Source organism: Salminus brasiliensis, chromosome 15 (genome assembly GCF_030463535.1).
Source record: "Salminus brasiliensis chromosome 15, fSalBra1.hap2, whole genome shotgun sequence".
In the NCBI taxonomy this organism is placed as follows: Eukaryota; Metazoa; Chordata; class Actinopteri; order Characiformes; family Bryconidae; genus Salminus; species Salminus brasiliensis.
The window spans coordinates 19,956,626-20,100,804 of NC_132892.1; the positions used below are offsets into that span (position 1 = coordinate 19,956,626).

General features: G+C 40.5%; 3 protein-coding genes across 4 annotated transcripts; all 3 read left to right on the plus strand.

Moving 5' to 3' along the window:
- Window positions 1-1,303: 1,303 nt before the first annotated feature.
- On the plus strand, window positions 1,304-91,994 carry LOC140535424 (FERM and PDZ domain-containing protein 4-like). 2 transcript variants are annotated; one of them, XM_072656792.1, is made up of 17 exons: window positions 1,304-1,475; window positions 38,395-38,511; window positions 64,697-64,857; window positions 69,351-69,453; window positions 71,292-71,337; window positions 75,046-75,150; window positions 76,097-76,204; window positions 76,400-76,531; window positions 80,383-80,502; window positions 82,255-82,391; window positions 84,045-84,171; window positions 84,671-84,760; window positions 85,944-86,126; window positions 86,268-86,406; window positions 86,832-87,839; window positions 87,991-89,073; window positions 89,717-89,802. In XM_072656792.1, exons 1-17 carry the CDS (start codon window positions 1,435-1,437, stop codon window positions 89,719-89,721), a joined length of 3,705 nt encoding a protein of 1,234 aa, XP_072512893.1. In that variant the 5' UTR covers window positions 1,304-1,434; the 3' UTR covers window positions 89,722-89,802. The 2 variants fall into 2 exon arrangements, with proteins under 2 accessions (XP_072512893.1, XP_072512892.1); XM_072656791.1 differs by having other exon boundaries at window positions 87,991-91,994.
- A 3,529-nt stretch (window positions 91,995-95,523) lies between these two features.
- LOC140535415 (ribose-phosphate pyrophosphokinase 2) lies at window positions 95,524-112,297 on the plus strand. The gene is made up of 7 exons (XM_072656779.1): window positions 95,524-95,831; window positions 102,456-102,639; window positions 104,954-105,052; window positions 106,157-106,281; window positions 106,507-106,680; window positions 107,140-107,299; window positions 109,640-112,297. The coding sequence occupies exons 1-7, from the start codon at window positions 95,710-95,712 to the stop codon at window positions 109,730-109,732; spliced, it is 957 nt and encodes a 318-aa protein (XP_072512880.1). The 5' UTR covers window positions 95,524-95,709; the 3' UTR covers window positions 109,733-112,297.
- Window positions 112,298-117,414: 5,117 nt separating this feature from the next.
- chst10 (carbohydrate sulfotransferase 10) lies at window positions 117,415-124,842 on the plus strand. Its single transcript, XM_072657763.1, has 6 exons — window positions 117,415-117,591; window positions 119,692-119,819; window positions 120,435-120,544; window positions 120,779-121,013; window positions 122,563-122,668; window positions 123,365-124,842. Exons 2-6 carry the CDS (start codon window positions 119,717-119,719, stop codon window positions 123,912-123,914), a joined length of 1,104 nt encoding a protein of 367 aa, XP_072513864.1. The 5' UTR covers window positions 117,415-117,591; window positions 119,692-119,716; the 3' UTR covers window positions 123,915-124,842.
- The last annotated feature ends 19,337 nt before the right edge of the window (window positions 124,843-144,179 follow it).

The window sequence follows — 144,179 nt, forward strand, 5'->3', positions numbered from 1 at the left end:
GTGTGATTCCACCTTGATCTAAAGAGGATGGAGAGAGAACATGGTAGTAGTTTTACAAGGGATAACCCAAGCAACATCCCCTCACAGTGACAAAGTTGAATAGTCATAAGAAGGAAACCTTATCAAAAATCTCCACGTTTGAGGTATGCTACAAAACATCTAGACAAGCCAGATGAGTTTTGGGAAAACGAGCAACTGCATTTCATGAGAACACCACCTTACCAACTGTGCTGCATGGGCCAGACCTATCAGCTTTGAGGTTGTGTTGCTGCCAGTTTCACTGGCGATACTGCAGGGGAATGTCTTGGATGCAAATGTTAAACAATCTCTTTAAAGGCAGGAGCTGAAAGATGATGGCCTCTACAATTGGATAACGAGCCAAAATTAGGATCTTAAAATCCAGCATGGGCTACCTGACGAGACACAAACTGAAGAGTTTAGAGAGGCCCTCACAGTTCCTGGACTGAAGCTGTGGACTGACTCTGTGTAGTGTCCAAACCTTTACACAGGCCACATTTTCTTGCATGTGAAAAATGCTGGAGACCAGCAGTGACCACAATTCCCATCTCAGTGCATCCCCTATAACTTGACGGGCTTACTTGCTTTGACTTGAATATTACCTGCTTCTTAAAGCAATCTCAGGTAGATCTGAAACCAGTTGGCTTAACAAGGCGTGCATCACTTGAAAATGCAAATGCAGACTGTGTGTGTGTTGGTGTGTGTGTGTGTATCCTGTGGCCAACAGGGTCTTGCTCCCCTGCCAGCAGCAGCCGGGTATTTAACTGCAGAGTCAGCTCTCTGTCCTTCTCTCTCTCGCTCTCGCTCTCTCTCTCTTTCTCTTCCCCTCACTGTGCTCTTCCCCAACCCACCCTTGCAGCCCACCTCCCACCTGCCCCACAGGGACTCAGGGGTGAAGGGCTCACTGGGGAGAAGGAGTCAGCATCCATCTGGGCTCAAGTAACGGCAGCATCTCTCGGCATTAATTTGCCTCCCCTCCACCCTCCTCCTCTTTTCTCCTCTTTTTTCCTTCCACTCCCCTCCTGGACCCCTCCCCTCCCCCCACCTCCCAACCGACTCTCTCGCTCTCGATCACACTCTCTCTCTCTCTCCTTCGGTCGCTCCACTCCAGCTCTTCTACCCCACACAGCTCGCTAGCGATGGATGGAGGATGGATGCTAGGTACTAGCGTGCCGGCTGCGGGAGCGTCCAGCTTTGGACAACATCTGCTGGGACCGTCCCTGATTTCCGGTTGATTTCTGGACCTCTTGCTTCCGACTTAATTATCCCTTGTCCACGGGTGACCGGTCAAGTGCAACAATGGAGAGTTGAGTCCAAATTTTGGGATCTGGAATCGAGCTAGCAATAAGGAGTCGGGACCTCACCTGGATCAGTAGAGGGGTTTATCGGTGAAGAGTTTCTTGTCTGGACGGCTGTATGGATGTGTTCGGCTTCTCAAAGATGGCTAAACTGTCAGGGTGAGTGTAACCCAACCCCCCTGCATAAATTTCTTTTCTACCCACGGGTCAGGAGATGGACGGGAGATTTAAGCTTACTAAGCACATGTCCGCTGCGGGGTCAGATGTGCGGGATGTTTGAGATTTCTCGAGGGATTAGGGAGCACGACCAGCGATTCATGACTAAGGCTGAGCTTGCGGGAGCAAGCCAAAAAAAGTTCAGAGGTGGCACGGGCAGACCACGCGTGTTTTGGTAGAGGGGGCCGGGGGGGTGGATGCATGTGAGTTTGACAGACAGGGATGATGGGAAAAGGAACCATATTAAAGATAGTGGAGAAGAGAAAAGTGCAAAGGCTGCATGGTGTTTAAAGGCGTTGATTATTATTATTTTTATAATTAATATTTTAATTCATTCATTCTGAATAAATCAGGAAAATATACAGGAAAATAAAAAGAATCAGGAAAATATACAAATTTTTATATTATATATTTTCAATAAAGTCACAAAATTGGGATTGACAATTTTGGGCCTTATTAACCAACCATTTTTAACCCCTTATGCCCCATGACTTTTATTATACCCCTTTTATAACAGTGGGGTAAAAAGCCAGGAATTTAAGTTAAGAAGAAATTTCTTCTTAAAGCCCAGTAACATAAATTTCACAAAGACCCTGACAGTCACCAGTGTTTCCTTATCTGGGATTTGTTCAATTTCCGAGGACAGTGGAATCCATCATTATGCAGTTTGAAAACACATCAGTAATCTAACCAACTTTTTGTCAGGACTTTTCTCAAGAAAAAGAACATTTTTAGATATTGTTGAATTGAGTGTAGAATTTTTTAAAGTCCGATGATTTGCTATTAAGAAAATAAAAAAATATATATTTGGAAACATTTAATAACATTCTAGACTTTATCTGGCAGATAATTCAAACAGAAATTGTTAAAAATTTAGGTAAATTAATCTATGAATTAATTAATCACTTAATCAATTAGTCAACTGAGCTTTAATTACCCTCTCAGGGTAATTTCAAGGCTGACTTACGAAAGTACAAAAATATATAAAAACAATACAATAGAAACATTTATGTAAATTCTGCACTTTTTTAACCTTGAATTCAACTGAATTTGGTCATAAATTTCAGTCAGTCAATCCATCAATCGGCCAGTCAGTCAAATCATCCAATTTAACGTGAATTATCCTCCCAGGGTTGTTTCACAGCACAAACCCATCAAAAAACAACAGCATGAAAGTAGAGACCCTGCCTTGTTACCCAGTTTTGCTGACTCTCATTTCATTTTACTGAACTGTTTAAGTTCTGTCTGCTAGTCAAGCAGTCCAGCATCAGAGAGTCCGGCTTTCCTGCGTATGGGACCCTGAAGCTAAGAGCAGTAAAGCAAACGCTAACGAATAAAAAACCATTTCACCCGAATGACAGCCCCACAGCTCCACACAACCCTTAAAGTTGCACGATTTTCTTGATTTGAGGCCAGATAATCCTCCTAAGGGATTTGGCTCTGTGATCACCGCTGCACCCATGGCTTGCCTCGCTCGCCGGATGAGAGAGCGGCATGTCTCCGCATGTCTATCAACAAGAGGGGGAAGGGGAGGAGGTGGGGGAGAGGGGGATGGTAGGGGAAAGAGAAAAGGAGAGAAAAAAACACAATAACACATGAAATAAGGCTTGATATTAAAAGGAAAAAAAGATTTGAGGGATTTTAAAATGCTCACGCGTGGAGCTCAGTGGAGTGTGCAGTGGGGGGATGTGGACGTTGGTTGCGGTGCACTGTAGATGCTGGTCTGTATGAATCTACAGGAAGCAATGACTTTGAATATGGAGCTTTAATAATAATACAGGGATATTTATTAATAATTGTCACATGTGGATTTCTGAATTGCTTCCATGGTTCTCCTGATTTGTCCGACGGCTATGGGGAACAGTGCAGTCGGGTCGGTTGAGTCAGCAGTTTTAAGTCTGATCAAGCGGATCCAGTGCAGGGTTATCTTCCAGCATTGCAATGTTTTCAATGAAGGCTGTTTAAGGTCACCCTTAAAAATTCTTGACACCCCAAATCATTTTTGGAAAGCTTTGTTAGGTCTTTGCCAGGTAAAGTGGAAACCTGTTGTACATTTAAAGGGTTCTATATAGCACCAAAAGGGGGTTACACTGTAGTTTACACTCTTAGTGAAAAGGACTTTTGCTGGAATCAGTTTATTTTTTTAGATTCGTTAAAGAACTAACTGCAAGTGAAAGGTTTAAAAAGGTGTCTCTTCAAGTGTTCTTTAGTACAATCAATAGTTCTGTATAGAACCATGAGACCCAAAATAATCAAAATAAACAAATAAAGAAACACTTGAACGCTGAAATAGTTGTTTGCATGATAAATGGTTCTCTTCTATAATGTTCTGTTTAGCACCAGAATGGTTCTACTATTGTTGGAAGTCATAGAGAACCCTTTCGAGTACTACATAGAGCCCTTTCTGCAAAGAGTGAAGGCAAACAACCAGTTTAGTACTGTTTGTATGGTTCCTTGAGTTGTCATGTTTCAATAGGAAACCCCTGTTTTTACTAAAGAACCTTTGAAGAACCCAGTTTGTATGTGTATAGAACAATTTTGGCTTCTGAAATCAGATTCTTCCTATATATATTATTCTATTTTATTTATATATATATATATATATATATATATATATATATATATATATAAACTTTCATTTAAACCATTTGTGATGTTGTCATGGCACTGTCTTAAGGGGGGAAACACTATATGTCTACTTCACTTTCTACACCTGGCTTTAGACTTGCAACTGTTGTACAGTTAAGCGTCTGCATTTAGGCTTTGGCAACATTCTGTTATTGTGATCTGTATGTTTGTCTTACAGTAACATAAGAGAGTCTTTCATAGACACACATGCCTAAATCTGAGTATTGGAGGGCAGAGCTGGTCACACTAGAGCCTCGTTATCAACCTGTGTTCTTAAGCTGGGAATGTTTAGTATTTTTTCCCAGTATTTTCCAGCCATTTCTTTTATAAATGCAGAATGTGAATAGCCTTTTTTCAGTGATCAACACAAAAGCTATTAATATATTGATATAGATAAGCTCTCAAAACATATATGAGTGAATTACATCATAAAACGAAAGTGATTTCTTAAAAACTAAATTCATTAATTAATTCATCAACTAATTAATTTTAAATTAGGTTTAAAGTTTTAGGATTGATAATTAAACCTTATTCCAAGTTTAAGAATAATTGTTGGTGCTACCTGTTGGTGCTACCCATCCTTAAAAGGCTTTGGACATCTGGTTGAAAACAATTCTGACCCTGAAAGATTTTCTAGAATGCGCTCAGAATTATTTAGTCAATCTAAAATTCCCTAAAAAATTTTAAATTGCCAAGAACAAAGTGTGAATGAAGTGCTGCATAACATCTGGGGTAAACCTGGGGTAAAACCTTGATCTGTAATCGATCGTAATAACACATATTTGTGTCCTCTGCATTTAACCCATCTGTGGTAGTGAACACACACACACTAGTGAACTAGGGACAGTGAGTACACACACACCCAGAGCGGTGGGCAGCCAACTCCAGCACCCGGGGGGCAGAGAGGGTAAAGGGCCTTGCTCAAGGGCCCAACAGTGGCAGCTTGCCAAGCCCGGGAATCGAACCCACAACCCTGATAGCCTGAGCAGACCCAATGGATCTGTCCTCGATTGACACATTCAGTTTAGCTTACATTCCTACAGCATATCTTACAGTAGATTTGATCTTTTATTTTATTAAAATGTCACTTTTGTTTTAAGCATTTTAACTTCGTAAGTCTCTTCATTAGAAGAGTAAGGGTGCGCATAATACTAAAAAACTATATTTCCTCATTGGAATTCTGTCCGTTTTTCATTTTAGTGGAGAAAAGCTAATTGCCTTTTAGAGAGCTTGCCCTGTGTGCCCTCATATGCTGATTAGGAAACCTCGGAGTATTCTTTTAGGGCCTACTACTCTTTGTGAAGGATTTTTTTAACTGACTAACAGTGACTAGACGTCATTAGCCACAGTTTTCTCAGCCTTATGGAGAAACAGTTATCTGTAGGATTACACACCCAGGAAAACGAATTAAATAAAATGCAGCTATTTTAGCACAGATGTTCTACAACATTTAAGCATTCTAATATTAGTTTAATATATATGATGATATATTTATTTTTTCTGAAGTCAGTGTAATATCCGTGTGACACACTTGCATCAGGCCACGTTAAAGTTTGCAGAACCACCAGCTGTTCCTGGCTTTTTTGCTCTGGTATAACTTTGAAATGCCAGTTAGCATTGCTTTCCATTTAGTTATTGAATAGCCTGTGCAGAATTCGTAGGGTGTACTAAAAGTCCCAGATTACTTCCATAAGTAAATTTTAACACTGTACACAGTCACAAAGCAGTCATATCTATAAAATGTACAAAAGCTTATAACTAAAAGCAGCAACAGCAACAGCCATGTTGACGGCTGCATTTTGCTGTACATTTTCATTTAAGGCGTTTAGCAAACGGCCTTATCCAGAGCGACTTATAAAAAGGGCTTTACTGTTTACTCAGAAAATCCCCTTAGCTAGTTTTTATAGACTAGAATCCAAAAATACCTTAGATTAGATATTACTAAATACAAAAGTCAGTATGGAGACCACAATAATAATAATAATAATAATTTAAAAAGGGGGTCTTTCGTCTTTTAGTGTTTAAAGACAGCGAGCAACTTTAGAACAGGAAAAGCCTGGACGCTTGTCTTCCGTGGATCTTAAGGGATGGTGGGTCAAGCCAAGCCGTACTTGAAGCTCGAAGGGCTGTAGGTTCTTTTTCAAAAGGTTCCTTTTTTTGCCCGTGTTTATAGAGAATAGCAAGTCATTGTCAGAAAGACAAAGCCAGAAAACTCAATGAAGTCTATTTTAGATTATTATTTAACAACTTTAACAGTGTAGTTTAAGACCAGTATGTAAGGGAGTGGCTGTTGATGACAAGGCTGTGGGTTCGATACACCAGGGCTCGGCAAGCTGCCACTATTGGGCTCTTGAGCAAGGCCCTTCACCCTCCTTGCTCCCTGAGCGCCACAGCGATGGCTTCTCACCGCTTCGGGCATGTGTGCTCGCGATCACGGTGTGTGTGTGTGTTTGGTAGATATACCCGCCCGTTAGCTGCTAGCTACCCTGCCAGAATTGTTCAGATCTGTCAACAGGATCAACAGGATACTGCAGCATTCAAAAAGTGATGGCAATGGGTTGGGGAGTGAGGAGGTTCAGGTGATGCCATGAATCACATCTTCTCTGGATTTAACAGCATTGAGAGCTTGTGGGACTGTGTTGAGAAATCCAGAGGAAAATCCAGCGACTGTATAAAGTAGAATGTGATGGAAGCAGTTCATTGAGACCATGTTAAGGAAGCTGCTAGTGTACTTTAGCTTTCGAGATGAGAAGCCTTTACGAAGAGGAACAGAGAGCATTGTTTCTGTTGTCCGGCTGTTCTCAGTGTAATCCTGTTTGTTAAAGGCCGTCTACCTGAGCCCAGTGTTTCAGCGGTATGTCTCGACACACAAGCTGAATGACTCTTTGCTGAGCGTTCTGTATGACTGCCTTATTAAGCCAGACATTTTGTCTCAGCCATCTGGTTCAAGCTTTAGCTCCAGCCCTGGAAGCGTAAGGTCAAACACTGGATCCAGCAGAAATGATGAGCCAGAGAAATTCTCAATCTCTCAACAAATCTCTCAAACTGATCGAAGCTTGTGGAATCAAATGTCACCACCGAACGTGTTTGTTCTGGACCACATACTGTCTGCTGATGCCGGGCTAATAACCGAAAGATAACGAGTCAGGGTGAGGCTATGCAAGTTACAAGGCCACTGGCTTTGGGAGGTCCCCCCCCAAAAAAAGCCTTAGTCCCACTTTCGTTGTATGTCCTCATTCCCCTTTACTTGGTTAACAATGGCGGCTAAGAGATCTCTTCTGCTCTAGATAGTATCACTGGTCCCAAACAACTGTGGCTTAAAGGCTGCTCTAGGCTAGCAAAGAAAGGTCACAGCAGATAGCATTGTGTGCATGAATATGAGCTTAGGCCAAGGGGGTCTGTTTGGGGGGGGGGGGGGGGGGGGGGGCATATCTATGTACTGGAAATTACAGAAATGACAAAGTTTAACAATGAAAATAGCGATTTACCAGCTAGAGAGTGTCGCTGTGTGGTTTAAAAAAAACAGGAATACCAAAATAAGGATTACTGAGTGTCTGGCGTTTTTAGAAGCTATTAAGACTGCCATTAAACCTTTTTGCTGCAAATCTTCACTCATTAAAAGTAAGACTACCGAATCGTAATATCAACATTAAAAAATGAGACATTTATGGATATTGTATACAAGGACAAGTCCCTGCCAACTCATTTTCTGTTATTATTATTTATTTTATTTTTTTATTCATCATTAACTATGAATTTACTCTGGGGTTTTATTTATTTATTTATTTTCTTTAGTTTTCTTATGTTGGATTTTAGTTGACCAGGATACAATGTGGTGTAGGTGGTATCAGGGACCAAACTTTCCAATCAGAGTTGGCACTAGGGCTGGACAATAGAACAATATTTTATTGCATTGTGATAATTATTTTATCATCATAATACACCACACTTTTCTGAGCATATTATCAGTGACTTGAAGAACATTTCATTACAGAGAGTTTAATTAGTCCTGTTTGATTGGATATTGTGTGGCACATTTTGAGTGCTAATCACTGTAGTCAATATGGGACATCAGTATTTGTACAGCAGTTTTAAAGAATCTGCCTCTACTAGTGCGTTTTGCCTGCATGCCAAAATATCACAATAAATATTGTGAAATGTGGTTCACTAACCACATGATTTTTACTTATTTACTTTATATCACCCAGCCCTAGTTAGTGATATGTTTGTCAGCTTCTTTCCATTGCTTGCAGCATTGCTAGACACATGCATTAGCCACCCATTGCAGGATGTCATATTTTACAATAGCATGTCAAAAAAATGTATGTTAGCTACCTGCCTGACATCCTAGGTCTTCAAGAGTTTTCCACATTTGAGTGAAGTAGTCTATTTTCATGTGCAGGGGCTTTTTCTTCCAAATGGCTTAAGCATGTAGGGCTGAACTGAAGTCATTGTGGTACTCATTGTAAGGCTCGGGCAATGACAATATTTTATCAAACTGTGATCTTTTATTTTTCTTGATACAAGCGAGCATATTGTGGATATTGTAAAGATCACTGACCAACTGCTCATTACAGTACAGAAAATTAGATGAAGTGCGGCAGATTCTAATATGAATCCCTGTGCTCAGTATGGGAGTATTTAATAGCTTTTTTGAGAATCTGCCGCTACTGATGCATTATGTGTATGTCCTGATGTACTATTTGTATCCATATCACCCACTGCAACTCACTGTGTAACCAAAAAGCATATGCAATTACCTAAAAACTAGGAATGTGCACTACTACTCAATATGTTTATATGTATTTCAGAGTTTCTTAGTATTTGCTTTAATGACATTGTGTACTCGAGCTGCATTAACTCCACAAGTTTCTGGAAAAAATTAACCTGTGCTTTAATGGAAAAGAACCACAGAACACATCTGACCTCTCTGTACGAAGGCACTGACATGGTCAAGGTCAATGTCATACGTTTGCTTGGATTTAAACATTAAAAATAGACATAAAAATCATGAAGAATATTGAGTATTTCCTCGTGGTTTTATTATCATGACTTTTTTGCTTCCTTCTTTTTTTTGCTGTTTATTTTCAGGTTTAAATTGGAATAAAACTCAGATTTCCAATGTAGTGTCAGACTTTTGGGCCCAACTCACCTCATCTGTGCTTGATCTCTCTTGACAGGCGTACAGTACATATCAGTAGCATATAAGACGTGCCCTACTGTGAGCCTCTGCCTCTGTGATTCACATCTCTGTTTTGGTTCACTGTGAGAAAAGTGAATTGTCATGCACTTGCCACTTGCTGCCACTCATCAATGCACTGTACGTCATTCCTGTGTCAGTGCAGACTGACCTTGTTGAGTGAAGGACAGCTCTCAGAATATATATCATCTGGTTAATATACAGGTCATATATAATTCTAAATATGTATATATATGTATATATGTATCTATATTATAATATCTTCATTCAAGACGTAGTGGTTTTCCACCTCTGTGGCTGTTGTTGGCATGTTATTGGCAAACAACTGACATTGCAATAATACCTTTTTCCTGTGATATATATTGTGATATTACAGAAATACAGGAATTTTCACCAGATTTGCCCAGAAGTCGCCAGAAGCCAATGAGTACTCTATGTACATAAAATGATACTGGGCAGGGATACTCTGCCTCTGGTAGATATGTCAATATGGAAAATGAGAACAGTGGGAATTTTCTGTGTCGAGCTTTCAAAATGATGATTATGCTGAAAAGATAGGGTGCCCAGGCCTACTGTGTTCATTAATACCTCTCCAAAGAGGGAGTGTAGGATTATTTATAGTCATTATTAACACCTGGTTTGGTAAATGATGTGAAATCAGGTGATGGAATTGAACAAATCCACTGGTTTGTTTCTTTTAAACTAGCTAATAAGATCTCCACAACTTTTTACTGTATTCCCTAATGTTAGATCTTCTTACTGAGATAAATGGTTTAAAATACTGTGGCCTAAATCGTCGGCACAGTATTGTGTTTTTTAAGATGAAATGGTTTGAGTGGGTCTCAGCGAATGCAAGGCTTTTTGGTCTTACCTGAGCCTAATCAAGTGCAAGAATTAATGTGGCCATTGGCATTCGCTGGTACACGTGATATATTAGGACAATGGCAGATGGGAAACACGCTGACCTTGTAAATCCTTCAGAATGAATATATCAGCTGGTTCAGCTGTGGAGGGTGGACCCTCTATAAAGAATACAATCAGCCATAAACAGGTCTTACTTTCATCCATGGTAAAGAATCATGAGTCCATTAAGAATCAGTTTGGGCAGATAGCCATGTCCATTGTCCGGACAGTATTTATATATATATATATATATATATATATATATATATATATATATATATATATATATATATATATATAATTATGTATGGGGTCCATAGTTAGCATAGTTAACTTCAAAGTACAGCCAGTGGTCTCACACCACCCTGGGCGTGTGAGGAGCATTTCTGATGTATTGGAGCATTTAGGATGTAGTGACTGGAAGGCTTGAAACAGTGGTGGTGATTGCTCATTATTCCTGAGTTTAAAATAGAGTTTATTTAATGATCCCAACAAAAGAGTCATTCACTGGGATATCAGGGATCTGTGGCGATGTGATGCAATGTAGAAATGCCTTTCCTCACTGGGCTGACAGTACGCAAGGTTTTGAAAGATAACTCACATTTGAGCAAGTCATTTCATGTTTCACTGGTTTCGGTATAAAACCTTCCTGCCTGCTGGGAATTTGCTGTTACCGTGCAAAAGTCCGGCTGATTTGCTCCTCCTCAGCAGACGCCAAGGGAACCAAAATGTCAACTCACACTAACAGGTTTTTGACAGGTCCTGTGTCCATAGCAGTATGTTTTCTCGCCCTCTGGAGCAAAGCAGGCTTAGCCCTAACGAACCCCCTTCCCAACCTCTGAGCTCTTCAGGATTCCACCCCTTTATCAATCTCGTTCCATCATCATTCACAGTCTTGCGGACCTGAAGTCTTGCAGAACTGAAGAAGGTCTGCTAATACATCAGCCAGTGAGGAACCCAAACGACTTGGTCTTGGAAATACATCTGCCATTTGTTAAGACGGCGTAATTACGTTATTAAAAATAAATATACTAAAAAGCTCTATGTGGGACATTGCCGTAGATGACGTTTTAAAAGGCTCCAAGAAAAACTCCTTTACATTATGCATGTAGCTAAACCTTTAAAAGCATTTCCACACATTCAAAAACATGCTTTTTTGGTTCTTGTGGTTCCTCTATGGAACATTTGGGAACAATAACCTTTCTAATAATCTCATCATGAGTGGTACCTAATCCTGGTCCTGGAGATCCACCACCCTGCAGAGTTTATCCCAGAATCGAAACTAACACAGCTGATCCTTGTAACGAAAGCCTTTAGGGGCATCTGAATATTAGAGCCAGGTGTGTTAAAGCAGCATTATGCAGTATTATACTTTAAAATAAATCATGTTGATGCTCCATTGACCTGTATTAGCAAAAGTAGCCTTGGTTAGGTTGCTATTTTGGGCTCGGTAGGCCAGAAACTGCTCTAGGAAGCTTTGGCAAAGCAGGCAGGAAAACACTTCTGAGAATTATAAACCGGAGTCATGCTTATGTAAAATCCTTGAAAAATCCTACTCTACTGCATCAGTCCTCATGCTTCTTTCACATTCAGTACTGGTTGTAAAATGCATGTGCAAATCATGCATTTTGTAAAAATTTTTAACAATTTAATAGAAAATAATTATTAAAGTCTTTGACGAAGACCCCATCGCCGTCGGCCCATGTCTTGTAACGGCGGTGGCAGGGAGGAAGATGAAAAGATGAAATGTCATCATTTAAGTAGAGGTTGTTTAAAGTCAGGTGGAAGCTAATGATTGGTAGAGGTAAAGACAATGTAGCATTAGAGTCTCCTAAAAGACCTTTCGCTGAAGCTTTCATTTCCTGATAGTAGGAGGAGCCCAAGAACAAGATTCAAGATGCCCATTCTCGCATAATGCTGCTTTAAATCTCCAGGATCTCCAGGCTGGTAGATCTTCAAAATCGAAAGTAGCCACCCCTGACCTACACTGTTTCAGTGTTTTAATGCCTCACTTATTAAATACACCCAGCATACCTTAGACAGGCTGTGAAAGTTGCGCTGTGCTGAAGCCTTTGTGGTCCAGTGTTTTTTTTCTCAAGCGTAAACATGCCAAAAAGAGTTCTTTGCATGTTACCACAGAAAGCACTTGGTTCCCTAACAAATCCTTTGTAAAGTTTAAAAGGACCTCCTGTAGAGGAGTACTTAAACTGACAAACGACATTCACATCCTCTGAAGGTTGTTTAAAACATTAAGGGGTTCTTCACACCCACATAACTCTTCAAACATGGTTCCTTAGGGACCCAAAAGTAGATCTTCAATGGCATGGTGCTTTTTAAAAAAGGCTGTCACCAACTGACCCCTCCCTGTCAGACCAGAACATTTTCGATGTAAGACTGGGTGAAGATTGAATTCACCCCAGGCTTCATGCTAGAGTTACTGCTACGACACTATATATGTTACAAGAGAGCCTGCTAATCAATAGAGTCAAACGTCGCAGCTGTGACATCTGATGCTAGGGGCTCTCGCGCCATGGCTTTAACATACTTGCTTCCTTTTTGGATGATTACTGTCTACTCGGGGTCTCTGTTCTTTACAGCAGAATCCTTCCAGCAGCCATTCCACAGTGATTCCATGCTCCTAATGTACAAGACTATTGGATTTGAACTAGCTATTTTAATTGCCGCTGCTCACAAGAACAAAAATGTGGGTTGTCTTTAAGTAGCTTTGTTATAATTTATCAAGGGAAGGTTGCTGCTCACGCTCTCTGTTAGGCCTTTTATTCTTGGTTGCACTTAAAATGACATTTATTGGCCCTCAGAAGCCGATATATCTGCCTGTGCTGCCACCATGAAGTGGTGGGGACGAATTTAGCTCAAGTAGCCAATCAATGATGTTGCAGTCTTCGCAAAAAGGGTTCAGTATGGAAGTAGTGATGATGCTATATCAGACCAAATAAAATGTCAGCCCATGCTGGCATACATGGAAAGCAGGGGAGAAGCCAACCTCCTGGGCAACTGTGGAAGTCAGGTGGAAGCTGATGATTGGTCAAGCTAAAGACGATGTAGCATTAAAGTCTCCTGATAGAACTTTCACTGAAGCTTTAAGTTTCCAACTGTAGGGGGAGCCCGAGAGCAAGAAATGTCAATTCTTGCATAATGCTGCTTTAAAACTTTAGAAAATCTCCAGGCTTGTAGATTTAGTGGCCACCCCTGGTCTACAGTGTTTTAACTTACACAAAGGGTTTTATTGCCTCTCGTTAATGTGGCAGTCTTAGCAAAGCTGGTTCAGTATTGAAGTAGTGATGCTATATCAGACCAAATGTCCATAGTTTCATTAGGTTCAAAGGTCTTAAGTGCAACAAAGAACTAATTAATCATGTAAAGCACCAGGATATCATGCAGATAGTTCCTTGAGTTGACATAGAACATCTTTTTAGGAATGTAGCCTTGATTCTTAGTCTTACACCCTTCAAAAAAATGGAAAAGGATCTTCTGTCCAAATGTGTAATGTTTCCATACTGTTCCTCTAACATAAAGAAATGGACCGGATGCTCTGTCTACGCAAACTCTGATCTTTTATACTTTATTAAAGAAAAAAAAGTTGTAGGCTGGCTAAGATACAAAGATGAAACAGTGGCCAATAAAAAGCTCATCTGCAAATGGGTCTGTTTCTACATGAGTATAAATCTGATGAGAATAAGAAAAAACCCAGAATGGCCCCGAATGGTCCCACGGGATAAGGCGCTGTCACTATGACCAAAGGATTGTACTCTTTCAGGGTCTCGGCTGTGGTCGTATTACCAGTGCATGGCGCTTAGTGTGTGTTCTGCATATGATGTTCTGGTAGATTTTAAAACCAGTCAAAATGATGAGGCATCATGAAACCAGACATCCCGAATAGGCAAAACAGAGGCCCGGGCAGATTCATAGGATGTGGGATACCTGATGGTGTGTGCGTTGCAGATTGACTGCCTTGACATGCCCGTGACCCATGTGAGACCTGAATGCCTGACACACATATAGATCGCTGTACATATATATATATATATATAATAAACATAATATAATATATACATAATATATATAATAAAAATTATAATTGTTGCATCTTAACTTCTGCTTTCCGTTCTATGTTGCAGAAAAAGGGAGGTTAGCCATGACAGTATGCTGTCAAATCAGTGGCTTGGAAAGAGGGGGAGGTCACAAGACTTGTTTTTGTGTTTTTATGGAGTTTGCCCTCTCAGAAACACTGCCCCAAAGAAACCTGTTAAATTAGTTTTCTAAGAAACCGTCTATTGAAAGACAACGTCCTCCATCTGGCATCGCTATCCCCCTTTCGGCACCTTTCTTTCAGGCATGTAGGTGAATAAACTGATACTGTTGATCACTGCCCACTTACAGCTGCTGATTTCTAGTAAACAAAGCGAGCTCTGCAATCAGTCCCTCAAAGTGATCTGTGACTTTATATGTGTTTTTCTAGCTCACTCCAGCTGACAGTTCAATTGGCATTTTTATGACGGCCATTTTATCCATGTTAATCCGGTGGTTAATGCTATTAGTCGTGCCGTTCGTTATCTGGCCATTCACAACCACACAGCGTTGGGACACATTCAGCTGGAGGACATACGCTAAAGCACATAAACACAAGCTGCAGAATTTGCGTTAAAGCTTAAAGCCAGCTCAGTACATAAAGGGGCTAGAATGGGATGGTTGATAAGACTTGTTTGCTGTAGGTCCACATCACACTTTAAATGCATGAGTCAGAAATGCAATCATAAAACACCCTGCCAAAAAATAAAGCAATATTTAGTAACACTGCATAATTAATGAGTTTTTAAATGAGGGATGTGAAAAGAAATGAATTCTGTTATATTGATATTTTTACAGTTGAAGCTAAAACTAAACATTCAGAAAAATGTTAAAAAAAGGTTAAAAACTGTGTGGGTACATATAGGAAGAGAATGCTGAGACATAAACAGCTGACATCCAGGGAAATTGCAGAATCTAACCAGAGCCAGAGAATTATTTCTTATTTGGTTATGAATCCTTATGCAGAAACTGTTATTACTGGAATTATTTGGTTACCGTTTAGCAAATCTCATGGAGTCCCACAGGGTTCAATTTTGGGGTCTATGAAACTGTTACTGTAAGACAGCAGTGTTGTTATGGGAGTGACGAGACATGGGCTTACATACAGGGTTTAAGGGGTTAAATCACATATGAGTACAAACCAGGCTTGGCAGTCAGATACATATTTTATTGTTTTAGGGTATTTTTATTATGATAATGTTTCATATTTTAAAATATTGTCCTATGTTTGCATCTTTAACTCTTTTAGTACATTTAGAATTTATTCATGTAAATACCCAGAAAGGGTCAAATATGTACCCACAAAGCTTTTAGAAACACAAAGAAGGCAATGAACAGTATTTTACTAAGAACGGAAACAGAGTCAAAAATCTAATTATCCTAAGATTTTTTTTCTGTTCTAGGCACAGTGCCAGAGGGGTGCTATGGGGTGCCATGGCTGCTCATAAAAATATTCATAGGCCTTTTCACAGTTTAGACCACAGAAACAAAAATAATTAGGCTGCTAGTTTATACATCATTTCCATTTTCCACACAAATTCTGCATAAACACAAGTAGGAATATGTTCTAATAGACTATTGTGTTCCTCAGAAGGACCCACTACTGTACAGACAGATGAAGTGAGGTTGGATTTGTTAAATTGAGGAACTTACCACTTGTTTTCTTAGCTGTTAGAACCAGGTTAATCAGCTTGCCCAACAGGTAGCCTAGTTTCTCCATTCGTTAACACTGGGACGGTATGCCCAGCATGAATTTTCGAATACATGAGTATTTGCGAGTGAATGTGAAATGACTCTTTGTTAGATATGCGATGCACTGTTTGTGTACAGGTGCTGTTAAAGCAGCATTATGTAGCATTTTTACCTTAAAACAGCAGCTTCACAATCAGCGTGATGCTCCTTTGACCGTAAGGAGAAAAGTGCCTCTGTCGTTGCTACTCTGTAGCACGGCACGCTGCTACCTGCACTATGTAACTTTGGTGAATCAGGTCAGGTGATGCTCGCGAGAACTGTGTAATGTGGCATAACGTGAGTCATATTTTTACATGTCCTGACTATTTATTTTGTTATTTATTTTTTGTTATTTATCTATTTATTTATTATATTTATTTTGGGAGCCCAGGAAGAGATAATACTAATTCTCACATAAAGCTGCTTTAAGACCTAAATATTGGAAGGTTTGGTCAAAGTGTGGGAAAGAGATATACAACATCACTAGCCTGATGCTAACAGATCACTGGAAATCACATTTTCTGATTCGCTGATGGAAATTATCAGGAGTTATTTGTTTAAAATTACTCTAGGATTTCCATATTAAACACTGCTATACTATAATAATAGTAAGAATTTTCTTATTATTTGAGAATACATTTAATCAAAGGTGTCAATTTATTGACATTCTTTACTCAGGTAGTGTAGATACTAGAGTTACTTACCCTAGTGTAAATACTAGGGTTATCAACTTAAGCTTTTTATTCAAGTAAATTGTTAAAGTACTGGTTTCAAAAATACTTACATTTGCATTAAAGCTTAAAGCCAGCTCAGTACATAAAGGGGCTAGAATGGGATGGTTGGCTGTAGGTCCACATCACACTTTAAATGCATGAGTCAGAAATGCAATCATAAAACACCCTGCCAAAAAATAAAGCAATATTTAGTAACACTGCATAATTAATGAGTTTTTAAATGAGGGATGTGAAAAGAAATGAATTCTGTTATATTGATATTTTTACAGTTGAAGCTAAAACTAAACATTCAGAAAAATACAGGTTAAAAACTGTGAGGGTACATATAGGAAGAGAATGCTGAGACATAAACAGCTGACATCCAGGGAAATTGCAGAATCTAACCAGAGCCAGAGAATTATTTCTTATTTGGTTATAAATCCTTATGCAGAAACTGTTATTACTGGAATTATTTGGTTACCGTTTAGCAAATCTCATGGAGTCCCACAGGGTTGGAGTCTATGAAACTGTTACTGTTAAAGTAGAAAAGTAAAAGTAAAAGTAATTGAAGGAAAACAAAGGCCAAAAGCTTAGGCCGCACCACAGGGGCCTATAGTGCACTACCCCACCTCCCCAAAAACACATTTTTCTACAAGTCATAATGACAATAATGTTCTATTAAAATGTTCATGTTGAAAAATGTTGGGCTGCACTAGGCTGCCTGTTTCAGCTGCAGATCTTCAAAAAGTCAAACTTCAGAGGCGTGTGATCAATAACTTTTACTGGAATGTAAATGTGGGGCTTAGTCGGGACGTTTCACTCAAGTTCTCTTGAGTCTCTGTCACAGACGTCTTCATACTAGACTACATGCTCTGCTCTGTCCTTGCTGGAGTGTGACGTGACGTGTACAGGTGCGATGGATTGCTTACAGACCAATAGGGTGTCAGAATGGTATATGTTTATACTTCTCATCCAACCACATTTAAACTCACACTTTCTGGATGGCGAAATTTATCTGGATAGGGTGTTTTTTGTTGTTGATTTTTGAAGGATGACGAGCCGGAATGAAAACAAACGGAAATGAAATTTTAATTTTTTTTAAATGTAAGGAGTAAAAATGTGTCAGATGGGAAAATGTAAGGAGTAGAAAGTAAAAAGTCGGCTGAAAGATCATTCCTCCAGTAAAGTATATATAACCAACATTTCTACTTAAGTAAGGAAACAGAGTATTTGTACTTCATTACTTCACACCTTTGAATTGAAACGTCTATGAAACAGCTGTAAAATATACTATTCTTGTTCCTTGGCAACAGTAACAAGGTTTGTATATTTATAATTGTCGCTGTTTTATGAAAGCTATAGGCCTTGCAGTGATTACATCATACATAACCTTACCTGTGATAGAATAATTGAGATCCACTGTCTTTCATGAGACCAAGTGTTGACCTTCATGACCTTCAGCCAGAAGGAAAGTAATGCTCTCCAAATGTTCAGTCAGGTATATTTGCTTGGCAGAGCTGCACCCAATGACGAACTGTACAGCTGACATTACCATGCATGTTGGCAGCGGTTTCCTCTCAGAAAAGAGCAGTATAGATTTTTACACTCAAGTCAGGGGATCAGATGCTGTCTTGTCACTGGGGTATCGTCTTTCAGACTCAGGCCTGCACTGTTTCTGTATGCAGTCTACCTCTACCTCTCTCTCTCATTCTCTCTCTCTCTCTCTCTTTGGCTGATTGCTGGGACACTCTGTTCTGCTGCATTGGGTTGTGGGCTCACCGCCAGCTGTTATGAACCACCCTCACACACACGCGCACACGCTGGACAGTCTGCAGTGTCATCTTCTAAGTTCTTTTATGACCCCAGACACACACACACGCACACACACACACACACACACACACACACACACACACACACACAAGCCAAAAAAACAAGACATAGCCACACGCAAGGCCTGCAGTTTGAGATATCCTTTTCCACAGTGCTACGCCAGCCCTCACCGGCTCGACATTTCGCCGGCATGCAGACACGTGAGCTGAATGCGATTGTTTGTTTTTGTCTGCTCCTTTTGTTGGAGAAGGATTGCAGTGGATGAGAATTGAATTAGACGTTGTGCTTGTCAGAGATACATCAAATCATTCCTGATGGGCTCGGGTGGCATAATAGCACAACAGCGCATTCCTTCACTTAAAAAAAAACAAAAATGGGCCTTTGTCTTGATAGTAGGACGGAACGCAAAGCAACACACAGACGCCGGTTTTTAAATGAAATGTCAGCACAGTAATGCAGAGCTGCTCTGAACGGCGGAGGGTAATATATGAAAGCAGCTCGAATTACAAGTCAATTATGTCTTGTTTTGGTACGCTGAGTTCTATCTGGCTCACTGAGATACTCTTAACCAGCTGACGTACACAATATGGACAAAAGTATCTGGACACCTGCTCATTCATTGTTTCTGCTGAAATCCTGCTTTTGTTGGAGTAACTGTCTCTACTGTCCAGAGCTTTTGGAGCATTAGTGAGGACAGGATGTTGGATGGTCACCACCCCACCTCATCCCAAACTCCTCATCATTCCAGAGAACACAGCTCCACAATGCTGGATGGCTTTATACCAAATGTAGCCCACGCCTGGCATTAGGCATGGGCCCAATAGGTTCATGTTTATCTGCTCCAGAGAGTCCTATTCTATTGGCTGTACTTCTCTTGCTAGTGAGGTGTTCTTGGAAGGACTTCTCTTGAAAGGAGACTCGTGACCACTGTTTTTCAGTTGCAATAATAGAACATTTTATTCCAATCAAAAGTACAGTGTGGAGAGAGCCCGCCAATCCCGCCAATCAGTGTGGAGAGAGCCCGCCAATCCTTGCTGCCCCTCTGCTCTCTCTCTAGACAAAGGAACACCTCACATTTTATACCCACGTCATATGTTGTTATACTGTTTCCATATATGGGATGTCACTGTCTAACCTATGAGGGATGTAAATTCACCCCCACCATTGCTTAACATACATAGTACACATGAAGACTGTTCTGTAAACACCCGCATAGCTAATGAATATACTTCACTAGACAAGCTATACCCAATCTAGACCACGCCTGGCATTAGGCATGGGCCCAATAGGTTCATGTTTATCTGCTCCAGAGAGTCCTATTCTATTGGCTGTACTTCTCTTGCTGTGTGTGCATTTGCACATCTGTGGCATCTGTTTCCTTTTTTTTTTGTTTAGTTTGTTGCTTTTGGCCCTGTGTTTGGGATAACTGTCCTGCTGAAAGTTGAAGAGTTTCTCCAAAGCAGACTCAAGCAGGTCATCTTGTGGTATCTCTTTGTATTTTGCATCTTTAATGCAACGAAAAGCTCCGTACTTTTTTAACAAGACGCTCTCTGTCCACGCTGAGGAAAAGCATCCCCACAGCATGATGCGTCACTGGCCCTTCAACATCAAGACAGAGCCTAACCCTAAATTTGGCCCTTGTTCTGAGTCTAATCTTAACCTAATCCAGTTAAATGCAGTTACTTACTGGTGACAGCAGCTGGAGACTGGAGTGTCTGTTGGGTGTTCTAACCTAGTTTCTCTGTCCTACATGATGGACATTGGAAAATGCTTGGAGAGATCCAAATATGCTCTGATGTAAGGTGGGTTATTACATCTGTTCCTATTTTGCACAGATAAGTATGAAAAATCATTTTCCTGCCACTTTCTGATCAGCCATCTCTTGATGTATGAGGCCAGAGGGTAAGGCAATATTCATGAAATATTCATGAGTTCATAAAACGGAACGTTGCACGGTTAAATGAGAAAATCATGTCTCTCTGCGGTCGAGTGAGGATTCAACACATCCTCATTCAGCCATCTTATAAAAGTGGTTACAGTGTGTGATCTATTGTTGGAACCTACCACCTCCATGTCTTCACAGATCTGCAGTAAAAGACAGTTGCACCTGTGCTAGCAGTCTGATCTTAGCTATAGAGTTTTAACTGCCTCTTTAGCTCTCATCTTCATGAGTTCACCAGGTCAGATCAGACATCTAGCGAAGATGATCAGGATTCAGTCTCTCAAAGTCACTGTAGGGTTGTTGGGACTATTTTGTGGGTTATCAGATTAATGAGGCTAATGCAACTGACGGCTGCATGGTACTAACACTCACTCCACTGCTTTTGCCCCATTTTAAGATGGGTGCATCCCAGAGAACATTTTTAGCCCAACTAGGAAGCAGAAGGTTTTGTCCACGGTTCCATATTGGATGCCCACCAGAGTCCCATTACGGTCAGTGAATGGATCGGGAGGGGTTGAGCATGGGCCCCATCTGGGCTGTACACTGCACATGGGACTTAGATGGGACCTCTGTGAGATTAAGGTGGGGACCATCCAAGGTTGGAAGACCAACTGAGTTCCAGTCTGCACTATTCAGGGTGTAACAGAAAATTCCACAAAGGAACAAACAGACCAAAAGCCAGCTCCAGACTTGTGGATGCAGCTGTGTTTGTTAACAGTGTCAGAATTCTCTGTATTTGATGGCTAAGATGTTCTACTAAGATTATGCGTTGAGATGGTTAAGTTACCAGAAGCGCATCCGCTAAGTAACGCTAACGTGGGAAAGACATCATGAGCCTGCACAAACGAGCAGGGCTGCCAGTATGAGACGCTAATTTACATAAATTAACACAGATTGGCGTCCCACAGGTGACACTATGTTTTGGCTGCATTTAAGGGACTTATTGTAGTTTGTAGGAAGACTAATTGGCTGACAGAATTGATGAACCAGTAGAACCGTTTGAAGCTGAACGTCCTACGCCGTACGTTCTATGTTGAGCGCTTAAATCCCACAGATGGAGCCATACTGACCATACTGGAATCACACAACTGGGGCCACACTTCCGAAAGGATTAACACTACTTTATTAATTATGTTTAAAATTGAAACTGTGCTAATCTTGGCTAAGGGCCTTTTTACACTTACGCTTGGGTCCTGGCTGCGAAGACATTAGTCCGCACCCAGGACCAGTTCTGGGCTTGTTGTTTTGAGAGAGGTGCTCATTATCCCTGGTTTGCTTTCGCGCAGTAAAATTCCATTTGAACCGTGGACTGATTATGAAATTCTGAACGTCGCTTTTCTGTGTGCTTTTTAATTTTTTGGAAAATGCTAGTACCTTTCCTTTTCATTGTCCTTGGACACAAACACTCAAGCAGTGAGGAACAGTGCTTTCTGGAGTCATGGCACTGGTTGTAAACAATCGAAAAAAACAACATCCAAACCATTAGATAAAGTATAAAGGAAAAACCATGGGAAGCATTAGAGGAGTGAGGAAAAGTGAAATAATTGGGAACAGAGTAAAGTTCTGAGCTGAACTTTAAAAGAAGAAACAAAAGAGCAGACTCAAGGTGAGGATGAGTATTCCATAACGTGAAGGCCATGACACTGAAAGATCTGCCCAGAAAAGTAGCCAGTTAATAGGGCAGAACCACCAAGAGACCAGCACCTGAAGACCTCAGTGAGCAGACAGGAGAATAGCAGAGAAGCAAATCAGAAATAAAGGATAGTGCCATGCCATTCAAGGCCTTATAAGTCAAGAGTAGGACCTTAAACTGAATACAAGATGAAATAAGGAGCCAGTGCAACTGTTTAGAGGACCGGGGTGATGTGAGCGGGTTTTTTGGAAGAGACAAAATCATGAGCAGAACAATTTTGAACATAATAAAGGTTATGCATTATTGTTCCTGGAATGCCAATAAGGAGAGAATTACAAGGACCTAGACAAGATGTAATGGATTCGTAAATGAGGGTTTCAACATCTTTCATGCTTGGTGAAGAGTGGAGACTGGTGATATTATGGTTCAGTGTAGGAAAGCAGCTTTAGCCAGCACTTCATTATGAGGTTCAAATGATGAGCTGGAATCAAAGAGGACACCAAGGTACCCAACCTACTCATTAGTGCTCTCCCCCATTACATATAATGCTCTCGACACTGGGAGAGTGAGGACTGACAAGATCAGCCAGCATCAGAATGAAGTGATGAGAGAGAGAGAGAGAGAGAGAGAGAGAGAGAGAGAGACAGAGAGAGAGAGAGAGAGAGAGAGAGAGAGAGAGAGAGAGCCAGAGCCTTCTACCCACCTTTAGAGAGCAAGGCCAATTGTGCTCTCTCAGGCTCTGACTGCTGATGGCAACTTGACCTGATATTCAAACCAGCGATCCTCGGGTCATAGCTGCAGCGCCTTAGTCCGCTGGACCACTAGGAGCCCCCTAGTACTTATGACTTATATTGCTATGTTTGTAAGCACTGGGCCATAATAATCAAGAGTTCTAGAGTGAGAACACTGATCTAAGATCATCTAAGTGCCATTTTGAAGAGCATAAGATGAAAAGTGTGTACTATAAGACGTCTAATAAACTGTAAACAAGTAAATTAACATACTCAAGGAGGCACAGGCTTAACAAATGGGCCTAACAGCCCTACTAACCTCTGTTAAGGATTGTAGATGGCTACTGCAGCTATCATACGTTTGTTCATTTTGTCGTCAGATCGTTGTACTCTACACTACACAACGTGTTGTCTTGCAATAGACTCTTAGTGGTTGTGGTTTGCATACTACACGACTGATCCGCAAACATGGGGTCACGAATTACAAGATCGCTCTGCTGCGATGAATCTATCTGCTCTCCAAAGCCACTGATGCGATACGATTTTGTAAAAAACATGCTATACTAGTTGTCTGTGCGCTGAAATTGAAATTTGACGGGGGCTTGCAAGGTTCGCGGATGGTGTCTTTTAGCGGTTCACACCTAGCGACCAAGCAAGCACTGACCGAATGCCGATTTGCCTCCGACCTGAGGCTTTTGTCTGCGATCACCAAAAACAGCGACTAAAATTGTGTAGTGAAACCCCGGCATTAAGCAAACTTCAGACACCAGTTATGGCTTGGTTAACTGGCTACATTTGAGCTCCATCTGTTCCATTGAGAGAAAGCCAGAGGGACCCATTGGTTTTCCCCCATGCTTTCTCTCAATGGAAAGAGAAGCCTCCCTAGTTACATGAATCCAGATGCCTTAGCCATCACGGTAAGAGCCTGAGCATCTTGTCTTGTCAAGAGCCTGACCCATACCGAACATATAAAAAATCAGGCATGTTAGAGAGTTGGAACACTGGCTCTTAAGAGCGAAGATGTTTAATTTATGACTCCCTCTAGGTTGGGCCAAAAGGTCTGGGAATACATGTAGTGTTTTCCCTGCTCAGCCAAGAGTGAGGAAATTGAAGGGGTTTCGCTTCTCCAGAAGTCCAAACTCGGGCCATTTGGTGGGTGGAAGGGCTCAAAAACTGACAGCAGACCCCAATTGAGAGAAGCGAAGGGGCATGTGATCCAGCCAGCAAGCTAACATCATCCCGAGGCGTACAAAGCTGCTCGAGAGGCAGAGATGTCTTCAGCCATGCTGTGTGCCCCTTCCGATTCCATTTAAATCATTTATAGCAGTCGGGGGGGAAAAAACCTTCTTCCAGCAAAAAAAGAAGTGTGTTAAAGGCATCCAAAACACTAACATTATGGAATGCTTGGCTAGCTGCTGTTGCTCGACCTAAATGTCCCTTCAGCTAGCATCCAGCTGCTTGCATGCTTGATGTGTCCGTCCACGTGGCGAGCTATATGCGAACCCTCTTTGCAAATGAATAATGCAAGGCAACTTAATGTAAATGCTAAGCTAAAAAAGAACAACAACTCTGAAAGGTCGCAACGTTTGGCAGGTAAATGGAGCAAATGCCACACACAGAGACTTGCTAGTTTCTACGAGATCTGTGCCGTTCCAAATGCTTTCTTAATCACTATTGTCTACATGGGAAACCCTGAGGCCCAGGTGACGTGCATAGAGGCCTCGAAATTGTATAGAACCTTTAAATTACAGAGGTTCCCCAGAGGATCTCATTTATAAAAATGTCAACAACTGCTACTTCTGCTATCTTTCAGGAGTGTCTCTTTAAGACGTTGCAAAATTTTGCTTTGTGAAATGTATTTTAAAAATGTACTGTACAATTAGAAGTAGCAGTGGTCCGAAAAAGTGCTTTATTTTGACTGAATGTACTTAACAGGTAAAAAAATTGGCCAGTGGCCAGTCAAATGCACCACCACTATAGCCCGGGAGTCGCAAGTTTGAATCCCGAGCCATGCCACTTTGCCATCAGTGGCCAGAGTCTGAGAGAGTACAATTGGAAGATGTTTCATTTATGACTCCCTCTAGGTTGGGCCAAAAGGTCTGGGAATACATGTAGTGTTTTCCCTGCTCAGCCAAGAGTGATAGAATTGAGGGGTTTCCCTTCTCCAGAAGTCCAAACTCAGGCTTTTTAGTGGGTGGAAGGGCTCAAAAACTGACAGCAGACCCCAATGGTGAGAAGCAAAGGGGCATGTGATCCAGCCAGCAAGCTAACATCATCCCAAGGTGTACAAAGCTGCTAGAGATGCAGTGATATCTTCAGCCATGCTGTGTGCCCCTTCCGATTCCATTTTTCAATGATTACTCTCATGAGTAACTACAGAAAAGTGCTTTATTTTCACTGAACACACTAAATATGCATAAAAGTTGGGTTTTGAGTGACTTAGCGGTCTGATGCACCACCACTGTGGCCCGGGGATCACGAGTTTAAATCCCGAGCCATGCTGCTTTGCCATCAGTGGCCGTAGTCTGAGAGAGCACAATTAACCATGCTCTCCCTGGGTCTCCCTTCGTCACTCCTAAAGTTATGTTGGCCGGCATCTGTTAGCTGGTGCGGGTGAGCTGGAGACCTGGCGCTTTCCTCTGAGATTGTCGGCTGTCCGGCGATGCCGCATCAATGGCAGTTTGACAAGACCTGGCTTTACATGTATCAGGGAAGATATATGTTTAGTCCTTACCCTCCTAGTGTCAAGAGCAGTGCTAGTGATGGGAGAAAAAGGGGAAAGTCAATCAACTCGTTAGTACTCACATGTAATGCTCCTGACACTGGGTGGGTGAGGACTGACACATGCTTCCTTTGACACATGTGCAACAAGCCACTGCCTCTTTTCGAACTTTGCAGGCCAGCATCACATTGAAGTGATGTAGGGAGATAGAGAACCACCCACCCACCCAGAGAGTACAAGGCCAATTGTGTTCTCTCAGGCTCCGGCTGCTGATGGCAGGCAGCATGACTATAATAGATAAATAAATAAATTAGACTTTCAGGAATGACAACCACCTCACGCCCCTCCACCCCCTATAATTGGCTCCTCTATGATTCAAACACTGCAAAAAGGTTGTTTAAAGAACCAGAAGTCAGAAGTAATTCTTCTAATATAGGTCATTACGACCAAACATCATTTTTAGTACCTTTCTTATTAAAAGTAGAGAAAACAGTTCATGATCCAAATTAACATTTGTCATGTGCTTTTTCTTATCAATCTGCAATAGCAGATGAATGTACCAGTTTCAGGCCCAATGATTATTAAAGTTCTTTAATTGTACGTATAGCAGAAATTGTAGTGGGTTATTGTTAATATTGATTAGTCCCTGATTGGTTGGAAACAAGAGGGTTAACAATTTGACCAATAACAATTTGTTTTCCATGTGACATCTAGGTAGAGCTGTGCAAGCTCTTTCATTGGTTAGGCCTTCAGGAACAGGGCTGAAGGCCTTACACATGAATAGGACCAATTTCATGAGGGGGAAAATTCAGACTCTGGAATATCTGCAAGTTCTTGGCTTTGTTTGAAGTAGTTGCATGAATCCAATATGCCAAATATACCCATATGATGTACTACTCTGACCAAATAAGCCAATATGCATTTCATAATGCAGTGTAGGAAGGCAGCTAGCAACTGTCTGCTAGGGAGTGATTGGAGGGCTATGTAAATAAAAGTCTTAGAATGGGTTCAAGTGACTCAGTCCCTGATGTTAGTAGAATAGAGTCACTCCCCTTCCCGGTAGTGTGGTATATGCTTATATGAGGGTAATTGCAGCATACTGGATGCTGTTCTGGAAAGAGGAGTAGTATGCAGTATCAGTATTTATCTAGTGTATATATAGTATTTACAGTATATGTTGGTGTTTTTTTTTTTGAAAACCAACATATACTGTATTTCATGTTTTTAACAGGCTTCAATGCCCTTATTTAATCAATAACTACCAACAATATTCATCTGCACCAGCTAAAGGCTAGCATACTCTTCAGTTTCCTTAATAGGTGCAACAGATATTAGCAAAATTAGGCTTATTGTAGAGGTTGTTGACAAACAGCAACCTAGTTTTGACATTTTATTCCCAGAACTGATTCCTAGCTGTAACAGTCACGTTTCCCCATTGGCGTGTACGCTGCCTACTGCAGAGTGCATTCCGCTGTGTTTTTCTGAAGCAGCTACACAATGGCAGACTCCCAAAATAGTGCACTGTGTAGTGAATAGGGCACCGATACAGGCCTCTTCTGCACAGCTATAATGAACCGCGCACTCTTCCACTTCTCTCCCCTCAAAAAAAGCTTTTGGCAAATCGCGTCGCCTCCCGGCTAGCCTTGTAACTGAAGTGCACTTTAGCCTGCCGCCATTACCTTCTGCTCCACTGTATGGACTTGAGGGGATATCGCAATTAGCTTGATTGTTATTCAGAAAGTAATGGGTGTATTTTCTTTAAAATGTGTTGCGATGGAGTCGAGTCCAAGGCGTCTTTGTGTGGCACTAAATGGGCTTGGCTAGGGCCTCGGGTGATGGTCTAGTGGGGGGTGGGGGTTGAAAGGCCATGCCTGAGACTTTCCGAGTCCATCACTCACTCTATCTCTCTCTCTCTCATTCTCTTTTTATCTGATCCATTTTAAAGGCAAGGTAGCAGACAACCACTGGCGCATGACGGGTGGTCTGCCAAATGTTCCTCTTACACACTGCAGTGCCTGAAACGCGCTCATATCCAGCCAGAGCTCTCAGCTGGATGGCCCCACACTTCCTAATACTTGTGAGGCCCTGCGTTATTGCAGTAGATGGGATTCTGACTGTACAAAATTTCCCATTAAGCAGAAGCTCTTCAAAATAAAGGACCTTCAATGGTTCTTGGATTGGCCATAGGACCTTTTCATAATGTGGAGGTTCTTTAATCTAAAAAAAGGTGCTTCCCACGCACATATCTCATTTACAAATAGATTTTTTGAAAAACCATCCACTGAGAGGTTTTGTAGGTAATTGAAAAGTGGCATTGCTCCAAGCAACCCTTTACGGTAGCTTTATCTTTAACCTTTTAAAGCCAACTGTATCATATTGTATTACGTATTTTTGAGTTTTTGAGTCCTCTGCAACATCGGGGTGATAATTCAATAATTAATTGTCCTAAATAATGAATGCTATCTAAATAATAACAATAATGCATAATAACTTTCCCCTAAAACCAGATTCATGTGTTTTTATGTTTTCTGGTGGATTATCTGTGCACTTGAAACGAATGGAGTAAAATTAAGGCAACTCAGAGTATAAAGGGGTTCAACAATTTTGTGTTCTATATGTTGTAGCTCGTTTCTGAGTTTGTTTTTGTTTTATTAATGGGTCCGAAGGTCAATTAAACATATTTTCTGCAGTCATTCAATGACTTTGAAGGCTCTAAAGGTTTCTACTGGACCATTGCTTTCATTAATCAGCACATAGCACTGGCACGTTGGTGCACACTGTAGTGAATGCCTTTTTCCAATATTATATATTGATACTGCAGCACAACAGTCTTGTACAGATATTTATGGTCTTTGTATTGATAATGTACTTTGGCAGGGATGTGAATGCTTCCATTTGCATGTTTTAGTGTGATTGATTTTCAGCTGGATCTACCACACATAAACGCTTTCTATCCCACTTAATAGCTTGTCTGAATCAAAGCATGTCTGTGATAATTAATGTGCTCCCTGTGGCAGCATAGCGTTGACTTCATGAAGACAAGCTTATGCATTACAACCAGGTGTATTCAACACACACACACACACACACAAATAGGAAGTATGGAGCCAAAGCACAAACACCTGAAAACATGGAAACACAATTTAAAATGTTATGAATGAGGAGAAACGGCACAGAAATCTCGGAAATAAATCATATCTGAAAATATGAACGCTTTAGATCATCACTTCAACCTAAAATAATGTGGTAGCCAGCGGTTATCTGCTTATCTTATCTTATTGAAGTTATCAGGCTAATTGAAAATATCTGCTGAAAAAATCCACCACAAATCCACAGATCCTACACACCAAGCATAGTTGGGAAAAAAAATGAAAAATAAAGGTTATTGGTGTGGCCGGTACAAACATTGTGGGGATTGACTACTGTCATTTTCAGTTCTTTAGGAATTTGCTTTCGCCCATGTTTAATGAGTGTTAGTCTAAAAAAAGTCAAGTTAAAAAATGCTAAAGTTTGGAGAATTCATTCAGTTCCTAATTACAGTTGGTGAGCTAAAGCTAAACCAATGCTTGATTTTTACACAGGCCACACTGTATAACTCTCTGTAACTGAGCAACTGCCAAAGGTGCCCAAACTGTCCCATACAGCTTTATATCTGTCATACATCACATTGCTATGCACAAGTTCTTTACTTGCAAAAAAAGAAAATTATAAATGATGAAGGAGTTTTTTTTCATTTCTGAACACAGCAGGTTATCTGCGAGACAATCCCAATTTCTCACTCCTGAAAAGAAATATCCCACCACCACAAAATATTGGCTCAGCGTCTCATGTCTTGCATTTCTTTAATGTAAAATAACTCCATATTTCTCTTTGCTTTTGCATATACAATACAAATTTGTATAGTGCAAAGGTAGGGGCACGGCCGTTGCATCAATAATGCGGTGATCACAGCATGATAATGTGATTTTTCACAAGTGTGCAGTGGCTCAATGATGTGTAGTGTGAAATTACAAATATTGCAGATATTTTGATAAAATATGGTGTTTTAATACTTGTAATATACAATAAATTATCCTATTTCTGGTCAAAACAATGCAGGACAATTTCTAAAGGTTGTGGTTTTGAGACTTTGTCAGACATGTGCCCTAAAATGATTAATAAATCCTAAGATACCATTCAAGGAATGCTGTATTTGTTAAAGATGATACATTTCTTTAATATTTGATCCAATATTACGCTTTTATTTTCATCTTTTACTGTTTTAAATGAAATACTACCTACTGTTGACTTGTCCATGAAGGCCATATTTTTGCAGGTGTTGCTGCACAGTAGAACAGTGCACCACTCCAGAGTCTGCTAAAACTTCTGCTATTGGTTCTTCTTTTGCAGCCAAACAGGGGTTTTATTTGTTTTTCTAGTAATCCTACAAGCAGTTCTTTCTTTCCTTGATCCTCCAGACATCAATGTGACCTCCACTGTTCCTGTTACCTGCCATTTCTTAATTATATTCTGAACTGAGGAAATGGCTACCTAAAAACTTACTATCTCAGTCTTCTGCTGCTTTGGGGGCATCAGTTATTTTAATTCTGCCCATGACTGATGATAGCTGGGACAAGGTTTGAGAAGCCAGAGTATTTATAAAGCTTTTATAAATGCATTTGCATCATCTGGCCTTTCCTATGAACGATTGTGAACAAGCCTTAGTCCTAACAAGCTAATTACGGTCTGAGGCCTTGCCATCTGAAAGCTCTCTGAAAGCTCAGATTGCGTGAAAACTTTCAGATTGCACTAAAATAATACACTAATCTTGCTTTAAATGTTATAAAATATTGTTTCATCTCTATCTTCATGCTGTTTGGAGGCAAATTAACTTCAATTCACTTAACTATTTACAGCAACACACATTTTTAACACATATATATATCAGGCTCCTCTCAGGTCGCTTTAGTCTGTGAATTATTATATTATATATTATTTGTTAGTGACTTTCAATTCATGCTCATAATTTTTTGTATCCATGCTTGATTACAAAACCAAACAGACAAATAAACAAAAAAATGAGTAGATAGATACACTTTCAGTTTGCTCTAGCTTTTATATTATTTGTTGTTGTATGATTTCATTTCATTGCCTGTCAAATCATAATGCTAATATTTTATCTGTCAGAAAAAACAAAACAAAAAAAACTGCCTTTCATTTTTTTCTGATTACATATTATTATACAGGGTTTTTCAAAGCCTTACATATTACTATGATAATGTCTATCTATCTCCTTCTAGAAAAAATGAAGCATTTCAGTGGTTTATCCTGCTCGAAGTGTGGGGTCTGTGCTGCATGTTAAATACCTACAATACAATCAGGGATGCAAGACGTGCATGGCACTTTAGCTTATGTCACTTAAGCCCTTCTTTTTGTTCCTTCTAGATAAAGAGAAGGAAAAAAAGGCTAATGTGTCTGGTGGTCTATAATGGAGCCAGTGAGACAGCAAAATACGAGTGAAATGCTCTGAACTTCTTACATTTGAGGCCTCGTTTTAGCTGGGAAGGAAGGTAATTTCACTCAGCCGAGAGCTTTTCAGCTCTCTGGGGAATGGTAATAGCTTGCTCGAGATATTGATGGGCTGCTTCCAAATCTTAGAGTAAGATCAATGACTGTCTTTTGCTTCCTGACCGCCGAATATGATATGAGTAGTAGTGTGGCCATAAAGGTGGTTGAATGTTATGAGTGGTGTTTATCTACTTGGAAGGATCTCGCCTTAGGCATGTACGTGTATCAATGGCTTAACACATAAAAAATAGTTATGAGGAAGACTTTCTTAAAACGTCACTGCAAAGCTGTTATCGCCCATGACAGAATGTAATAGCGATAGACTTATAGGCGTAGCATACTGCTCAGTGACGTTTTCATGGGAAGTTTGTGGATACAGGGAATTGTCCTTTGGCTGGCATTCTAAAGTATGTTTTTAGCTTTGTGTGTGAGCGCTATATACAACTATACAACAAAAAAGTGTCTTCTAATCGAAATACATCATAGTTTCTGTCCACCCATCCATCAAACCATCCATCATCGATGCATCCATCCATCCATCCTTAGTAAAAAATATTTTTTTTTAAGTTGCACCCATTGCTGACACAGATGTGTAAAGATAGTCCTCGTAAAGAAGCATTGTCAATGGACTAGGACACTCTGGAGCAGATACACATGAACCTTTTGGCACTTTGCCAGGCTAAAGCCAGGCGTGGACTAGAGGAGTATAAAGGCCCCCAGCATTGAGCTGTGGAGCAGTGGAACTGTGTTCTCTGGAATGATGGGTGGTGCTCCATCCAATACTTTTGAAGTGAGTTGAGGATGAGGTGTGATGGTGATCATCCAACATCTCAACCTCAATAACGCTCTTGTTACTGAGTGCAATCAAATCCTCACAGCAGTGCCCCAAAATCTAGTAGAAAGCCTTCTTCCCTGGACAGTATATACAGTTACTTCAACAAAAGCAGGATCAACTCTTTTTCTTAATACATTTATTTACATATTTACATATTTTGGAAGAAGCTATGAATGAGCAGATGTCCCAATACTTTTGTCCATTTAGTAAAGACTTCTAAAAAGATGGAAGAGAGGACGGAGCGACAGATAGATAGATGATAGAGGATCTTTTCCAGTGACAGTACTCTGACTATTACACAAATGAGATTTCTGTAGGATGCTAATGATAATAGCGAGTTATACATCATAATGTCGTGCTGCATCAGTCATCGCCGGGCATCATTTTTTTGAGGTCTGATGCACTCCAAGGAAAATCAATACCCAAGTTGCCCAGCACGATCTGCTGCCCATCAAATTGCACTCGAGTTCTCTAGTTCCGCAGAACTGTGCCATCACAGATAAGCGAAATGGTGACAAGCCCACTTCCTCTCACGTCTGTTATCGCTCCGTCACCCGCCGCGAGAAATAAATAAATAAATAAGCAAGCTAACAAATCCACTACTGAACGACTGGCTTTTCTCCACTACCCAGCTGGGCGGCTGAAAACACGGGAATGGTTTTTGAGGAACTCGCTCGTTCCCAGCCGCTCTCCCTCCCCCCTTTGAGGGCATGCTGTTCAGCAACGTTGAAGTGTTTTTCCCTACAACACCCTCCCCCCTCCAGCCCCCTCTAACCACCATCTCCGCCACCCAACCAACCAACCAACCACCCTCCCTGAACGCCACTCCCTCAAATCCTCTTATTGCCGCAAATTGTGTGGATTTGTTTTCGCTCTGATGAGAGAGATTAGGAGATAAAGGCGGAGGGCCCTCCGCTCGTTGAGCCCTGCCGTAATGAACCGGCCTCAGCAGAAACCCGTAACGGGATGGTTTGGCCTGAAATGAAACAGTTTTTCCACAACCTCGAATGTAGGCAGTCAGTCAGGACATGGTGTGCAGTATGAGGCCTTTTTAGCTTTGTACTGGAAGTGATGGAAGCATCATTTTTAGCACTGTCGAAACTGCATGTCTAAATCATCCTGCCATCTCCTTTTAGAACTCGCTGGTCACTCCATCTACAGAAGCATGAAGCCTTGGTGCAGTCATGTTGCAAATGGAACACGGTCATGCAGATATCTCCTGTACAACATCCAGAGAATTCGACCCTTCCTCTCTAGAGAGGCCACCCAGGTGCTCGTTCAGTCTCTCGTCACTTCAAGACTTGACTACTGCAACTCTCTTCTGGCTGGTCTTCCTCTGCGCACCATCAGGCCTCTGCAACTCATCCAGAATACAGCGGCACGGGTCGTCTTCAACGTTCCTAAATTCAGTCATGTCACTCCACTGCTGCGTTCTCTTCACTGGCTTCCTGTAGCTGCCAGCATCAGATTCAAAACCCTGACGCTGGCCTACAAAGCCAAGAACAGACCAGCCCCTCCGTATTTGATGGCAATGGTCAAAAGCCGATCAGTACCATGAGCCCTTCAAGCTTCAAGTACGGCTCGGCTCGACTCGCCATCCTTTAAGATCCATGGAAGACAAGCGTCCAGGCTTTTTTCTGTCCTGCACAACATGCATTCTGATAGAAAATAAGTCGTCTTAAGTCGATTGAGATATATATATATATATATATATATATATATATATATATATATATATATATATATATATAATATATAGTGAGTCTCAGAACACAGAGATTTCGCGAACACCACTAACAGCACAATGGTGACACATCCAGCATGGCCACACATCTGAAGTGACATCAATCTGGTGTTTCAGTGGAGAGCAGAGGTTATTTTGCTATTGCTACTTGCTAAAGGCTGTTTTTCCCCAAAGACTGAATAACTCCAGCCAGAACGTTTGAACAGGTCCACAGCTCTGGTGTGGGGACATTTTGGCATTAAGCAGAACATAAATGAGACAACTTTGTATATAAACAGTGTTTTTATTTAATGAAAAAAATATATTACATTTTATAACATTAATATTAAATAAATACACAATATTATCAGAAAATGTAATTATACAAAATGCATTGCTCTTTAAAAGGGTGTAATGAAATTATTATTCTGTCAAATTATTGTCATATCAGGGGCATAAAATAATGTTTAACGCAGTTGTTTTCTAGGACAATTTATCATACAAAGGAATAGCTATCGTGAATGTCCTATGAATAGTGTTAATCTAGATGTGTCCAACAACCTCCCCGGTGGGGCAGTGAGATTTAATGTAGTGTGTGTGTCCATCCCAGAACGCGTCACAGACGCCTTTTCCATCTGCATCTTGTCAAATGAATCGTTAAAAGGTTTTGTATGGTTGCGTTCAGAGCATTTTCAGATTGCTGTCTTTTCACAGTGCGCTGTGCTAGAGCACACACTGCCTGAGCACTGTAGCCGTGCTTCATGCCAGGCTTCATACCTCAGTATCTAATTACCTAATTGGATCAATTTCACAACTTATCTGCAGCATGCACAGGCTAGTTCTGCTGCTTGCATTAAGCAGACACATGAATGCGTATGGTAATTCATAGAGGAAAATGATGCAGTGTTGTACTTTACTATCCTATTATCAAATTCCAGCAGGCTTACGTTCTTGCATCATGCTCATGGTAACTGTGCTGCATTAATTCAACATTCATTCTTATCAACCTGTTGTGTATTTGCATCCAGTTATCCACATCAGTGACTAGTTATAGTTTTTACTCGTTGGCCACTTTATCAGAAACACCTTTTCGGTAGCTAAGATAAGATAAGATAAGATAAGATAATCCTTTATTAGTCCCACAGTGGGGAAATTCTCAGTGTCACAGCAGAAAGGGATAGCAAGACACTCAGTTACACAAAAATGTAGATAAATAATTTACACTATATACACAATGTATTTACAGGTTATTGCAAATGACTCTTAATTGCACATGTGGAGGGGGGGGGGTTATTGCACATTGTATTTTTACATTGAGGGACCTCTGTTCCCTGAACATGTGTATGTGGTCCGCTGGGAGCAGTGCTGGTTGTGGAGTCTGACTGCAGCAGGAAGGAAGGACCTGCGATATCGCTCCTTCACACACTTGGGGTGAAGCAGCCTGTCACTAAAGGAGCTGCCCAGTGCTGCCAGAGTCTCATGCATGGGGTGGGAGCTGTTCTCCTGTCTCCCACCACCTGCACTGGGTCTAAGAAGTACCCCAGGACAGAACCGGCCCTCTTTATCCACCTTGAAGTTGTACAGAATCCATAACCCATACATTGAGGCACAATTTCGGTCAGTCATCCTCTAGATCAGTGGTTCCCAACCCTACCTTTTGTGGTTTCCTGTTTCAACACACTAGCCTCAACTGATTAGCTGGATCAGCATATTAATGTGCAGGCAAAGGGGTCCTCCAGGACCAGGGTTGGAAACCACTGCGCTAGACCTTCTTTAATGGCCAATTTCCAAATATAGATACCAGATATCTTAGTGTAGCGAACTGTATATATGTTTATGGGTTTATTTAGTAATATAAGACAAATTCTGTTGCAGATGAATGTATAAAATGGTTTTAATATATTATTATGTCTGATGCAACCAGATTTCAAAGCACAACCATGTCTAAATAATTGGAAGGATACTGGGAAGCTGTAAAAATTACGTTTTTTAAATGTTAAAAAACTGTGACATATAACACCGTGAACCCAGGAGTCACTGTGAGGGTCAAAAGCAGCAGGCAACCTTAAACTCACCTTAGACTGACTGCATATGATAGAGTGCTTTAGTCATTCAAATTTTATTGATGTGAATGGAATGGCACTTAGGAGAGCTTTTTTTAAAGGAGAGAAGACTGTAATCCTCTGCAGTAGTTCAAAAGTTCTTTCTCAAACACTGGGAGACCTAATTCTAACCTTGGAACCTGTAAAGATGTTATTATAGTGTTCATGTATATCATTATTTGTGTGAAATTACATACACAAAAACTTTTGTATAGTTAAGTAATAATAAATGCCATTTACACTAATGTATAAAAGTCTGTAATCATTGTTATGAATGATATAAAGCCAGTCTGGTTGTGGATAATTGTATACAATGCTTCTCATATATTATTATATTATATTATACTGTTGTTGTGAAACTTTACAAGTTTCATATAGTTGGTGGAACACAGGGAAGCTTTTTAATGAAATGAATAAATGCAGTGGACATCAAACCTCGAATAATGAGCTTCAATAATAATTACAGTTTATTATTTATTGGCCTCTTTTATTCTTATATTACTTCTTTTTTAATAGAATTCTTGAAATATTGAATAAAACCTATAGAATAAAATCTAGTTAACCATCCCATAGTTAATGCTTTCAACACAACAACTTTAAGAACTGACTGTTCACTTGCTGCCCAATGTGCCGTCATGACAAAATAAGCAAAGTTATTCCATTCGCTTGTCAGTGACTTTAATGCTAGGGCTGAATTGTGTATAACGGACACTTAAGGGTTAAGTGTGAAACACCTTCCAGAAGCCAAGTCCTCTGAGGACTTACTGGATGCATTATTCTGAAAGTGAAACAGTAACTACATATACATAGATCCTTTCAGCACTGAGTGCTACTCCTACTGAGATCAGAAAACACCTGTGGGAGGAACAGAGGAGTCGCGAAAGTGAACCCAACAATAAGTGGATAGGACTATGTGTGCTGAGGGGGCAGTTCTGCAAAGATCTGCGTCCTCAAGAATGAATTTTATGAATTGGGTGAAATGAATATATTCCACTATTGATTGTAAGAACTGCACTTGACCCAATAACTGACAGAAAACCAATTTCATGGGTCTATAAGCATTACAGTGACTTCTAGCACTGGAGCCATGGTGTCTTGATTGCGTTGTTAAGTTAATTAACACCCGGCGCTGCAACTGCCACCGCAAGTTTGCCAATTTTCTGTTCTCTGCAATTTGCTAAAATGGATGGCCTTGTTATAAACAATGTGTCTCACTGCCAGTGTTTCATTAGGAGATAAGAGAGATGGGGTGTCATGTTCACCTTTTCAAGGAGAGGAATGTGTGTTGTGCAGCAGAAGAGGTGAAGTCATCTGATTTTGTGGTAAATGGATTTTGTTTTTTGTTTTTTTTGGTACATTTTTAGTCATTAACCACTGAAGTCACAGTAACTGCTTACTAAGACAAAAGCCTGGTGTGATGTGAAACTAATTACTTCTCTCTCTCACAGCTCATTGAAACAACCCAAGAAAGTTTCGCTGAATGTGTGATTTCTTAACTTATGGTAGATGTGACTTCTGTTTTCATAAGTGGAGATCCTATGGTCTCTTTGAACTGATGATCCTGGAATCTGCAGTTGATTAGAAATGGCTCTAAGAGGCATTCCCCGCAATCCTTCTCAGATCTGCACTCCCTGAGCTCCTTGGAATTTCCTATTGTACTGTGTGTTGGTCAGTCCAATGAGTCCTGTCAAACAAACCCTTTTTATATGGGCACAAAGAAGCTACCACCTGTAGCCAATCATGATCACTAGCATGATGTTAAGAGGCCTTGGCCTTTGGCAAGTTAAAAGGTATTTTGACAACCTTTAGCACCACTGTATCAATGCTTGAGGTGGGTGTATGTATGTTCTTGGCCCTGTGTGTATAATTGTGATGCTGTGTTGATTTCAGACCCCCCCCCACCAAAATTTCTAACTTGCGCAAGAAATTATAATTTGTTTCCAATAAAGATGGTTGTACTTTTATTTTGCTTCAGAAAAAGAACAGTTACAGAAACAATACAGAAAATCTTTGAGCCCTATATTGCCATGACATTTGTGTCCATGATGAGTGTATGTAAACTTCCAACTGCAACTGTACAGACTGTACAGAGAGAGATTGAGTTCATCAGCTAACAAGAAGAGTTTTATTCTAGTTTTATACACTAGATTTGGCCATGTGAAATCAGTATGGTGGCAGATAAATGTATTAATTGCATTCTTACATGGTAATCCTGCATAACATTACAACCAGGAAGTCGTAAGGAAATGTGCTAGAGGAACAAATCTTACACAACAGGGATCCACTTAGCTCAAATGGAATAAAACAAGAGTCAATATGCAGAAGGAGAGACGGTATGAGGTAGTAATTGTATAAGAATATAAATTGTTGCAGAGAGTGCAGTCTGAGTAGATTAACTGTGCAAACTCAGTATAAACTGTAGCAGCAGCAAAGCACTTAAGCCTATCTCAACATGCAGTACAACTTTATGACCTATCCTTTACACTAAGCATAATGTAAATACTAATGTTATTTCTGCTTGTGCTTCCAGCCACAAGAACAAATCATCAGGCTGGCCTCCACCCACAGGCAGCTGGGCCGGGCTGCAGGGAGTGCCCTACGGATGGGATATGGCCTCTGCGCGGGATTCCAGAGACTGCTTTAGCAAGTAAGAGCTAAGGGGTGAAGGGTGACCAGATTTGCACAGTCGCTGAAGAAGTAACCAATGATCAGTCAGTCACCTTCAGTCAGTCCATACTTACTTAGACCTAGTCTTTGACTAGGCTCCAACAGTTGCACTGAAAACAGTAAAGCACTGCATTCGTTTCATTTAGACTGAAGTCAAACTTTTGTTTAAAAGGGACATTATGCTAAGCAGTTTGGGACCACTGAAGTAAGCGCAAATGTAATTATGGGATTCATAGCAATCAGGTAACAATTTCTGTTAGTAGGCCTATATACATCATTTACTGACACTGAAGACAACTTTTTAAAAAATGACTTCATGTGGTAAGCAGTAGAGCTAGGTTTATTAAACATTAAATAAATGATAATGATTGATATTGATAAATAATATGATAATTAACATAAACCGAGTTCCTTCTAGAAATTAATTTGAATTAAATGTAAGCTAGTTAAATTGTTTATTACCACATGAAGTATTCATTTATAGACCCTTTCCAGACATATTCAGCTATTCCTGAAAGCATAGGTTTTTCTCTCCATCTCTAGCAGCATTTCTAAAAAATAAATCTGTCTGGTCACACACACAAAAACAACCCTATAATACTTGTGTTTTCATGCCAGTCTAGGAGGGGGTGCAAAAAGCTCACAAAGGTTGATGTCTAAATCCTCTAAAAGCAAGTATAATGGCCAAAATAGACCTAAATACAGTGCAATGCTGAAGTAGGTTTTTTTAACAACAAAGATTTTCTTACAGTGTGTTGTTCAGACAGAAGTTTCTGAAACTCATTCTCACACACAGTTTAAAGGAGCAATACACATTTATCTGAATCATAGGCTGTGACTAAAATGGATCCATACTCTCTCTCATTAGTTTGCGCTATACAAGAAGGAATGAATTTAGACACTTTGCGTCAGCCTCTGTCAAATAAATGAATTTGTGAGTGACTGAGATATGTGTAAATCTCCATACACGCCCAACTGAATTCTAAATATTATTTAATATAAAAAGGCATTGTGCAACATTTTGACTCATAATGTTACTTAGCAGCCTAGGCCAACTGTTACTGAACTACTTAGGGAAAATGTCTGAAATACATGGCATTCAGTGACTCGTAACCATCATTGCCCAGATGAGCAGTGTTGTCCATTTTGTTCCACTTAGTCACAAAAGACTTGCAATGCATTTTGGTCCACACTTACATACATTCACTATAAATCACAAGTGCCTTGTTTAAGATTGTAGTGCCCTCAAAATCACACTTGAAATCAACTTTATGATTCGGACGCTTGGAGAAAAAGGGCTGTTGTATTTAGTAGTGCCCTAAAACATAATCGGGGATCTGTTTGGGTCACAGCCATACACACATTTTTAATCGGGAAGAAAAGCACAGTTTTTAAGGGTTTACTATTGTAAACCCAGACTTTAGTCAATAACAACCATTCGCACGTTAAAATTTTCAAAAACCTCCACCAAGGAGAGCATACTTAAAAGTCTGGGAAACCTCAATTATCACCCAGCCAACTTGCTCACAATGTGGGGCTCACATGGGTGGAACGTGGGCTAGGTGGGTTTCAGGTGGGCATAACTTTCCCAAATAGGCCTCAAAGCTACAGCACACTTTAATCTCACATGGGTCCCATCTAGGCCCCATGTGCAGTGTACAAATCGCATGGGACCAATGTTTAACCCCTCCTGGTCCGATCACGGAGCTTGTTGGGACTCTGGTGGACATCCATATGTGGGGTCAACATGGAACCCGAGGACAAAACTTTTTGGTACCCATACAGGCCCCATATGTGCATGTTATCTGAGTAGTCATTTAAAAAGGTGTGTTCGTGTGAACAGGAGGCCAAACACAAAGAAAAGATACATTTTATACATTGTTTCTTTATTTAATTCGAATTAATGTTTTATACTCTATGTTACAAACATAAATCTTACTTCACAAGTTTGATCGTTACGTCATCTTTGTGCATTGCGGTAATCTGTGTATTCTATAGCGCAAAGTATGAGTTTATTATTCAGTAATCATATATTATGTATACTAAAAGTATAAGCAAGCATTCCAGGAGAAAGTGCTGGAGTGAACTGCTTGCAGTTGGCTCAAGCATGAGTGCTAGTTTTGCAAAGAGGTCAGCATGTTTCATTGAGGACATGATAAACAGCTACAGGCGAAATGTCGTTGTGCATTACGCCAAAGAAATGTCTCATTTAATTAAGCAAAAATGAAGCCAAAGTCTTATCCCAAAACAAACGGCCAGAAATACAAAGCTTTCTGGAAGATGGCAAGATAAACAGCTCCTGCATGACTGTAGTCTGACTGATGTAGTTTGGCTAAAAATGGTTTGTAATTAAATATATAACATATTTTGACGCAAGGGTACAGGCAGATGATGGAACGGGACCATGTGCTGTCATCAGATACTGTATGTCCTTTGAGTGGAAAATCTCATTTGTGCCTATATGTGAGATGGATGGCACAATCAGTGGTTTGTTACTGTATATGTGCATTGTAGTAATTGGCACATAGTAAATTTCATTTTATGCAACATTTCACACATTTGCTCGCTGGCAATATTCTCTTTTAATATGAACAATGGGGTTGACCCATATGCATTAGCAGCATTTCATGGTTGACGTCTTGCTAGATAGGAATAGATTCACTGGAAATGCTTGCCAGTTATCATGCAGATCACATTCAAGTCTCCTACCGCTGTCCTTATTGGCTGTAAAAAAAAAATCTGACAAAACATATGCTACAGTGTGGTCGTGAAGACTCAGAGCACTGGTGAAAAAGATTCTTTTTTGCATTCATTTCTAAATAACAGTGCCCTCCACAAGTGTTGAAAACCTTTGTAAACACAAACAAACTGAGATTTAAAAACATTATTTCTTGGTTTTCCTTTTGAACATTCATTCAGAATATTAACAGGTACACACATGGTAAAACAAAGAATTCCTCTAATATCATAATAATTCTAAATATCACAATGTATTGTATTGTATTGGGTCATACTTATCATGTTAGGTCATGGCTAGTGTACTATCTTGAGACTAACATATTTCAAAATGTGTTTATTTATTTAGAATATAACAAGCAAACATGTTGACATGCAGTCCAACTTCATAAGTGCCACTTCACTATGAAAAAGAACATATTCATATTTATATGTGAATCTTTAACATTTCTTCTTGATTGATTAGAAAGCCTTATTTGTAAGTCAATAAAGATACTAATAAATGTGTGTAAATATCTGAAATATTTAGAAACATTGGAACTTTGTAAAATAGAAGCATTTTCTTTAGTGGTCTTTTAAGACTTTTAAATCCCATTGTACAGTGGGGTACATACGTTTTTGGACAGTGATACAAATTTGTAATTTTACCTCTGTACATCACCTCAGTGAATTTTAAATGAAACAGTGAGTATATATTTAGGGTATGATGGATTGTTTATGGGTATTTTTGCCTTGCCTTAGTTTTGACTTCAATAAGAGACAAATATAATCAATTGGATTGAGTTCAGGTGAGTGGCTCTGCCAAAGAATTCCAATTCTTTGACTTAAGTAGCTATCGGCCTTTCACCGAATGTTTTGGATAATTATTGATCTGTAGTCTGAAGCACCTTCCTATTAGTTTTTCAGAATTCAACACCCAGTTTCATTGAAAACTGTACATGTCCATAACATAACACTGCCTTCACCATGATTGACAGATGTTGTGGTATATTTCAAATAGTTGATTTGGTCAGGTTTCTACTATCTCTCTTGATATGTATGGTTTCATTTTCAGCCTAATGATGGGCTTCTTTGCTTTCAATGACACTTCTCTGGACCACATATTCAGAGTTATCATGAACAGCTACTAAAATCAACACTTGGAATGAACTCCAGACCTTTATCTCCCTAATTTGGCATGGAATAATGAGAAACCATGCCACGTCCAGCCAGGAAACCACCAGTTAATTGTCTGTGTAAATAGAGAGACTATATAAAAGAATGGCTATAATCCTTAGCCTTATTCATTTCAATTAAATTCATCCTGATTTCTTCATTATTTGAATTTTGAGGCCAAATTACAAAAATTGTATTTGTACACTGACACTGTTTGTATTTTGCCAACTGTACATTTACATTTATTACATGTACAAATAGAGAGCACATAGGACCCATAGCTGATCAGTCTATTCATTGTACCTCAGTCCATTTCTCTAAAATTACACATAAATCAAATAGTGAATGAATCTGAACCTTTGTTGAATGCAACTACCCTATAGTTTAAATATAACAAAACCTTCTGTGAATTCTTGTCACATTTATTTTGTTCTACAATAATCTTGTCTTTTCTTATGTATTGCATTTACATTTATAACATTTGGCAAACACTCTTGAGAGCAGCTTTCAGTGTAATCATTTGGCAGAGGAAGTTGAATATGGAAATAGGAGTCTTGTCCAAGGACTGTGATTTCAATAATATGGTGGGTTTGCCCAGACAGGTAAGCAAAAGTGCTGTGTGGAGGACAGTGGTGTTGTCACAGAGCAGGGTGGACATAGTAAAACCAGTATGTATAATTGGAGTTTTCTGTGCCCTGCCATATTTTCTATGTACAAGACACAATATGCAGTTTGTTTCATGCACATTCAGAATAGAACTTAGATTGATAAGGCCTTCAGAGGACATATGAAGTGTGGAGTATATCCCTATTCACCTGTTTAATGGCTCAAAATTGTCGTTTTTTTGGTGAAAGTAAAATAATTATTATATCCAATTTATAAGTAGGGCATAATCCTCTTCATATCCAGACTTCATATTCCCTGGACTTTTTGAATATGCCCAGTGGCTGTTTGGCTGCTAGCACGCCCCTAACTGCTTGGCGTGCCTGGTTCTTTGGGATATGTAGATATTCTGTACACATTCTCAGTGTGCATCAGCACCTTTCTCTCTCTCTCTCTCTCTCTCTCTCTCTCTCTCACTGTGTTGCTCAACCCCTTCCTCTCTCTCCCTCCCTCTCTCTTATGCTAATGTCTTATACCTTTCGCCTTCGATTGGACCTCACTCTGTTCAAATTTTATGCAAATTCCTATTGCAGCAGCAGATCAGTGAGAATGCCATTCCCTCAGCATGATTTGTTCTAGAATACTGATTAACCCCTTCATTACTCCTGCTCGGGAGCACACACCTCATCCCTTGTTATCATCCGGACAACACTTGAATCAACAATTCCACATCTAACAACAGTGTTGGCCCAAATACTACATTCTGGGCAATATTATAAACTAGGCTGATGCAGTGCTTTGCCTGAAATTTAATGCTAATGTTCAGAGTCTGTACCCTACATCTCACCTAAGAATTGGTAGCATGTCTGCAGCCTGAAGGCTGTCGTGTTAGCTTGCTAAATTGGATGAAGAGATGACATGGTTGTTAAAGAACACTATTTACAACAGGATTGTCTGCCTGGGGATTTGAATGGAGATTTGGCCAGTCCTGTAAACACAATAAATTGCTCTGCTAACCTGGGTGTCTATGACGTCTTGTGCGAGTAAGAATAGGTAGTACAGGCTATGCATGCAGTGTAAACAACAAATTGAACAATTTAACATTGCGGTTGGATCAAAAGCTTGTATGGACAGTTTTGGTTTTTTTTTTTTTCCATTTTGCACCAATTGAAAATGCCAGCTGCATTGACATTGTAAACACAGCAGGCAGTGGGTGAATAAAAATGGGTTAAAATGACCATTTTGTTCTAAATGTTCTCTTTTGCAGACATGAGTTTGACACGAGTGATAGACTTACTATGTCTTCTTCGGTTCTTTATTGCAGAGTATATGCTAGAGGACTAGCTTGAGGCTAAGATATTTTACAATGTCACGGTCAACTCTATATTATCACATAATGTTGAATAAATAAAGTCTCAAAGTCTAAACTGAAAATATAATATTATAACATATTAATATTTTCAGAACAACTGCTTGTAGGATTGCCTGAAAGATTCATTTAAACCCCTGTTTGGCTGCAAACAACATTCAGGAAGAGTCAACAGAAGATTTCTAAGAAACATCTAAATAAGCATAAACCATTTTAGAAAGAAGTCCTATAGACTGTTAAAGCTAAAACTTAAGAAAAGATACAACTTTCTGGCTGCAAGAAAAGGATAAAGAATTTAATAAAAAGAACACCTCTCTTACTGTTAAGCATGGTGGTGGATGGATCATGCTTTGGGCTTGTTTTATGGCCAGTGGCATTAAAAACACTTAAATTAAACAATTAACCAAAACAATTAAAGAAAATGTAATCAATTAAATACCAGAAAATTCTGAAAGCAAAAATCACATCATCTGTAATTTTTTTTAATAGCTCAACATGGCCATGTTTATTAACACACCTCAAAATCCACAGTGGAGTACCTGAAGTGATTTTTCCATGGACCTCACAATGCCCTAAATCAGAATTTCAGAATCATCAGAATCTGTGGAAAGACCTCAAAAGAGCAGCGAATGCAAGACAGTGCAAGAATCTCACAGAACTAGAAGCATTTTTCAATAAAAGTGGCAAAAATCCCTGAAACAATAACTGAAAGAGGCTTAGCTAGCAACAAAAAGTGTTTACAATCTGAGATACTTGCTAAAGGGGTTGTTACTAAGTACTAAGACCATGCAGGGAGCCTAAATTTTGACTTTTGGAAATCATGCCATCGTTTAACTCACTTAGTTATTCACAACAACAGGTTTTTGGGGTATAATAGATATAATCCTTGGCATCCTGCACCTGTAGGTGCAACTTGTAACTTGATCTCTTGATGTAAAGGTTCTCAATTAAATTAAAGGTCACATCTCTATTACAAAAATGGTTCTTTATGGAACCAAAACTGGTTCTTCTATGGCATTGGAATCTTTTGTAGAACTCATTATTTTCAGAGTGTATTCTAAGCTTTTAAATATCACCCTTAAATGTTTTACTCAATAGAAGGTGTCGGAAACCTGGATTTTCCCCCGGAAGTCCCCCAGATGTCCCTGGATGAACTAGGAAGACCAAAAACATAGTCCTTCTCTGTTTCACTAGTGCTACTTCATCCAGTGTTCAATATCCACTGCTGCGTTCTCTTCTCTGGCTTACTGTAGGTGCCCGCATCAGATTCAAAACCTTGATGCTGGCCTAAGCCAAGAACGGACCAGCCCCTCCATACCTGATGGCAATGGTCAAAAGCCAATCTGCACCAAGAACAAGTACGGCTCGGCTCGACCCGCCATCCTTTAAGATCCACAGAAGACAAGCATCCAGGCTTTTTTCTGTCCTGGCACCAAAGTGGTGGAACGAGCTTCCCCTGGGTGTCTGAACGGCAGAGTCACTCGCTGTCTTCAAACGCAGACTGAAGACCCACCTCTTCCGAGAGTACTTGGACGAATAGCAGAGTACTATGGTCACCTGAATGACTTGTGCTTAGTAATGTCTAAGCTTAGAGGTATCTCTGAACTATTGGTCTATTCTACCTAGCTGAGGTTTTTCTTGGGTAAATAGCAAAGCACTTTTGTAAGTCGCTCTGGATAAGAGCGTCTGCTAAATGCCTTAAATGTAAATGTAAATGTATCCGAGACACTCACTGTTTTCCAAAACACAGCTTAGCAAATTTGTAACCCCTGAAAACACCTATGTACCGCCGGCGGGGCCCAAAGTGTTATTACCAAAGAATAGCCCCAGCAGTGTGTACAGAAGACCCTGTAGTTACTGAGTAATACACCTTAGTGTGCATGAAGCCTTGGAGTGTTAAGGGGTTAATTAAGCAAAGGCGCAGCCGTAAATTAGCTGCATATTTACATGTGAATGGTGAAGCAGAAGCACAGCAGTAACTCCTGACTTTTATGGGTTAACCTCATGCTGCATAAGTATGGGCTGTTTTGAAAAGGTGTGACCTTGTGTGAAGAGGGAGAGAGAGAGAGAGATTTAGTTGAGCAGTGTGAGTCAGTGGCGGAGTTTGCCTCAGTGGAGTTGAGTGTGCTCTTTCTGCTCACTGGGTCGTGGCAGAGCCAGCGACTCTAAAAATATTTCCATCAACACTGAAACAAACACACTATCACCCAACCCCCCCCCCCCCCCCAGTCCCCTCTCTCTCTCTCTCTCTCTCTCTCTCTTTCCCCCTCTGCTTCTCTGTCCTCTGCTTACACTGCCGAATTGATTTGTTACCCAATAGCCATTACCACAATCTGTCCTTGTTGCGTGCTGGAGTCAAATACACTCTGCCGCTCACAAACAGTGCGAGAGAAATGCTAATGCTAATGCATCCCCTGAATGAAAGACGCCGCGCCAACCGCATTTTCCTTCTGCAAGGATGTGGTGGAGAAAATGCCAAGTGACGAGAGTGCTCCCACACCTCACCCAGCCCGGTTCATACGCCAGAAACCAACACGCAGAGCTACAATCGTACTGTTTCACACAATATTACTTCCAGATTAGTGGACAGTGGGCCGTTCAAATGCAACTACACTATTCAAAAATGACGTACACGATCCAGACAAAAGTATTGGGACACTTGTTCAGTCATTATTTCTTCTGAAATCAAGAATATTAGGAGTTTATCCTGCTTTTGTGGGAGTCACTGTCTCTACTGTCCAGAGGAGAAAGATTCTATACTAGAATTGGGAGGACCATTGCTGTGAGGATTTGATTGCATTCAGCAACAAGAGCGTGAGTGAGGATGGATTTTGGATAATCACCACCCCACCTCATCCATCATCCCCAACTCATCCCAAAAGGACTGGGTGGAGCACCATCATCATTTCAGAGAACACAGTTCTTCTACTGCTCCACAGCTCAGTGCTAGGGGGCTTTATACCCCTCTAGCCCAAACTGGCATTAGGCAGCATGGTGCCAATAGGTTCATGTTTATCTGCTTTTGGAGAGTCCTGTTCGATTGGCTGTGCTTCTCCACAGGGACTAGAAAAGCTGTGTGTGCATTTGCACATCTGTGTCAGTAGTTTTCCTTACTTTATTATTTTATATGTTATATGATAAATCACTCAATAGGTCAGTAGATCTAAATCAATGTAAAATCTCATAACATTACCGTGCACTAGAATTATTAAAATGTTCCATTCTTATCCATGCTTAAAAAAAGCTTGGGTCTTCTGATTGGTGGGAGACATTTTATAGATGGTTCTATATAGCAATGAAAGGAAAGGGTTCAGAAAAGGGAAATGGAAGTAAATCCTTCAGTATTTAGCGTTTTTCCTTTAAAACAACTTCAAATGCTTCAAAATCACTGTAATGCTCCACTGATCCGTAATAGTGAGAGTAATGCCGCTATCAACAGGACTCCAGGCTGGAACACCTTAACGTCTCTTAGATTTTTTTTTTTTTTCATTAATAGATATGTATATGATAAAGTGTATCACACAAACCTTGATTCTTGGTAACTTTTAAAGGTTTTAAAAGGTTAAAAAGTCTTTGTTTCCTCTTTATGGATGTCAGAGAGAGATATAGGAGGCACTTTTCATCAAACTAGTTTTGACAGGTCGTCTCGACCAATCAGATCATGCCACGTCATCAAGCCACGCCCCCTGCATGTCCCTCCCTCGACCAATCAGAAGCGTGCATTTTCACCGGAAGTCCCGCCTTCTGGATATCCCTCCTTCCGGAAGTCCCGCCTATTGTGTTGCCGTCCAATGGGATAGCTGGGCACTTTTCATCAAACTTTTTTGACAGGTCTGTTATCCATTCTCACATACCAATGCCTAGCCGGGGTCAAAAGGTCTGAACGAACCTAGACCCTGATTCATTATCTGAACTTATCTGACTTATGAGTAACTCATCTGTTACTCAAACACCCCACCCCACCCCACACCTGTGCCCATGTGTATGTGTATGTGTTTGTGTGTAAACAAGGGAAGCCTAGCCGGTGTCAAAAGGTCCGAACGAACCTAGACCCTGATTCATTATCTGAACTTATCTGAGTTATGAGTAACTCATCTGTTACTCAAGCACCCCACCCCACCCCACACCTGTGCCCATGCCCATGTGTATGTGTTTGTGTATGTGTGTGTGTGTGTGTGTGTGTGTGTGTGTAAACAAGGGAAGCCTAGCCGGGGTCAAAAGGTCCGAACGAACCTAGACCCTGATTCAGCAAAATATAGATATCCCTTCGGACATCTGTTACCCATTGCCAAACCCATCCTGTGCCACGTGAGAGAGACGGAGAGAGAGTTGATCAGAGATCTATAGACTTTTATTTACGAGTCAATTACGTATTACACGCAATGATTCGGTAACATCATTTAAAAAGGCGCCCAATCAGGTGACCGAGATACATACGATCGAGCAAATCAGAGTATGCAACGTCATAAGTCTCCACCCATTCATTCAACAGGTCCTGTAGGCCAAAGGATTTAAAGGGTCAGTGTTTTTTGCGGCGGTTAGGGTTAGAAGATAGCCGTAATAATCATGGCGTCCGATACTCCCAAAAAGATGAAACTGACTCTGGCTAAAAGGCGATTGCGCTTGAAAGACACAGACACGATTTATGCCTGGCGTTTGTCTAACGGCTATTATTTCGGGGTCTATTTTGATCAAGAAAATGACAGAGTTGTGTTGTACAGCGGGCCGACATCAAGTTTTGCGGATGCCTCTGAACTTTTTTCCTTGCAACGCGATGAATGGCATACTTTCAAAAGACATTTTGGTTGTATGTATACTTATATTAAATTTAGATATTCGGATTGCAAAGTGATATTGTGGATCCTTTTTGTCACAGGTCATCAATAGCATTTTGTCATCATTATCACCTGCTACATCTTGTTGCCTGTGGATATTGTACATTCATTATTCAAATATTGCACAGGGCTTACCTCTTTTCCAGAGAAGTAACACATAACAGCACTTCCAGCTATAATCAGAGATGACCCTCCCCAGCCTATGAACACTGCTGCACCTATTTCAAATCTGAAGAATGAACAAAATCTTCAGCCCTCACCACTCCATGTGCAGTGCTTTTAAGAACGGAGAGGAGATGAGGTAATGATGTTAAGCAAAAATGTCATGATACAAAACAAAAAAGTTGAGAGAGAAACGTGTAGGAAGGAAAGGAGATTTGGGCAAATTCTCTCTCTCCCAAACCTTAATTACTTCATAACTTTATAACTACCAATAAAAACAACCTGTTATTTTACTGTGTTTTGGCGAGCAAACATACATTTTGGTTTTTATGCATTCCTAAATGACAAATGTAAAAGGATACAAGCTAGACAAAGCATTGAATGGAGGATCCAGTGTTTACAAAGTTTGATGTTTTGGCAACTGTTTCTACTTTTTTGGTTCTTAAAACATTGTATTGACATCATAGTTAAAATGCCAAAGCACTTTGTGAAGTTAAATTAATAACAACTGCTTCTGAGCTCTTCTAAAATGTTGAATTGTGGATGTAGCTGTAGTATGCCTATGACTAACACTTGAAAAGTTACATGCTGCCTGGAAAAAAGTGACCGATCTAGAAGATGTGTCATTGGAACTCAATAAGATGTTTTTAAATTAAAATTCAATTTTATCAAGCTAATATCAGCATAAAAATTTATACAATTACAGACTTTACTATTCTAAGAATAAACTATTGGAAATGTGGAGTAGCGTGTAAATGTATGGGCACCCCTAGTCAAAATATTGTTGTTTACTGTGAATTGTTCACAGTAACAACTGATCTTCAAAAAGCATAATTTACAGATAAAAGTCTTTTCAACATTTTAAGGAATGTTATTGTACAATTTTTGTTTTGTACAAATATAAAGTGAAAAAAAAATAGCACCATGAAAAACGTTTTACCATTTTTTACAAAGGAATCTTTGGAGGTGTTACTAAGTATAGACCATGCAAGGTGTCCAAACTTTTGTATCAGGCCCTTTTACCTTTTAGAAATGGTAAAATTAAAACTAATATAAAATTAAAACTAATCTAAAGCTTAAATAAAGAAATTACAATTTGTTTAACTTTCATCACTGTGCATAGACATTAATCAGGTGAACTCAAACATGTACATGCCACTGTATAGGAAATAATAATAATAATAAGCTTATAAACTTATAGTTAATAGTTCACCCGCAGACAAACTACATGCTTAAAACATCAACATTTACCTCAAACCTTCAGTTCTTATGCAATTCTGAATAGACCTGCTTATGTGTTTTTTAAACAAGTAGATCACATAAAAAAAAATTAAAATAAAAAAATTAAAAGAAAATTCTTTGCTTATTGACTGCATTAGATTTTTGGTCAAACAATCACAATCAGGCCCAGATTAGATTTAATAGATTATTTAACAACTATCAATAACTGATGAGCAGTTTCAGTTTCAAGGTGTTTATTAATGATAAGCCTGCTAAAGCGTAAGTGTGGGTGTTTTAAACGTATATATATAAAATGAGGGGAAATCAAAGTAAATGCAATTATGTTTTAATGGCATTAGAATATGTCTTGAACATCACTTTGCAGCTGCAAAAGTTACCCTGGCATTGGCAAGTTCAGAACCTCCAATCTTAGTATATTTCATTCCAATTAAAGCAAGCACAGCTCCCCAGAATCCCATGATTACAGAGACAATAGCCAGGGCACGGCACACATGCAAGAAAACTTAAGAGACAGTGGTGAACTAGTTGCTGAACTTCACTACACTGTCTAATTCAATCTAAAAACATCTGACATTGGTGGTCAAACTGTATATTGTTTTTTACCTGGCAGTGCCATCATGGATGGGTAATATTGCAGTCGGACACACCAGTGGTGTAAGAAACACAGTCCATCCACAGATTGGAAAAATATTTCACAGTGGTAACAACGGCTTCTCCCACCAGTACTCAGTGGGCAGAGTAGAACAGTTCAGTAACCAGCCACAAAGACAACAAATGAAGCAACCAATCTCCATATACATCATTTCTGTGTGATTAATTTTTTCAAGTCTTGTAATACAATTAAAACAGCAGATATAGGTAATAGTTTATGTAATATAAAAATAATTTTTTTTTAAAGATTTAAAAAAGACACAAATAGCCAAATCTGAACTCCTCATTCACAGTTTTACACAGTAAGCAGTTGGTTTTGCACCATAAGCAGCTTCTTATTGTTGGAGGGGGGGCTCTAAGTTACTATATCTGAGCTCATAATTCTAATGGGGGCAGTTTCTCTAATTACCATTTACTATGTGAAAAGACATTACTCCTATAGCACAGCCTGTCATAAGGGCTGAAGCTGTGACCAAAAACAGCCTAAAGATTCTGTATCTTGTCCTTTCTCAAAGCCTCAGCTCTTTAAAATAAACTAGCAAATACTGATGATCCTTTTTTACATAGTAGTGCATAAAATACAAAACAGTAAAATACCTGCTGCTTATATTGTAGTTGTTTCTCAGCTCTCATCAGACTGAAAGCAGTACATAAAATGTGCCATGATTCCTTTGTTAAAGCCATACATTTACAAATTTGAATGTTTTGCGTATTACACAAAACTGAAACTCATTTCTAGCAAATTGTCTAAATATTGCATGATTTTTGCAAACAGTCATGACAGCTGGCATGTAATGTGAATGCTAGCTAGTCAGTAAAATTCTGGTGGAAAAAAAAAAAAAAAAAAAAAAAAAAAAAAAAAAAAAGATCCAAGCCAATAATATTCTCCGGGGCCTTTTTTCTTACCCCCAAGTGTCTAACTTTACATTTTCAATATATAGAAGGAAGATCCTTTTTTATAGTTCACATTTTGGGCTAAACCATGTATATTAATGGTAGCATGTTCCTGGATTTTTTTTTTATAATAATGAGATGGAATAATGAAAAAACAAACTACTTAATACTTTTAATACACAGTCATTGCCTGTATAATACATGCTGTATAATACATGCCATAACACATTAGGTCTGGCTCTCTATGATTAACGTAAATTTCAATCTTTCTGAGTAATTTTGTTCATTCTATATTAGTTATTGTCCACCATAAAGAATGTTAATAACTATTTGAACAAACAGAATCTAAAGACTCTCAGCACTTAGGTTTGATCCGTCAACATCATTTTAAAATAGAATAGGTCACAGAATGAGCATAATGTATAGAACGGTCATTCTCTTGGGCTTAAATTTTTTTTTTTTTTTTTTTTTTTTTTAAATGCAGGATGTTGTATAAATTTGTAGAGTGACATTTAAAATGTAGGTGTTGGTGATCATCCAACATCCTGAATTAGCAACGTTTCTGTAACTGGATGCAGTCAAAGTCTAGCAACAGTTACAGTTACTCTACCTGTTTTTAATACTTTTTCAGAATACATTTTAGAAAAAACAATGAATAAGCAGGTGTCTGAATACTTTGTCCATATAGTGTATCTTGTATTTGTATTGGGTGTGGTTTGAATATATTGGTGCTATTGAATATTATGTTATGTGAATATTTTTTACTTTACTTATGAATCAAATAAATGGTGAGTAATTATTGATGTGATGACATTGAATGCCACACCTGTTAATATTCTAAATGTCCATACAGTGTTTGTGTGTGTGTGTGTGTGTGTGTGTGTGTGTGTACATTCCTGCAATAATCAATATGATTATGTCCTTGCATGCATGTGTATATTAGATGCCAACATGGTGAGTTTAAGCACCTGGGCCTTTGTGTGTTTCTTTGTATGTGTACACTCTTAAATAGAAACTAATTTGATGACTTTGAATGGCAAACATGTTGATATTCTTTTAGTAAGTATATGGTGAGTATGCATCCTATTGTAAGATCACCTACTCTGCCTGTGTGTGTACTCCTGATCTTGCATGTGTGTCTGGGGGTTGGTGTAAAATTTAGTTAAACATACTATTAGAACTATTTTAGAACTATTGAAATGACAAACATGCTGTAATCTTTGGTTGTTAGATATTTTTCTATAATGTGTCAGCTTGACAGTGTTTACTGTGAAATTGGTTATCAGATTGTGATCAGATGTGTGTGCATTACTGGACTTTTGCATGTAAGTCATCAGTGAAATAGTGTGTCATCTATTTCTATTTGAGAAATATATGTACTGGAAATGCCATATATACAGTTGTGTTTAAAATTATTCAACCCCTTGCAGTAAAGTGTTTTAGCAAGTTTGACAAGACATTTAATTTTTATCTTGTTCACAATCAGATCAAATAAGGACCTGTATGATATAGCAATTACAACAATATTTTTTCTAACATTCCAACAAATTTCCTCATTGACAAAATTATTCAACCCCTTTGTCACATACAGTGAGGAAAATAAGTATTTGAACACCCTGTGACTTTCTCCCACTTGGAGGGAAATCACAATGTATGATTTTTTTTATAATTTATTTGTGTGTTACTGCTGCAAATACGTATTTGAACACCTGCCAATCAGCAAAAATTCTGACCCTCAAAGACCTGTTAGTCCGCCTCTAAAAAGTCCACCTCCACTCCACTTATTCTATATTAGAAGCACCTGTTTGAGGTCGTTAGCTGCATACAGACACCTGTCCACCCCACACAATCAGTAAGACTCCAACTACTAACATGGCTAAGACCAAAGAGCTGTCCAGACCAGAGACAAGATTATAGACCTCCACAAGGCTGGAAAGGGTTTTACTGTTTCAGGTCAAGGGAATCTCCACAGTGTGGAAGGTACCATGAATTCAGTTAACTACCAGGAGATGATTTCTTGAGTGGAAATGTCACACCGTCAGTAACAAAGCTGAAGCCTGGGAGATGTTGGACCTTTCAACAGGACAACGATAAACAAGTGTACCTCCTATTCTACAATAGCTTGGATGCAGAAGAAGAGCTGGAAGATTCTGGATTGGCCATGAATGTCAATGAACTGAAGGCCTTTTCCCCAGGACATATGGGCTAAGATACCTGTAGATCGCTGCAAGATAGTTGTCAAGCTATGTTCCCAACTAAAGAACAGTATTACTGCCAAAGGAAGTTTTACAAAGTACTAATGATGTATGTGACAAAGGGGTTGAATAATTTTGTCAATGAGGAAATTTGTTGGAATGTTAGAAAAAATATTGTTGTAATTGCTATATCATACAGGTCCTTATTTGATCTGATTGTGAACAAGATAAAAATTAAATGTCTTGTCAAACTTGCTAAAACACTTTACTGCAAGGGGTTGAATAATTTTAAACACAACTGTATATATGGCATTTCCAGTACATATATTTCTCAAATAGAAATAGATGACACACTATTTCACTGATGACTTACATGCAAAAGTCCAGTAATGCACACACATCTGATCACAATCTGATAACCAATTTCACAGTTAGAGTAAACACTGTCAAGCTGACACATTATAGAAAAATATCTAACAACCAAAGATTACAGCATGTTTGTCATTTCAATAGTTCTAAAATAGTTCTAATAGTATGTTTAACTAAATTTTACACCAACCCCCAGACACACATGCAAGATCAGGAGTACACACACAGGCAGAGTAGGTGATCTTACAATAGGATGCATACTCACCATATACTTACTAAAAGAATATCAACATGTTTGCCATTCAAAGTCATCAAATTAGTTTCTATTTAAGAGTGTACACATACAAAGAAACACACAAAGGCCCAGGTGCTTAAACTCACCATGTTGGCATCTAATATACACATGCATGCAAGGACATAATCATATTGATTATTGCAGGAATGTACACACACACACACACACACACACACACACACAAACACTGTATGGACATTTAGAATATTAACAGGTGTGGCATTCAATGTCATCACATCAATAATTACTCACCATTTATTTGATTCATAAGTAAAGTAAAAAATATTCACATAACATAATATTCAATAGCACCAATATATTCAAACCACACCCAATACAAATACAAGATACACTATATGGACAAAGTATTCAGACACCTGCTTATTCATTGTTTTTTCTAAAATGTATTCTGAAAAAGTATTAAAAACAGGTAGAGTAACTGTAACTGTTGCTAGACTTTGACTGCATCCAGTTACAGAAACGTTGCTAATTCAGGATGTTGGATGATCACCAACACCTACATTTTAAATGTCACTCTACAAATTTATACAACATCCTGCATTTAAAAAAAAAAAAAAAAAAAAAAAAAATTTAAGCCCAAGAGAATGACCGTTCTATACATTATGCTCATTCTGTGACCTATTCTATTTTAAAATGATGTTGACGGATCAAACCTAAGTGCTGAGAGTCTTTAGATTCTGTTTGTTCAAATAGTTATTAACATTCTTTATGGTGGACAATAACTAATATAGAATGAACAAAATTACTCAGAAAGATTGAAATTTACGTTAATCATAGAGAGCCAGACCTAATGTGTTATGGCATGTATTATACAGCATGTATTATACAGGCAATGACTGTGTATTAAAAGTATTAAGTAGTTTGTTTTTTCATTATTCCATCTCATTATTATAAAAAAAAAATCCAGGAACATGCTACCATTAATATACATGGTTTAGCCCAAAATGTGAACTATAAAAAAGGATCTTCCTTCTATATATTGAAAATGTAAAGTTAGACACTTGGGGGTAAGAAAAAAGGCCCCGGAGAATATTATTGGCTTGGATCTTTTTTTTTTTTTTTTTTTTTTTTTTTTTTTTTTTTTCCACCAGAATTTTACTGACTAGCTAGCATTCACATTACATGCCAGCTGTCATGACTGTTTGCAAAAATCATGCAATATTTAGACAATTTGCTAGAAATGAGTTTCAGTTTTGTGTAATACGCAAAACATTCAAATTTGTAAATGTATGGCTTTAACAAAGGAATCATGGCACATTTTATGTACTGCTTTCAGTCTGATGAGAGCTGAGAAACAACTACAATATAAGCAGCAGGTATTTTACTGTTTTGTATTTTATGCACTACTATGTAAAAAAGGATCATCAGTATTTGCTAGTTTATTTTAAAGAGCTGAGGCTTTGAGAAAGGACAAGATACAGAATCTTTAGGCTGTTTTTGGTCACAGCTTCAGCCCTTATGACAGGCTGTGCTATAGGAGTAATGTCTTTTCACATAGTAAATGGTAATTAGAGAAACTGCCCCCATTAGAATTATGAGCTCAGATATAGTAACTTAGAGCCCCCCCTCCAACAATAAGAAGCTGCTTATGGTGCAAAACCAACTGCTTACTGTGTAAAACTGTGAATGAGGAGTTCAGATTTGGCTATTTGTGTCTTTTTTAAATCTTTAAAAAAAAATTATTTTTATATTACATAAACTATTACCTATATCTGCTGTTTTAATTGTATTACAAGACTTGAAAAAATTAATCACACAGAAATGATGTATATGGAGATTGGTTGCTTCATTTGTTGTCTTTGTGGCTGGTTACTGAACTGTTCTACTCTGCCCACTGAGTACTGGTGGGAGAAGCCGTTGTTACCACTGTGAAATATTTTTCCAATCTGTGGATGGACTGTGTTTCTTACACCACTGGTGTGTCCGACTGCAATATTACCCATCCATGATGGCACTGCCAGGTAAAAAACAATATACAGTTTGACCACCAATGTCAGATGTTTTTAGATTGAATTAGACAGTGTAGTGAAGTTCAGCAACTAGTTCACCACTGTCTCTTAAGTTTTCTTGCATGTGTGCCGTGCCCTGGCTATTGTCTCTGTAATCATGGGATTCTGGGGAGCTGTGCTTGCTTTAATTGGAATGAAATATACTAAGATTGGAGGTTCTGAACTTGCCAATGCCAGGGTAACTTTTGCAGCTGCAAAGTGATGTTCAAGACATATTCTAATGCCATTAAAACATAATTGCATTTACTTTGATTTCCCCTCATTTTATATATATACGTTTAAAACACCCACACTTACGCTTTAGCAGGCTTATCATTAATAAACACCTTGAAACTGAAACTGCTCATCAGTTATTGATAGTTGTTAAATAATCTATTAAATCTAATCTGGGCCTGATTGTGATTGTTTGACCAAAAATCTAATGCAGTCAATAAGCAAAGAATTTTCTTTTAATTTTTTTATTTTAATTTTTTTTTATGTGATCTACTTGTTTAAAAAACACATAAGCAGGTCTATTCAGAATTGCATAAGAACTGAAGGTTTGAGGTAAATGTTGATGTTTTAAGCATGTAGTTTGTCTGCGGGTGAACTATTAACTATAAGTTTATAAGCTTATTATTATTATTATTTCCTATACAGTGGCATGTACATGTTTGAGTTCACCTGATTAATGTCTATGCACAGTGATGAAAGTTAAACAAATTGTAATTTCTTTATTTAAGCTTTAGATTAGTTTTAATTTTATATTAGTTTTAATTTTACCATTTCTAAAAGGTAAAAGGGCCTGATACAAAAGTTTGGACACCTTGCATGGTCTATACTTAGTAACACCTCCAAAGATTCCTTTGTAAAAAATGGTAAAACGTTTTTCATGGTGCTATTTTTTTTTCACTTTATATTTGTACAAAACAAAAATTGTACAATAACATTCCTTAAAATGTTGAAAAGACTTTTATCTGTAAATTATGCTTTTTGAAGATCAGTTGTTACTGTGAACAATTCACAGTAAACAACAATATTTTGACTAGGGGTGCCCATACATTTACACGCTACTCCACATTTCCAATAGTTTATTCTTAGAATAGTAAAGTCTGTAATTGTATAAATTTTTATGCTGATATTAGCTTGATAAAATTGAATTTTAATTTAAAAACATCTTATTGAGTTCCAATGACACATCTTCTAGATCGGTCACTTTTTTCCAGGCAGCATGTAACTTTTCAAGTGTTAGTCATAGGCATACTACAGCTACATCCACAATTCAACATTTTAGAAGAGCTCAGAAGCAGTTGTTATTAATTTAACTTCACAAAGTGCTTTGGCATTTTAACTATGATGTCAATACAATGTTTTAAGAACCAAAAAAGTAGAAACAGTTGCCAAAACATCAAACTTTGTAAACACTGGATCCTCCATTCAATGCTTTGTCTAGCTTGTATCCTTTTACATTTGTCATTTAGGAATGCATAAAAACCAAAATGTATGTTTGCTCGCCAAAACACAGTAAAATAACAGGTTGTTTTTATTGGTAGTTATAAAGTTATGAAGTAATTAAGGTTTGGGAGAGAGAGAATTTGCCCAAATCTCCTTTCCTTCCTACACGTTTCTCTCTCAACTTTTTTGTTTTGTATCATGACATTTTTGCTTAACATCATTACCTCATCTCCTCTCCGTTCTTAAAAGCACTGCACATGGAGTGGTGAGGGCTGAAGATTTTGTTCATTCTTCAGATTTGAAATAGGTGCAGCAGTGTTCATAGGCTGGGGAGGGTCATCTCTGATTATAGCTGGAAGTGCTGTTATGTGTTACTTCTCTGGAAAAGAGGTAAGCCCTGTGCAATATTTGAATAATGAATGTACAATATCCACAGGCAACAAGATGTAGCAGGTGATAATGATGACAAAATGCTATTGATGACCTGTGACAAAAAGGATCCACAATATCACTTTGCAATCCGAATATCTAAATTTAATATAAGTATACATACAACCAAAATGTCTTTTGAAAGTATGCCATTCATCGCGTTGCAAGGAAAAAAGTTCAGAGGCATCCGCAAAACTTGATGTCGGCCCGCTGTACAACACAACTCTGTCATTTTCTTGATCAAAATAGACCCCGAAATAATAGCCGTTAGACAAACGCCAGGCATAAATCGTGTCTGTGTCTTTCAAGCGCAATCGCCTTTTAGCCAGAGTCAGTTTCATCTTTTTGGGAGTATCGGACGCCATGATTATTACGGCTATCTTCTAACCCTAACCGCCGCAAAAAACACTGACCCTTTAAATCCTTTGGCCTACAGGACCTGTTGAATGAATGGGTGGAGACTTATGACGTTGCATACTCTGATTTGCTCGATCGTATGTATCTCGGTCACCTGATTGGGCGCCTTTTTAAATGATGTTACCGAATCATTGCGTGTAATACGTAATTGACTCGTAAATAAAAGTCTATAGATCTCTGATCAACTCTCTCTCCGTCTCTCTCACGTGGCACAGGATGGGTTTGGCAATGGGTAACAGATGTCCGAAGGGATATCTATATTTTGCTGAATCAGGGTCTAGGTTCGTTCGGACCTTTTGACCCCGGCTAGGCTTCCCTTGTTTACACACACACACACACACACACACACACACATACACAAACACATACACATGGGCATGGGCACAGGTGTGGGGTGGGGTGGGGTGCTTGAGTAACAGATGAGTTACTCATAACTCAGATAAGTTCAGATAATGAATCAGGGTCTAGGTTCGTTCGGACCTTTTGACACCGGCTAGGCTTCCCTTGTTTACACACAAACACATACACATACACATGGGCACAGGTGTGGGGTGGGGTGGGGTGTTTGAGTAACAGATGAGTTACTCATAAGTCAGATAAGTTCAGATAATGAATCAGGGTCTAGGTTCGTTCAGACCTTTTGACCCCGGCTAGGCATTGGTATGTGAGAATGGATAACAGACCTGTCAAAAAAGTTTGATGAAAAGTGCCCAGCTATCCCATTGGACGGCAACACAATAGGCGGGACTTCCGGAAGGAGGGATATCCAGAAGGCGGGACTTCCGGTGAAAATGCACGCTTCTGATTGGTCGAGGGAGGGACATGCAGGGGGCGTGGCTTGATGACGTGGCATGATCTGATTGGTCGAGACGACCTGTCAAAACTAGTTTGATGAAAAGTGCCTCCTATATCTCTCTCTGATGTCTTATGTTTACGTTTACATCTCAATCTATTTCTTTTGGTCCATTCATCATAAAAAACTGCCAGATTCAAATTATGTAAAAAATGAACATGCAAGCTTGTGACAGTGACAATAAATAGCAGTATGTATTATATGTATTATGTATTATGTAGAGCAGTGGGGGGAGGAGCAACCCTCCCAACAATTTAGTCGAAGCTATACACCCCCCCCCCCAAACTAAATAGTGTCTTTATTCTGATAATACAAACACCACCATAGATGAACATGTTAGCCTTAGTAATACTGTTACTAGTAATACTTATTTAAAATAATTATTTAAACAGCTGTATTTGTAGAAACAGCTTGGCTACCAACAGCTGGCTGTACATGAGCTAATAATAAGCCATAAGTGCCTGACTGAGTGAAGTAATGTTACTGTATTCATCTGAAGCCTATGGGTTTTAAAGAGTGTAAAATGTTAATGAACATTAATGCTAAGCTTGCTATTATTGTTTGTTTTTAATTTTAAAAAATAAATACATTTGCAAGCCCCTGGACCTTCTTTCAAGGTCCTGTTCAACACTCTGTACACCCCTCCCCCCATCCTCCCTTCTCCACCAGTGTTCAACTGGAACTTACACACTTGAGTGTAGTAGCATTTGTTTAATAGCAAATCTAAGCTTTACATGTTGGGTTGAAGTGCATATGCGTATGTGTGTGTGTGTGTGTGTGATCTTCAGAGTCGCATGTGCATCTCAGGGATAGCATGTCCTAGACTACTGTGAAGTTTTTCTGCTTTGTGTGTTGTGTAACAATGTCTTCTCATTAAGGGGAGCTCTTGGCATGACATAATAGGCAGATGCTGCTGAATTATGTAGACTCATACACAGAGTCTGGATTGTAATTTAGCTCCTTATTGAACGCAACATGATCCTACACTCCACAATCTTTTTCCTGGCTTACGTTTCCGGACGATCAATAAGATACTACGGCGTCAAGCCTAAATGTAGCACCTCTTAGGAAAACAGAATCTACCATTAGAAATGGTGTAAGGTCAAGATCTGCCCTCATTTAATTAAATAAACACATTTTTCACCTTTTTAATGTAATTTAAATGTACCCCTCATTTTGATCAACCTCTGCCGCAGCCATTAATAACACTGGCTTGGCACTCGCTCCATGTCAGCCGATGACGAATGAGCGTAATGTTACATCATTCGGATGGGATGTGCTGCCATGACAGCAAGTGACCTCTGGAGGCCAGTCTGGTAAATTGTTCTCTGGTTCCAGGGAAGTAAACACGATTTGTTTTGGCCCAGATGTGCATCTGGAGGCAGCTGATGCTCTGACGGACAACAGGACAACATCTAACAGATGACAGTGAGGACTGGTGATAGGAAGTGATAGGATGATGCAGGGTTTTTTTTTTTTTTTAGTGGTTTAGTGTTCAGAAAGGATGCTCTGAAATGGAAGCACTGTAATACCATTACAAGAGTAAGTTATGGTGGATGGATCTGGGGTGTGTATAAGGGTGGGCGATGCAGATGGCTACTCAATACCACTTTATACATTAAAATCTCAAGTATCGACCCAAACTGATCCAGTATTTTTTGGATGTAAGTACTGTACACGCCTTATGTTTCATAAATAAATCTGGAAGCTCAACTGAGAAAACTGCTCATTACAAATTCATCATTTCAGCTGATCCAGCACATTTGCATATACACTATACACACAAAGTTCAAATACCAGCAACACCTTAGTGCTCTTCTTACTGGTGGGAATTATAGTGCCTGCAAAAGGTTGTTTTTCCCTTTTATTGCTTTATAAATGGAATCATGGATGATATCAATCTTGCAAGAAAAACACTATTTCATGTCAAAATAAGGTCTAATATAAGGTACAAATCAGACATAAATGTAAGTCATTTATGTAAGCTCAACTTAAACTGACACCTAGACAGTGTTCGTTAGGGAAGTTCAGGTGTTCTTCAGGAAGGTTATTTAGGGCTTTTGGCACTTTTGTGAGGGAGTTAGTGGAAGAGGAGAGGATCTATAAGGAGACCAGTGGTCCGTTCAGAAAGACAGAGAGCAGGAAAGAGATTGTTCCCTGCAGCAGGTGGGCCACATTGCTGTGGAAATGAGTCTTTTCCGCCAGCAGCCTGAGCTCACATTCTTCCTAAGCAACCCAATTTGCCACCCTCTTATCTCCCATATCCCACCCACAGAACTTCATTTCAGCATGTAAAAGTTCACAATCCTATTTTCTGTTGCCATTTGCACCGCCCATATGTTTCGATTGTCCCATATTTATGATTTATGCATAAAAAAAACAAACACCATAATCACTCTCCACCCAAATCTCTGCACAGGGATTTGCTCTTATTTAATCTTTTCTTTTAATCTGATTGAGTCAGTAATGGAGCTATTATGCAGCTAATATCCCCTTTTGAACCAAATCCGCTTTGTGCCCTTTAGAATTGAATAGATTTTTCATGTGTGATTGGGTGATGATTAGAGATGGCTCAATATCACTTTTTCTTACCCAGTACCAAAACGGATCCAAAGTTTTACTGCTTCTAATTAAAGCACTAAACCTCAGCTTGTTGTCTAAACATGAAATAGTCAGACCGCTCAAACACCATGATACATCAAGTAACACACACCTGACATCGCTAATAAACCACACCACACCTCAGATAAGGTTGGCCCAGTCAGTTATAGCAGGTTGCAGTTATTATCACAACTGAAAGAATTCAGCACTCTGGACAGTGTCCAGCACCCCCTTACTGTTTGACCGCTAATTCATGGGTTGATATTTGTTCCCAGTCCACTCATCCTGTGTCCATAGCTCACTGGCCCACATTTCGCAACCCTGGTATGGGCCCAACATGGGCTAGCATGTTCAGACTTGTGCCGTCTTTATTTATCATCAACAGAACCAGTCAAGCAAAAATCATTTCCAGCACCAAAACTATCCAATGGCTTCTTCTTTAAAGAAGCAAGCTGAAAGTTTTTTCTGCTTTTAATTAACCCCCTTGAAAGCCTTTAAACCGACGGCGGGCCAAAAATGTTATTAGAAACTTCTATTATTAAAGAATAAAAGTAAAATAAAATAGTCCGACCACTCAAACACCATGATACATCAAGAAACACACAGCTGACATTGCTTATAAACACCTTTTTAATTCACTTAAAGTCAAAAACTCAAATCTGGGATGTTTTTCTTACCTTCTTCATGACTTCATGCACCTGGTGATGGTGGTTGTTTTTCATCCATGTTCCATCAAAATGCAAAAGGCCACCTCACATATGTTATCTGATTTTGAGGTACCTGACCATGCACCAGCAGGCGGGGAGCAATAATATTAAACAATAATATCATGTTTCATGTCTTGCCAATCTCTCTGATACTGTGTTTCACTAGGAAATACGGCAAATCACTGTACAAAAAGGAAAGACGTGTTACAACTTTTCATTTCCTTTCACAGGAAACTCTTCCGCAGGCTTACATCCTACTGAAACATTGCTTACATTGCTAACATGCAGCACTTAACTGTTTACAATACAGTACTTACCTTGCTGTAAATGTTACATGTTGCTGCACTTTAAACTGTTCTGTATTTCCATGGAATTTCCAGCATTATGTATGGAATTGGTTCTTGACTGGCTGAACAGGACCCATGAGATTTTGGTCTCTGACATATGTGTTGGCCATGCGTAGGCAGCGCCATCTAGCTGGGATTGTCAATGTCCCAAGTGTAGGCCAGCCACTGGTCCAAATGCTTTAAGTCCCACCGATTGCTGACACAAATGTGCAACTGCCCACACATCACTTGTTTAGTCCCTGTAGAGAAGTACTGCCAATAGAATAGGACTCTGTGAAGCAGATAAAAATGAACCATTAGCACCATGCCTAATGAACAACTGAAATACGCCTAATGCCAGGTGTGGGCTAGAGGGGTATGAATATAGGATTATCAGAAATTAATCATTTGTGGGCTGCTATTTGTTCCCAGTCCACACCTCCTGTGTCCATAGCTCATTGGCCCACATTTCACAGTGCTGGTGTGGGCCCAACATGGGCTTGCATTTTCAGATTGGTGCCGTCTCTATTCATTATCTGCAGAACCAGTCATAAGTGCTTATGTATCATAACTTCATATGTCCCACAGTCATCTACAGCTCTGTTCATCATTCAAGCCATGTCTGATTTTTTTTTTCGGATTCCTTGTTCCCCCTAATGAAATCTGTGTTATTTTATACATTTATCTGCAAACAAAATGACTTTATTTTATTTGGAATCCAAATAAATTATCAGTTGGTTCTTACATACAGTTATACAGTTAATATTATCTATGATCTCATGTATTTGTCCCCTCTCTCTCTCTCTCTCTCTCTCTCTCTCTCTCTCTCTCTCTCTCTTTCGCTATCTCTCTCTCTTTGCAGTCATGTGTCTCAAAGCAGTTCTCTGGAGGAGGTCCGTCTGGACGGCGGTCAGCTGCTTCCCCCAGCTCCTCGGCGGGTGGAGATGAGGAGGGACCCTGTTCTGGGCTTTGGCTTTGTGGCAGGCAGTGAGAAGCCGGTGGTGGTTCGCTCTGTCACTCCAGGTAACCAAGTATTGAATTCTGCATATGACTGCACATGTCTGCACATGACTGCATACATGCTTATAGTCTGGAGGAGCTGAACTTGTGTCGAGCACAGGTTGCTGCTCAGACACACCTTGCTAAAACTAGTTTCAGGACCACAGACAGCTCCTCACTGTCATTTATACCTAGGCTTTGGCTGACAGCAGCATGTGCCGGCAAGCTGTAATAATCTGGAGTTAGACACAGGCCTATTCATAAGGTCACAGTGCAACTACTTAGTGTACCTACCTACTTGCTCATTTGTCAATTTTGTAGTGTTTCGTGTTTTTACAAAGTGTCAAGCTTTTAATACAGACATCTGTATTTTAGAAATGGATCCAGTCCGAAACAATGGATTGCAGTTGTACCTGGAAGCTTGCTGATTAAACTTGATAGATTATGTACTGTATATGGCAGAGCTTGGAGGGCCTGGAATCCAACCAAGCTTGGTGATTTCCGTGCAAAAAAAAAAAGTCTGATTCAGCTCAAGTACCAGTGAATGATGGGGCTAAACTGAGCAGATAAACATGTATCTATCGCCACCTTGCTTAATGCCAGACATGGGCTAGAGGGATATAAAGCCCACCAGCACTGAGCTGTGGAGCAGCGGAAGAAGTGTGTTCTCTGGGATGATGGATGGTGCTGCTCCATCCAGTACTTTTGTAATAAGTTGAGGAATTGGGGATGAATTGGGGTGGTAATCATCCAACATCCTGACCTCACCAACACAGGTGTCTAAATACTTTTGTCCATATCATTTCTTAGTTGCCTAGCTTAAAACCTCTTATTTATTCTTAGGCTAGAAGAATTTTGGATACATTTGCATGATATGTTTTTTGTTCTTATGACCATTAAAGTGTTTTGCGTTATATATCCATATTTTTCTGATGTATCCGTTCAGCCTGTATTACTGTCACAAACCCTACTCCTGGAGAACTACCATGAAATCCTAATTGTGCCCAGCTGATCCATCTACTTATTACTCTGAGACGTTACTGTAAGCAATAAGTAGCTAAATGAGGTGGGTTGGATTGTGTTTGGTTTGAGATTAAGTCTCCATTTAGGTAGATCTTCAGAATAAAAGAGAGCTCTGACATAGGGGATTGGCACAGCCGTCTAAGGTTTGGCCAAATGGTCGGGAGAATCCTGGAAAAGCTGTAAATTGGACATAATTTTCCAGATACCAATAAAACCACATCATCATTCAACTGTTATATGCTTTGTGGAACCCTTTAGAGCCTGTATGTTTGTTTCAATTCAATTCAATTGTATTTATAAAGCACTTTTTACAGCATATGTTGTCACAAAGTAGCTTTACAGAGATCCAGGTCCGAGCCTCTTTTGAGCAAGCTAGAGGCAACAGTGGCAAGGAAAAACTCCCTCGGGTCGAGAGGAAAAAACCTTGAGAGGAACCAAGACTCCTCAGGTCGACACCGAATAATAACAATAACAAGCAAACAGGAATAAAAAACAGAAGCAAAGTCATGCAGTGAGATGAGGAGGAATGAATGTGAGGCCCCAGAGCAGGACAGCAGGCAGCAGGGTAGTGGAGAGCCAGGTCAGGGGGTACCGGGATGGAACAGTCGGAACCGGGCCTCTCAGTACATGAGAAAGAGACAGAAAGAAAACAGAAAACAGGAAAAAACACAAGGGGTGTAATATAGTGTGATAGGATCCAATAAATAGACTTGTATCAACAGCAGGCAGACAGCAGGGGGCAGCTCAGCACATAGGGGAGAGAAACGAAAGGAGACAATTATGAGGCGTTTAGGAGTTTGAATAGACTGATCTACGGCCTGTAAAGGAAGTAGATTAGAGAGACTGCAGTACTGATCAGGAACCTGTGAACAGAGAGCAGTACAGTCCAAATGTGTTAGTGTTCATACAAGCTACATCAGCAGCAACAGTACAGTACATTGATGGATTATCAGAAAGCTTGAGCATAAAGGTAGGTTTTTAGTCTAGATTTAAACACAGAGAGTGTGTCTGAGTCCCGAACACCAATAGGAAGTTTATTCCAGAGTTGGGGAGCCTTATAAGAGAAAGCTTAATGATGTTCCCTATAAAAAAGAAAGAAAGAGGATCCCCAAGATATTGTGGGGCCAAAACGTTTAGTGAGTATTTTATAATCAATGTTGAATGTAACTGGTAACCAGTGCAGAGATGAGAGAATGGGACTAATATATGGTCAAAATGTTGCGCCCTAGTAAGCACTCCAGCAGCAGCATTTTGATCTAGTTGGTGCTTTTTTAATGATTTACATGATGTATGTAAGTTCTTCACTGCCATAGCTGCAGTACTATAATAATAAACACCATAGGCGCAATAGTAGAGCCCTGTGGGACTCCACAAGATATGCTTAAGCAAATGGTTGGCAAATAATTCTCAAAAGTTTCTAAATTAGGATTAATAACTGTGGACTGTGGGTTTGGTAACCCGTTATGTAACCTGGTGTTGGTCTGCAGGAATCTCAGTGAGCAGGAAAATCACCAACTGCCACTAAACTCCAGTTGTCTGTTAAAAGTTTGGGGACATCTAGCATTTCAAAATGTTAATAAATTAGCATGCTGTCTATGTCTGCTTTTATCGGGTGTTTAGAAACAAAAATTAAATCATTATTTAGACATAATCTGCTTTTCATACCAAGGAAAACACTAAATATAAATACAAAAATATAGCAAATAGCTGTTAAATCTTTCTTTTTTAATCAAGAAAAGTAACAGTGAGACAGTTCAAATGTTAAAGGAAGACAAATGTGTAATGGACAGTGTATAATATGTCTTAGCTGGTCAGCAAAATACCAGTAACAACTGTGGTTCAGTATTGGACTGGATTGACGGGACACACTTCACTTCTTAGATCTCCAGCTATTTTGCAACAAAGGCTTTGTAAATGATCAACCGACAGATACACCCTGCTCCTCGAGAACTACCTTCCCGCAGACTTCGACTCCAACCCTTATCCGCCCCCACCTGATATACTGCCCTCAGAAGTCTATGATTGGCTGAATGGATAGAATTGGGCTGGGTTGAAACCTGCAGAGGGGTAGCTCTCTAGGGGGAGGGTTGGAGACCACTGCTATAGGGCTTTTTGCTTGGGCCACTACTCAAATGGACCTTTAACCTCAGTCCATATTAGCTATTAGCATGATTCAGATTTTGTCAGTGTTTGTCAGCATAAGCACTTAAACACATGCTCAGTCTCTCTCATTGCACTTTCCTATTAGATTGAGTCATTCATCAGTTCACTCAGTTGGATGGTCATCCAGAGAGGAGAGATCCTTGTGTCTGAGAGAAATGGAAATGGAAAATCACAACATGAGGGCTGCCAACAGCTGTAGGTAGAGATACCATATTGGTACATGTACTGAGGGTACATACCGTATATGTACCAGATTAGAGACTGAGCATGTGTTTAAGTGCTTATGCTGACAAACACTGACAAAATCTGAATCTGGGGCAGCGGTGGCTCAGCGGTTAGAGCGCCGGGATATCGATAACAGGGTTGTGGGTTCGATTCCCGGGCTCGGCAAGCTGCCACTGTTGGGCCCTTGAGCAAGGCCCTTTACCCTCTCTGCTCCCCGGGCGCTGGAGTTGGCTGCCCACCGCTCTGGGTGTGTGTGTGTACTCACTGCCCCTAACACGTGTGTGTGTGTGAGTGTGTATTCACTACCAGATGGGTTAAATGCGGAGGACACATTTCGCTGTACAGTCCACACTGTACAGTGACGAATACGTGCACCTTTATCCTTTATCCTTAGATTATTAGACAGATTATTAATTTATGTAATAATTATGTTGTTTATGTCGACCAAAAAACGTGACATCATGTGTTCTTTACATTGTGTAAAAAATACACACACACATACACACACACACTATATGTCCAAATAATTGTAGACTTTGCTTCTTGTAGACACCCCTGTTTTTCTAGTCCTTGTAGAGAAGGACAATAGAATAGGACTCTGGAGCAGATAAACATGAACCTAGTGGCACCCCAGCATTGAGCCGTGGAGCAGTGGAACTGTGCTCTCTGGAATGATGGATGGTGCTACATCCAATACTTCTGGGATGAGTTGAGGAGTTGGGGATGAGGTGGGGTGGTGATCATGATGCAATTAAATCATCATAGCAAAGCTCCAAAATATAGTAGAAAGTCTTCTCTGGACAGTAGAGACAGTTACTCCTACAACATTTTAAATACCCTTGATTTCTGAAGAAACAATGAGTGAGCAGGTGTCTCAATAGTTTTGTCTGTTTAGCATATATATGTATATGTGTGCGTTCGCATTTGATGTATCTCATATATACTATATAGATCTACTTTTTGACATTATTTGAATCCAGCAGTTGTTCACTACCAATATATTCAAGTACTACATGATAATAATATTAACATGTATTATATGTACATATATATGACTCCACATCCTGACATTGTATAAAAACAACCCTGTGTGTATGCATCAACAGGAGGTCCATCAGAAGGAAAACTGATCCCAGGCGATGAGATCATAATGATAAACGATGAAGCTGTCGCCTCAGCCCCAAGAGAGCGAGTCATTGACCTTGTCAGGTACTGATCAGCTGAACCTTCCAGCCATATGCTCACTCAAATCATCCACTCATATATCTGCCCACCCATCTATCCATGTGTTCTAGATTTTTGACTAGTCCATACGATGCCATAGAAGAAGCACATTTGGTCTCCAGGCCTTTCTTTACACCGACTCCTTTAAACCTTTAAAAGGTTCTTCACACCTATATGGTTTTGTATTGATGGAAGTATGGTTCTTCTGTGGCATCGCTCCAAGAGTTCTTTGCAGCACTTTTAGGTTTTTAATGAGTGTAATGGAACTGCATAGTTATTACTTCCATTTCATGCTGGCATTTAGAAGTAATTCTGGACAGCACTCACTGATTGTTCAGATTGTCTACAGTAATCTACCAGACAGCACATTTGTAGATGGAGCATAGAGCGTGTCTGTTACCATTAAAAAGTGTGCATTTGCAAATGACTACCAGAAAAGAAAGAAAGAACACAAGCCCCCCCTGGCAGCTAAAAGTAATAAAGGGGGAGGAGGGGGAAAGTAGGATCATGAGTTTTGTCGTTTTTTTGTGGATGCGGCCTCGTCTCGTAATTACAGCTCATAAAACAAAGTAACGAACAAAACGCCAGGCAGACAAAGGCGGCGAAATTGTACTTGTGGAAAAATGGAGGTTAGTGACATTTAAACAAATTAAAAATGATGGAGTCTGAAATGAAGAGATGCGGACGTGTTCCCACACCAGCAGCACGCGACTGTTTAGAGTGTAGAAGTCAGAGAAACGTAATGTATTCAAAAGGGTCTCTGGGGACCACTTGAAATTAATGTTATCTTTGAGTCATGCATGTGTGTGTGTGTTTGTGTGTGTGTGTGTACACTTCATTTTCATTTTAAATTGTGACAGACATTATTATTGGAAAACATAAAAGTGTGGTACTGAACACAGATCATTTTTGATCCCCTTAGAAAGAAATTACTTTTACAAAAAATGGCATTTTATTAAAAATATATATAGTTTCTCATTTTTCATTGTCATTATTCTATACTAGGACTCCCACTATCACATTTGCCCCATTGTCATTATTCTATATTAGGACTCCCACTATCACATTTGCCTTATTCTCGTTATTCTATACTAGGACTCCCACTATCACATTTGCCTCATTGTCATTATTATATACTAGGACCCCCACTATCACATTTGCCCTCATTGTCATCATTCTATACTAGGACCCCCACTATCACATTTGCCTCATTGTCATTATTATATACTAGGTCCCCCACTATAACATTTGTCCCCATTTTCATTATTCTATACTAGGATCCCCCACTATCACATTTGCCCTCATTGTCATTATTTTATATTAGGGCTCCCACTATCACATTTGTCCTCATTGTCATTATTCTATACTAGGACCCCCACTATCACATTTGCCCTCATTGTCATTATTCTATACTAGGACTCCCACTATCACATTTGCCTCATTGGCATTATTATATACTAGGACCCCAACTATCACATTTGCCCTCATTGTCATTATTCTATACTAGGACCCCAACTATCACATTTGCCCTCATTGTCATTATTCTATACTAGGACCCCAACTATCACATTTGCCCTCATTGTCATTATTCTATACTAGGACTCCAACTATCACATTGCCCCCCCCCCAACTATTCTTTTGAGCTTAGGGTTTACTGTCTACTGTGTATTAGGTGTATATGTGTCTGTGTGCAGTAGCCTAGCATGCTGGGCTAACACATCTATCCAGTTTTACAGCATTCAGCATCACATATTACTTAACCGTATAAAATGTTTTGCAGTTAAAAAAAGTCTTAAACCTTTGTTTTTTGTGTCTCTTAACAGAAACTGTAAGGAGTCCATCCTGTTGACTGTTGTCCAACCATACCCAGTAAGCTTACCTATTACTTTTTATTCTGTGACTCTCTAATTGTGCTGGTAGTTATAGTGACTAGTAGGGGTCATAGTACAGCACCTGAAGGCCTTACAGAAGGGGAGAATTTCACTTAGCTCTATGTCCTCTGATTCTATGGAGGGGGGTTTAATGGGCATTTTAAGAAGTGCTGGAGGGTCATTTAGGGATGTCCCGATTTACCCCCGATCCAATCTATCGGCTGATATCGATCTGATCCAGTCTTTCTATTACTAATACAGTCCCACAAGACTCTAAGATGTGCTTATCCACAACAGAAAACAGCAGTAAAATCACTATTTTAGTATCAGTTTCTGTAATCAGACTAAATTCTAATCTGATTTACTTTGTTCGGAGCAACTTTTTAAACCACTGTTTTAACTCTATAGTGTTTAATAGTGTCTTACAGTCCAGTCTGACTGACCTACCTGACCATTTAGCTTCCAGCTCTTTTACAACTCAGTCAGATCACTTAGTGTGTGTGCATTAGCATTAGCATCCTCCTCGGCTCTGAATGCACAGTTAAGAGCTGGTTTAGAACCAAAGAAAGCAGCATGGTTCTCCCGCTGGTAGAACAGAGCATTTCCACTATAGTTTCATTTCTATCCAGGCGTAATTCAAGAGCAACAGGGAGGATGGGAGTAACGTTTTATCTTCCAGAATAGAGATAATGGAATATACTATCTTTGTCATTACTTAACTACAACTAAACTAAGTGTCCTTTATGCAGGTTTTGACATTTAATGGACTTACAAACCTGCTGCCCTGGGAGCTGTTTGTTGTTGCTGTGTCACGTTTACAGTGAGGCTCTGAGCTAGCTAACCCTAAGCTAAAGTTTTTCTCTTCACCAAACTTTCCATACCACCTTAAATAATGCTGCTGTTCCATTCTGCTGTTGAAATGCACACACTGTAACTGCGGCACCTTTTAAGGTGGAATGGAGAGTTAGCATTAGAAGCTTACTTTAGCTTGCATGTCTATTAATGGCGCCTAGAGGATGCCAGCTGGCACTCTACTAACACAAACCTAAGGTTTGAGGTGGAGCGCAACCTTAAAAGCTGATACCTGATCAATTTAAAATGCATGTCTGTTGTTTAATGACAGCAAACATGATGATTCTACTCGTAACAATCTACAATCTAAAGATTAGATATTTTATTTTTTTTAATTTCCTAAAATCATTTTGCATTCATGAATGGTTTTAACAGTGAGAAATATACATGTTTTAGTTTAAGCTTAAGAGCTAATCCAATATTGTCTTGAAATAAATCTACCCTTGGCAGCATTTACAACACTGCATAAAGAGAACGAGCTATCTCCAAAATGGTGACTTTACAGGACAAGGCAAAAATGGGCTTACCTTTGAATGGATGTTAATGTAAAATAAGAGCTTATTCCAAGTAATTTGGAACATTTCTATTTATCCTCAACTAAGAGAAAACTAAAAACTGGCAACAATGAAACATGGTTTTCACTGGACAACAGCGATAAGCACTTCCTATAGTTTTTCCCAAGAAGGACAGTCATTTATATATGCCGTCATACTATGTTTAATGCATTGCCATGTGATTACATGTAGTAGACAAATTACTTTTGAGTGTGTAAAGCAACATTATGTAGCATTTTTATAGCCCCAAAAGCATCCACTGAGTCGTAATAGGGTGAATGCCATCTCTCTGTCATTGCCACTCCCGGCTTGAATGATGCTAGCTGCATTATGCAAGTTTGGTAAAGCTTGTAGACCAGTGCTCTTGAGAACAGCGCAATGCTGCGTAACCACGCTGAGTCATATATGTGTAATAGTCCTGTAATATTGCTCTACCGCCTCAGTCCACATGCCTTTTTCATTTGCAGTGACCGTTCTGTATCTCTCAGCTTGTCACCAAATGCACGTTTCCATAAGACGTAGTTTTCACGGCAGTGCTGTAAAAGTAAATTACACCTCATACTGTAGATGTGTTTCTCTGAAGCAAACAGCAGAGCACTGTCTAATTTCCCAAGCTTGTCACACTCTCCTCTGACATAAACGTTTTTTATCACGCTAAGCAAACAGCTTTAGCAGTCCGACTGCCTTCGTTGGGCTAGTATGGTGTATAACCTTGAGATTTGAATGAATGAATGTATTCTGCTGATTAACCAACAGAGGCAAAAAAAAAAAAGGACACTGGCGGCTCGTACATTTTAATTAATTTGAGGCTTTTTAAGGCCTCTGAGCGACAACTATAAAACTGGGCCTGGCGTGACTGTTCTTTTATTTGAGAGATACTTAACAAGTAGCTTTTGGCAGTTGACACCCCGTAATTGTTCGTCAGTCAGAGGGTTGAAAGCTTAGCTTTGTGACCCTCTGCAAAACAAGGCCAATTAATAAGCCTTTGTGGCTGTGTCAGCAAATTAACAACCAAGGCAGGGCGGTCTCCATTTATCATGAAGGACCCCCGGGACCTGCTATTCGGAGTTGTCAGTGTATTGGGAGGCACCTTCCTTATCAATCTTCTATGTGCTGGCTGAATCGATATGGGCGAGTGTTTGAATGAACTCTGAAGCGTCACGTTGAACCAACCAACTCAGAACTGAAGGATATTACAGAAATATTAATATACATTAAGCAAAAAGGGTTCTGTACGGTACTATTTTAAACCATTGGCTTTATTAAAGAACCCTTGAGGAACCCTTCTGGAAGAGCGTATGTAAACTAGATCAACTAAATAAACTAAATACCAACTACAAAAAAATGATCAGCCATAACATTAAAACCACTAAAAGCCTGATGGAGTGAATAACACTGGTTGTCTGGTTACAGTGACACCTGTCAAAGGGGTGGATCTACATATTAGGGGTGGATCAAAGAGGTGGATCTACATATTAGGCGGCAAGTGAACGGTCAGTTCTCGAAGATGTGGTGTTGGAAGCAGGACAAATAGACAAGCATAAGAATCTTAGTGACTTTGACAAGAGCCAGATTGTGAAGGCTAAATGACTGGGCCAGGGCATCTCCAAAATGACACCTTCAGAGCTCTTGTGGAGTCCATTCTTCGATGGTCAGAGCTGTTTTAGCATCATGAGGGGGACTTACACAATATTAGGCAAGACTCAGCCTGAGGAAATGGATTCATTCAAGATTCAGCTTGGTAGCTTTTTGTAGTAGTGTATGAAAGTCAGCACCATTTGATGTCAATAACATAGTAAGACACAGTAAGAGTTACTCAGGCCAAAGTACAGCCTCCACACGATGGGGTTAGTTTTAACACAGTGTTACAACATCTGTCTCTCAGTGTTACAACAGCCTCTCCAGAGGAACAATGAGAAAAGTCCTTATGCTATTGTTTAGCATCAAAACAGTTAAGTTTTTGGACGTTTTTAAGCACAGATTCATTAGATTTGAACTATTATAAATGTCTTGTTGATATAGTATAGTTCAACTATCAGGGATGTAACAACGGCATCCTAGGTTCCTACTAATTATTTGAATCCTGTGAAGTTGCAGAATATCAGAATGTTAGAATCATTCAATGGTTTGGAAAAATGAATCTGTACTAGAACTGTGTGGCTAGGAGTGATGATTCTTTAGATGATTTTTTATGTAGGTAGTATACCATAGTTTTTGCTGAATGCAAACTATTGTACAGTTTTTAAGATTTTCAAAGCAAACCTGGATTTGTTATAATTGTTTTTCATTGTCCTTTTCAGTCCCCCAAATCAGCCTTTATCAGCGCAGCCAAAAAAGCCAAGTTGAAGTCAAATCCTGTTAAAGTGCGCTTTGCCGAGGAGGTCATCATCAACGGACAGGTTCCGGTAAGGTCCAAAACCACATCAACCTGACTTACCAGCACAGTGTCATCATCATCATCATCATCATCATCATCACTCAGTAATGCAGAGGGTATTATTAGCAGTGTGCTAAATCTCAGCGTGCAGTCCCTGGTTTGAAAGTGGAGAAATTATAAAATTATAAAATATATAAAATATTACATAAATATTACATTCTTTCTTTCTGAAAATTACTGGAAATGACTGAAAATGTGTCATACTGTATCTGCCATGTATCATAAATATGATATACTGTAATTATGTTTTTGTGATATTCTTTTTATGTTATGTAAATTGTACAGTTTATAAATCAGAGGCACTCTGGATATGAATTTTAATTAGAGTTAAAGTTATAAACACACTCTCAGTTATTATTGAATATCATCTACATCTGTGTTAATCATTCTGAAATGCAAAACCTCCAATTTTAGACACACCTTGCTGTAAAATGACAGAAAGGTTTTCGTTGTGTTTTGTTTAACCTGGTATTTTATTTGTGCTTTTAAATAAATGTATAAATGTATAAAAACAAAAAAAACTACAAGCTAATATAGATTTTAAAAAATTGCTTTCAGCAGATTTAAACAATATATTTGAATGAAAAAATGTATATTTCTATATACATTTGAAAAATATATTATAATATATAAATTAAATTTTACATTTGTACTTTAATACATATTATTATAATAATACTTGAACTGTTGTTTCACTGTTGTTTGTGACAAATCGCTTGTCTCATGTCCCTCACAGAAACCATGAAATATTCAAACCTTTGGTTTAAATGCTTTTGTGCATCTCCAGTCTGAAAACAAGGCCTAAAATTCACTCACTTCTTTTTATGTACCTGCAACTAAACAGGTTTTCTGATTGAACTGTTGAATGCAGCTCTAATTAAACTCCCTTTAATGCATCTCTGCTTTTTACGCAGGACACTGTGAAGGACAACTCGCTTCTCTTCATGCCAAACGTTCTGAAGGTGTATTTGGAGAACGGGCAGACCAAGTCGTTTCGCTTCGACAACAACACGTCCATCAAGGTGATTTGACCGCATGGTGCTTGCATGCTGCAGCCTATGAGATCGCCGGCAAATCTTGGACGCGCACCAAAAGCCCCCTTTGCATCTTTCATTAAAATTGCAGTGGGGTGGTCTCATATTTCAAAGCCTGTATATTAATACTTGATAAAGTGAGAGCCAAAAGGTGAATACTGCTTTTCTCACTGTGTGATATAGGATGTCATTATGACCCTGCAAGAGAAGCTGTCCATCAAGTGCATTGAGCATTTCTCCCTCATGCTGGAACAGAGGATAGAAGGCTCCGGCAGCAGGCTGCTACTCCTGCATGAGCAGGAGATGCTAACTCAGGTAAGAAGGAAGATGAAGGAGCTACAAATAACATTTAACCATTTCAAGCAAAGTGTACAATATTAGATACCTTGTTTTGTTGTTGTTAGTTTTTTGGGACCTCTGCAATGTGTGCGGTCATTAATTAATTAATTATCTTAAAGAATGACTAAATAAGACAATTAAAAGTATAAAAAAATACATTTGATAATCTAATCAAATCAAATACATATTTTTTGGTGCATTATCCATCAGCTTCATGCGTTAAAAAATATAGCCAGATTTCTATTTTTCCATATTATATACAATTCTAGTTTTTTTAGAAATGTATATAATATAAATATAATATAATAATATATAACTAATTATGTGTTACAAATATTATAATAATATATATAACAAAAGTATAATAAAATATAATTAAAAAAGTCACACATGCAAGGTGTTATTTCATTTCTTTCTTTTTTTCAATAATTGGTCAGAAGATCAAATGAACACTCCAGTTCTAAATAAATTTTTGGGGAAAGTTTTCAATGGGCCAACCTTTAAAAGATTAACAGGTTTGACATATAATATTTATATTTTACAGTTTAATGTATATTTAATGTAGTAATGTTGTTACCCCAGAAATTATATAACCCCAAGCAGTAAATGAAGTCGACAGCTGATATACCCTACTATTAGAAGTGGAACAATGCATCGTATTGTATCATACAGCCCCAAACAGCATATTGGCCAGCGATAATTTAACACTGTGACTGTTGATTTAACACTGGTAAATTAGCTGAGATGGATGAGTGGTCTGGAATTATTACATAACTTGATGAAGCAAATTATTAATTTGTTTAATAGCTGGATCACTTACAGTACAAGAATATGCTCATTAGTAATTTACAGTATCATAGAGGTTGACACATCAAAGACTGGAGTTGCTCATATTCCATGTTATTTACCAGTTATTATACAGAAAGGGGTGAACAGAATTTGTGAAATATGAACCAATGGTGGGACCAGAGCTCAAGTAATAGCGCTACACACAAGCCCCCAAACAGTCCTCATGTATATATATATATATATATTTGTGTGTAGCGCTATTAAAAAATTAAATTGCCACTTTATGGTCTTTCGGTTCACTTATATTTAGGTGTGTTGAATCAGTGCTTTATTGATTTGGAAAGGATGTAGTGCATGTACAACTAGTTGAAAATCTGTCATTATTTACCCCTTAAACAGCCTATGGCCCCCCCAAAGGGCCAAAAGTGCTATTGCAAACTTCTATTACCAGAGAATAGCCCCACCAGCTTGTACAGAAGTCCCTGTAGTTACTGAATAATACTCCTTGGTGTGCAATAGTGTGTTAAGGGTTGAATATTGAAGTTAAGCTGTTATAACACTTACATTGAGCTTACAATGACATAGTGGGATATGTTTATCCAGGCAGGGAATCTAACTGCATGCTGGGTAATGGTGTTATCCACTACGCTGGTTTGATCCAGTTGGTGCTAAATGCTCAGTACTAAGAAGGCCTGGTTCCTTAACAAACCCACTGAGTTTAAGTGCCGCATCCTTGTGGTGATAAGTCACAGCTTTGACATTCAAAGATGACATACAGGACTGCAAACGTAGGTTCCTGCCTTTAAAAATACCAGATGGTGGTGACGGAGCACTCTCAGATAACACCAGTTTAAGTCAAATGAACGTCATGTTCATTGGGCCTATCTAAAATGATTGAGCTTATCTGACAATAAATTTAATAGGATTAGCAAGTTTATCTTTAATCTACATTCCTGTCGAAATGAATGTGAATAATTCCGCCATCTTTACGGCTGACCCAAGTGTATCTGCAGGCGTTTCGTATTCCAAGGACAGATCCTATCATGTCTAAGAGTTGGGCGCCTCCCTTTGGGGGAAGATGGCATTAGTGCACTCACAGTTGTCAGCCTATATATGCTGGAAAAGTACAGCTGCAATTTAGGTACTCTACATAATATTCCATGCTAAATATGAGCTCGGCTCGATTTAAGAAAGTGGATTTAACGGGATGCCAGCCCTCCCCCTCACACTCCATGTTTGTGGAATATTAATTTCATGCAGGTAGTCTTAGCATATTCCAGCATAATGACAACCTACATCGGTTTATGGTGGCTGCTAAGTTCGGAAATCACTGACGTTACCAATTCGCAACAAATACAGGACTGTTTAACTGATGAGCAGTTAAGCAAACACTTTCAGCCAATTGATTAGCTGCTGTGGAACCTGCATTCTGTCACTGCCTCGCTAAAACCTTGTATCTCCCCTTTTCTCTGTTTGGACAAAAGTATTGAGACAGCTGCCCATTCACTGTGCCTCCTGAAATCAAGGGTATTAAGAAAGAGTTCATCCTGCTTGTATTGGAGTAACCGTCTCGACTGTCCAGTGAAGGCACTGCTGTGAGGATTTGATTGCATTCAGCGACAGAAGCTTAAGTGAGCTCAGGATGTTGGTTGGATGATCACCACCCCACCTCACCCCCAACAAAGTATTGGATGGAGCGCCATCATTCCAGACAGCACAGTTCCACTGTTCCACATCTCAATGCTGGGGGGCTTTGCACCCCTCTCGCCCACACGCCTGATATTAGACATGGTGCCAATAAGGTCATGTTTATCTGCTTCAGAGAGGCCTATTCTTTTGGCAGAGCTTCTCTACAGGGACTAGACAAGCTGTGTGTGTGTGTGTGTATTTGTAGTACATCTGTGTCAGCAATGGGTGCAACTTAAAGTGGCTGAATGCATTCATTAGAAGGGGTGTCCACAAACATTTGGACATATTGTGCAACTGAAATATGGCAGATGGTCTATATAAATAACTGAATGAAATCTTTTTACATTGACATCCATTGAAAGGCTAGTAGGGTTTTTTCTTGTCCTGTAAAGTTGCCGTTTTGGAGATACAAGGTGTTTGTCCGAAAGTAACAATTTGCTGCAAACACCGAATTCACAATGATTATTACTTTATCAAGCTTCAGCAGTATGGTATATAGGTATATAGGCTGATGGTGACCCATACCAGTCTATTTCTATTGTTTAACTGGTATCAGTTTTCAAACAAACTTTTGCAGGTCAGACTTGAAACCCATCCTCTAGATCAAGAACATCTTTTTTTTTTCTTGGTGCTGAAAGATCTGAAGATCAAAAAGCAGGAAGAAAGCCAGCTCTGAATTCTAGTGACCCCGGTTCCTGCTGATGTCTTAGAATTTTCTTCTTTGATGATGATCTGATTATTCCTAAAAACCTGACTCCCGCATCAACAGCGCGATGCTCAGACTTCATTTCAGTCACAGTCAAAGCTACAGGACTCAGTTGATTATCAGTTGGGACTTGCAGGAATCGGACACGAGAGAGATTACAGGAGATTGACAGGAATCTGATTGGTATTCACACGCTGGCGTAGCCCTTCGTGCTATTTATCAAGCCCGGCCAAACCACAGAGGAGGCCTTCAGTGTTTTAATGAGGGTCTGAAGGATTGTTTTATATGCGTCGAGCACAGACACCAGCTGACGTAAGAGTCACTGCGCAAGCAGAAATGGAAATGAGGTGACCACAGTGTAGGAGACCAGGAGGAGAGACTGGTTTTATGGGCAGTCTGTCCCACCTTAAAGCTAAAGAGCATCAAGCGAAACGACCACAGCAGAGAGAGAAGCTCTGAGGCTTCAAGTCGGACTGAATAGCAGAGCTAAAAATGCATCATTATAACAAGAAGAGGCGGTGGGAGTCTTGTTAAAAGGCTTCTTTCACTGCCTTCATTAAATCGCACTGTAGTCGTTTGACCTTACACTGACCATATGGCAAAATTTACATGTTCTCTCTCTCGTTCTTTGTCCTCTGGGCAGGTTACACAGAGGCCAGGTTCACCCAAAATGAAATGCTTTTTCCGAATCAGCTTCGTTCCAAAGGATCCAGTCGACCTTCTTAGGAGGGATGTGGTAGCTTTTGAATACCTCTATGTCCAGGTGAGGCAAAGAATATGAGAAATGTTTTTTTGTGTTTTTTACTTTTACTTTACCCCCAAACAAGGCTTTTAACGTGTTCAATTGTTGTTGTTTGTTTTCTCAATATCTGTTATTTTGATAAAGACCTTAGTGGACAGCCATGCATTAACGTGAAGTTAACATTTAAAATGCACTGCAATGGTAAAGCAGCTGTTTACACAGCTCAAACGCTTTTTTATCAATTATTAAATGAGACATAGTATAAAAGCAATAATTTCACATTAAACTAGAGCTTCCCTGACATTTCTGTTGGACTATAAGATCTGAATCAGTGAATAATCTAGTATACGTGTGGGCTAAATGAGCTATAACCACAACAGAAGAACAACAACAAGTAATTTCTATTAGAATGTATATACCCATTAGAGGTGTATACACCCATGAACACATATACATATGCAGATAAAAACAATTAAAATTAAAATATAATACTATAATACCAGGATAATATATAAACTGTAGTATAATGTATACTATACTACAGTATACTGTAGTATATACATGTATTTATATGTAAATATTTAGATACAGATAGAATGCTATTGATGATCTAATGCCATTTTACCTCTATATCTTTCATAAACAAATTGTAACCATTGATGCCTGATGCCCACAAGTGTGGACAGTAACATTTGCACTCCTATAAACAATTACACAATACCAAACTCCCATTGATTCAACTTCGATCAAAGTATTCCCTACAGTTTATTAAAACAGAAAATATGTTTATCTCTGTGGATCTTGTCAAATAAAAGTATTTAAAAGATATTATAGAGGTCATGTCCACCACCACCCGACATTTCGGATTTATCAATATTTCATGTTAACAAATATTAAGTGATTATTCAGTGACACACTAAAGGTTTAAAAGATTTCTCTCTGTTAGTTTGGAGTATGTACTGCATTGTTGAATATATGTCCACTGTTGTGAATACCATGTATGAAATTGTATTGAGAATTTCCCCACTGCGGGACTAATAAAGGACTTATCTTATCTTAAAGGGGTAACCATAAAACGCATGAGCTGGAAAAACTATAAATGAATAGAGGAGATGAACAGTACTAATTAACACTAAATAATTAAAAGAATTGTAAAAAATGAAGTTAAGCTGTTACAAAGGTTAAAAAGGTGCTATAGCATGCAGTTATTCAGCGTTTTAAACTGCTATTGGACGTCTACATAGATGATATATGACTTTGGTCAGGGGGAAATATCCAGATGGTTCTACGTGGCCATTTACAACTCTGTGATCTGGCCAAAAGTAACAAAAGATACATATCGCTGCTGTCCAATGAAAAACCTGTATCTCCATTTTTGTCTGTTTTCAGTTTTCTCCATGGTTTGAACTCTGTAGCTGTCCTGAGCACTGTGTCAATAGTTCTGGATGAACAGACCAATAGAAATGCCCTAAATTACTTGGAATAAGCTCTTATTTTACATTAACTTCTGTTCAAAGTCAAGGCCATTTTTGACTTCTCCTGTAAAGTCATTTTGGAGATACACATTTACCTGATCCATGTAAATATTGCCTGGGCTAAAACATAGGTCTAGCTGACTGGTAGGTCGTAGAGTGTCTTTCTATCCTTTTTCTGCTGTGACACTGAGAATTTCCCCACTGTGGGACTAATAAAGGATTATCGTATCTTGTATTTTCTCTTTTAAATCAAGTACCGGACTGTAACACCATGTGTCTTCACCATCTCTTTCCTCAGAGCTGTAACGATGTGGTTCTGGAGCGCTTTGGCCCAGAGCTGAAGTACGATGCTGCTCTTCGTCTCGCTGCTCTGCAGATGTACATCCTCACCCTCACCACACGGCCGACACAGAAGGTTTCACTGAAGTACATCCAGTAAGTCCGCCGTTACTGGCTCTTGCTTCTCTTTCCTGATCTGCAGGAGAAGCTGGAGTTGACTGTTTCATTTAATTAACTTCCAACTTTTTTCCCTTTTTTTTTGGTTACATCCCTTTACACTTCGAAAGGATCAACACATAATTAACGAGGACTGTTTACAACAAGAGCTGTGTGACTGAGCGGCAAAGTGATTTATGGATTTCAATTATCAATCCGTCAGCTTGGCTTTCATAAATCAAACATTAGACAGCACCACGGGACAGTGGCTGTGCCCTGTTAAAATATTTCATTACATTTCGAATGTCAGAACTGCTTGATGGTTACAAACTCCACAGATTACAATTGAGAAATGCTGGCCAAGTTTGTAGATAGCAAAATTAGAATACACCGATCAGCCATAAAATTAACACCGCCTCCCTGTTTTTACACTACGGGTCCGTTAGATCAGCTCCATACAGGAGCACTTTGTAGTTATAGCTATAATTACAGACTGTATCCATCTGTTTCTTTGCATACTCGGTTAGAATTCTCAGGACCCCACAGGACCACCACAGAGCAGGTAGTATTTGGGTGGTGGGTGATTCTCAGCACTGCAATGACACTGATATGGTGGTGTGTTGGTAGTGTGTGCTGAGCTGGTACGAGTGGATCAGACACAGCAGTGCTGCTGGAGTTTTTAAACACCTCATCATCACTACTGGACTGAGAACAGTCCACCAACCAGAACTATCCAGCCATCAGCGTCCTATGGGCAGTGTCCTGTGACCACTGATGAAGGACTAGTGGATGACCAACACCAACTGTGCAGCAACAGATGAGCTTCTGTCTCTGACTTTACATCTACAACAATTGGACCAGCTAGGTAGGGTTGTCTAATAGAGTGGGCAGTGAGTGGACAGTTACAGTGTTTAAAATGAGTATCTTATCCACTCATACCAGCAGCGCAACACACACTAACGCACCACCATGTTTATGTCACTGCCGTGCTTAAAATGACCCACCACCCAAATACTACCTGCTCTGTGGTGGTCCTTTGGGGTCCTAAACATTGAAGAACAGAGTGAAGAGAGGCTAACAGAGTATGAAGAGAAACAGATGGACTACAGTCTGTAACTATAGAATGTCACAGTGCTCCTATATGGATATAATGGCCAGTGATTGTAAAGCAAGGAGATATGGCGATGGTGAGATGGTGTATATACTGTATTTGCCATTGTGTAAAAAACATGTGTAAACAGACTTTAAAAGCTTCTTATCTGGTAAGTGTTTAGCAAAATGCTAATTCTGGTTCGGTAAATCAGTGCTTAATGAGCTGCTGATGGAATTGAACACACCCACGCTGTGCAGGCTGGACTGGGGTGTCCAGGAGAAACCTGGAACCGAGCTTTGTTCTTCAGACTAGCTCACAAGATCTCCTGTTCCTTTTCACTGTATTTATGTTTACCTGTGTCTGTTCTGGTGAGATCTGATGGGATCTGATGGTTGTTCCATGCAAAAACACACTTATTGCTGAGAGTAGTGGTTGCACATAACATGCCTGGGTGCCTAGAACCTTTCCAGACTACTGCAGCTGCTATTAAACTTCAGCTGATGTGCAGTAGAGGTTTTCTGCCTCTGTCTTCCTCACAGTATTCATATGTTGTCCCACAGGAAGCAGTGGGGTCTGACACTTTTCTTACCCCCATCGGTGCTCTCCAGCATGAAGGAGAAGAACATCAAGAAAGCCCTGACTCACATCCTGAAAACCAATCAGAATCTAGTGCCTCCTGGGAAGAAAGTAGGTCTGCCTTTAACTGCCCATTTGTTCTAATCTGAGACAGGCTTTTATGGTCCACAACCCTACCATTAACAGTGAAACTTCAAAACTGTCATTAGTTCAGCAGCAAAAGATTCTACCAGCTTCTTAATATCCCATCATGTCTCCCGGTCCTCGTCAGCTTGCCATATGCTGCGAGAAGGCTGGAAACATGTCAGAAGGGAGACATCTACTGGTTTAACAGTAGGAAGCAAGATATTAGATGTTTCTTTAGAGCCCCCTTGCCAACAAAGGAGCCTCTGCTTATTTAAAGTGTCATGAAAAATGCAATGTAATTATTAATATTTCAGATTCATTAAATAATGCATGCTTAAAACATTGCATTCTTTATCCAAACTACTGTTGAAAAATATTGCAAACCTCTCAAACAGCAGGTTTACATTCATTTTAATATAACAGCTCAGTGTGATAATGCTGAGTAACGTTTGTCCCATCCTTGTCACCATTCTTTGTTTTCCAGTTAACCATTTTGCAAGCAAAGGTGCACTATTTGAAGTACCTCAGTGAATTAAGATTATATGGAGGAAGAGTTTTCAAATCTATCTTACTGGTAAGTAGTAATATAAGCTTTATTTTTTTTAACAAACATTCAATTCTGTGGTTTTACTTATCAGGACAAAACATCTGGTCTTTAGCAGGTCTTAAAATTTGGTAACTACAACCTCAGCTGAACAACAACACACAACAGATACCCACTGACATTATGTATTTAACAAAAACAAAGCCAAAATGCAAAAGCTACATAAACAACTTACAGCAACCCATGAATCAGTAGCTCGTAAAACTATCTTTAGCAGTAATCTCACATCATTCTAGAGAATTTTTTACCTATTCTTATTTACAACTTTGCTTCATTTCATTAAGGTTTGTGTGGATTCGTTTATGCACAGCTCTCTTAAGATCCCGCCACAGCTTTTCACTTGGGTGGGGGGTCTGGACTTTTGACTAGGCCATTGCAACACCTTGATTTTTTTCTTTTTCAGCTGTTGTAGATTTACTGGTGTACTTGGGATCATTGTCCTGTTGCATGGTCTAATTTCAGCCAAGCTCTAGCTGCTAGAATATTTGTATACAGAGTAGCTCATGTGTTGACTGCAAGTCAATGACTGGAATTTGCCCAGATCCTGTGGCTGCAAAACAAGCCCAAATCCTCACCCTCACCTCTCCCTCTGTACTTGACAGTTGGTATGAGGTGTTTCTGCTGATGTGCTGTGTTTCTTTGTTTTTTTAAATTAAAGCCAAACATATCCACTTTGATCTCATCTGTCGAAAGGACGTTGTTCTAGAAGTCGTGTGGTTTGTTTAGATGCAAACCTAAGCCACGCAGTCATGTTCTTTTTATAAAAAAGAGGCTTTCTCCTGGCAGTCCCTCTCCAAAGAAGCAATACTTGTACTTGAACATTTAACATGCTAACTGGGAGGCCTGTAGAGTCTGAGATGTAGATATCAGGTTTTTGCACTTTCTCTGAGCATTGGGTGAATTTGTTGGGATGATCATTTTCCACGTGAATAATCTTTCTCACTTTAGAATGATGAACTTCAGATTGTTTGGAAATGGCCTTATAACCCTCCACAGATTAATGGCCAGCAACTATTGCTTTTCTAAGATCTTTGCTGCTGTCTCTTCTTGTCTTAAAATGTCATGTTATGTGTCAATAGTAATTTTACACTGCTATGTGAAGATCAGTATCATAAACCAACCTTTCTCTTCCTTCTTTCTCTTTCATGTAAAGCAAGGGGAAAAGCAAACAGATGTTACATTACTTGTAGGCCCGAGGTATGGTATCAGTCATGTCATCAATGCCAAGACCAATCTAGTGGCCCTCCTGGCAGACTTCAGCCATGTAAATCGCATCGAGATACTCACAGAAGACGAGGTCAACGTGCGGGTAGAGCTACATGTCCTGGATGTCAAGGTATGCATTCATAGCTGCCCAATGACTAGAATGCTGCTCTATTTGTTTTAATTACTTATACTTTTGATAATGACAAAGACAAAACCGCTGTTCTCAGACTGTGACTAAACTGGTCTCATTGTATTTCTGCTTTTGCAACAGCCTATCACATTGATAATGGAGTCCAGTGATGCCATGAACCTGGCATGTCTAACAGCTGGGTACTATCGGCTTCTGGTGGACTCTCGGCGCTCCATCTTCAATATGTCCCACAGCAACAGCACAGGAGAAATGGAAAGTTGTACGTACCCATGGTCGAATTTTCTTACAGCTTAAGACTTCAGCTTATCAGCAGCCGGAGCCCGAGAGAGCACAATTGGCCATGCTCTCTCTGGGTGGGTAGGCGGCACTCTCTCCCATCATCACACCCGTTGTGATGCTGGCCTGCACAGGCGTCTGTTGGCTGATGTATCAGAGCTGTGGATCTGAAACGTTGACTGCCTAGTGAGGCTGCACTCTAAGCAGTTAGAAAAGAAGCAGTGTATTGGAGGAGGCATGTGCTTGTCCTCACCATCCTAGTGTTGGGATCATTGCAAGAAATAGGGGGATTTCTAGGGATTGGGTGGGTTAATTGGCTAAATTGGGGGTAAAAATGTAAAATAAATAAATAAATAAAATGTATGCACTGCTTTCATTTGACTGACATCATGCTCCTATGTTTTTCAGGTCAAGATCCTAGAGAACTTGAGTGGCCGTACAGCACCTCATTAGGCACGTGTGAGGATCCTAACCTTCAAGCAAGCATGACTTTATCTTATCAACCTGAATCTGAAAACCCACAGGACCGAGTAGGAGAGAATATCCTAACATCTCCCTATTCTCCAGAGCCCCAGCTACCCCAGTATGCAATCCAAAGTGGAGAGAGATCACCAGTTAGGTGCAGAAGCCCCCAACCCCCGCCTCTTCCACCTGCAAGGCTTCGACCCCAGGACTCCCCCAGGAGCGCTAAGGTGTCCTTCATATTTGGAGATCCACCCTTGCACAGTGTAAACCCTCAAAATCTAGGCTATCAGCGCCTCATGGATGAGAGTCCTGAAGTACCTGAGCGGCCTGCTTTCATGCATAACAACGACGTGGGCTTTAGGACTCCAGATGGGGCGTCGTTTCGGATCAGGCCCAACGTAGTCTATAGCAACATCGGTGAGGGGAAAATCTTCGACAGTGCTGAAGGTATCGAGGAGCCTCTCTTGCGTGATTTATGCTATGCTGAAACCACTGACGATGCAGAGGATGAGGATGAAGTTAGTGGTGAAGAGGATACGGCTGCAACACCTGGAGAGGGTGAACCAGGACTTCCAGCAAGCAAAGCAACATTCCTCACCCTCTCTGGCTCCAGCGATGATATCATAGACCTGACCTCCCTCCCACCACCAGAGGGAGATGATGACGAGGACGAAAACGATGCAGTTCTGCACTCCCTCAACATGGCCATCGCTGCTCCTCCTCCTGGATTCAGAGACAGTTCTGATGAGGAAGGCACGGAGGCCAAAAGCCGGCCACAAAGCTCCTGCGATAACGATAGTATCCCTGTGTCCCTGATTGACGCTGTCCCTACACACGGGGAGGGCAGCAGTGTCAGGAACTTGGATCATGCTGTTGTGGACACACTGCAAGCACTAGAAGCACTCGCTGTATCTGAGGACACCAGCCAAACTCGGTCAAACAACAGTGCAGGTCTTTACGTTGTTTTGGCATTCAAGTACACCATTTTTACCACTTGATAGGCCCCTGGCTTTTCTTGCATATTTCTTTAATATTCGTAGAGGTTCTGAAGTAAAATACACCAATGTTAACATGACTTGTCCCTCTTTGTGTTGCCTTGCAGGTAACGGCATATCACGAGCTTTTAGTCCAGAGTCCTCATCGGATTCAGGAAATGAGACCAACTCCTCAGAGATGACGGAGAGCTCAGAACAGGCTGCAGCCCACAGACTTTCTGAGAATTCAATGCGTCTTTTGGTGGCCACCACTGAGGGCTATCAGCCCCTTCAGGAGGAGAAAACCGAATTCCCTGTATCCCCTTGCGCTAGAGGGCCCATCCCAAAGCCGCCACGCAGTCCCTCTCGCCACAAGGATGTGCAGACCCAGTCTGCAACAGTGCCTTCAAAGCATAATCTACCTTCTTCTGATAATCTAGAGATGGAGCCGGAGACAATGGAAGACAAGTCCTTGAGTAATTACATGGTCAAAGCACACTCAAGCACGCTTCTGAATACCGGCAAGAGATCTAAAGCAACAACAAGTGGGGGGAAACGACACAAGAAGTTGACCGATGCGCCGGGAAAGTATAACACGTTCAGCGGAAGAGAAAGTCATAGGAGGAGTCAGTTTGATGTTGAACGGACGTCATTCTGTGAAAGGATTCAGGGGCGACAACCTCTGCTCGAAAACGAGCCTATGGAGAATCAGCGAGAAGAACCTCTTGGCTCTGGAGGAAATCTAACTGCTAGTAACAGTACCATCATGATTGACCAGTCTAATGTTGTTCCTCTATCTCCAGTAAAGAAGCCTCAGGATCCTGGACAGACTGAGTTCCACAAGGAGGATCAACAGGCCCATCCACCACTGCGACAGGGTGTGGCACGACTGTGTGAGTACCACCTGGCCAAGCGGATCTCTTCTCTGCAAAGTGAAGCTCAGAATTCCTTGCAGAGCTCCCAGTGCTCTTCCTTGGATGCTGGCTGCAGCACAGGAAGTAGTGCATGTGCAACCCCCATGGACTCACCCCTCTGTGCTCCTGACTGTAAACACCCTCTCTCTGAATCCTCCTCCTCTCTCCTGCTCACATCACGGGACCTCCACCCTCATGCAGACCCTGCCCTCCTGAGGAAGATGCTGCCAAATGTACATCCCCCTGGATCTGATCCATCCCTCAATGCCAGGCCATCAAAAATCAAAGAAACCACAGGTACAGCTCGAAGGAGTAATCTTCTCAGTGATCTGCATGCAAAACATGGCAGTGTAAGAAGTCTTAACACTAAAGAGGGGAGTGAGGCCTATAGGCAGTTGATAAACTATCTAACGGTCAGCCAGATGCATCAGGGAGGCAAACTCCATAGGGCAGGATTGGGGGGAGGCAAAAAGGACAGCAGAAGGCATGTCACAAACAATCCTGTCCTCTTAGACCTTGTTAGAGGTAAAGGCAACGTTACTGGCAGATGTCCCTGCATGCCACCCTCGCCCTCACCTGTTTTCAGCCCAAATCTAGCGCACTCCAATGCAGCTCCTCTAAGACCGAACAGAGGTCCTCAAATGTACCACTCGGCCACCTTACCTGCTAAATTGAAGAGGAGTCCTGACTTGCATGCTCAGAGACCCGCAAGCAGCCTTGAAATCAGGCCCAGTCTTTCTGAACGGAGAAGTTCATTTTCCGGCCTCGAGTGTGAGTTAGAGCAAAGTTTTAACCCCGATCGGTTCCTTTCTCTTAATAGGAATCGCAGCGGAGACCTACTCCATGCCAGCCCAGTGGACTGGCACAAATCTGACTGCAGGATGACCCATGCTGTCCAACAGACGCCTAACGATTCTCTTTGTCTCTCTAACACCCCTAGTGTAGCTCGCACAGAACCCCCTGGAATGCAGTTGGGAGGAGGAGGAGACCCGCCTGCTATTTTACCAAGGCACGTCAGAACCTGTGCCAGCCCCCCACCACCACCACCTCCACCACCGCCGCCTCCACCACCGCCACCACCTCCTCTGCCTCTGTCAAGTCTCTCAATGAACACCAGCTACAGTGTGTCGAAGCAAGAGCCAGACGTCCCTCTGCGACAGAACCACGTCCATATGACTCCTCAAGGATTCCATCAGTGTGACACCAACTCCAATAGTCTGAGGCGGGGCAGGGAACTCAGACGAAGTTCCAGCACTATAACAACTGGCTCTGGAAGTATCGAAGCACTCTTTGAGAAAGCAAGGACACCGTCCATGGGAAGAATCCAGCAGGGGAATTTCCAACCAACTGAGCCACAACTACAGAGAAGGCCCACCAAGAAGAAGCTATCAAAAAGCTACTCCCAAGGTTCCATGGCTTCCCAAACGACCTGTTGGTCTATGAGCAGTAGGGACAGCAGGAGAAGCACTTCTCTCATGCTTCCACTGCAGAAAGATACCAAGCAGGCCAAAAACTCACAAAAGCTGGAATCCAGTCCCTGGAGGTGCAACGGCCCCTTCAGTTACTGCTTCTTCAAGAGGAAAAATCAGACGGAGGACGATGAGGGAGATATGGAGGGCTTACGAAGGCACTGTGGTGACTTGAATGAGGCAGGTCCTTCCCAGTACAACCCCAACCCTGTTCTAGACAGTACTGGAGAGCAGCTATATGGCGAGGTCCTGAACAACATGAGCTTTGGGGACAGACTAGCCCGGATAAATGCGCTGAAAGACCGCATGTACGTTTTCCCGGCTGGTTTCTCCGAGGTCCGGAGGGATGCAAGCGAGCTAATTGCTCTGGTGCGCTCCAGCGTGGGCAGGGGTGACAGAGGTACGCCACCGATGCAGGCGCAGGAGCTGGCCCAGTATAAGCAGCTGCTGGCCATTGAGTCTAAAGAGCTTGGACGGGCATGCCGAAGGATGGCCCAAGCGCACGGGAGCCCAGAGGAGATGTTGCTGGCAGTCACTTGTAGTTTCCAGGTGCTCTGCTGCTTGTCTGAGGTCTGCATGTGCTTGGTGCGTGGCCTAGGATCGTCGGCCTCCCAGCAGCAGCGCGAGGTTGTCGCCAAGGTTGATGAGGTTGTCATGAACTACATCTGCCTGCTCCGTGCAGCAGAGGCAGCCTCTGGTAGTGCCCCCGGGGACCACAGCGTTAAAGCACTCGCGCGCCACTCCAGCACCATGTCAGCTATCGCCAACACCCTCACCCGCTCCCTTAAAACACTGCTCAGCAAGTAGGCCTCTTCTGGTGTCCCTGAGTCAGTCTGTTCTTTGCAAAGCCATACATGGACATCTGGGTTGATGTGAATGACCCACAATAATATACTGTTATGAATAATCATGTGGTGTGCATAATTATTTTATATGTAAAAATGTATATACATATACATTTTAAAATATATTCAAAGCTATAGGACTTTTAAGGTGAGCTTTAACAGATTATTCGTCTGATCCAAATATCTTAAAATACTGTACTGTCACATGTTGCAGTTTAAAAATAGAGTATCAGATTAGGCGGCTTCTGGCGAGCTGTAATACTCGGCATTTAAAACGGCTTCTTATTGCACTTTTCTTTAAGTGTTTTTTATTGATTCGATGCAGAAGGAGATCAATATCACGCAGGACAAAAAAATGCAATACGTATTTATTTATTTATTTATTTAATAGAGATCATTTATTTCCTAGAGAGAAATAATATTTTATGGGTCTTTCGTTTTCAAAAACAATGAATAAGAATTTAGATTCTACTTTCTTTGTATTTTTGACATTTGTTGGTCATGCTTTCTGGTCGTACTTAACTTGTTTCACAGGCCACAATACCGAACTCCCCTTTATGATTTCAGACTCTACACTGAATTACAGGCATTCGTAACTTCCTCCAGAATCTCAAAATCCAATAAAGCATTCAAAGAGCTGAAAAAAAGGCATTTGCGGCTGGCTTTATTGATTCACTGACTGATTCGATGACTATTGGGACACAGCTCCACATTCTTATCTGGACATTCTTGTTCTACTCACTCATTCATGCTCTGTTTTTGCTGTTTTGGCTTCTTAAGGCTTTGAATTTACAGGGCTATCACGGACTCTGAACTTTGACCTTTTTTTTTTTTTTAGTATTGTCACCCATATCACAAGTGAGTGTGGGCCGTTAAGGCAGGTTTGTCAAATAAAGTGGTCACAAAGAACTTATTTATGTACTTACAGTGCAGTATTTCTATGTCTGTTAGTATTGGTAAGGTTGAACATTGAGGTTTAGAGGAAACAGGAGCTATTTACAAGCATGACCGCTCTCAAGTGATCAGCATTAACTAATAAGAGAGGAGCGGAGGATCGGGACATTTACAAAGGCCGTTCAGTCCACACAAGGGAAAGTCGTTTGAGGTCTCAGCTGATTTCACTCCCCATGGAAAATCAGTTTAAGTGCCACGACTGGCAATGAGGGAATGGTATTGGTTGGTAGGGTTTCTCATGCACCACAGCCGAAAACCAAAGATGAGTGAAGCACCAAGGTGAGGAACATAATCCCACTGCACTGCCAGTTTTATGACCATTATAGAAGCGCATACGATCACATTAGTTACAGTTCTGTGTACGAACTTTCTAGGCACCTTGGCTATGACATCATATTTAAAGAAGCTCTTTATCGGGGGGGGGGGCACGTTACCACAGAAAGACCTGGTTTGATGTATGTATGGCAATGTGTTTTTGTGAAGCCCTTTCCAAACTTGGTGTGGCTCATTAAGAGATTCATGCAGTAAGTCAGGCTCGTAGCATCAAGAATTAAACTACAGCCCTCCAGCACAGCACGAAATGTATGAAATAAATCAAATAATATATGAAAATAAGACATTCTTGTTTTTTGTTTACTGCATTAACTTGTTAAACTCTAGACTCCTCTAGACAGTTTATTAGGCACATTATTATTCGTTCTCCTGCCTAAGGACAACCTAGCTAGCATTTTAACTTATGACTAATCATCATCAATCACATTTGTGAATACTGTTGTGATTAATACCATTAAATGTTTTAATAGACACACACACACACACAGACAAAAATGGAGATACATGTTTTTCATTGGAGAACAACAATGGTCTGCATTTAATATCCCAAAGAAACTTCAGGTAAAGTTCTGCCGCATTGCTATCTTGGCAATGGAAAACACAGGTGCTCTGACTGAAAACAACCTAAGCAGACTTCAACAGTCAGGCACTCACTGCTATCTTGGCAGTGACTTGTCAACACAGGCGCGTGCAGCCCAACGCGCATACACCCCCGCTTTACGCCATTGACACAGCAATCCGCCAAAGTCAGACCACACCTGGCTCTTAAAGGGAATGGCAAGTGACACGCTGATTGGTTTATTGACACATTTCACCCAAAACACTCCCATGATTAATTAAGAGACTTAATACATGCCTTTTTCCCATTATTACAATAGTAAAGGCACACTGACAGGCTCTAAATCAAACTGTGCGCTGCTCGGCTGACGGCTCACTTAAAGATAGGGGCCCGTAGACGTATTTGCCAATTAAGTAAAAAATAAAAAAAAATATTATACTGCATTGACATAAGTATTCAGTGCTTATTTGAAGCTTCTTTAGAAGTGATTACAGCCTCTTGTCTTCTTAGGTATGAGGCCACAAGGTTTGCACACCTTGATTTGAGGAATTCCTGCCATTTTTCTCTGGCAGGGCCACTCAAAGACATTCACAGAGTTGTCCCTAAGCCACTTCTGTGTTGTCTTGGCTGTGGGCTTTTGGTCATTGTCTTGTTGGAAGGTGAACTTTTGGCCCAGTCTGAGATCACACAAGATCTTTGTGGCCCACCCAGCGTGACCATTGGGTTTTTGGTCACTTCTCTTACCAAGGCCCTTACCAAGGTCAAAGTCCTTGGGAACTTTCAGTGCAGCAGAAATGTTTTTGTACCTTCCTTCTCCAGATCTTGCACAATCCAGACCTTACACAATCCTCTGACAAGTCTCTGAGCTCTACAAGCAGTTCTTTTCTCCTGTGAGACCATATCTGGAGAGGTGTGTGTCTTTCCAAAGCATGTCTAATCAGCTGAATTTACCACATTAATAACTTCAATTAAGGTCCACCTTTGAAAAGCTAATGGGATGAGAAATAGGAGGCCACCAGATCTACATTTCAAGTGTCATAGCAAAGGATATATATATATATATATATATATATATATATATACTTATACAAAATTATAGTTTTTTACCTTTTGCTCTTTTTACTTTTCTCATATATATATATATATATATATATATATATACAGTTTTGATGTACTTTGTTTTTAATGTACTTTGTTTAATGTACTTTGTTTATAATCTAATGTTATTGTTTATCATTTTGCCATCTAACTCGTTTTCCAGATAATCACACTGTTACAATTTTCTCCATATTGACTGTGTGATACAGCTGTCGATTGGATGTACAGTTAAGCATTGCCCAGCAGTAGCAAAATTATAATAATAATAATAATAATAATAATAATAGTATAGGTTACAATGCATACAAATATAAAATACATAAAAAATAAAACATATATACCAATGACCCAACTTTTGATGGTGAAAGTGATACATATTTATTTACAGATTTTTCCCCATTGGACTGCATGGAGTGCAAAGGTTTGTGCACCTCCTTAGGTGTCGATAATACAAATACACTAACACCCAGCCAACCACATGGGGTACCACATCAACCACTCTGCAACATGCTAGCAACCACCTGGGACACAATAGCAAATGTCTAGCAACTAATAAGCAACCCCATAGCAACCACCTCTAGGACTGAGCAACACCATAGAAACCATCTAACTGCATAGCAACAGCCTAGCAAAGGCCTGGAAGTGGAAACCACTAAAAGCTTTGGACAATACAAGTCAAACATAGTCACCATTAGTGTTGGACACTAATGCTGAACACACACACACACATATATATATATATACACACTAGTGATCAAACACACACAGTGACTGTGAGCACACATGCCCAGAGCGGTGGGCAGCCATCGCTGGGGCACCAGGGGAGCAGAGAGGGTGACGGGCCTTCCTCAAGGGCCCCACAGTTTTTTATTCTGTTATCCTAGTTCTTATTATTTGTAGACAAAGACGACCATATTCACCATAAATGTTGGACACAGATGGAATTTGCCATTTCTTTCACCATTAACTCATTCTTGCAGTGAAAACACACACACACACACACACACTAGTGATCAAACACACACAAAGGACAGTGACCACATGTGTCATCAAGACCCCTGTCAACATTAGCCTGGTGCTCTATCTGCTGAGCTGAGCCACTGCTGCCCAGTAGTAGCAAAATTAATATTATTATTTTTATTAATAATAATAACAATAATAATAATAATAGCAATAGTATATGTGACAATACATACAAATATAAAATACATACAAAAATAAACATATATACTAATGACCCAGCTGTTGATGGTTAAAGTGATGGTAAATCCTGTGATACACTCAATAAGCTCAACGCATTTAATACTATATAATACAATAACAAGATTTTATAAGTATTTATTAAGTTTTAAGTAATGTAAATCAAACTGGAGCAGAGTGGAACATGGTGCTCAGTGAAGTACCAGCCTACCTATCCCACCCCCTCCACCCACACCGGCTCTTCCGCTTTACCTTCCATTTTTTCGCTTTTGGAGCGACGGCCTCCCTCGTCATTTCCTTTTCGCCCGGGTCCCTCACTGCGTGCTGGTCGAGGATGCAGAGCTGCTGTTGTAGTTGACTGTAATCTCGGAGCTGTCCACCTCCCCGCACTCGGAGAAGCCTGCTTTCTGTCCGCGTAGCGCACTTTCCCCGTTTCGCTTCTGCACCACCGTAGACGCGCCGCTGTGCTGCAGCCATGCCCAACATCGTGCTCTTCAGCGGGAGCTCGCACCACGACCTGTCCCAGAAGGTGGCGGACCGCCTCGGACTCGAGCTGGGCAAAGTCATCACTAAGAAGTTCAGCAATCAGGAGACGTGGTATGTCACGGCTATTTTGCGACCTCACCCTCACTACCTGTTTTTAGCTAGCTAGTTATCTAAAAGTCTAGGGGCTCAGTTTTTGCATGTGCTGGTAGCTATCTATGCTAGCTAAGTTCACTAGCACCGACTCCTCTACCCGCCCACATGTGTTTACAGCCCCGTTAGCTAGCTAGCTAGCTAGCCCCCTGATGCTAGCTTGCTTGGTGTAAATACACACATTTGGGGGACGTTTCTGAGGTTCCTGTCTCCGAAGTCGCAGTTTTGCACAAATTCGGTTCCTTAAGAGCAAATTAGTTAGCATAGCTAGATTAAGTTGGGTAGTTAAGTTAGCAGGGTATGCTGGGATTGCTCGGTGGTCGCTGCTTCAGGGTCGCCCTGGCTGCGTGTTTACCATGTTAGCCTATCAGCAGCGGGCTAACCATCAACATTAGCCTGGCGACTGTGGGCGACCATGCAGCCTGTCAGGGTACTCACACACATACACTGGTAATGTAAGGAGTCTACTGTAATATCATAATGCAAGTGTGTGTGTGTGTGTGTGTGTGCCGTAAAGTCTGTCAACAGCAGGCCACTGTACAGCCTATCAGCCTGTCTGCCATTAATCTGTTCACATCAAGCTAATGTATAAGATTACAGGTTGCCAAGTCCATCAGTTTTAAGTTGTCTTACAGAATGTAAATGTATGTACAGTATTATTTAGATACTGTATTTATGTATTATAGTATTACTCACAGCCTCGTCATTGGCAGAATACCGGATAACCTCAATTCCACGGCTTGTAGGCCATCATCCCATCACCTATATTAACAAGCTATAAAGTAATAGATTTGTAGATCCTGAGTATTAATATTGGACAAACTGTCATAACTAACATGCCTATTGTAGCACCAGGTCTTCTGCGTTCTTCTAGCTTTTGTTTACTATCTCTTAGTTTTCAGCATCTACATGTTTTTATGTTAATTGTTTTAATAATGATGTGAGAAAAAAAAAAGATAAGATAAGAGAGTCCTTTTTTAGTCCCGCAGTGGGGAAATTCCCAGTGTAACAGCAGAAAGGGATAGCAGGACACTCAGTTACAAAAATTTGGATAAATAATTTACACTATATACACAATATAAATAAGAAAAGAGCAATAACAATATTATTTACAGCAAAAGACTCCTAATTGCACATGGGGGGGGGTATTGCACATAGTATTCCCTGAACATGAACATGTGTGTGTGTATGTGGTCCGCTGGGAGCAGTGCTGGTTGTGCAAAAAAAGGTGCAAAAAAGTGCAAAAAAAGCCATCATATCTGATATGGCAGCCCCACGTTGACTAGAGCCCGCATGTGATATATGTCAGCATATAATACTGTCTGACTGCGTTTTTACTGGAATCATCAAAAAAATGCACCAATACTGATAAACCTGCAAATGAGTCAATATTATTGGCCAATCTTAAATGATTTGGGTTAAAATCAGCATAGCGCTGTTATACCCGTGAATGGTAGGATAACGTGTAGAATAAGAGTAAGAGTTGTGAGGGGAAAAAAAGTTAGTGGACCCTTTGGATTTACCTGCTTCGATTACTCATAAAATGTGGCCTGATTTGTTACCTTAGTCACATTTGTAGACAAACACAGCCCGACTAAACTAATAACACACAGTTTTACTGTCCATGTCTTTCACAAAGTGCAGGCTAGAAAAAGTAAGTGAACCCTAGAATTGAATGACCGGTAGATCCCCTGTTAGCAGCAGTCGCCTCCACTAAATGTTCCCTGCAGTTGCATTTTTCTCTTGGCCATTTGGCTTTGGGTCATTTTCATGTTGCGTTGCTGAACGTCTCTTAAGCTTGAGGCGGTGGACTGCTGCCCTTTTGTTCTCCTGTACACAACACCTTTGAAGTCACTGTACCCTCAGTGGTTGCAAGGTGTCCAAAACCTGAGACAGCAAAGCAGCCCCAAACCGTGACTCTCCCTCCACCATGCTTTACAGTTAAGGTGAGGTTTTGGTGATGTTGTGCCGTTCTACTTCTTCCAAATGTATTGTCGTGCTTTTGTACCCGTCTATCCGTAGAACAGCGAAGACTCTCTAAATAGCTCTGGGAGAAGTCATTAACACAGAGGTTCACTTACTTTTTCTAGCCTGAATTGTGGAGGTTTACTCTAATGTGCTCAATAAGAGTCATGAACAGTACCACTGTAATTTGTGTGTTGTGTCTATGATTGTGTCTTGTGAAATTCAGGTGATTTCAAAGGGTTCACTTACTTTTTCTTGCAACTATTTGCCACCAGGTTGCCAAATAACCTGTCAGCGTGATTAGCCTGTTTTCACACTGTATATCATTTAACATATAGCTCCGGTAGCGCCCTACCAGTATATCTAGCTTACACTGAGCAGTGAAAGTTCAGTTTGACCGGCATAAGAAAATTCAGTGGCATTTTGGAGTGTTGTCAGACTCTCATTTAAGGGAAAAGGGTTAACAATCCATGCAGGCATGTGGATTACTGAGTAAGTGTGACTGTAAGCCGTGCCAGAAAATGCAGGAGAGTATTTCGGAGGCTGTTTGGTTGGATCTGCTGGGACGTTATAAGAGTTTGTACGAGTGGATGGGAATTCTGCTTGAGACTATCAATATTAGTCTAATGGATGTATGGCGCTGTTTAACAAGCACAGACTAGTGTCCCTGCTTCTCAGTTGGTCGAAAGCAACTGCATTATTATTATTATTATTAATAATAATAATATTAAGCTTACAAGGCCGGTCCGCTAAGCTTGACCCCCTGTTTTCCTCAGTATGACACAGTTATCTTGTGAACCACGGTGTAGTGCTACAGTTAGCTAAGAGCGGTCAATGACACTTCTAGCTCTGTTGTAATCACTCACCATGCTAGTCTGCTAGAGTTTTTGGTGTGGATACAGTGTGTGTGAGTGAATCCTCATACCTCTCATGTTTTTAGGATGCACAAACACTCAGATTTTATTAGGGGGGGGGGTCTACAATGTTGATTAGTTGTCGCAAGCCTAGTTGATGCTGACCTTTTAGAACGTGGGGTCTCAATCTTGGTCACTTGCCCAATGCTGATATGGACCGAGCCTTCCATCTGTGCACCTATTTAGTCTGTGTTTGTGCACGTTTTGTAAAAGCTTATGGATTCGGACCGAAGGGGACAGAGCAGCAGTTCCACTGGAAATTTTGATGCGTGGCCAATAGTACAAGCGAGACATGACCCCTGCCATATGGACATGAAGTACTTATCGTACAAATGTAAACATTTGACTCTAAACTGCCCTCTAGTGGCTGTACTGTACTCATTACAACCATGCCCACGTAAAGGATATGTGGAAGTCTGTAGGCAGTGAGGGTTACAACGTTTAAAACGGAGGTGTTCATTTTCATACATAAAGGGAGTGTAAATGAGCCTTTATTGTTAACCCCAAAACTTCTGCTGAGACAGGACCTATAGTTGGTTTCCTGATGTGCAAAGCAAGGTTAGTTAACTGTTTTTCATCTCTGTCCTAGCTATCGCAGACTGGTAAACTGGGAATATAATACATCAAATATAATACAAGAAATAAAAAAAAAAGTTCTGAAAGACTGCTGAAAAATAAGAGGCACTTAAAGCAAGAATATGAAGCATTTTTACTTTTAAATATTAGCTTTTATACCATGTGTACTGACCTGTAATAGGGGAATGGTACCTCTATCCTTGCTACTTCAGGCCAGGAAAGCTGTTCCTGCACTGTGTAAGGAGCTGCACGAGACTTGCACTTGAAGATTCCTTCACTTCCAGTGACTGTTCTGTATCTTTCTGTATTCTCAAAGCACGATTTGCTGCTTTACTGTAGCAAGTAAACATGAATTCCACTTCCCGACTGTAGGGGGAGCCAACGAACGAAAAATACTAGTTCTTACATAATGCTGCTTTAAAAGAAAACAAACCCATGAACTGTAAAAGCTCTGCCATTATTGATTAATTATTCATATTCCATTTGAAACCGTGCTTCTGCTGTGTGTTTCAGTTTGAGAAATCAGACAGACGAACATCATATCTGATAAATCAAGGCTTATATCAATCAGTAAAACTCAGCTTTTTCAAATTGGTTTTGATGGACCACCTTGCGCAGTTCAGCAAATGGCCTGACCACTGTTGCAAGGAGTACTTTACAGATCCTAAACCCAGCCGCCCTCAGCCTCTGAAGGATTTCTGTATTAGCCACTGTTGGGAGCGGTCTGTCTCGTGCTGGATCTCGTGCTTTTCACTCACATGTGGAGTATGGTGTCTCCTTTCCCTCCTAATTGATTGGCCTCAGACTCGCTTGTGCTTGGATGGCTGAGGTCTCCAGTCACATGACAGGAGTCGAGAGTGATGAACAGGAGAGAGAGAGGTTGTTATCTGAGGAATGTGTCACACGTCATCTATTTTTCTTGTTTTTAGTCTTTTCTGGTTAAAGGTGAAAGGGCCCCCAGACACACACACACACACACACACGCATGCGCACACTGACGCTTCGAAATATACCAATAGTTGTGAAAGCGTAAAAGATCCTTGAGGAACTAACTTTGGGAGGTTCCTTAGTTTGAAACGGTGGTGGAACCTCTTAAGGTGCTTTGAGGAACCTTCAAGAAGGCGTATTTTAAATTTTTTGGGTTCTTGTTTGTTTGATTTAATGTTTATTGAAAGTTCCTCAAAGCGCTTTAAGTCCAAAAGTCCAAAAACTAGCTGAGCAATTGATCAAAACCGACATTCAGAGCCTCTAATCAACATAATCTTGTCCATGTCAATTCGTTATTATATAATTCTTAAGATATTTATGTAGTGTCATGTAGTGTCACCTTAATTTAAAAAAAATGTAAAAGTATTTATTTTTTTTTTTTTTTTTTTTTTTTTTTTTTGGCCAGCAATAGTCTAAACTCTGTACTCTGCCACAAAGTCTGTATGTTTTGGTCCAGAGAAGGACATAAGACTGGAGCTAAGAGACTGGAGGTCTGGTGTGCAGGTGTTTTCCATGCTCTACAACACCAGAAATCTGCTGAGTTGAATCTGGTGTACAGGAATCCAGCTGAGAAGCTCTGCATGACTCAGTAACAGATGTCCAGACCAATAGTAAGTTAGGTCATAACGTGAGTAGACCAGTAGGAGACTAGACCTTTACAGTGCTGCTTTAAAGGCTGTGAACGCTTTACACTGTGCAGAATTGCTGCAGAATCAGTTGAGCTGATCGAATCCCTCCATCTAGATCAGGAAAACACATTAAAACTAACAACACACAGACATAACATACATTTTTATCATTTAAAAAGCTAAAAAGCTGTGAGGACGGTGTTGAAGATTTTCTTCAATATTTCACTGCATTTTACAAACTGCACAGCACAAAGTCCAGTTAACCAGGACTAATTTGTGACTCTTTGTAATGAAACATGCCGTTCGGGAGTGTTTTTTAAGTACTGACACTTCATATCACTCCTGTCCGGTGAAAACCATGTATCTCCTTTTTTGTCCGTTTTTAGTTTACTCCATGGTTTGAACCCTGTAGGTGATCTGTACCCTGCCTAAATAATTCTGGATGAATGCATCAATAGAAATGCTCTAAAGTACTTGGAATTAACTTTTATTTTATTTTAACTTCCCTTCAGAGCATTATTATTTTGGTGATTCATGTTTGCTGAAAGATGCATATTGCAACATGATAACAATTAGGGCTGTACGATACTGGGGGGAGAAGTGGACATTGCAATATTTTGTTGTTTTGCGATTATATTTTGTGACATTTAAAAAAAAAAAATAAAGCAGGAATTTTAATCAGAAGTTCATGATCCAACATGTCATGATTTTAGTAATGGCCTCTATGTATCTGTTATTGTTGTAAAATAAGCAATACTGGGTGGATGTAATCTGCCTCTTGAAGATCTGTCATGGAAATAAGAACAGTGTGACTTTTCCTTTTGTTTTAAGCAGCAAAAAGGTACAAAACAAAAATTGTAATTTGGCTTCGCACAAGACATTGCATATCCTGCAAAGTGATTATTGCACATGTACACATTGCAATTAGATGCTAAGCCGATATATTGTGCAGTCCTAATGCCTATAACTATAAATATCTGGAATGATGTAGGTATCCAAAATTTTGCATGCATGCATAAGGGCACAAGGGAAAATTTGTATGGATGGATGGAATAGTATAATAGGCTACATCTTCCTGCATTATTGTGATGTTTATTTCTATAAGGTTACAAATTCAAAAGCAGCATCCAGCTTATCAGCTAGAAATATCTGCCTAGATCTGGCTCATGCCAGTTTAAGCACTAATGTGCAGATGCTGATGGAGATGCATATTGATCATAATATCGTAATCAGGTGTCCTTTATTGAAATATGGAAATACATTAAAGGGCAGCAGCCGCAGATAGCGAGGAAGATACTCCTTCCGACTGAGCAGAAACGGTCAGCCTGAGCACCTACAAGTAGTTATCGTCGTGAGTAACCTGTATAGTTCATATGCACTTAATGAAGTCTATAAAATGAACCAAAACATCAGCATTACAGCCCAGCCAGTATATAATAGTATTGACTATGAGGATGATTGATTGATGATTGTGATCATAACAATGAGAAGGGTCCTGTTGTCTCCTTCTACAGTGTGGAGATAGGCGAGAGCGTGCGAGGGGAGGATGTGTACATCGTGCAGAGTGGCTGCGGAGAGATCAATGACAACCTGATGGAGCTGCTGATCATGATCAACGCCTGCAAGATCGCCTCCTCATCACGCGTCACTGCCGTCATTCCCTGCTTCCCCTACGCCCGGCAGGACAAGAAGGACAAGGTCAGAAACCACTTGAAACCCCTAAAACAGCAAAGGCCTGATTGTGGGCCACCATTTCAGTCAGTTGCTCGCATAACTGTACATTTCTACATATTAGCTGTTAGCTTATTCAAAAAAGAGACTCTTCATCTGTGTAAAATGATCATCGCACGTTTGCGAGTGTAATTTCCGGTATAACCCCATCGGGGTCCAAGCACTGCACCCCATTATAAAGCCCATGAAGCACCATCGATGGCTTTTTAGATTGGCGTCATGTATCGGAGGTCTCAGAAGGAGAGGTTTGGAGGTGACCGGAGTTTGCATAGTTGTTGAAGTTGATAAACCAAATTGTCCCACGGCAATTACTCCTGGAGTTTCCTGTTTGAGAATCTACCAGACTGTTCATGATTAGAGTGTTTTCACTGCTTATGAGTTTTCGGGTGTGGTTTAGCAGCTGTGTAGTTAGAGCTATTGATGACTGGCTTGTGGGTTCAAATTCCCGGGTCCCGCACGCTGCCACTGTCGAGCTTTTGAGGAAGGCCCTTCGCCCTCTCTGCTCCTTGGGCGCCGCAGTGATGGCTGCCCACTGCTCTGGGCTCATGTGGGCTCACGGTCACTGTGTGTGTTTGATCACGTGTGTGTGTGTGTGTGTGTGTGTGTGTGTGTGTGTGTGTGTGTGTGTGTGTGTGTGTGTTCACAGCACGGGTGGGTTAAAGGCGGAGGCCAAATTCCATCTGTGTCCGACACTAATCGGGAAAATGCTCATCTTGTCTTGTCTAAATGGACAAAAGTATTGGGACACCTGCTCATTCATAGTTTCTTCCGAAATCAAGGGTTTTAAAAAGAGTCTATCTGGCTTTTATCGGAGTAAAGGCAAGAACACTTTATACTAGATATTGGAGCATTTGCAGTGAAGATTTGATTGCATCTGGAGACGAGCATTTATTGATGTCACTGGTTGGTTTGTGGACTATTGCGCAGATGTTGTGAAGCATCTCAGCAGACGTTGTGGAATTTTATCTGTCTATCTTCCATCAATCACAAATGTAGCAACTTTCAGTATGGATTTGATTAAACTCTCCTTTGTGTTGCTGAGCGCACAGTTTTTTTTTTTAGGTGGCAAGTTTGGTGGAGTCTCTCTGAGCACTGATTGTTGTTTATCAGGAGATTGGAGGAATGCTTAGTTCAGCTCTTGACATGTTAAGAAAATGTAGACATGGCCCTCATACAGCATGTTCTAACAAGTGTCATAAGGACAGTACAGCCTGTTTATCACAGGTTTAAAGCAGATCAGATCAGATCAGATCATGGTGTTTTAGATATGATAATGATCACTCCCCTCTTCGTCTCAGCCAGACTAGCATAAGCAGTGTGATTTGCCTGTAGCATGTAAACATGGTGTATTTAAACAATGTACTGATTGGAAGTTGAGGGTTTTGGCGTTGAAGGTTAGAGTAGTGAGTTATTTACCATGTTGTAGTATTAAAGGCATTGTACAACACTGCTAGCACATAGCTTTCCTTTTAATAGACCTTTAGAGCTGGTAACTACTGGAGAGAAAAACAGCTTTTCTGCGCTTCAGTATTGAGCTGACAAACTCTTTGATGTCCAGAGCTGAGGTCAAAGTGTAAGAGGTTAACGGAGGTCTGCTGCTTTCTGTTATTCTTTCTCTGTTCGACTCCCCTGCCTTCACTGATAAAAGGGCAGTGAGGAAGCACGTGTTTTGCACCCTTTACTGGAGGACAGTGCTAAAAAACACCCAAACTATTTCAATTTGCAGACAAACACTGCAGCCAACTCACTTCCTGTGTGTGTGTGTAGTGATATAAAATAACTGATTTATAGTGGGTGAATGTGATGCTGTGATTTGGTTTCTATAGTGTGCGTGTGTATTAGCATTAGGGTTAGCTTCCAAATCTCTTAAATCTCTAAATTAGCTCCTTAGTGCTGGTTTAAATAACAAACTTTGAGGACATCAGATGGTGCCGTGGTTAACACAAAGCCTCGGAATTGGAATGGGATTAAAGTAGCCAATACCCGATCCGTTAAAATGCGCCTGGATCAGCCCACTGGGTCGAATTGTGAAATACCAAATTGTAATGCTGCTCTCACAAAAAACTACAAGATGCAAATGAGCCATCAGTTAATCAGTTCTGTTCATACACTATTCATGAAACCACTTTTGAATAACGCAGACCTTCCTTTAACAATTGATATATTGTTGTGCATTAAAATGTCCTTGTACAGCCACTACTCAGTTACTATACTAGCATGTTGGCCCTATGGTGCGGCCGTACTCTGCACTTATAAATAATGAAAACTGCTTTCCTTTCAGAGTCGTGCGCCCATTTCTGCAAAACTGGTTGCTAACATGCTTTCAGTTGCTGGAGCCGACCACATCATCACCATGGATCTCCATGCTTCACAGATCCAGGTAAGACTCTCCAGGTAAACTGCGCAGTCACGGTCTTGCTCTTTACCTCCCTTTTCTTCTTCATTTTAAATATTAATATAATAAATATTTGGCAGTTGCTGCAGTGCTGCTGCTATGCCTTTTTTCAGGATGAACTTTTCAGAACTTCTCCTCTAAATGCTAACTGGAGTGTGATGGCACGGACATTACCCTGCATGCACACCACAATCGATCACTTGTGTGAATCTGAATGTGTACAGCAAGTGTATTTTACACATTTAATGATCAAGAACTGATTCAGTCGATAAACTGGTATGTAATAATTTTAGTTTGAATCTGCTGATGCTCTTAACAAAGCAGCATTCCCTTAATTTTTTACCTTGTCCGGACACGGCAATGATGCGTCACTGCTCCATTTTGCATATAGCCATACATTATACATTGACTTTTAAAGGAATAGAAATGGGGATGTATTTGATTGAACACACACTTTACAATGGGGTGAAAAAAGTAAGGGAATTATATGTCAAATGTCTTGAATATGGATAAAAAGTAAGAAAGCTGCATTTTATGATGCTCTTTTTATGTTTCCATATGGAAACATGTCCATTAATGAATGGATTGTTGTCTCCATTGATTAATTGATTGGTTGGTTTTTAAAACTCTTAAAATAGCAAGAAATTGGTGAGATTCTCAGTTTGGTTGTATTTCTCTTTTGTACCATTATTTAGCAAATGTACACAGAGATAACCCTAGTTCACTGTTTACATTTTATTGCTTAACACACTACAGGCTGTAGGTCTTCTTGTGGTGGGGGGTGGTGGGTGAACATTGGTCAAGGCCGCTGCTCGCCAACAATACGCCTTGGTGCCCCTAAATGAACATGAGAGGTCAGGATTTGGATTTAGGTGTGGATTGGGTTTATAAAACCATGCAGCGTCAACCAGTCACCCAGTGTTCAGCCATTACTGATGATTGATTACTAATAGTGTTGAATGCACTGAATTTATAGTGTGTGTAACTGTGTGCTAGATATGTAGACTCCACTTCATACAGTACAGCCCGTAAAGCCTGTTAACAGTGTAGTCATCTGATAGGTGCATTGCACTGTCCCTCGCTCCACAGGGCTTTTTCGACATCGCTGTGGACAATCTCTATGCAGAACCAGCCGTTCTCCAGTGGATCCGAGAGAACATTCCAGAGTGGAAAAACTGCATTATTGTGTCCCCCGACGCCGGTGGTGCTAAAAGGTAGACGCCCCCCCCCCCAATTTTTAGGGCCGTAAAGGTAGCTGCGTAAAAGGCCAACGCTGGCCAAGAGCATTACATTTGTGCATGCAGGACAATCATTACTCTCACACTTTGCAGAATGCAGAGGATATATGGTTTTACCCTGCAGGATAATTAATGGGACCGTAGGTGTTCAGGCTTTTACAGCAGTCTTAGGCGGTGACCTTTTACGTCATGTGCCCTCAGGGTGACCTCCATTGCTGACCGTCTCAACGTTGAGTTTGCACTCATCCATAAAGAACGTAAGAAGGCCAATGAGGTGGACCGTATGGTCTTGGTGGGAGATGTTAAGGACCGTGTGGCCATCCTGGTGGATGACATGGCAGATACGTGCGGAACCATTTGCCATGCCGCTGATAAGTAAGTCGATACACGTGTGCAAGCTCCATCATATAAATTAGTCCTAACGGTTAAGCATAAGAGAACCATAAAGTGGAACCATGATTGTAATTGAGAGAACCCGTAAATATAAACATGAAGTAATGATTCTGTGAACCTTTAAATGGTTCTTCGTACTCAGATATTTAAAGAACCTTTATTATTACGTGTAGGTGGTTTGGAGAGAGGCTCCTCATGTTCTCTATGGTTCCCTGTTTCCTCTAATAGTAATCCAATATTACATGGCTGTCATTATTTATGCCCCTCTGCTCTTCAGAGATATTCAAAATGAAAAATAATCTTTTTATAGATGAATAAGATCGGGCTCTTGTAATTCATAATACTTCTCTTCATCTCGATTCCTCCCCCATCTGTTCTGCCATTGTGTTTCCGCTACCACACCATCTTTCATTTTGTCATTGTGTGGATTTGTATTATCAGGCTCATCTCTGCTGGTGCAATAAAGGTCTATGCCATCCTCACTCACGGCATCTTCTCTGGACCCGCCATCTCGCGCATCAACAATGCCCCCTTTGAGGCCGTGGTGGTCACCAACACCATTCCACAAGAGGAGAAGATGAAGCAGTGTCCCAAAATTCAGGTAATGAAAAACTCTTTCCGCAGTTCTTTCCTCTTGGCAGTTAGCGATGACCCATTAAGATGAAACCTATTCTTTATTGTTGTGATTGTATACACAACACTCTGTTCAGCTGAGTGTTATTTTTATCCAGTACTTCTCAATCCTAGAATTTCTGGCCCTTGTTCATCAAGCTGTAGGAATGTGCACATATAAGCAACCAAAATTATGTACAGACTACCTGATGTCTGAGCGCAGGTGAGCGGAAAGAGTACCAGTCTTCTATGCCTCCTATTTCTATTCCACATGCAATTATGTAATCAATAATTGCTATTCATTCTCTTATTCAGTATATTTTGCATAATTTGTCATGGTCATGCACAGACCTTGTATCTCTGTTTTTGTTTTTTTGTCATTTTTGCCTTTTTCGATATGATGTGAAACTGGCAGTTGTTTGCATTGTCAACATTTCATGACAAATGGATCAATAGAAATGCAACAAAAATGATCCAGATTTTTTTTTTCTCTTCTCTGTAAAGCTGCCATTTTTGTGACAGTGCGGTTTTTGCAGTAATAAATGTTGCATTTATACAAATTCTTAAAATAATTTATTTTAAAAAGTTGAAATGTTCATAGGTGCATTTGCATATGCTGCCATATTCAGCTTTGATGAACAAGGGCCATTGTCTCTACTTGTAAGTCATTGAAGCAGCAATAGAAGCTACCACTACTTGTAAGAAAAGGAGAGGGAATGGCAGTAGGTGGGTGTGTTGCTATACTTGACTACTGTGCACATTTAATGAATACAAAAAGTCTTTATGACTTGTAATCGTGAATGTTTAAGTCGTTGTGATTTGCACTCTGCACAACTTCAGCTACCAAATGTGTCAAAGTATTGACATTCATTACTCAGGTGTAGATACTATCTATAGAAGTTGAAGTGTCAACTTAAGCTTTTTATTCAAGTAAAAGTGTAAAAGTACTGGTTTCAAAACTACTTAAAGTAGAAAAGTAAACGTAATGGAAGGATGAATGAAAAGCTTAGACCACGCCACAGGGACCTATAGTGCACTACCCCACCTCCCCCAAAAACACATTTGTGTAATGACGATAATGTTCTATTAAAATGAAAGATTTTGGGCTGCACTAGGCTGCCTGTTTCAGCTGCAGATCTGCCCTTTGAAAATTGAGCAATATCAGATATATTAAAGGAGCATCTCTGTGTACTACTGAGCATTAACATGTGTCTCATGGGGGGGAAATATGATGAGTAGTTGTCTATAAGTTTTGTAATGGTGCAAAAAGTCAGAACTTCAGAAGCATGTGGTCAATAAACTTTATTGGAATGTAAATGTGGAACTTAGTTGGGACATTTCACTCGTGTTCTCATGAGTCTCTACATACGTCTGCTGTGTCACTTATCGGATGGCACGATTTATCTGGATAGTTTTTTTGTTTGTTTAACAATGACAAGTCTGAATGAAAACAAACTGAAATGAAATAGAAGTAACACGGCTAATTTTAAAATGCAAGAAGTAGAAAGTTCAGATGATTGGGTGAAAATGTGAGGAGTAGAAGTAAAAAAGTCAGTAAAGTATAGATGACCAAAATTTCTCATTAATAAAAGTAATGAAGTATTTGTTTTTGTTTTTTTCGAAAACCATGTATGTGGATGTCCGCAAGAAGCAAGCGGTTAAATTTGCTTGCATGCTGAAAAAATACATTATGGCAATGAGATACATTATGGCAATAAGAATGTAGGTATTATGGTTAAGTGTATGCCCGTGTATTCTGATAGGAACTACATAATGCTGTGCACAACACTCTTCCTCTGCTTTCCTCTCTCCTTGCGTTCTCTTCGACTGTGAGTGCAGTGTCTTGCTCCAGCCAGTCATAACTTGGTCGTGACACTTTTTAAACTACAGGATTTCGCTTTGCCGACAGATATTTAGCATGCTAGATATTTTGTAACTCTGCGAGCCGGTTAGGTCGCATCTTTGAACAGTTCACACATTACGTCGAAGAGCCGATTTTTTTTTTTTTTAGCCCTGAGCGAACACAGATTTGCCTCCAAACTGATGTTTTTCTTTGACTTCTGATGGTGAGCAGAAATTCAGGGCTAAAACTGTGTAGTGGGAACTCTGCATAAGCAGGCAAACATACCACAGAATACTCCTTTGGCAAGACTCCTATTTTTGTATTCTCCTGCCTCTGTAACGCAAAAAAATGTTAGTTGCACTAGACATTTAAAAAGTGTACCTTAAACAGTAAGTGGAAAATGTTGTGTCGTGTTTACAAAATATCACATTTTTGTGTTCCCATGCAACGTCACACTCCAACTAACCAGTCTGGCATGTTTTGCAGGTCATCGACATTTCTATGATTTTGGCAGAGGCCATTCGGAGAACCCACAACGGTGAATCGGTCTCGTACCTTTTCAGCCACGTCCCTCTGTAAAGACAGCTTAAGAAGAACCAGGGGTTGGACCTTCTTTCTCCACCGTCAACCATTCCAGTATCATTCCTTTGTGGGAGTCTGAAGAGTGAATCGTCTTTGGTAGCCAATAGCAAGTGACTGGCTCATTTTAAAATCCCACCAGCATTACTCTCCTAGCATTCCCTTAAAGGAAACTTCAACATTTTTTGATGAACCCACCCCCCTCATGATTTATTTAGATTTGTGTTCATCACTGGCGTGGATCTGGCTTCTGCCTTAACCAAAGATCTTGCTGCCAACTTCATATCCTCAGTTGTTTTGGTTTTCTTTCTTTCTTTCTTTTCTTCATTTCAGCGTAAAGGAAAATAAGCTGAAACATCTAAAAAAAACAAGCATCTGTAACTGACCTCCTTTAACTGGCTTTTCTTCTCTATATACCTGGATAGATTGAGTTGAGTAGTTCTACTTCTAGTAGATCTTCTTGCAGTCATTCTGATCAGACTCTCATCAGCCGTTCAGTGTTAAGTAGATTTGGTTTTCTAAAGGAAGGAGAAATGAAACACCACTGCAGAGATGATCTTTGCCATATTACCATCATTATGTTACCAATGTTTCAGCCAACTGGACAGTAGTCAGATAAACGGTTAATTCCTACACTCAGTCCGAGTCCAAATGTGAAAGGTCTTGACTTAAATTGCGGGGATAGTCCGGTCAGAAATGAAATTGACCTGGGAGGGTGTAAGCGTCCATTACTTGTTAGCTCTGTTATATTTGTAGCACCAGTGAAAAGCTGATGGAGCAAATTTTGGACATGTCTTAACTTGTCTTGGTCCAGGCAATCATTAAACGGACCACATGTAAGAAACGAGTAATGGGTCTTCATTTAGACTCTGCTGCTGTCTTTTATTTTACCACTTCCATAATGCATACCTCAATATGTCACTTTTTCTGGACTTTTTGCCATCAGTGTTTTGTAGATGGGCTTTTTTTTATTTTAATTTTTTGTATTTACAAAACAGAAGTCTCAAGTTGGGTCAATTAAGCCAAAAGCATTTGTCCTGTCCAATAGTTACTGGATGTCCCTGCCCTTTCCGTTTATTAGACAAGCTTAAAACTTTGAGCTTAGGATATCTAGCGAGCTCAGAACTTCTGCACACTGGCCTGGCTAAGCCTTTTAGAAATGCCCAATTTAGAAGTAACAGCATGAGAATATGACCCATCATTCAGTGGAGATGCTGACCATTCAATCAATATTTTAAATGTAAAAATAAAAAAATGTGAAAAAGGACCTACAATTGGACTACATCACATGGCTAACAGACTGTTTCAGATAACATTAGCATGCTGCTGTGACCTGTGGCAGCTGGGCTTTGTATCTGTTCTTGATTCCTGGACTGCGTATGACCGTTTAATGGTCTTGAAATTGCCGGAGTATAGAATCAAGAAGACTTAAGTTTAGATTCATAGCTGATGTCTACAGCACGCTCTACACGTCCTAACGGTTCCTATATAGGCATTGCATGAAGTCAACACTAATTTTACGTTACGGGAGACCGTACAGAAGCTATGCGCTCTGGGTGTTGTGTTGGTATGTTCAGCACAAAAATGTTTCGTCTCATTCTGTTAGGAAACCTGTTGATCAGCGCTTTGCCTTTGGCTAAGAGTCGTAGGTTGGCTTGCCTTTCATGTTGATTTGAAGACGGACCAATCCCAACCGTAAAACAAAGTGGCTTAATTGATTCATTACAGAATCTCTCCACATGAACTGTCCTTGGTACTGCTGTCCCATCTAGAAACCTCTGCCATACTCTTAAAAATAAAGATCCCAACTGGGAATGAATCAGTATTGCAATTCTGGGCCAATGCCAGCATCTATGCTATTAAGGTCTGCACAGCCTTGAAAGTGAGGCCCGAACCCAACTTGTAGGTTTGAGAGGTCTGACTGGTACTGGTCAGTTTAAAACCTAGATAGATACAGATAGACCATATAAAAAGAAAACTAAGCCATGTAAAATTGGCCAGAAACCCAATATTTTGTTGGGTCCAGTTGGGCTCAGGTTGGGTCTATAGATGCCAGTCAACTTTAGAAATTAAACTGATGCTAAAACCACCTAGATTAGCAGTGTCCCCTAAACCTTTACAAGATCAAGGTGCATCCCTGGCTCTTTTTTTAGAACCTTGACTTTTCAGTGTTTCAAACCAAGCGCTTCACCATCACTGCTCACTGGTGACCGTCCCTTTGAACTGTTTACTGAATCATATTTCAAGTAATTAAGGCTTCCATTACAGAACCATTACAGCAAAACTGACTCCAGATCAGCATGGAAGCGCAACCCCTACCGACAGGAACGAAGCGAAGGACAGAATGAAAACTCTGGCTCAGGAATGGCTAAAGACTGGGGCTTTGCCTGGGTTCGTTTATACAGTACACGAAGGCTCCTATTTTCTTACGTGAGTATGGCTTTAGAAATGGCAGCCCCCACGTTATCTGTGGGATGCAGTGACCAAGTGCTACTTGCTTCATAACTTTGATGCCCCGTCTGTTTTAAAATGACAACAGAAATAAAAGTAATGCTTTGACAATGACTGACTGACTGGTGGACTTTTTCTTTTTATTGCTCTATACCCTGTATTTTCCAGCCTGCAATGTTTTTGATGCTGTGCAAAACAATGAAATGATTGAAAATATGTAAAGCTATTTATCTGGACATAAAACATGAAATTTTACAACTTAGCTAGCCTAACCATTTCCAAAGCTCTTCTCAAGGACAGCCAGCATTTACAATTAATATCCACTACCTAGTTTATCTAAGCTGCTGCAGAGCTAAATGTATTGAGTACCCTGACTTTGTTGCAAGTAAATGATATAAGGCTTTTGCACTTCTATTTATTATAACTTGTTATTGTTGTCAAACCTTTGTACTAAAATGTTTTTTTGAAAGAGGGTCAGTGTCTCCAATGGTGGAAACAAATGTATCAACAACTTCCAAAAACTAAAACTACAAAGGGATCAAACTACTTACCCCTCCATTACTCCAAATAGTTCTAAATTACTACATTTTAGCAGACTACCTCCATACATGTCAATATATCAGTACCAGTTATAACATTACTGATTGTTCTAAATGACTGGATTTTAGAAAGGTATCAGTACTTATTCTAACTTTAAGAATGACCTGAATTAAACATTAACATTTCAAGTAAATTACTGAATTATAGCAGAGTAACATCAATGAATACCGTAAATTGTTAAAGTTCAGCAGAGTAGCATTAATGATTATCAATTTTAGCAGGGTAACATTAATAGCATGTAGTACTTTATAGAGCACTTTAGATTATCTACAGATGCTTACAAACTATGTGGTAAGACTTTGGATGAGGACCAGAAGGTTAGGTTTTGATGGAGTAGTAAGGTTAGAGTTTTAAGGTTAAGATTGGGTGAGGGTTAGAGTTTAGGTTAAAATTGGGTTAGGTTGGAGTTCAGGTTGAGATTGGGCGAGGGTTAGGTTGGAGTTCAGGTTGAGATTGGGAGAGGGTTAGGTTGGAGTTTAGGTTGAGATTGGGAGAGGGTTAGGTTGGAGTTTAGGTTGAGATTGGGAGAGGATTAGGTTGGAGTTTAGGGTTGAGATTGGGAGAGGGTTGGGTTGGAGTTTAGGTTAAGATTGGGAGAGGGTTAGGTTAGAGTTTAGGGTTGAGATTGGGTGAGGGTTAGGTTAGAGTTTAGGGTTGAGATTGGGTGAGGATTAGGTTGGAGTTCAGGTTGAGATTGGGAGAGGGTTAGGTTGGAGTTTAGGGTTGAGATTGGGAGAGGGTTAGGTTGGAGTTTAGGGTTGAGATTGGGAGAGGGTTAGGTTGGAGTTCAGGTTGAGATTGGGAGAGGGTTAGGTTGGAGTTTAGGTTAAGATTGGGAGAGGGTTAGGTTGGAGTTTAGGGTTGAGATTGGGTGAGGGTTAGGTTAGAGTTTAGGTTAAGATTGGGAGAGGGTTAGGTTAGAGTTTAGGGTTGAGATTGGGTGAGGGTTAGGTTAGAGTTTAGGGTTGAGATTGGGTGAGGGTTAGGTTAGAGTTTAGGGTTGAGATTGGGAGAGGGTTGGGTTGGAGTTTAGGGTTGAGATTGGGAGAGGGTTGGGTTGGAGTTTAGGGTTGAGATTGGGAGAGGGTTAGGTTGGAGTTTAGGGTTGAGATTGGGTGAGGGTTAGGTTGGAGTTCAGGTTGAGATTGGAAGAGGGTTAGGTTGGAGTTCAGGTTGAGATTGGGAGAGGGTTAGGTTAGAGTTTAGGTTTAGATTGGGAGAGGGTTAGGTTAGAGTTTAGGTTTAGATTGGGAGAGGGTTAGGTTAGAGTTTAGGTTGAGCTTGGGAGAGGGTTAGGTTAGAGTTTAGGGTTTAGATTGGGAGAGGGTTAGGTTGGAGTTTAGGGTTGAGATTGGGTGAGGGTTAGGTTAGAGTTTAGGGTTGAGATTGGGTGAGGGTTAGGTTAGAGTTTAGGGTTGAGATTGGGAGAGGGTTGGGTTGGAGTTTAGGGTTGAGATTGGGAGAGGGTTGGGTTGGAGTTTAGGGTTGAGATTGGGAGAGGGTTAGGTTGGAGTTTAGGGTTGAGATTGGGTGAGGGTTAGGTTGGAGTTCAGGTTGAGATTGGGAGAGGGTTAGGTTAGAGTTTAGGTTTAGATTGGGAGAGGGTTAGGTTAGAGTTTAGGTTTAGATTGGGAGAGGGTTAGGTTAGAGTTTAGGTTGAGCTTGGGAGAGGGTTAGGTTAGAGTTTAGGGTTTAGATTGGGAGAGGGTTAGGTTGGAGTTTAGGGTTGAGATTGGGTGAGGGTTAGGTTGGAGTTTAGGGTTGAGATTGGGTGAGGGTTAGGTTGGAGTTTAGGGTTGAGATTGGGTGAGGGTTAGGTTGGAGTTTAGGGTTGAGATTGGGTGAGGGTTAGGTTGGAGTTTAGGGTTGAGATTGGGAGAGGGTTAGGTTAGAGTTTAGGGTTTAGATTGGGAGAGGGTTAGGTTAGAGTTTAGGGTTGAGATTGGGAGAGGGTTAGGTTGGAGTTTAGGGTTGAGATTGGGAGAGGGTTAGGTTGGAGTTTAGGGTTGAGATTGGGAGAGGGTTAGGTTAGAGTTTAGGGTTGAGATTGGGTGAGGGTTAGGTTAGAGTTTAGGGTTGAGATTGGGTGAGGGTTAGGTTGGAGTTTAGGGTTGAGATTGGGAGAGGGTTAGGTTGGAGTTTAGGGTTGAGATTGGGAGAGGGTTAGGTTGGAGTTTAGGGTTGAGATTGGGAGAGGGTTAGGTTAGAGTTTAGGGTTGAGATTGGGAGAGGGTTAGGTTAGAGTTTAGGTTAAGATTGGGAGAGGGTTAGGTTAGAGTTTAGGGTTGAGATTGGGTGAGGGTTAGGTTAGAGTTTAGGATTGAGATTGGGAGAGGGTTAGGTTGGAGTTTAGGGTTGAGATTGGGAGAGGGTTAGGTTGGAGTTTAGGGTTGAGATTGGGTGAGGGTTAGGTTGGAGTTTAGGGTTGAGATTGGGTGAGGGTTAGGTTGGAGTTTAGGGTTGAGATTGGGTGAGGGTTAGGTTGGAGTTTAGGGTTGAGATTGGGAGAGGGTTAGGTTAGAGTTTAGGGTTTAGATTGGGAGAGGGTTAGGTTAGAGTTTAGGGTTGAGATTGGGAGAGGGTTAGGTTGGAGTTTAGGGTTGAGATTGGGAGAGGGTTAGGTTGGAGTTTAGGGTTGAGATTGGGAGAGGGTTAGGTTAGAGTTTAGGGTTGAGATTGGGTGAGGGTTAGGTTAGAGTTTAGGGTTGAGATTGGGTGAGGGTTAGGTTAGAGTTTAGGGTTGAGATTGGGTGAGGGTTAGGTTGGAGTTTAGGGTTGAGATTGGGAGAGGGTTAGGTTGGAGTTTAGGGTTGAGATTGGGAGAGGGTTAGGTTAGAGTTTAGGGTTGAGATTGGGAGAGGGTTAGGTTAGAGTTTAGGTTAAGATTGGGAGAGGGTTAGGTTAGAGTTTAGGGTTGAGATTGGGTGAGGGTTAGGTTAGAGTTTAGGATTGAGATTGGGAGAGGGTTAGGTTGGAGTTTAGGGTTGAGATTGGGAGAGGGTTAGGTTGGAGTTTAGGGTTGAGATTGGGAGAGGGTTAGGTTAGAGTTTAGGTTAAGATTGGGAGAGGGTTAGGTTAGAGTTTAGGGTTGAGATTGGGTGAGGGTTAGGTTAGAGTTTAGGTTAAGATTGGGAGAGGGTTAGGTTAGAGTTTAGGGTTGAGATTGGGTGAGGGTTAGGTTAGAGTTTAGGGTTGAGATTGGGTGAGGGTTAGGTTAGAGTTTAGGGTTGAGATTGGGAGAGGGTTAGGTTGGAGTTTAGGGTTGAGATTGGGTGAGGGTTAGGTTGGAGTTTAGGGTTGAGATTGGGAGAGGGTTAGGTTAGAGTTTAGGGTTGAGATTGGGAGAGGGTTAGGTTGGAGTTTAGGGTTGAGATTGGGTGAGGGTTAGGTTGGAGTTTAGGGTTGAGATTGGGTGAGGGTTAGGTTGGAGTTTAGGGTTGAGATTGGGAGAGGGTTAGGTTGGAGTTTAGGGTTGAGATTGGGAGAGGGTTAGGTTGGAGTTTAGGTTTAGATTGGGAGAGGGTTAGGTTGGAGTTTAGGTTTAGATTGGGAGAGGGTTAGGTTGGAGTTTAGGGTTTAGATTGGGAGAGGGTTAGGTTAGAGTTTAAGGTTGAGATTGGGAGAGGGTTAGGTTAGAGTTTAGGGTTGAGATTGGGAGAGGGTTAGGTTGGAGTTTAGGGTTTAGATTGGGAGAGGGTTAGGTTGGAGTTTAGGGTTGAGATTGGGAGAGGGTTAGGTTGGAGTTTAGGGTTGAGATTGGGAGAAGGTTAGGTTAGAGTTTAGGTTAAGATTGGGAGAGGGTTAGGTTAGAGTTTAGGGTTGAGATTGGGTGAGGGTTAGGTTGGAGTTCAGGTTGAGATTGGGAGAGGGTTAGGTTGGAGTTTAGGGTTGAGATTGGAAGAGGGTTAGGTTGGAGTTTAGGGTTGAGATTGGGAGAAGGTTAGGTTAGAGTTTAGGTTAAGATTGGGAGAGGGTTAGGTTAGAGTTTAGGGTTGAGATTGGGAGAAGGTTAGGTTAGAGTTTAGGTTAAGATTGGGAGAGGGTTAGGTTGGAGTTTAGGGTTGAGATTGGGAGAGGGTTAGGTTGGAGTTTAGGTTAAGATTGGGTGAGGGTTAGGTTGGAGTTTAGGGTTGAGATTGGGAGAGGGTTAGGTTGGAGTTTAGGGTTGAGATTGGGTGAGGGTTAGGTTGGAGTTTAGGGTTGAGATTGGGAGAGGGTTAGGTTGGAGTTTAGGGTTGAGATTGGGAGAGGGTTAGGTTGGAGTTTAGGTTTAGATTGGGTGAGGGTTAGGTTAGAGTTTAGGGTTGAGATTGGGTGAGGGTTAGGTTGGAGTTTAGGGTTGAGATTGGGTGAGGGTTAGGTTGGAGTTTAGGGTTGAGATTGGGTGAGGATTAGGTTAGAGTTTAGGGTTGAGATTGGGAGAGGATTAGAGTTAAATTAAGGTGAACTTTCTTACATTATAGAAGTTTAGTGTAACTGAAGTAAACTGCAGTGTAAATTGCTGGGAAATGACTGTAATTATGTGGGACTGTGGGTTATATGGTATGAATTTAATGGGCAAATTAAACCTGAGGAGTAGCTCGAGTGAACGGTGAAGGCGGTCATGCTCTCTTCCAGCGCCAGAGGGCGCGGTTCACCTTCTCCCTGGTCATGATGACAGGAGGCTCATCATCACCGTTACCATCATCCAGCAGCGGCCTGTGGGGGAAAATGCCCGCAATACTCTGGAAATCGCTGAATGTGTCGCATCAACGGGGCGACGGGAGATGTCCGGATATGAGGCAGAGCAGCTGTGATTTTCACTGAAGGTAAAAGCCGCCTGTTTGTCAGTAACAGGAGCGGGCTGTGGGCTGCTGCACTGACCGCCTGCCTGCCTCCCTCTCTCTGTTGATCTGTATAAGTGCACGTAGTGCTCCTCATTTCGCTGGAAGTCTGTTTTTATTGAATAACTGCTACGAATATTCGCCATATATCTTATTCTCCGTGTGTTGAAGATGAATGTCTGTTAGCTAGAAACTGGCGTAGCGTCGGTTAAAAAGTGGCTAGCTGGCTAATTTGCTAGCTAGCAGAGCTCGACAGTGTGTTTACTGATAGCTAGATATTTCCTTTTGAATTACTTTAGCGCTAACTACTCAAATTTACCACATTTATTAAAGTTAAATGAAGTTAAATGAGATAAAACTGTTAGCATAGCTATTTTATATGGCTGCGTTTCTTCGAGAGGAGCTAGTAGTTAGCTAGCACTAGCTAGCGCTAAGTGCAGGCGCTGTTGTCAAAGCCTGGGTTTCAGGGCAAGTTGTGTTTACGTTAGTCTCTTAAAAAGGACTAATTCAGACAGAAACGCTAATAAAGCTGTCAGATGAATGGCTTAATGTTAAAAAAAAAAAAAACAGGCAGTGGGAAATGTACTCTTGCAATATTTTTGCAACCTTAGCTAGACAGCTAGCTGGTAGCTACGCTAGTCAACACTAACCTCATCAAATTCAGGGATTTTATGGGATTATTTCCCCCCTACTTTGTCCAAATTCTACATCGTTCAGCTATGAAGACGCCAACGAAGTCATTTACCCTGTTAGTTCACGTCTTAGGTCCACTGGGTCAGTGAGGCTGTCTACTTAGCTAGTGACCAACGTTTAGTGACTTGCCCTCCCCCGGAAGCGCCTTCATCACAGTGAACCACAGTGTACTTCATCCCAAAGCCTTTGACAGACGTTGTCTCAGACATCAGGCAGCATATCTGCATGTAGGAACTGTCTGATGATGTTTTTAGAGAAGCAGTGAACTCCTCAGATGGTCTGGTTTTACAGGCTGACACAGACTGCTCTGAATTATTTGGGAACCTGGCTGTGTAAGTCTGCAGACGTCTGGATGAATTGGTGGAATTACTGTTAATGTAAAAATGCAGCTGCTTAGAAGGTAAAGGTAAAGGTGCACGTATTTGTCAGTGTCCTCTGCATTTTACCCATCTGTGGTAGTGAACACACACTCACTCACACACACTAGTGAGCTAGGGGCAGTGAGTACACACACACACACACACCCAGAGCGGTGGGCAGCCAACTCCAGCGCCCGGGGAGCAGAGAGGGTAAAGGGCCTTGCTCAAGGGCCCAACAGTGGCAGCTTGCCAAGCCCGGGAATCGAACCCACAACCCTGTTAGATCTGCAGTATCATGGTATCTGCAGTTATCAGCAAGTTCAAGGTAATGCCCATTGAGCCACTTCTCTGTTGTAGTTTGGAGAAATCTTTAATGTGGTTTTCTTGCCAGGCTTTTCATGAACCTGTTGTAGTCTACAGGGCTACTTTAGGGCAGTGCTAGGGTCATGAAATTGACCAGAAAGCATCCCACAGACTGAAGGTCTTCAGATGCAGACGTTGAATCCCATTTCCAGTCCTGGATGTTGTAATCACTTGTAGGTGAGATACCAAGTGGTCAACTAGTTTCACAGCGGTTCAGTGAGCTAACCTGTGATTGCAAAATCCAGGACCAGAAACTGGCGTCTTGAAGACCTGAAGGCCATGAGCATAGTATTCAGTACCCAAACAGCCCTCTTTCAGTGTTGAGCACCGGCCTATGGCTAACTGTCAAGGCTGTGAGCAGAGAATTGGCTTCGGTTTGTAGACATTAGTCACATCCTAGTCTTGCTATGCCCCACCTTAGTTCATGAGAGGCAGTTCATGAGAAAACAGGCGTTCACAGTCCTTTTTGCTTGTAGTTCATGTTGACGGCGAGGGGTTCTGGATTTGCAGGGAAGCTCATTTTATATTTACTTTACTTTATTAAAGGGTAAGAGATGTTGTTCCAGTGCTTTGGCTACTTTTTTATTATTTCCAGCGCTTGCTTTTCCCACTGTTAACAACCAAAGCACTTTTTATGCTCAGAAAACCTTCATTCACTTCTCTGTTACAGGCTCCGTCAGCGTCTTCATGGCCCAATGATGCGCCGTCACTGGCTGTTGGTTGGTGCTTGTGGGTGGGTGCTGCTCATCCTCATGTTTGTCAGCAAGTTCATCAACTTCAGCTTCAGAATGCCAGATGGTACGTGTCGTCAAGGTTGCATTGAAAACAAAAGTGTCTGTGCATTACCTAAGCTTGTGAGGTTAAGCTAATAAGAGGCTGCTTATGTAACGCGCTGCTCTGCAGAATTTACATGCCGTGATCTGCATGTTTTGTTGGTAGAGTTGTTACTATGATTTGGTGTAATTTAAAATTGAGTAAAAGTTTCATTCATTACAGTAAAATAAACAGGGACTGGTGGGAAGAAAAAAAAAAAAAAATATATATATATATATATATATATATATATAATATATATACACACACACACAGACACACACATGCACACACACTAATAAATGCATTTTGCTGTGGAGTTGTGTCCTCTGGAATGATGGTGCTCCATCTGTTCTAATCTAATACCTTTTGGGATCAGCTGGGGAGTTGGGGATGAGGTGGGGTTATGATCGTCCCCTGACCTTGTTGCTGAGTGCAATCAGATCCTCACAGCAATGCTCCACAATCTAATAGGAAGCTTTAACTAGACAGTCTAGACACTTACTCCAAAAAAGCAGGATAAACTTTTATTCAAATAGTTGTCTGAAAGCTTTGGAGGTGAATACATGATGTGAGAGTTGCACACGTTCTGTTTTTCAGACTATGGGGGAAGGACTGAAATGCTGAACTGGACCTTTCCGTCCATAAAGACTGTGAAACATCTACCTGAGCAGCTCATACAGAAGCCAGCATCGCAGCCGTCTCCAGCAGTGAGTCAGCTTTTCAGTGTACAGGTCCAAATTCTCTGCACCTCGCTTGTCTGTGTGTGAGTCCCTGTTTTGGGAATCGAGGGAGGTTTCTGCTGGTTTACTAAGAAATTGTATTATTTGCCACATATAACCTCCAGTTGTATAGTTAATAGGTAATGGTGGTCACCCGTACTTTCCGTTTCATAAGGACTTGTAATAGTTACATAAAGAATTCAAACATCTGTCTCTGTGTAGTCCTCAGGTGGTCCGACTGAAGCCGAGCATTCAGACTGGCAAGCTGTAACCGTGCAGCGTTTGCAGCTTTTGTCCAGCGTTTGCAGGAACTCCTCTCTCTGGAATCTCACTCACACTCCACTGCGCAAGTTTGTCCTCGACCGCATCTTTGTTTGCGACAAACACAAGATCCTTTTCTGCCAGACCCCCAAAGTGGGCAACACACAGTGGAAGAAGGTCCTCATTGTTCTCAATGGTGAGATTTATTTAGTATGCACTTTCAGTGTATATAGAGTCCTAAAGCACCCATAAGGGAGATTTTTCTAGTGTTGTTGTGCTTAAAAAGGTTCCAGTGCTGCAGTGAAATACATTGCAATTAACCATGTTATGAACATAATAGACCAAGGCACTGTCACCATGATCAGATGATCGCTGGTTTGAAACCCGGTCATGCTGCTAGCCATCGGCAGCCGAGGCCCAGAGAGAGCACAATTGGTCTTGCTCTCTTTAGGGTGGGTAGATGGCGCTCTCTCCCCACACCGATTCGTTGCGGTACTGGGCGGTACTGGCCATCACTGACGTCTGCAGGTTGGTGCGTTAGAGCCGGGTATGCGGTGCTTCCCTCCGGGCGTGTCAGTCCGAAAAATAAGTGGCTTGACTGCGCACGTGTTAAAGGGGGCATGTGCTAGTCCGTCCACACTGGTGATGGGGCATCTTGTGTTATGGGGGGTGCAGATTATGTAGGGGTTGGATAATTGGCAGTCCGGATAAAATCGGATAAAAAAATAAAAAAAACGTACATAACTGATTGCTAAATGACATGATCTTATTAGCTGCAGTCAAGCCTTGGGCTAATTGTAGGCTGCTTTGTGTGGCGTTCGGGCTGTGGTGTACTTGATTTTAGCTATATGTGCAATCAGTGAACACATACCTACACACTAATAAGCAAACACACACAGCTATATAGAAAGCACACATGCCCAGAGCGGTGGGTAGCTATTGCTGTGGCACCGGGGAGCAGAGATGGTCAAGGGCCTAACAGTGGCTGTTCGCCAAACCCGGGTATTGAACCCACAATGGCTGTTGGTCAAGTGTGTTTATTAGAATATTCAGACCACACCCAGACCGTAGTCAGAGAGGTCATATTTCTGCTTTGAGTTTTCTGTTTGAACTTGTATGTAGTATTTTACAAATACCTTTAATGATACATGATCTAGTTCAGCATTTTCCATACCGTTAGGTACCGATGTACCTAAGATTTACCTGAGAACATATTCTGATGTGCTGGACTTTTTTTGTATATCAGAATGTGTTCTCGGGGGCTTTGAGGTATGGAAAATGCTGAACTGAATGAAGCATCATGAAATCTACATGCCGACTGTGGGACATGACAGAAAGCCAAAAGAGAATAATTTATATAATCATCAAAAATTTAAATGATCACAATATTTAATATTAATTCCATCCAAAAAGGGTAGCCAGCAGCAGTCTGAACATACCATGACAACAGCCACTGTTGTAGCTACCATCTCTGTCAATAAACTGTAATCTTGTCTCCTCAGCTGTTTTCCTGTTCATTGTTTAACCTGCCATACAAAATCTACTAAGATGGATGGATGTAGAATATACCTGTTAGTCCTGCAGAAAAACGACCTATTCGACCAGTGCTTGCATAGCAGCTAGTTGTGTATGCACACACACACACACACACTGTGCTTGATATCGAATACACCGCAGCCCTAACACTTCTCTTCAGATGTTGACAGATTGTGTAACCGTCCGTGTCTTGATTCTGGATCTTTTAGGAAAGTTCTCCAAGGTTGAAGATATACCTGAGAATGTGGTCCATGACCACGAGAGAAATGGTTTACCTCGCCTGTCCTCTATGAGTGACACAGACATCACTGAAAGGTACGTTTTATTCTTAAGCTAGGCTTACAGTCTGTAAATAAGACCTATGCTGTTTTTCTTCACCTGTTCAAAAGAGGATAGGGACAAAAATTGTCGTTTTAAGTAGTACCTGTTTATTCCAAGACATAGACTCAGGGTAGAAATGCTCATCTTAGTACATTAGGATTCTGATCTTAGAGTATGGGTCCAGACACTTCTATACTTATGTCTACTACATAACTAAAAGCTGCATTTCCTGTATATTTTATATAATTGTTCAAAATAGCACTTTATGAATTAATCGCTGGAACATTACTACTACATATGGATCCTGAGATTGAATCTTAACAGCAGCACAAATTCAGCACAGAGCTCTCTTTGGGTGGAAATGCTGGCTTAGTTCCCTTCTCCTGTTAATCTTAATCGGTGGTGACCAGTTGTGAGCACCTACCAGCTTCACAAACATGTTTTCTTCAAGCACGGCTGTATTATTGGAATTTTTCACATATATCTGTTGACGTGAACCAATTCCAGCTTGGTCTACTGTATCCCTGACATGCCAGATAATGATTTTGCTGTAAAAGCTATACAACTTGCGGTAAAATAATAGTTTACAAGGACCACCTGGCTGCACTGTAACATCAGGGCTATCTATATTAGGTAAGGTAAGAAAAGTAGTACTTGCTTGCTTACTTTGTCTCCTAAATGCTGTTTCAGATTACACACATACTTCAAGTTCTTCATTGTCAGAGACCCCTTCGAGCGCCTCATATCTGCCTTCAAGGACAAGTTTGTGAAGAACCCGCGCTTCGAGCCATGGTACAAGCACAACATAGCTCCTGCCATTATACGCAAGTACCGTAAAAGTCACCGCGACACTGGTGAAAGTGCAGGGTTGCACTTTGAGGACTTTGTCCGCTACCTAGGCGATGAGCCTGGCCGCCAGCACTTGGACCGGCAGTTTGGTGACCACATCATTCACTGGTTAACCTACACTGAACTTTGCGCTCCTTGCGACATTGCGTACAATGTGGTCGGGCACCACGAGACTCTGGAGCGCGACGCGCCATATATTCTGAAATCTGCCGGCATCGCGGATCTGGTGTCCTACCCAACTATCCCACCTGGCATAACCCGTTACAACCGGACCAAGGTGGAGCGCTACTTCTCTGGGATCGGCAAGCGGGACGTTCGCCGCCTCTACGCTCGCTACCAGGGTGACTTTAGCCTTTTTGGGTACCACAGACCTGATTTCCTGTTGGACTAATAAAGAGACGCCCGCTTAGTCTATTTTTGTGGAACACACTACTAAACATTATTTTGTAATACTGGAAGGAAGTGCCAGGTTGCCGGCAAACTAGTGTTTTTTTGCTGTCGGACTGATGGTGTTGACGTTTTGCCATTTTGCACTGATCTTGGACCTGTTTTCATGTTTTCTCTTACCATAGTAAAGGCCATGGTTTGGTTTGAGGAGATGCTGTTCTTAGGTCAACACTAATGGAGAGCTGCTAAGTGGAGCAGCTTAGAAGGTCTTGCTGGGATATAGAACGAGCAGATGGTCCTGAATGCTGCTTTGAGAGATTTGCCTGGTCCCAGTTTTGAGCCTTCATACTTGGTTGCTACTGTACTTTGCCATATGAAAATGAAAGTGCCACATTATGATGTTATTTAACAATGATTACATTTAATGATGAAGTTCTGTGAGAAGGTTCCTAATCATTTACAGCAACATAATGGTCTTCCTACAACTTGCTGGAAAACTAAATAAAGGTACCGTACATTGTATAGGTTCGCACAGCTATACATGCAAGAACTACAAAGGTTCTAGTTACAGGGGTTGTAATTGCTTTGTTTACATTGTTGTAAACAATAAAATTAAAACGAGGCATCTAAAAACAGTTAAAGAACATCACAGAGTTGCTGTAAAGAGAGAAACAGAAATGTATCGCAAGCTACATTTTCTTCTGGAATCTTTGCTTGAGTTATCGTTGTTTTTTTGAGGGTTGTGAGGTGGTTTTAGGAACTTGCCTGTTCTGTATTATCAGTATACTTGTATTGACTTGTCTTCCAGTATTCTGCCTCTCCAACTCTCCACTTACAAAACTGACAGAAAAACCTAGAGTTTATTTACTAATAGAATATTATTATTGAGGATTCCCAGTTTGGATTTCTAATAAAGCGCAAAACTAAACTCACATTGAATCTGTATTTTCTAGCACACCTCAGACTGCCTTTTGAGACGAATAACAGAACTTTGAATATTTGTGCATAATTTAAAAAAAGGGTTTTATACTGTACTGAAAAGGGGAAAATCCAGTATCTCATCATATTTGAATATTTTATTTGGAGTTTGAGTAAATTACTATCCAGACCGTAAATAATAATGTCATAGCCTTGTTCAATATACACAACCACAGTCTTGGGGATCGTCAATTAACTCAGGTTTCACACCAGAGGTTCTGTTTAAAAAGGTCCCTTTTAATTTCACAATCAACACAAACAAAGTCCGTCGATCCTAGTACAAGACAGCCTTCTCAGTAAACCACAGAGCTGGACCTGCAGTTCCACTAAGTCGACTCTCCCCAGAAAAAGTGGAACCCTGTTCCTTATATCTTTAACAAAACGAAGAACTATGCGTGGACGGGGCGGGAGCCAACCGCTCCCACCAGGCACAGTCTTCCCTTGACCCTTAATTCCAGTGGTTGATAACAGCACCCTCAAGAAAAACAAGTTATATAATTGATTATATAAACGTTAGTTTACAGTATTTCATAGCCTGTGACTTAAAACAGCTGTATAGACCTGTTTCAGCATATTGCCAATACATTATGACCAGCAAGCATACCTTTAATATAAGGTGAACATGGACACATTATATCCTTATGTTCGGATATGTAGACCAAATTAGCGTGGTGCAGTGGCGCAGTGCACCTCCACTACTTCGTAATGCCTTTCATAGTACAAACACCCTTGCAGCCTATCCTATAAAGGGGTAGGCCTCTTGCTAGTGGTTGCATTCTATAACCGAACAGTAGTAGAAGTTGCTTATGTGATACAGTGTGTACTAATTGAACGGAGTACCCTAAGGCGACGCCTGGGCTTCCGCAGGGCAGAATTCATTCTTATTACACAGTTGTCCAGAAGAACGATCACTGACACCCTCCAAAAGGTCATTGCTGAAATGGCTGTGATTTTATTAAAGCATATTAATAGAAAGTTGTCAGGAAGGGGAAAACGTGGTAGGAGAAGGTGCACGAGCAGCAGGAATGTCTGCAGCCTTGAGGAGATTGTCAAGAAAAGTCGGTTCAAGAACTTGGCCTGAGGCTGGTGTTCATGCATGAAGAAGGTCTCCAGGAGCGGTGGAGCTACAACTTGCACATTCTTCCACAGTCTGTGATGATGTAGTGTGCCGTGTCATCTGCTGATGTTTCTCCACTGTGACCAAAATCAAGTCCACAGTCAACACAGCGTCTACCAGGAGGCTTTAGAGCACATGCTTACATCTGCTAACAAGCTTTATGCAGATATTCTTTTCCAGCTGTACTTAGCACCTTCCCACATTGCCAAACCGATTGCAGAAAGGTTTGCTGAGCATGATATTACTGTGTTGATTGCTCAGCCAACGTTTCCGACCTGTGGACAGTACGTTCACTCTGATGTCTGGATAGACAATCAGATGAAACCGTCAAAAACAGAGGTTGTGGCAGCAGTGACCGTGTCAACTCTCCCAGCTGACGTGGTTCCCCTCTAAAGTCATTAGGTTGCAGTAATGTTGTAGCATAGGTTTACAGACAATTCACTGCTACACTATAAGTCCAAATGTTTGTGGACACCCCTTCTAATTAATGCGTTCAGCTATTTAAAGTTGTACCCAAATGCAAACACGTAGCTTGTCCATTGCGAAGAGAAGTATTGTCTATAGAATAGGACTCTCTGCAGCAGATAAATAAGAATCCATTGGCACCATGCTTAACGCCAGGCGTGGGCTAGAGGGGTATAAAGGCTCCCAGCATTGAGCTGTGGAGCAGCGGAACTGTATTCTCTGAGGATGAGGTGCGGTGATGGTCGTCCAACATCCTGAGCTCACTAATGCTCTTACATTCTCACAGCAGTGCTCTGAAATCTAGTAGAAAACCTTCCCTGGACTGTTGCAGGACAAACACCTTTTTGATAACCCTTCATTTTAGAAGAAGCAATGAATAAGCAGGTGTCCCAATACTTTGCTACATATGGTGTATCTGATATTGTCCCCCAGTAGATAACATATTATAGTTGCTTATGTACTCTGTCTAACATTTTAAAAGTAGCAGAATTTAGTGAGCACTTTAAATATATAACTTGATTTAGCAAATTCTCCACATTGTAGCTGGGCGATAATACAAAACTGCTGGAAAATGTCAAGAATTGAAGAACGTCTCCTTATTTTTGTCAAACTGAATGTATAATGTATCCTCTTCTGCTAAGAAGCATGTTGAAGTGCTCCTTGTCGAAAAGCATATCACCATTGACCTGGTCCAATCACAGTGTATGCCTTTGTCTCTGGAAAACACAATATAGGCCAGTGTTTAGAGGTTGGTTGCTGCATGTGTCGTCCTCGGGCGTAGCAACAGCAAAACGATTTGACTCAAAAGCCATACCAGTATAACAAGAAGGACCCTTTTGCCTTCTCTTTTAGGATGGTAGGGCTGCACAAAATATCATTTTGTGTCATGCTGACCCATGGCATTCTGATTTCACTGATATGCAAATGAGCTGCATAACCAATCACAGCTTTTCTATTGTTGGCAGTGGCAGTGAGCATTCCTAAAATTCCCCATTCCCCAGACTAATGCGATCATTAGCAGGGTGCGATCGCAATGTGTAGCAATCCTAACCCTTTTGGACTGATGCTAACATTGGAAGCTACAAGCTTCCACTAGAGTGGTATCCAACCATTTTTACTCCAGCTCTTATATAAAACCCAATTCAGCCAAATGAAGACAGTAATTAGATCAGATGAGGTGGATTACAGTTGGATCCAAAGTCAGTGGGAAGGGAGCTCTTTGGGAGCAGGGTTGGAGACCACTTAACCTTCATAGCTTCACCACAAGAAAATAAAGAAGCAAACTTTGGACATACAACCTTTCTTAGGTGCTTGACTACATTTGAAGTAAGGGGAAATGGGTACATTACATTATTTCTACCATCACTGTCTCTTCCTGCATAATTAATCTGTTGAGATGAAAACAATGTACGATGCCCTCTCCTGGAGAATTAGACAGGGTCAGAGTTATTCACAGCAGTGGGGACAGAAACCAGACATTCAAGAATCTTCTCTAAGCTTCAAAGTCTCCCAGTTATTAAAGAAAATGAATATTATGAATATGCTGACTTTAAGATCACAATGTTGTGACCAATTGATCTATTCAGTGTTGAGAGCTAAACACAGACCCAGCCAGCAGTTGTAGGACTGTAATCAATGTTTTATTGGGATTTCTTTAGAAGAATTAGACGACTTTTCTCCAGTCAGACAGTTTAATGTTTTTATGATTGTAAAATGTGATATATATATATATATATATAATGTGTGCCAAGTAACATTTTTAAACATGTGGTTTCCATGTAGTGCTTTGAGTTTTGTTAATTAAGTAGGCTTCAGATTAGGCTTCATTTTACATCAAAAAATGCAATTTCTTTAGTTTAGCCCACACAGTGTGATCTTTGGCTTTAAAATACAATGGCAAGAAATGTAAATAGTCCATAAGAATTAAAGGTCAGTGCAGCTACATTTGAGTTGTAGCCCCGACCACTGGTTCCTATCACAATCTCCATAAGAAGTTGGTGTGGCGCACCATTACCAGCCAGTAAGCTGCCACACCATGTGGGAGACTGGGGTTCGATTCCCAGTCTGGGTGACTATGCTGCACTAGACCAATAAGAGTCCTTGGGCAAGACTCCTATCACTACGTTAGCCCAAGTCTGTGATACCTTGTAAGTCACTCTGGATAAGAGCGTCAGCTAAATGCCGTAAATGTTAAGAAGTCCAGTGAGATTTTTTTTTTTTTACAACAAACTACACACATTTTTAACCTCAGTGAACAATTAAGGGCACAATTCTAATATGGAGTTCAAAGTATAAAGAGGAATATCCAATAGAAGCAGTTCTTCTGTTATTGAGCTGGCTTGATTTTGGGCCAGAGTAAACTGAGGTTAACTGCTTAACTGAGAACATTAGACAACATGCTGTACAGTAGTGGCTTTTGGGTCACCCAGCCAGTGGTGTAGTCTTGCTGTGGGCACATTTAAATATTTAGACTCTAGAGCAATGGAAAGACCATACAGAGTTATCTGGGACTCAACCTTCCACCTCAGCTCTAACCCACATGACCCACTAGGGGGAGGTACAGTCACACGGAAGCTGAAAAAGCTGAGCAAGCAGTCCAACTGCACTTATCAAGTGTCTGAGATTAGACATGATGATCTGTAATGACCTGCCCGGAATAATCATAGCCATTATGTCGGGGGAAATTCTTTCCTGGCTTTCTATTGAAGACATTTGACCAAAATCATTTTACTTCAAGCAAGGTTAAACCCCTTTTTGGCTTCAGATGAGTTGTGTCTGTTTGAGAAGGTTAGCTCCAGACAGTGGGTTTGCAGCACAAAGCAACGGTTTAAAGCAGTTCAGATATGTGGAGCACCCGAATTCTGGGGCAGTTATTCTGCTATTGAATAACATTTTTAGCCCATTAGTCAAATGTCAGCTAGACGGTTTGTTCTTCTGGAGTTCCATAAATAAAATCATCAGACCATGGTTTGGAAAATCATTTAAATCGTAAAAGCCTTATGGCAATGTTTTAATATCTAATATCAGATATTGTTTGTTATCAATATGATTCAGATGTTTTTTTTTCTTTTTCTTCATTCTGTTTTATATGACCATTATAATTAAAGGTGAGTATAGTGTATTTATAGCATTGACGAGTATAGTGAATATACAGTACAGGTGTGTATAGTGGATTTGGAGTACAGGTAAGTATAGTGTGTGTGTGTGTGTGTGTATAAATATAGCACAGGCGAGTACAGTGTGTGTATATAAAGCACAGACAAGTATAGTGTGTGTATTTATAGCACAGGTTGGTATAGTGTGTGCATATAGCACAGGCAAGTATAGTGTCTGTGTATATATAGCACAGGCCAGTGTAGGTGTGTGTGTGTATATATATATATATATATATATATATATATATATATATATATAGCACGGGGGAGTATAGTGTGTGTATATAAAGCACATGTTGGTATGGTGTGTGTATTTATAGCACAGGCCAGTGTAGGTGTGTGTATTTATAGCACGGGCGAGTATAGTGTGTGTGTGTATATATAGCACAGGCCAGTGTAGGTGTGTGTGTATATATAGCACAGGCGAGTATAGTGTGTGTGTGTATATATAGCACAGGCCAGTGTAGGTGTGTGTGTATATATAGCACAGGCGAGTATAGTGTGTGTGTATATATAGCACAGGCCAGTGTAGGTGTGTGTGTATATATAGCACAGGCGAGTATAGTGTGTGTATTTATAGCACAGGTGAGTATGGTGTGTGTATTTATAGCACAGGTTGGTATGGTGTGTGTATATATAGCACAGGTGAGTATAGTGTGTGTATTTATAGCACAGGTTGGTATAGTGTATGTATATATAGCATAGGTGAGTACAGTGTGTGTATTTATAGCACAGGTTGGTATAGTGTATGTATATATAGCATAGGTGAGTACAGTGTGTGTATATATAGCACAGGTGAGTATGGTGTGTGTATTTATAGCACAGGTTGGTATGGTGTGTGTATATATAGCACAGGTGAGTATAGTGTGTGTATTTATAGCACAGGTGAGTATAGTGTGTGTATTTATAGTACAGGTGGTATAGTGTGTGTGTGTGTGTGTGTATATATAGCACATGTTGGTATAGTGTGTGTATTTATAGCACAGGTGAGTATAGTGTGTATATTTATAGCACAGGTTGGTATGGTGTGTGTATTTATAGCACAGGTTGGTATAGTGTATATATTTATAGCACAGGTTGGTATGGTGTGTGTATTTATAGCACAGGTTGGTATAGTGTATATATTTATAGCACAGGTTAGTATAGTGTGTGTATTTATTGCACATGTTGGTATAGTGTGTGTGTATATATATAGCACAGGTTGGTATAGTGTGTGTATTTATTGCACATGTTGGTATAGTGTGTGTGTATATATATAGCACAGGTTGGTATAGTGTGGGTATATATAGCACAGTTTGGTAGGTGTGTGTATTTATAGCACAGGTTGGTATGGTGTGTGTATTTATAGCACAGGTTGGTATAGTGTGTGTATTTATAGCACAGGTGAGTATAGTGTGTGTATTTATAGCACAGGTTGGTATAGTGTGTGTGTGTGTGTGTGTGTGTGTAAATAAATAGCACAGGTTGGTATGGTGTGTGTATTTATAGCACAGGTTGGTATGGTGTGTGTATTTATAGCACAGGTTGGTATGGTGTGTGTATTTATAGCACATGTAATTGAAACAGATTTATAGTGTCCTTTTATCTGGTTTGATTGGCACTACATTGGTATCACAGGGACAAACATGGTTCCCATGGCAACAGTCTCTCTGTCTTTCTCACTCACTCTTACTGTCGCTCTCTCGTGTTGCATGTGTTCTCTTTTCTGCATTGCTTATGTGTAGCTTTGTGAGCTTCATTCATAACCGTGACTATTTTCAGTAGCCTTCCCACTCCCAGACAGCGACCCACGCACGTGCTTTTATATAAGGAATCCTCACTCTCAGTGGCCTACGTTTGATCACATGCAACAGGCAGAGACTGTCCACCCCGGTGTGGAGGTCTTTGTCAGTAGCGCCGTTGTCACGTGCACATCCTCCAGTGCATGTGCCGCACCTGCTGTGGTGTACTGTGTGGCTGAGAACAGTGTGTTTTGGGATGGGGGGGATGTTGGAGGCGACGTGTAAAGGAGAAGCTAAGTGAATCCTATGTCCAGATTGATTGCAGGCCTTAAGCGGGAGTGAGCTTTTTGCATGTCGTGCTTAGGCTACTCATCCAGAGTCTGAAAATAACACCTAAAGGAATGCTGCACTCAATTTCATTCTTACTCCAAATGAAGCTGATCAGCCAAGATGACTCTGATGACTTAACCCACCAGCCTCAAACCACGTCAAGTTGTTAAAGGGCCAATATTTTATCATGGAATGAAATTTATAGACAGATATTTAGATTTGGATGAAATGCCAAACAACATTTAATGAGAGCCTAATTATTGAACAGTGAGTTACTGCACTGCAATGTATTGATTTCATTTATTCAATATAAATTAATTAATTTATTTTATTGTATTCCATTTGTAATTCAGTTTCATTCACTCAAATTTATTTGTATAGCACTTAAAAGGAATCCAGTTATAGGACAAGAGATCAACAAATCATAAAACATAAAGGCTTCCGGCTAGCGAGCCAAAAGCAACTGTGGCAAGAAAAAAACTCGGAGCTGGAGGTAAAAACCTTGGAGGAACCAAGACTAGAAAGTCTGTTGTAGTAATATAATAGCTATACATTGGTCATATCGTATCAGCCACATTTAGCATTACTATTAATTTATCTCTTGTGGCTTTTGGACCCATAAGGAGAACCTCTGTTTAGAAAGAGGACATCATGTAACATCCAGCATTTTCTTTTACCATCTTTTACACAGTCCATGATTTTCTTTAATCCAAGTTTGTTGTCAGGTTTGTCTGATATGTGCAGCTGTGAATCACCTGCATAACAATGGACGTTAATGCCATGTTTGCTTATAACTGTGCCCAGTGGCGACACGTATAATGTAAATAACAGCGGCCCTTAAATAGAGCCTTGTGGAATTCCATATCTGAGTTTTGTATAACTTGAAGATAAATCATTTACCTTTACGAACTGATAACGCTCAGTTAAATATGTTTTGAACGCCGTTCCTGTGATTCCAACCATGTTCTCTAACCTTTCTAAGAGGACAGTGTGGTCTGTTGTTTCAAAAGCTGCACTGAGGTTCGAGTAGTACTAATAAGGTCACACAGCCTTGTTTAGAGGCAAGAGAAAGAACATTTGGTAACATCACTAGAGCTGTTGAAGTGCTTTGATGAGGTCTGAATCCAGAAGGGAAATTCTCATATATGTGGTTATATACACTGCTCAAAAAATAAAGGGAACACTCAAATAACACATCCTAGATCTGAATGAATGAAATATTCTTATTGAATACTTTGTTCTGTACAAAGTTGAATGTGCTGACAACACAATCACACAAAAATCATCAATGGAAATCATCATAATCATAATCAAATTTATTAACCAACGGAGGCCTGGATTTGGAGTCACACACAACATTAAAGTGGAAAAACACACTACAGGCAGATCCGACTTTGATGTAACAAGTCAAAATGAGGCTTAGTATTGTGTGTGGCCTCCGCGTACCTGTATGACCTCCCTACAACGCCTGGGCATGCTCCTAAAGAGGTGGCAGATGGTCTCCTGAGGGATCTCCTCCCAGACCTGGACTAAAGCATCCGCCAACTCCTGGACAGTCTGTGGTGCAATGTGACGTTGGTGGATGGAGCGAGACATGATGTCCCAGATGTGCTCAATCGGATTCAGGTCTGGGGAACGGGCGGGCCAGTCCATAGCTTCAATGCCTTCATCTTGCAGGAACTGCTGACACACTCCAGCCACATGAGGTCTAGCATTGTCCTGCATTAGGAGGAACCCAGGGCCAACTGCACCAGCATATGGTCTCACAAGGGGTCTGAGGATCTCATCTCGGTATCTAATGGCAGTCAGGCTACCTCTGGCGAGCACATGGAGGGCTGTGCGGCTCAATTTCTCCCCTAACTGTGGATTAATAGCATAATTCCAAACATTACATTTACAGTCCAGGCCAATATATTGGTACCCATATATTTCTATATATTTTGTTAAAGTGTGTTGTAACACTTTTGTTGCACGTGTCCACGTTTCTCTCTTTGGTTTGCATTGGAACAACACAAAAAAAGCAGAGAAAAAAAGTCAAATCAAATGTCCTTCCACAAACAACTGTAAATGTAGAACCATCTGCACTACTTGCCCAACCAACAGCCTCCGGGCCACCCACCCCCCGGTACTACTTAGAGTCGGTATGAATTAAGTTACCTCCCACTCCTAGTGAAACGCCATTCAGAAGTTTACAGCTCACTGCGCTGTAGCTGACCTCCCTGAACATGTATGAAAGAGTTGTACTGATAAAAGATTGCAATAAAGGACTGATTTGAATGGTGACTAAAGAACTTTAATCAACTTCCAAACAGATACAAGCTATCCTGCAGATACAAGGTATCTAGCCGTCGCATTTCTGACTGAAATGGGACACTAGGAGGACTGTTTACAAAGAGACATAAGAAAGCCAGACCGGACTTTGCCAGAACCCTTCTAGGAGAATGTCATGTGGACAGAAGAGGTCAAAATACAGCTCTTTGGTAAGGACCATATTTGAAATGAAATGAAGCCTTAAAAAAGAACAGAGTCTTAACAGTAAAACATGGTTGTTTTGCTGCTTCTGGCACTGGATGCTTTGACTGTGTGCAAGGCATTAGGAAATATTTCCCAATATATATAGGAATATATTCCCCAAGAATGGAGCGCAATGTTAGGGCCCAGTGTAAGAAATCTGGGTGTCAGTCAGAGGTCATTGATTTACTAGCAGGACAAGCAAACTTCAAAAAGCACTCAGAAAGGGTTTATGACTAAGCAGTGGAGAGCTGGCACAAGACGAGTGGTCTAAAAGTTCAGAAGAGAGGTACAGGAAACTCATTCAGAGTTACAGGAAGCGACTGCTTTCAGTATTGTTTCCAAAAGGTGTGCAACCAAATATTAAGTTGAGGATGCCTAAAACTTTGCAGCTCATTTCCGGAGGTCTGGTAGAAGTGGTGCTACCATTTTCTGAAATTCTAAATGATCTGTAAGAGCTTATTTACACTCAGCCAGTTTCATATCAAGGCAATGGCCAGAGAAGGTTCATCCCGTGCCTTTTTGCAAGAAGGTAACTAGTTGATCGGCCAAAAAATGACAAGACATGGCTAAGAGTAAACTAAGGCTCTAAGACCAAAATCATCCAAGCAGAGACTTAAACATGGTCTTACATGTGATGAGTGCCCATTAAAAGGAAATACTATATAATAACTTTCCTCATGTATGGATGCGCTCTATGAGGCGTTTCATCGAGTTCCGTGGTGCGTGGCACAGATACCATGGGTTGTTTAAGTCGGTTGCAAACCTCAGGTGTTGTATGGTGTAAAAATTTCAAATCTAGAACACGAGCAAAGGAGCCACGATGCTTTGGTGTAGCGTAGCTCATGGCCTACATACGTGTTATAAACATATAGTTAAATTTCTCCCGTCTTAACGTCCTGTCGTAAAACTCCATTACTCCACCTCCTGATGTAAAACTAATCCCGTCTAAATAGAGCTTTGGAGTATTTTCTGCTGATCACCATTACCAAGTCATCTCAAACACATTAAATGATGTTACGGTTTGGATTCTGGGGTGGCCAGTCCACTCTTCTGAGAAGAAATGAAGCAGCTTCAGTAATTTGATGTAATCCAATGTTTGCTTTTCTCAGTGAGAGCTTCTTGATCAGCTCCACATCCTTTCAGACCCATATTGTTGAGTTGTTTTCTTACAGATGGAGGATGGACAAAACAAATCCTGTGGATGTTTTCATATCTGAAGTGAGAGACAAGCTTGATGTTCTTCTTTTTCTAAGATGAAAGCTTTAAGTGCTGTTTCTCTGATGGAGCAGGAGGGTCTGATGGTGAGGTATCAGGTTCTGTGTTATGCATAGTTGATAGGAGTCCCATTCTCCAATTTTTTTCCAAAACTTTGCTCTTCACTATGCAGGTGGATTATCTCCTATCGAGGCGTTTCACAAATATCTCCTTAAATCTGAGTGACAAATGTGAAAATGGACCTCCACATTTGGTGGAGGTGATTGCTGTTAAAGGGAAATCTACAGATTATTAAATTCAATGGTTCACTTACTTTTTCTAGCCTGCACTGTGGATGTTTTTAAGTGCCCAGTAGCTCAACAGTACAGCACTAAGACTAAACAACTTTAGTCACATTAGTGATTCATCAGTTTGTTCTACAAGGGCAATGTGTAGCAGTATAATCAGTATCCGGACAGTTCCTGTATGTCTAGATCGTGCAGCCATACCAGGCCCTGTAGCCAGTGTGGGTTACATAGGGATTAGACATGCATCCCAGATGCGTTTGGCTCGCTGTTAGGAATGTGAAAGGTGGTGTATGGATTACACCTAAGGCCACTTACTATAAGCTTTTGAGTCCTCCCTTCAGTCAAGTCAGTAGACCCAGCAGTGCTTAATGTGCAGCAGAAGCTCAGCTTTATCCTGCAGGTTTATTTGATTCTACTGGCAGCAGTGGGATTAAAGCATGTATGACGTGCAGTTTGATCACAAACAGTTTGACTGTACAAGTGCACTTCCCAACAGGACGAGGTTATTGAAATACCTGAGGGAACGGAAGTGACAGTTAATACACCACTTTAACTAGGTTGTCAGCAAACAAGCCCACCACAAAAAATACTTTAATAGGTTTTCACATGGATACTCAGATTAGCCCATCACATTAGATTGGTCTGGTGCCACATGCTAGTAACTACTGTTCTATTACAAATATCTTATTTTCTATATAGATTACAATCTGTAATTTTGTGACTTACATGGTAAACTACATAGGGAGTAGGCCCATACAGAACTAGCACGCTCATACAAGCGCATATATCCAGATATGTGTGGACAGGGCTTTAGAGACACAGTAACAAAAACAGCATGTTTACAACAACATTGATTGGAATGTTTACTCCTGGGCTATCCCTACAGTTGTGGAGTCCAGTTCACTTTTACACCACTGTTGTAAATACAAATCACATTATTAACCACCCCTGATGGACAGCTGTACACTTGCATTTGTTGACAAGCTGAGAGACACAGAAGCGGTAAATGAAGTGAAAGAAGCATGTGAACTGATGTGGTGCAGTAATTGTACAGTAATTGTAAGATTTTACACAAATATGTCTCACACCAATACACAGTTCTCACAACTCCCCCAAAGTTACGATGTTACAGTGATAAGAATGCCATTCTTCCTATAAGATTCCAGTGAAGCATTATAGTTAAATTATGCTGCTATTCTATTTTCAAAGAAGCCATTTACAGAGCTGAATTGTGAGACAGTATACTCCAACCATACTAAGTAGCAAATTTAGCAACACTGAGATTGTAATTACCACTGTGTTACTAAAAACAAACAAAAAAACAACTAATAAAATGCTGTGAAAAGTGTTGAATGACATTCAATCTTAAATCCAAACCTAACAATAGATAAACAAACAACAATGTGACAACACAAAAAGTGATTGCCCCCTTCCTTTTTTTTAATGGCTGAAAGAAAACCAATATAACTATATAACCCCAATAACTGCAACCAAACACTTTTTGTAGCTGTAAATTAGTGTCTCATAACATCATGAAGGAAAATTGTGGCCCACTATTTCTTGCAATACTGCTTCAGTTTAATGCCATTTGTAGGCCTTCAGAACATTTAAAAATCCTGCCACAGCATGTCAAAAGGGTTTAGGCCATCCCAAGTTTACATATCTTATTTTTTTGATCATGGAGAAGTAGACTTGCCTGTGTGCCTTGGATCATTGTCTTGTTGCATGACCCAACTGTGCATCAGCTTCAGCTTATTCTGTGGTCTTCGTAATTGATTTAAAGGCCCGTAATTAGAGTTAGATTTAAGATAGGCTGCCTGGTTCTTTACTGAAGCAGTTGCATTGTATATATTGGATATCACTGATCAGTAAATACATAAGGTTAATGCCCCAATATGGGAATATGATATAGATACACATCATCACAGTCTATTATTGTGAGGTTTAAGCCAAAAAAGTGGTTTTAGTGTGAGGTATTTGTGGGAATATGGAGAGACTGATCTCTTGCATGATAACTTTGCTTTAAAAGTTGGTCTTTTCAACATTTTGTGGAACAAATTCGGTAAATGCATGACAGGGTTATGTAAATGTTATTTTGCATTTTAAAAGGATCATCTCTGAGTTAACACCATTCACATGACCAGCAGCAGTGTGGCTCAGTTCTCAATTTCAGCTGTTACTTTAAAAAACTAAAAGATGTACTCAAACTCATCATGTTCATTTAAAAAACGCAGCATTCAACTTCCACATTTTTTAAATGATCATACTACACTGCTCAAAAAAATAAAGGGAACACTTAAACAACACAATATAACTCCAAGTAAATCAAACTTCTGTGAAATCAAACTGTCCACTTAGGAAGCAACACTGATTGACAATCAATTTCACATGCTGTTGTGCAAATGGAATAGACAACAGGTGGAATTTATTGGCAATTAGCAAGACACACTCAATAAAAGAGTGGTTCTGCAGGTGGGGACCTCAGACCACTTCTCAGTACCTATGTTTTCTGGCTGATGTTTTCATTACTTTTGAATGTTGGTGGTGCTTTCACACTCGTGGTAGCATGAGACTGACTGTACAACCCACACAAGTGACTCAGGTAGTGCAGCTCATCCAGGATGGCACATCAATGCCAGCTGTGGCAAGAAGGTTTGCTGTGTCTGTCAGTACACCAGGAGATGTGGCGGAGGCCGTAGGAGGGCAACAACCCAGCAGCAGGGCCGCTACCTCCGCCTTTGTGCAAGGAGGAACAGGAGGAGCACTGCCAGAGCCCTGCAAAATGACCTCCAGCAGGCCACAAATGTGCATGTGTCTGCACAAATGGTTAGAAACCTCTTATTTGTTTGCCAATGCAGCCCCAGCCCTGGTCATGGTTGTAATGAGCTATTCCATGGTGTTATTGTATGACAGTGTAAAAAAAAAAAAAAACAGGCCTTTCATGCAAGGTCATTAAGTAATAAACTACAGTGTGGGAAGGAAATTCTTCTGTGGGGTTTACTGAGCGTTGATGGCTTTTACTGTCAGATGTTATAATGTTAGTGAATGGCAACGTGCCTAGCGTTCCTGATAATAATGACTTTAATGATGCTGAAGAAAATAATGACCAATGATGATAACTGTCAGATCGCACATGAACCAGCACGGCTGTACTTTGTGCTGGAAGTAATTTTGTAAGATTTCATTCATTCAAAGCTTGCACGTTCTAGTTTTAGGTAATGTTGTCCTCTATGCTATACTGGAACGAGTGGCTGTAGTTTTCACAGCATTACCACTGTTTAATGAACACACTCTTGCTTTAGAACCGTAATGCAGCAGGTTACTGTAGATCTGTAGAACAGCACGGTCAAAATCCAGTGGATTTAGATAAACAGACATGTGTTACCTCAGCTTGCTACCAAGCCTTTTTTTAGCTTCTATCTTTCAGCTGGTGAACAGTCAGTCTGTACAGATGCAGTAAACCGATACTACAGTACTGATCTTCCATTATTTCCAACTCAGATACTAGTTTTTATCGTCACACAGACAGAAGGACGTCTTTACATTCTCCTAATCTGCAGCTGAAATGTACACAGAGATGGCCACTCAGTCTTTCCGATAAGTCTGTTACCTCAGCTCAGTGTTGCCAGCTCCTCAGTAAGGAAAGTAGCTAGTGGCTGTTCTAAAAGTCTAAAAGTGGCTAGAAGCTGCTAAATGATGTCATCTCCTAATTTGCATAATTGTCCATTTGCTGGTATTTGAAGCTGTAGAATAAAGGGAGGAAAAAGTGATTAAAAACAAACTTCTTTTGTTTCTTCTTTTTTGCCTTAGAAATAGGCCATCAGTTCCCAAAATAACTTCAAGACTAACTTAATGCTTGGTCTAGACCCACATTACATAAAGCATTTTTACGGAAATTACATAAATCAATTTGATTGTGTTGGTAAATAATAGCATATTAAATTTAATCAAACAACTGTTACTCTTTGGTAAAGGTGCACGTATTTGTCACTGTACAGTGTACACTGTACAGCGAAATGTGTCCTCTGCATTTAACCCATCTGGTAGTGAACACACACTCACACTCTCACACACACACACACACACACACCCAGAGCAGCCAACTCCAGCGCCCAGGGAGCAGAGAGGGTAAAGGGCCTTGCTCAAGGGCCCAACAGTGACAGCTTGCTGAGCCCGGGAATCGAACCCACAACCCTGTTATCGATATCCCGGCGCTCTAACCACTGAGCCACCACTGCCCCCTCTTTGGCAGAGTTACTGTGACTGAGACTGTGTAAGTTAAATGCATTGGGTTTATTTTTGTGTCACACTAAAGACTGCATTTCTGTTTACATCCCTACAAGAGAGGACGGGGTCAGCGGGGTCTTTGGGCATGCAGAGTTCATTTGCAGGGTGGACGTGGAGCGGTGTGGGTCTGCTCTGACTGTGAGACTGAGCACTGGGAGTGTTGTGGGACGGGGCTCTCGGCAGCACCCGCTGCTGAGGACAGTAACTGAAGAACCTCTGTGTTCACCTCCGAGTGTCCAAAAGTCTCAATAACACCAGAAAAAGGCTGAAAAGTCACTAGATATAGCAACAAAGTCGCTAAGTTGGCAACACTGCCTCAGCTTGCCGGCTAGCATTACTGGCCAAGCCCTGTTTAGCTCCTATCTTTAAGCTGGTAAACAGTCAGTCTGTGAAGATGCTGAAAATGATAAGGGACTGGAACTCGAGTCTCCCCGCCACTGTTCTGTAGCACTGCTTTGCTACGTAGCGCTAGCTACACTGCACTAGCGTAGCATTGTGCATAGCATTACCCTTATAGATAATTCGTGCATTCAATTTTGAAAGATTTTGTTATATGGTATCATCAGTTTGGTGTAGAAGTAACAGTGCTGGAAAAACGTTTGTGTGTATAGCTAGCTAGTGATGGTGCTAGCACTAGCCTACTTCATTTGGTTAAACGCGTCACTCTTGCTTTCTGTGACAAAATGTATGTAGTAATGTCGATATTCCTGTGTATTACATTTTTTTAAATGTTAAATAATAAATAAAAAAAAAGATTTTGGTGACTGTCTTACAGTATAATTATTTTACTGTTCTTAATTGACAGTGTTAATTATGCCTTTGAAAGTATTTAAATATTTACAGTAATAAAAAGGATAGTAATTACAGTGCTGTTATTATTATTATAATAAAAAGTACAGTGTTTTATAGGTATTGTGATTAAATGTACAGTATGCCTTCTGTGAAATTTACTACAGCAACTTACTAGCTAATTGCCGGCAGCAAGTTACTGTTCTTTTTACAGTGTAGGCCTGACACTCCATACATGTACACCAATCAGCCATAACACTAAAACCACTGACATCAAATATCATCAAATGTCATGGCTAGACGAATGGCTCATCTTCAGAACATCAGGTCTTATGGGGTGATCCCAGTATGCAGTAGTTGGTACCTACCAAAAGGGCTCATAGGAAGGAAAGACTGTGAACCGGTGAGGAGGTAGTGGGCGTACAAGGCTAATTGATGCTACTGTTGTATGAATTACTGAAAATAATAGTAAGAAGTAATACTGGCTATGTATTTTGGAGTCCATGCCTTAACAGGTCAGAACTGTTCTGGAAGATCCACAGGGCCCTACACGAAAAGTTGATATAGGATGTAAGAGTGCCTGAATAAACTATTCTAAATTTGTGTGTCCAGGGATCCCCATTCCTGCCACTAAATCCACCCCCTGCCCAACCCTGATGATACCCCAGGCATCTATAGCTGGGAGTCAGAGAGAGCGTAATTAGCCTGGCTTTTTTTTCTGAGTGGGCTCTCTTCCAAACACTAGCTATAGACATACAGTATAGCTAGCCTTATGGGACTCTGCGGAAGCTCATGCCAGTCTTCACATTCCCAGCACTGGTAGCATTTGTGTGATAGGGAGAGGCCGAAATAGCGAGTAGTAGGAGGATAAGGCAAATTGGAAAGATAGTTTTATGCTACATGTTATAGATGGTAATGGTTGGAGTAGTCATTTGGACAAACTGGGTTTAAATTATTCTGGGTTTAAACAGGTGACTTTTATTTTTGTTATTATTTTTATTTATTTAGTCCTTCTTTAGTCTTCAATATGTACAAGATGCTGATGAATAGATCTAGTTATTGCACAAGGCTTAGTTTGTTCCTTGTCTCAGATCCACACTGAGTGTAGAGGACTAGAGGATATTTTGAAGTGTTTTATGGTGTGAGTCTATTACCTCTATAAAAATTCCAGTTCCAGTCAGTGAGTTGTATTTTGCCTCCCTGTACACGTGATATACACATTCTTAACTGGAACTTCTGGTGAGCTAATGATTAAGGATTAGATGCTCATGCTGGCAGGTTCTTATCACATCTTTAAACCTACACTTATCATTTGTTTCACAGCTAACGTTTATGCTAACTTGCTAGTGCTACTCAATATATGCTAAATGACAAGTAAACCTACACGTAAACCGATTGGCCATAACATTAATAAACCACCTGCCTAATAATAAGCAGGCCCCCCTAGTGTTACCACAACAGATCTGACCATCTGACCTCTCAGCAGATTAACTGTAAATTGGGAGGTGAGATGGGGCCTACATGAGCCTTAGGTGTCCATGACCCTGTCACCTGTTCACTGGTTTTCCTTTCTTGGAGTACGTTTGGTAGATACTGACCATTGCAAACCAGAAAAAACCCACATGAAGACCTGCCAGATGTTTCAGTCTTCTAGACGTCACAGTCTGGTTCTCGTCAAAGTGGAGCAGATTCTTACGCTCGGCCATTTCTCCTACTTTTAATACCTTTATCACCTGCAAGTACGGACTATTCGCTGCCGAATATATCCCAACTCTTAACAGATGCCCCTGTAGATGAAGATAATCAAGGTTTCTTAGTTCACCTGTCAGTGGTATTAATGTTATGGCTGATAATAATAGAATAGTGATCAGTCAAGAAATGATAGCTCCTGTGTATGGAAAGGGTGTCTGACACTGTTCCAAGTCAATATGTGATTCAGGGGGTCCAGCGGCATTCGGGAGAAGAACGTACAGAGCAGAAAAACATGTATCAGGTCAGAGCCACTCTTGTTTACCACAGGGTAACAGGGAAACAGCAGCCATTAAAAAAAAAAAACATTTCTGACACACAGAAATCTAGGCTACGGTTCCTAATATCGGCATAAAACAAACTACGAGAATAATGACACAACTTCAGAGGTCTGTGGACATACTGCAACACAAATGTCAGTCTACTATTAGTCTTAATTTCTACTATTTTTGTTTACTACAGTGGTCCTGTATAGATAGTGACCATTAAAAAAATAGACTGATGTGTATTCCTGCGAAATAACTGCGTGCCTCCTTCCAGCCACGGTTGGCACGCCCACCTGTGGTTAGCCAACCAAGATTCACCTGTGGACGTTCGATGGTTTTCCACTATTGAGCCGGTATCATATTACCACTGGAGGTCCAATAAAAGCTGGTCTGCTGGGCAACACATTTAAACCAATTTAAAATACAATCATCAGCATTTTTTAATGACACGCCCATAATTCATGTGCATTCATGTGCACTAATCTCATAACCATGATGTTACCGACATGACTAATATGGGCATGACCCTGATGCTACTTACAGACATTCAACAGGAATCATGTCGTGTAGTTTGTCGTATTTTGCGTAAGACTGAGTACAGGGCCCAATTGCGTACTAATTCCTAACTAGTTTTCGAGTGTGACGTATGTAGGATAGATAAAAGTGTCAAAGTTGAGTATGTGGGGAATTTTTCAGGAATTTCAGTAGATTATTAAAATTTCATTTCTTTGTTTTACCTCATGCTATTACATAGGGAACTGTCTGGGAATAGGAGACAAATGGTGACTGGTGTTATCTTGAAACAATGGGGTCTATCAGTGTCACACCAGCCTCACCACAGGGGGCTCCGAATACCAGCGTTATCAGCACATGGACATCAAAGGTGATGGAAACCAGCTGATTCAAAGTCTGAATGTCACGGAATGCACGTGAAGCTTCAGCAGGAGTACAGTGTGTAATATCCAAGATGCAGACTTCGAACCGGTCGATTTTTGAGTGTGGTTATGATGGACACTGTTACCCTATAATGCTAACGCGAAACAGAAAGGGAGGAGTGCTCGCGCGGGATGACTTGCAGTGACTTATGTTGGCCACTGTGGGTTGTGGGTTCGATACCCAGGCTTGGCAAGCTGCAACTGTTGGGCCCTTGAGCAAGGCCCTTCACCCTCTCTGCTTCCCGGGCGCCGCAGCAATGGCTGCCCACATGTGCTCACTGCCACGGTGTGTTTAATCACTAGTGTGTGTATGTGTGTGTGTGTTCACTGCATGGATGGGTTAAAGGTGGAGGCCAAATTCCAACTGTGTCCAACACTAATGAGGAATCTGGTTGTCTTGTGTTGGCGTAGCAACGCTTCATCACTTCCTGTTAGTGTGTTAATATTTTGTGTACTATAAG

What these genes read in the sequence shown, in the direction of transcription:
- LOC140535415 (XM_072656779.1), top strand. Translation starts at nt 95,710, where the DNA reads ATGCCCAACATCGTGCTCTTCAGCGGGAGCTCGCACCACGACCTGTCC. An exon ending in TTCAGCAATCAGGAGACGTG is followed by an intron (nt 95,832 to 102,455) that starts GTATGTCACGGC and finishes CTCCTTCTACAG; the next exon opens with TGTGGAGATAGGCGAGAGCG. An exon ending in GGCAGGACAAGAAGGACAAG is followed by an intron (nt 102,640 to 104,953) that starts GTCAGAAACCAC and finishes CTTTCCTTTCAG; the next exon opens with AGTCGTGCGCCCATTTCTGC.
- chst10 (XM_072657763.1), top strand. Translation starts at nt 119,717, where the DNA reads ATGATGCGCCGTCACTGGCTGTTGGTTGGTGCTTGTGGGTGGGTGCTG. An exon ending in CAGCTTCAGAATGCCAGATG is followed by an intron (nt 119,820 to 120,434) that starts GTACGTGTCGTC and finishes TCTGTTTTTCAG; the next exon opens with ACTATGGGGGAAGGACTGAA. An exon ending in CATCGCAGCCGTCTCCAGCA is followed by an intron (nt 120,545 to 120,778) that starts GTGAGTCAGCTT and finishes GTCTCTGTGTAG; the next exon opens with TCCTCAGGTGGTCCGACTGA.
- LOC140535424 (XM_072656791.1), top strand. Translation starts at nt 1,435, where the DNA reads ATGGATGTGTTCGGCTTCTCAAAGATGGCTAAACTGTCAGG. An exon ending in TCATCAACGGACAGGTTCCG is followed by an intron (nt 75,151 to 76,096) that starts GTAAGGTCCAAA and finishes CTTTTTACGCAG; the next exon opens with GACACTGTGAAGGACAACTC. An exon ending in AGCAGGAGATGCTAACTCAG is followed by an intron (nt 76,532 to 80,382) that starts GTAAGAAGGAAG and finishes TCCTCTGGGCAG; the next exon opens with GTTACACAGAGGCCAGGTTC.